The sequence below is a fragment of the Podarcis bocagei genome (assembly GCF_964188305.1).
Source record: "Podarcis bocagei genome assembly, chromosome: 3".
Classification (NCBI taxonomy): domain Eukaryota; kingdom Metazoa; phylum Chordata; class Lepidosauria; order Squamata; family Lacertidae; genus Podarcis; species Podarcis bocagei.
In genome coordinates this window covers 87,915,145-88,037,040 of record NC_138127.1, presented here as the reverse complement: position 1 = coordinate 88,037,040, position 121,896 = coordinate 87,915,145, and the positions used below count along the sequence as shown (strand labels likewise).

Sequence of the window (121,896 nt, the reverse complement as noted above, 5' to 3'; positions counted from 1 at the left end):
CTCAGATTTGGATATCGCTTCTTTTCTAGCTTTCTTTTAGGCAGGGTTTTACAGACCCCTGAAAGTTGCTTTCTGAGCCTTGCTCAGTGGAACTGTGCTAACATATCTATTGTTTAGCCAATTTAAGAAGCCATTGCTAGAGTCTCCTCTCTCTCCACTGACTGCATCTCTCTCTCTTAGCCTCCCTGGGCTTGTTTCTGCTGATCTTCACATCCATTTACAATCAAAGCTCCCCAAGTCTAACTTGTTGAAAACATAGCTCCTGCTGAGTCACTTTCATGTATACTGGGATCCCCCATCTGGTGACTTCAAAGTTCACCACACCATAGGGGAGAAATATTTTCATCTGAATTCCTGTTCAGCCAGAAGGTATTCAAATTCCCACTCCTGTTCCTTGTTGCAATTTCTTTCTTGAAAAGCATTGCTAAAAAGAAAGTGGTTTTGGAACCAGAGTGTCAAACGGGTTAACAAACTGAGAACTGCAATTATATTCAGGGCAGATTACACATTTCTTTTATGATCAAATGTAGTTAAGCATCATTGTGGAAGGTTCATTGTCAAACATGCAGGATTGCTATACTCCAGCACTGAAACATGAGCCAAAAGGATATCGTCTAAATGACAATCTAATTATAGAGAACAGCATATTAATTTAGGCCTTTCATATTTCTCTAATCACGAAATTGCCCCATCGTTTGTGAAGGGTGGCTGTGAGTTGCCCCCTCAAAATACAAAGAAGCAGGGACTAGATTCTTTGTGCTTGAATTGAGGTTAAAGGGACAAAGAGAGAACGTATACAAGAACTCACACCTGAATGTTTCAAATGTACATTTTATTTGCAAGTTTAGGAATCATAGAATTGTAGTTAGAAGGAACTCCAAGGGTCATCTAGTCCAGCCTCCTGGATTCTCTACAGTGGTATCTTGGGTTAAGTACTTAATTCGTTCCGGAGGTCCATTCTTAACCTGAAACTGTTCTTAACCTGAAGCACCACTTTAGCTAATGGGGCCTCCTGCTGCCGCCACTCCGCCAGAGCACAATTTCTGTTCTCATCCTGAAGCAAAGTTCTTAACCCGCGGTACTATTTCTGGGTTAGCAGAGTCTGTAACCTGAAGTGTATGTAACCTGAAGCATATGTAACCTGAGATACCACTGTATTAATAATCTATGACAGATGACCATCCAACCTCTGCTTAAAGACCTCCAAGGAAGAAGAGTCCACCACCTCCAGAGGAAGACAGATCCACTGTTGAACAACTCTTATTAGAAATTTCTTCCTGATATTTTGTCAGAATCTCATTTCTTGTAACTTGGAGCAATTGGTTTGCTCCATCTTCCACATGATAGCCCTTGAGATATTTGAATATAGCTATCACATCTCCTCTCGTTCTCCTCTTTTCCAGGCTAAACACAAGTGTTCCTCGTAAGGCTTGGTTTCCAGACCCTTGATCATCTTGGTGGCCCTCCTCTGCACACATTCCAGCTTGTCCATATCCTTCTTAAATTGTGGCGCCCAGAACGGGACACAGTACTCCAGGTGTGGTCTGACCAAGGCAGAATAGAGTGACACTCCCAGTGTTTCCATCACCCTGACTGCTAACAGTGGTGTTCACAGTCCATAAACTGGAGGAAGGAAACTAGCTTAGGGGTCCCAGCATATTCCAAGAGTAGTATATGTCAAACTCAGGGGCTAAATGTGTCCCCTAGGCCTCTCCCTTTGGGCTCTCTCTAGGTCACACCCACTTCCCAGCCACACCCCCTCCCCTGGCCACACCTCCATCTGTCTCGCTTTGCATCCTCCTTGAGTGTTTTGGTCTGTCTAGAATGTGGAACTCTTGATGATGCCTCTTGCTTCTCTGGATGGAGACTTTGTTATACAAAGGTAACATTTACACCTGTTGCTCCACCCACCTTTGCCTCCGGCCTCACAAGCTGGTGGTGCATGGTCTCAGAAGAGGATGCATCCCTCTGGCCGAAAAAGGTTCCCCGCCTTGGGTATAATAATAATAATAATAATAATAATAATAGTATTTATACCCCACCCTCCCCGGCCAGAGCCGGGCTCAGGGTGGCTAGCATCAATAAAATTTCAGTAAAAACATAATAAGAAAAAAAGAAAAAGAAAAAACAATTTAAATGCAGGTTAAAATGCAATTTAAAATGCAGCCTCATTTTAAAAGTCAAAACCATAGGGGGAGGGAAGCATTAGGGTCAGACTGAGTCCAAACCAAAGGCCAGGTGGAACAGCTCTGTCTTGCAGGCCCTGCGGAAAGATGTCAAGTCCTGCAGGTTCTGGTCTCTTGTGACAGAGAGTTCCACCAAGTTGGGGTCAGTACTGAAAAGGCCCTGGCCCTAGTTGAGACCAATCTAACCACCTTGTGACCTCCAGAATGTTGTCATTTGTGGACCTTAAGGTCCTCCGTGGGGCATACCAGGAGAGGCGGTCCTGTAGGTACGTGGGTCCTTGGCCGCATAGAGCTTTAAAGGTACCCATGCTTCTCACTTCCATGAAGAAGAGAGGGTGGCAAGAACACCAGCCCACAAAGTCGGCTGGCCCCAGAGCCCTTACCTTCAAGAAGCTCCCCTGAAGGAATGCATTTTTCTGGTTTTCCACAGCCCCAGCACCTAATCAATAGCCAGTTGTGACCCGTGGGTTGAGAACAAGACCCATCCAAGGAAAAGAAACATAACTGTGTCTCCATACACACAACACATTTAAAGCACCCCCCCAAAAAATCTAGGAACTGTTGTTTATCCCCAAAGAGCTACAATGCCCAGCACACTTAACAAACTATAGCTCACATAATTATTTAAGGGTGTGTGTGCACTTTAAATGTAAAGTGAGTGAGCAGTCTGGATTTGTTATAAAATAAGGCAAAAAACAAAACAAAAACCCAAAGCAAATCTAGCTTTGTGAGGAATGTGGGTAAAATCAAGAATGCAAGCTAAATTCCTTCCCAGCCCCATCAATCAGCAACTGACAAGTAAACTATGACAAGCACCTGCTTTTACATACAAAATTGTCTTTAATATATGGAATTACTTTTGTTTGCATGGACTTGTCTGTCTATCTGGAATTGTCTTTCATCGTTTTTACATAAGGAATTGTCTATTATTATTATTATTATTATTATTATTATTATTATTATTATTATTAGTGCCTAGACCATGGAATCACTTTGAGATGTTTTATCGGAAGCAATTCATAAATGGAATCAAATAAATAAGAATCAGAAATCAAGCTAACAAACTTTTTATAAAAGAATGGAAATGGTTAATTGAATATTTACAGATAAATTGTAAACAGATAAGAACACTGGCAGGATTACTGTCATAACCTGCAGTTTGATAAGAATATATATTTAAAGTAGTTGAATAAATGAGCAAATTAAGTTAATTTGGATATGCAGAAGATATTAAAAATAAATTTAAGGAACTGCAGAAAGAGGGGGAAGGAAATCAAGTTTTGAAATGTTAAAATGACTGTAAAATTAGTGAAATGTATAAAACTGAAAAGCATAATAATAATAATAATAATAATAATAATAATAATAATAATTTATACCCCGCCCATCTGGCTGGGTTTCCCCAGCTACTCTGGGTGGCTTCCAACAAAGATTAAAAATACTTTAAAATGTCACACATTAAAAACTTCGCTGAACAATATGAATCAAATAAAAATAATGTAGCATTGGATAAGTTCACCAGAAAGGCAGGGCAGGCTGGCCAGAAATCTACTGGCTGGTGTCTTAGTGAACTAGACATGGAAGTTCCCTTTTGGGTCCACTCCTAGCCTATTCTGAGTCAAGTGGTATGGGGTGCGTGGTACAGCCTAGCCAGACCACAGAGGCCCATGCTGAGCACACCAGCATCTGTTCACCAGCCTGCACACAGGCTGCTGCAAGAGGCAGAACTGTTGCTACTGTGTAGGGATGGTGAAAAATGCAATTCAGTTCGTGCTTGGAGCCAAACCTACCTAATCTGGGAAACAACACTGAAACTGAAACAACAGATACCCTTTGAAATTCACACTTCCTTTTGGGAATTACAGTGGTACCTCGGGTTACATACGCTTCAGGTTACAGACTCTGCTAACCCAGAAATAGTGTTTCAGGTTAAGAACTTTGCTTCAGGGTGAGAACAGAAATCATGTTCCGGCGGCAGCTGGAGGCCCCATTAGCTAAAGTGGTGCTTCAGGTTAAGAACAGTTTCAGGTTAAGAACGGACCTCCAGAACGAATTAAGTACTTAACCCAAGGTACCACTGTATAGGGACAGAATAACCCAAACTGCACTGAAACTTGAATATGTGCTACTACAGCAGCAAGAATGTTACTTGCCCAAAAATGGAAAGAGGAAGAAGCCCCAGCAAAAGAAGAATGGATGCAAAAACTTAGGGAATATGCAGAAATGGCAAAACTTACCGGAAAAAGAAATCAAGATAACAAACCTTTTTATAAAAGAATGGAAATGGGTTTATTGCATATTTACAAACAAATTGTAAACAGATAAAAACACTGGCAGGATTATTGTAATAACCTGCAGTTTTGTAAGAGTATATATTTAAAGTAGATGAATAAACAAACAAATTAAGTTAATTTGGATATGCAGAAAATATTAAAAATAAATTAAGGAACCACAGAAAGAGGGGGAAGGAAGTCAAGTTTTGAAATGTTAAAATGACTGTAAAATCATTGAAATGCGTAAACCTGAAAAAATACATATATAATGAAATTTGCACTTCTGGAAATTTTGCAATGCAGCTTGGCGTTTTGTGCAAAAATGCATATACTGTACTAAGGTTATGCATTATATGAAGGTTATCCATTTTAAAAGGGCATTTTATTGCTTTGTCATTTTGGTTGAATAAGCTTGAGCTGTGTTTTCTCCCTCTTTCTACTGCAGCCATAATTCACAGATCTGCACAACAGGCTTTCAGGTGGTACAATCTGCCTTGTCTTATTCTCACCTCCTAGTTTAGAAATGAAGTATAGCTTGGTGGGGCACACCAGAAGGTCTTTAGGCTAACCACTCTTCATGTCGTAAAACTGCTCCTTAGCTATACCACATCAAAGAGTGCGTGTGTAGTGATTCTAGTGCATTTTTCTTTTTAACCCAAAGTTGCTGGGATATTGGTTTTCACACAAACCATCAGCAGCATGTTCACATTGCCGCAACTTCATAGAATTGTACTTCCAGTTTGTTTCCCCCATTATGTTACTGATGCATGCATCTGTGCAAAATATTATTTTTTAAAAAATGTATATACACACCTTTTGTACTTTTGTACCTTGGTAAATGCTACACACATGAAAGAGTTGATACAGCCATGTGTACAATCACATCTGCATTGCCTTTTATGTGATGTTTTATTCAGGGATATTTTTTTTCAGCTGGATCACACTGGAACTTAGTTTCAGCACCTCTCAGCTAGGTGCTATTGCCATTATAAGAGATCAAGGGAGGCATTCATACTGAGTTCCGGCACCTTTTTCTCTAGAAAAATGGCACTGGTTTTATCAATACACACACGGTTGCATTAAGATTGCGTTTATTATAGTATTATAGTATTTTATAAATGTGGGCATGCGTGCATGGGAGAAAGTATAAAAGAAGGAAAGACTCTCCTCCCTGCAAGAGAGGGGAGTGGTTGTGGGCGGGAGCCCAGACTCCACCCTGGCAGGGGCCTTAGCCCCTGCCCCTCCTTACCTGGCCGGCCGGCGCCCACGCCCACCGGGGGCAGCCAACCAGGTGCCTCCGAGGGGCGTGTTTAGCAGCTTAATGCTGCGGCTATCTACCGTGGGTTATTCCGTTAAAGGAATCTGGCGGTCGTGTATTCCGTCCGATGCCTGCTTGGCGGGAGGCCATGGCACGACCGTCGGTGACATCAGGGGGTGAGCCTATAGTTGGATGAGCATCAACAGGCTCCACCTACTGTTGAATAAACCCACCACCTATAGTCATCCAATGCCTAAGCCAATACCTTTTCACTGCTGTAATCAATAAAGTTGTGGCCTTTTCTTGCCCATTAACCTTATACCACGTGTCCATGTGTATTTATTTCACTTAGCGGGGTCGGGGCCCTCGATCCACAACAGAACGCTGTGTCAAACTGTGTACAAAATGCAGAAATGAAAAGTTGGAATAATGGGGAATTGCTAATGCAAACGTTTTACTTTGGAAACATGGCAGATAATTTAGAACTTAAAATCCCAGCAGTAAAATTCACAATGAGAAGAATCTGAAATCTTAATCTTGCTGCACAGACCCTGTGATTTTCACTAGACTTCCATGAATTCTTTCTGGGGGCTTTTCATTCCTGATGGTGTGAACTAGGCAGAAGTTTTTTAAAATCTGAAAGAGATTTCTACCCTTCCCATTCCTTTCGCTCTGCTTACATGAGTAATATATCACTACGCGAGACAGCAGTGTGGCATGCTAATCTTAAAAGTCAGCTGCTCATATAAACAAATCCATTAGCTGTTGAAGCCAATTATATGAGCCATCAGAAAGAATTGAGCATTGCAGTTAAATGATGGACTTGTAAAGATTAAATGCACAGAACACTAAATCTCATCGAGTGGTGGTTTGAAGTAGTCAAAACAGTTCACATTTCTTGTATTTCTGGAGAAAAGAAAAAGGAGCAAAAACAGCTAAAATCTCAGACCAATGGATGAAAATGACAGCAGTTTCAGTTTCCTTATGTTTGAAATGTTTCACAAAGACTGACGGCATCACAGAATGAAAAAAGGCTGGAAAAACAATCACACCCCCAAACCTAAAATGGCCTGACCTTTCATTCATCAGGCTTAAAGTCCAGGTGGTGAAATTCTGCAGTGATTACAGTAAAGGTTGAAAAAAAATGGATGAACGGGTGTAAAGATCAAGGTTCATGGTATATAGGCTTCTCTTACTGGAATTACAAGTAGCCTCTGCCTTGAGGGCAAGAGGAAGAGCAGAGCTGTTTCCCAGTTGTCGGTGTTTATATTACATTTTTAAGGATTTGCCTTGAGAGAGTCTTTAAATCTCTTTTGTTGACCACCAGCATTAAGTTTTCCATTTTTATGTTCAGAATAGAGTAGTTGTTTTGGAAGACGATAATCAGGCATCCACACAACATGACCAGTCCAACGAAGTTGATGTTGAAGAATCATTGCTTTGACACTGGTGATCTTTGCTTCCTCCAGTACACTGGTATTAGTTCGCTTGTCTTCCCAAGTGATGTGCAAAATTTTTCGGAGACACCGTTGATGGAATCTTTCAAGGAGCTGGAGCTGGCGTTTATAAGTGGTCCATGTTTCACAAGCATACAGCATATAGTACAATAGCCTTGTAAACAAGCATTTTGGTTTCCCTGTGAATGTCCCGGTCCTCAAACACTCTGCACCTCAATCATGAGAAATCTGCACTCACAGAGCTCAGGTGATGCTGGATTTCAGCATCAATGCATTACAAAGATGCCCGCAAATGTGACATGAAGGCTGGCAACATTAACCCCATCATGTGTGAATCCACTGCAGAAAACCATAGTGTCCCGAGATAGACACCCAGGTTGCGTATCCACAGCAGTGAGTAGAGGACTGGGAAGAGTGCAGAGAGAAGAAACACCATGTGTATCTGCAGCAGCAGAACCAGATGTCTCCATCTGCCCCAGCAGCAACAAAACATGTCTCTCCTTATTGGTCTCTCCTCATAGAATCATAGAATCATAGAATCATAGAGTTGGAAGAGACCACAAGGGCCATCAAGTCCAACCCCCTGCCAAGCAGGAAACACCATCAGAGCACTCCTGACATATGGTTGTCAAGCCTCTGCTTAAAGACCTCCAAAGTAGGAGACTCCACCACACTCCTTGGCAGCAAATTCCACTGTCGAACAGCTCTTACTGTCAGGAAGTTCTTCCTAATGTTTAGGTGGAATCTTCTTTCTTGTAGTTTGGATCCATTGCTCCGTGTCCGCTTCTCTGGAGCAGCAGAAAACAACCTTTCTCCCTCCTCTATGTGACATCCTTTTATATATTTGAACATGGCTATCATATCACCCCTTAACCTCCTCTTCTCCAGGCTAAACATGCCCAGCTCCCTTAGCCGGTCCTCATAAGGCATCGTTTCCAGGCCTTTGACCATTTTGGTTGCCCTCCTCTGGACATGTTCCAGTTTGTCGGTGTCCTTCTTGAATTGTGGTGCCCAGAACTGGACACAGTACTCCAGGTGAGGTCTGACCAGAGCAGAATACAGTGGCACTATTACTTCCCTTGATCTAGATGCTATACTCCTATTGATGCAGCCCAGAATTGCATTGGCTTTTTTAGCTGCTGCGTCACACTGTTGGCTCATGTCAAGTTTGTGGTCAACCAAGACTCCTAGATCCTTTTCACATGTACTGCTCTCAAGCCAGGTGTCACCCATCTTGTATTTGTGCCTCTCATTTTTTTTGCCCAAGTGCAATACTTTACATTTCTCCCTGTTAAAATTCATCTTGTTTGTTTTTGCCCAGTTCTCTAATTTGTCAAGGTCGTTTTGAAGTGTGATCCTGTCCTCTGGGGTGTTAGCCACCCCTCCCAGTTTGGTGTCATCTGCAAATTTGATCAGGATGCCCTTGAGTCCATCATCCAAGTCGTTGATAAAGATGTTGAATAAGACCGGGCCCAAGACAGAACCCTGTGGCACCCCACTAGTCACTCTTCTCCAGGATGAAGAGGAACCATTGATGAGCACCCTGCCTCAACAGGCTCTGTTTGTTTGACTTCACCCCCAAAGTTGCACTCCTCCATTGTCTCCCAAGACAGACAGATGCCAACACCAACTGATGCTAATCGTATTTTTGATGTGAGCTGATGGGTTTCATCTTCTTTCTTGTTTTCTTTCCTGTAATAAATTTGCATTAAAAACCATTAATAACAATAAAAAACTGAGCCATGTTCACTCCCAGCAGTGCAGCAGCAGAAGGAGCAAAGTTGCCACAGTATTCTCCCACTAGACCAGCATGCTTGCTTCTCTGTGCCAAGCCACAATGAACGAAGCTTTTCTGTCAGTGCTGTCTGAAAACATTTTGCTGCCTAAAGTGGAATCCAAATCCTTAGTACCTCTCTAAGTCATTCCCTAGCTGGAGTCCCTACTTTAAGAACTTTTGCTGTACCATTCGGACACCTATATCTGCCTTCATCTATCCTTCTGCCCATGGAAGCCAACTTCAAGGGGCTGAGATCCCTTTGGTTCCTCCAATAAAATATTTGAGGGTGCTGGGTCCCCCCCCCAAAGTTGATAGCATTGCCATTCAAATAGTGTGTGTATGTTGCATCATGCGATTGATTATGCAGGTCAGGGCTTACCTGCCCCCCCCATATTTTATTCAAGTTCGCACCCCTGTCCCTGTCCCTTATTGCAACCTGACCAGGACCAGTCCAAGACATTTTGCTGGGCAGCAAATACCCCAACCAAGACACTCAGAGACCAAAGCCAAACGGATTATTTTGGCACCTGAGGCACAAAATTCCACAAGCCCTTCTCCCTGACGGAATTATTATTCTATTTTCAAACGAAATAACTAACACTTTGTTGCCATTTCCTGACTCCCAAAAATCAGCTGCCTGAGGGAGCTGCTTCAGTTTGTCTAATGGTAAGATCAACCCTGAATGAAACAGGTCACATCTCCCTGCTGTTTGGCCTGGTCAGGCCGGCTTCCCGTACTGTTCCAACATCCTGAGGTGATAATGCAGCCAGATTGTTGTTGCAATTAAAGTTTGCTGGTGAAGAAAAATGTGAAGGCCTGTGCTAAGCTGAATACTTTCTCTTAGGATTCAGAAAGGGGACATTGGCAGATTTTTCTGTCTCAGTCTCATATTCCTCACCAGCAATGTATTTTCATTGATCTGTTACCATTTCCTCCCTAGTATGTAAGGGTATTTTGTTCATATAACCTGTTGTTGTTAATAATAATATTTTATACCCTGCCCATCTGGCTGGGTTTCCCCAGCCACTCTGGGTGGCTCCCAGCAGAATTAACAACAACAACAAAACATCAAAAATTAAAAACTTCCCTAAAGAGGGCTGTCTTCAGATGTCTTCTAAAAGTCAGATAGTTTTTTATTTCCTTAACATCTGATGGGAGGGCGTTCCACAGGGCGGGCACCACCACTGAGAAGGCCCTCTGCCTGGTTCCCTGCAACCTCACCTCTTGCAGTGAGGGAACCGCCAGAAGGCCCTCGGAGCTGGACCTCAGTGTCTGTTGGGTTCTTTTTGAGAAAATTTCTGTGACTACTACTACTACGACAACGACGACTACTACTAATAAAAATAATGGCATCTGCTTTGAAGGACATTCTATCCCGGGCACTTTTTGTGTTGGATTTTGTATGACTAGTATATGGTTTAGTCATTAGGGACTTGAGCTCCATCTGCACTATACATAAAAGGAGGGATTCCACATTGTGCTACGGCAATCATTCCATCATGGCAAGCATTTTGGCTTGACGGGCAGAATGATAATCTGTCCCAACCCCCTGTGCCCTGTTCCAGTACTTCTCCCAGCCCCTCTAAGCCAGTTTCGGGGGGGGGGGTGTAGGGGACAGACAGGAGGAAGAGGATGGAAAGCCCATTACAGAAGCAGAAGTCCCTGCACAGAGCTTCTGCTGATGGGACTCGTTTGTTGAATCCTGTCTTCAAAGCAGTGTCATGCCACTTTAAACAGTCATGGCTTCCCCCAAAGTACTCTAGGAACTATAGTTTATTAAGGATGTTGAGAGCTGTTCCCCTCACAGAGCTACAATTCACTGAATTCCCTGGGAAGAGGAACTGTCTGTGAGGGTAATCAGGGTCTTCCAATAACTCTCAGCACACTTAACAAACTGCAGTTCCCATTATTCTTTGTATATGGAGTTTCCTGTTGCTGTGTAATTGTGTGTGTGCTTTGCTTCATTTTCCTCCTCTATAGTCACTAAAACTACACAAAATAATCATGCAAGTACCAGAGCAAGTGGAAATGGACCACTTCCGTGGAATATTGTGTTACACCGTCAGGATGACAAAGCTGATAAGAGTCGAATACAGAATACAAGTTCATACATTCCTCCTCCACCCTGCCTTCTCCTTTTCCTTTTCAACCATATTCTTGGGTGAAACTTTCTTGTTTCTGAGACAGCTCAGAGGAAAAAACAATATTCTCTCACCCCCTCACATGTGGCAATTAGCTCTGGGATTTAACTAACAATCCCACAGAAGTGATTGCATGTTTGATGGGTATCTTGGTTGCCAGCAGCAAACTCAGAATCCATTTTGGTCAGACTTGCATGGCTTTTGGTGTCGCTTGGCAGCAGAACGCCTTTTGCACATCAGAGAAGCAGCAGCGGCTGTTTATGTAACTGTAGGCTGTTATTCTGCGAAAAGTGCCAGTGTCCCTGTGCAGCAGTGAGGATTAGTTCATGGGAACAAACCGGCCTCTGCACATGGGATGGCTCATTTGGCATGTGGTCCTGCACGAGCAAAAGGGTGCTCTGTGGAGGTGGGGAAGATGTCCAGCATGATGTTTTTGATCCCAAAAACCTGCTTCTCTTCATATTTCTTCTTCCCAGCCAGAGTCAGCACAGCCAAACTTGACATTAGCTTGGGACTAAAATACTTAAAATATGTCTTCTAGAGAGGCTTCTTACCTGTTGCCCTTACATTTATATTTGCTTGCTGCTAAAATCTAGTGTCGATTTTAGGGTGTTTGGAAAAATAAGCCATGGCTTACTATTTTAAAAAAATGGGACGTGGGTGGCGCTTTGGTCTAAACCACTGAGCCTAGGGCTTGCCGATCAGAAGGTCGGCAGTTTGAATCGCCGCGACGGGGTGAGCTCCCGTTGCTGGGTACCAGTTCCTGCCAACCTAGCAGATTGAAAGCACGTCAAAGTGCAAGTAGATAAATAGGGACTCATTGTTAAAACTGTGTTAATGGAAGACAATCTTACTCAGCTACGAGTGATCGCCAAAGAAGAAGAAACGGTGTTTCTGTGCGCTGCTTTGGTTTCACCAGAATCGGCTTGGTCATGCTGGCCACATGACCCAGAAAAACTGTCTGCAGACAAACGTCGGCTCCCTTGGCCAGTAAAGCAAGATGAGTGCCATAACCCCAGAGTCATTCGGGACTGGACTTAACCGTCAGGGGTCCTATTTCACTATTTAGTACTGCCATTACAGTATTGTTGGTTGGCCTAGTATATGCTGATGAACTCCATCTCCCATCATCCCTGACCATGGGCTATGCTAGTGAAGGGGTGATAGGATTTTGAGTCTAAGAACATTTGGAGGGCCATACATTCCCTAGAATCGTAGAGTTTGAAGGGACCGGAGGATCATCTTGTCCAACGCCCTGCAATGCAGGAATATGCAGGAACATCATACGGGGACTGAACCTGCAACCTCAGTTTTTTCAGCACCATGCTCTAAGCAACTGAGCTATCCATACTGTATGTTTCATTGCAGTTTATTTCAATGCGACTTTGTAGCCATAAAGTTAGATGACTAACAGTGCTGTCCTATGCAAGTTTGCTCAGAAATTCTCATTGGGGTTTAGTCTCGGGTACTGAGCTGTAGAACCTCATTTTAACTTAAGTCCATGAGTTTGACTAACCCTGGATCCAAGCTTATCTAAAATGTGACTGTAAGAGAATAAGGAACAACAAAGGCTTTGAGTTCTTGCTTTCATAATTTTATGTTTTGAACCGCCCTGAGATCTGCAGATGAAGGGTGGTATTATATCATCATCATCATCTCACTTATCCAGCAAGGCCCATCTGCACACTGGGACAAGCTGCCCTGTGTAGATTCTCCTTCTGGATGAGACCCTGCATGCACCCAAGAATGCTGAATAGGGATATAAAGTCCACATCCAGCTGTGCTTGAGAGCACCTGGATGAAGCCCATTGACTAGCAACACATCTATGTATGCGCAGTGTTCTCCTGCTGAGTTTGGAGAGTGCTATGGTAAATTTCATTTGCAGCTTTAAAAAAAGCTTGACTTAAAATACTCCAAGCAGAAGTGACAGGAACAAGAGAGCTCGGTGCAGACAATAAACCAAAAGGATCTTTGGTGTAACTGCACTTTATTCACAGGGATTTGTTTTGCCCTAATGACTCCCAAAATGATGCTAATGAGAATCCTTAACACCATGGCTACGGAGCTCTCTATTTAACCCATGCTGTGGCAGTTCATGTGAAAAAGCAAATGAAACATTCACATGAACTGACACAGTATAAAGCAAGTGGCTATAATAAATTGGCTTCCTTCCTCTCTCCCAGGGCTTAGGCAAATGGATCACATTGTTGTTTGGAGTTCTATTATCGCTGCTGCTCCATCAACTGCATGATGTTCTCCCATGCTCAAAAATCCCAGCGAGGTGATTCAGTGGTCACTTGCGCGGGCTTAATTAAATGGGGCTCTATCTGTGCAAGTGGCCACTCTTTTTGGTCTTCTACATATTTGCTCTTACAAGGGACGCAGAGCAAAAATTTATCCATAAAGAATGGAAACATGGTCGGTCACATACCTTACTTTACAGAAAACAGTCTTCTACTGCACTTGAAGGAATCCTTTGTATGAAGGGCAGTCTCGGAGGACAGTCCTCTGTTTGAAACTGACTGGCCCATGTCTGGTTTAAAGATAAGGAACCATAAAAAGTGATATCTCAGGCCCTGAAGTTGCCCATCTACACTTAGCATTTGAGCAGCAGACTGCGTAGGCACACAGATCTCTGGTTCAATATTCCCCATTTTGGAGAGAGATATTTCTAATGACATTTGTTTCCAAAAATAACATCTATACATTAAAAATATTATATGCACGCTGTTGCTCTCTTTCTCTCTCCCTCCTTGTCGGCAGTGCCAAGAGTTTCTGAAGTTTATAAGGCAGGCATAGGCAAACCCAGCCCTCCAGATGTTTTGGGACTACAACTCCTGTCACCCCTAGCTAACAGGGACCAGTGGCCAGGGATGATGGGAGTTGTAGTCCCAAAACATCTGGAGGGCCGAGTTTGCCTGTGCCTGTTCTAAGGGCATCTTGACATACTCAAGGCAGGGGGAAATAACCTCACTCCTAAGGCTTGAAAACACATTGGTGGTTCCATGGGAAGACGGTTCAGGAGTGGTGCACCATGACTGAACTTGCAGCACACATCTGCACCCTGAACATACCCAACAATTTCATCCTGACGCCTCAGTGTTCTCGAGGTGGGGAAGAGCTCTGTTTGTAAATTATCTGAACTGAATGCATTAGGAGGCAGGATCATGTATCCCTTCAACAATTCCTGAATTTTCAGGGTTCCAATTTGTGTGAAGAGGATTCTTCATGCAGTTGTATACCCAGTGACATTTTAGATTACACTGAAAGTACACAATTTCATTCCCTTCCATCTATTAATTCATATAACAACTGAAAAGGCCTTATTGTTTTTTCCATCTAGCAAACATTCTGCCAATCATGATGCTGAAGTTTTTTTAAAAGCAGTAGACCTAGTCCTGAAGACCTCTAATGGAAAACATATGTAAATATTTTCCCTACCTTCTCCCACTGCAAATACAGAGCTGTAGTTGTGAAAGACAGAAGCACGCTTTCATTGAGTAAGCTTAATATTTTATTTTTATTTATACCCCACTGTAAATAATCTCCTCCTCATCATTACGTTAGCAAAACAGGACCCTTTCAAACATGCGTGAAATAAAATCTATTGTGCATTTGCTGAAGCTATGGGAACACAGTGTGGTATTGTAAACACCAGTTGGTCATCTCCCTAGAAAATCTACTCTTGGTTATCGTCAAGAACATTTGTGTTATATTTTTTAAAAAACAGGATAATTTGTGAGGGCCTTGTCAGGCATTTGAAACCCATGCTTTTGTCTGGTTCTGACTTGCTATTTTCAAGTTGAAGAGCAATTGGGGAAACACCTACTCTGGTTCCCACCGTGTTTCAAAGGTGATAAAATCTTAACCAGAAAAAGAAAAAGGGAGAGACCCTAATCTTTGCTATTCCTTGAGGCTTTCAGTATTATGAAACTGAAGCCTATTTTCCCTCATCTGAGTATCTTCCTGAACCTGCTTGTCGGCCTAACTTTGGCTCCTGTCTGTGACCTTTTTCTTTCCACCCTTTTCTTCTGTGTGGTGTCTGAAGGACCTTTTGTTCTTCTGTCAAATATTTCTCCTCAAACTTTTTAAAAAAGTATTCCCCCTCCATACCTCATGGTGCCTTCTCACTGATTATGAATCACACCTTTGCACTTGGATTTCTTTTGAGTGATACTAAAAGGCAGCCAACAATCCCCCCATTTGTCTCTGAACAGAATTTTTCTGAGATGTGAAGAAAAAAACCACCCATATGTCAAATATGATTAACTGCTTTTTCACAACAATTCCAATAAAAACAGACATTGTACAGGGACCAAATCCTCTTGGTTCCAGTATTCTGAACACTGAGAGTAAGGAGAGAGGGTCATAGATGGATCCTGTACGCCTTAAGTTTTATTTATTTAATGCATTGCATTTTAAAAACATTCTTCAACTCCAAGACCCCCAGAATTTAAAATAAAATATGGCATATAATCACGAAACCATCGGCTGAGCAGTAAAGAGCAGTAAATAGTTCAACAGGGAACAACCAGCAGCCAGCTCAGTAATCTCCAAAGGACTGAAGAAGAAATAATAATAATAATAATAATAATAATAATAATAATAATAATAATAATAATAGAAATCTTCATTGCTATCTGGACAACAATACCATGAGGGGACAATTGTATCTCTACTGGGAAGAACTCCACAACTCGGGTACCATAGTGGTGTTTTTGATGGCACCCTTATTTTTAAAAGGTAAAATACTGTTTTTAAAAAGCTGAATAGTGCAGCATGACTTGGCAAAAGAGAAACTTTGGGGAGTGCAGAAAAGCAGTTTTTAATGCTTGGAAAATGAAATAAAGCCAAAGGGGAAAAGATTGTATCTCCAAGTTGGCCCAATTTAAAAACTGTGGAAGGTTGTAAAACTGCAAACAACCACTCAAGTTCTTAGTCACTGATTATTGTACTGAAATAAGTCTGCTGCTAACTGTATCTAGCCATGCATCTGTAAGAATACTGCCAGTGCAAGAACAGGATAGATTTTTAAAAGAGATTTGACAATCAATTGAAACTAAGGCTACCCACAGAGTTTCTCCGATCAGAATTACTGTAGCAAGGTTACAGGCATCTTCCAGCTGAAGCATGGCCCTGTCCGAACTTGGCTCCGGGATCCCTTCATCACTGCAGGCAAGAAAACAACCTATTAAGAAGGGGAATGTAGTAAACATTTTGGGGGACCTCTCACCTTGAGAGAAGCCTCCCCCCCCATGACTTACCTCAAGGGCTGGCCCTACCATTAGACAGAGTGAGATGGCTGCAGTGGGGAGGAGTTGTAAGACAGAGCAGAGTGTGCCATATAGCCTAGGGTTGCCATATGTCTGAAAATTTCCAGGATTCGGCTGTCAGAAACAGTGTCTGGGCAGAAATTGCTCTAAGTGCAGGTTTTGGTGAATTTCCTTAAAAATAACTCAAAAAATGTCTCTCAACAACTTTGCCCCCCAAAAGCTCCAATACAGCCTGCCCTGTGTCCCCTAAACTAGTGCAGTGACATAGTCTCCAACTGCCCCAAAATGCCGGGAACATCACGAAAACCCTTAAGCCATCATGGCTTCCCAAGCAGAGTCTTGAATTCCCATCTTTGTTAAGGCATGGTAACCGGAAATGGCTGCACACTGGTAGAAGCAGGGAGAGGAGACTGCGGGAAGAGTCTTGTGCTGGGTCTGAGAGAGGGAGCCAGGCAGGCAGGCTGATGGGCTGGCCGACCTGTGGCATAGCCATATCTGTATACATTTCCTTTTTTTAAAAGGAAAATTCCCTTATTCCGAATAGGATTCCTCGCAAGAAAAGGGAAAAGTTGACAGCTATGGGCATAGCAGCAGGAGGAGTAGCAGGAAGAGGAGGAGAAGGAAGAGGGAATTAGGCAACAGGGTTACCATTCCCACCATGGGAGGCTGCAACTCTCCAGTTTGGCAGGCCCCCAGCCAGTTGGTTGTGCCAAATAAGAACAAGGAGGAGAAAATAAGCCAAGTCAAGCTTCAAGAGAAGGTGGTGGCTGGAGAAGCAGGCCCTAGGGGTGGTGGGGAAGGGTGTAGCTGGCAGGGTGCAGACAGCTCTGTGGGGGACTGGAGTTTGAAGGGTGGTGGGGCAAGGAGATTATGGGGGTCAAGGGTGGGCGCTGGAGCTAGCTGGACTTCGGCAGGGGGGCTTGTCCGTATCATAAACACTTTAATAAATATCTTAAAATATATATATTTTTTAAGCCCTCACCCCCCCCAACAGTGATACTGATCTAGAATAGAATGGCCCTGTTTTCATCTGAGGAATATTGGGGGGTATGCAGTGATGAAGTGCAGTGCAGTGATGAAGTAAGAGTCAATGGTGAGTCTGGTTGGCTTTTGCATGTGGAATGGAGGTAGAGGGCGCCATCTTGAATTCAGAAAATGTTCTGAATTGGTTTTGCTCACCTTATGAACAATAGAAAGGAAAAGGCATTCTCACTATAAGGTTAGGAATGACTGTGTCATCAGCAGCAAAGGGGCCAATTCTCTCCCTCCTCTTCGCATGTTTGAAAGCTCGAGCTGTAAATGGCAAACACATTTCAGACGTTGTCCTCATTTGGTAGACATCTCTCTGCTCTACTATAAACAGTAGATCAAAACTAGTTTCTGTTACAGAGCTTTGTGTACTTCATCAGTAATGCATCTTTATACCGCAGTCCTGTCCTGTTTACATTTAAATGTACAGCAGAACGCTGCAATTTAATTCTATTTAATTGTCATTCTCTAAAAAATAAAGGGGGGGGGGAACGATGCAAGAAATCGGAGCAAATCTTGTTATCCACCAAGATAACGTTACTTGGATAACAGATGTCAAATGGATCTGAAGAGAAATCAAAATAGCTACCGACAATACTTCAATTTTTTTACTTGTCATATGGAGAATAAATCAGGGAACAATAAATTATGCAATGTCTTGAAGGCAGCTCTCTAAATGTCTCTTGACTCTAAATGCTAGGTATTAGGTTTGGAAGTAAATGTGATTTATGGTACTGTTGTTGATATGCAGTCAGGGACCTAACCGCCGGGCCTTGCCGTCTCTGCTTCAGTCAAAGCTGACTCTTTGAAGTCCAGAGTAGTTTGTGCCCACACTTTCCCTTTTCCTCACGCAAAAAGACACCTCTGCATTTAAAGTGGTCACAGGAGTGTTTTGCTCCAGAGTCCGCGGCACAGTGTGCAAGTTGTGTTCTGTTTGGAAGTCGCAGCCAGTGGAAAATGCTGTGGCTTCTTTGCTAAGTACCCATGCATACTGTGACCCCATTCAGTCAGTAATCTGAGAACGTACACTGATCCTTCTGTGTCGAGCTTCCTCCTTGGGGCCTGATCCAAAGATTATAGTACCGTGTGGTTGCAAAACATATTGAGGCACCCTTGTGATGAACCAGAAACAATTTATCAGCATGCTAGCCTTTTATAAGGTTGCATCCAATGTTGCAGAAAGCGGGGCTCCATTTGTCCATGTTCCTCTCCTCTTGTAGTATCCCCTCCAGATCTGATCTGGAGGGTCTCTCAACCTTCTGGAGCAGATTTCTGACAATTGGGCATGTTTGCAGGGGCTGGAGGGAACTGGAAGGCCATCCACATCTGGAGGACACCAGTTGGGTGCATGAAAATATTTTTAAAAAACCAAGTACAGATTGGAAATTCCTGGAGAAGTTAACCTTTCTCTCCAGCTGTGTGAACAGCAGAACAACCACTAAGACTCCCCAGTACTTGTTTAGGACCTTGTTTCCAATTGTCCTTTTTGCATCTGGTCCAGCCCACCACTGGTGTGTGGGCCCTGGAAAGTCATTCATGCAGAAATTTTGTCCTTGGGCTAAAAATATTTCTCCATCCTTGATGTAGACCATAAGAAGGCAGATGGACCAATGGATTGGTTCAGTGTAAAGCAGCTTTGGGCATCTCTATTGTCAGAAAAGAGGAGGGGGGAATTGCATAACCTAACAGCAAGCAGCAAATATGAGAATCATATGCAACAATTTTTATTGTCCTGGTATAAGCCATTTGGACAATAATACACCATTTGTTCTTACTTATGTCAGGGCCCATTTGGTTGGCAGCCGCCTCGCTATGGCCTTAGTTGCCTATTTGTCAACATTTGGCTTAAGAAATAGCTAAGAACGCAAAGGGAGCTATAAAAACTATTGTTTAAGGCCTGCCATATTTGGGCGCATCGCCATTTTATCATATAAAATGCAAGTCAGAGTTAATAATTCCCCTCGTTTTCTGTGATTAAAAATAAAATAAAATCCATAAATGATTTGGACTCACAGAACAATGGAATGAATGCAGAGAAGCTAGGCTAGGCGTACCTCCAAGCTCTTAGCTAAAAGGATGAACACATGTACAGATGACCCTCTTATAAGCATTCAGTGAATGTGTGAAGACAATGGGAATGTGTCCGCAAGCCATTCTGCCTGGCCACACGTTTAGTGTGGCCTGATCCAAGTGAACAGGAACCCTGAGTGGGTGTGGAAGTGGGAATGAGCAATAAACTCAAACATCCTCTCCTATTCATCTCCTTCCCTCCTTTTCTCATGTGCCCAATAAACTTCCTGGTTTGTTAATAAAGCACAGTTTCGCCCTGACTTTGAAACATTTTGACAAACTGACTTCAGCTCCATACAAACCAGGATTACAAACTGGGATCAAATCATGGGAAGCCTTCTTTGATGTCAAGCATGTGGGAAGAGGAGGACATGAGTGTTTGACCTTGTGTGTTCACACACTGTTGAACTGACAACATTCAGTCAGAACCCCGTGTGAGGAATGGGAGTGGCAGTAGGTGTGTCTGGAAGGTAAGCAGAGTGGAATGAAAGTGGGAGGCAGAGGAAGGGCAGTGAAGACATGGACATTGGGACCTGTGGGAGAATGAAAGAGTCATGTTCCAGGCTGTAGGTCCCAACAGAGAGAGATGGAACAGAGTGGAAAGATCTGAGATTATATTTAATTTCTTTTTAAAGTCTAAAGTATGGTGTTTCTTGCTTTGGGGCTACTATTCTGTGAACCGCCCTGAGATGTTATATAAATTCAAGAAATAATAAGAATAATAATTTTAACTCATATGTGAATTTATGCAAAATTTATTGGCTCATTGACTGACGCTCATATAGTTAATCAACTATTTATTTTAATCTGGTGACAGCTTTACAAATCACACAACTGCAAATGAAACGAATAATGGGTTGCAGCCAATGTTCGTCATACTCAGACCTTTTGAACTTATTGCCCATGGCAACTTAAGTTCATTCATTTCAGCTGGTCCACTCTCAATAAAATTTAAAGGAATACAACCCAATATTGTTTTGGGCTAGTTAGGAAATAGTTATGGAATTTATTTTTTTAAAAGGTAAAGAACCCCTGACAGTTAAGTCCAGCCACATACGACTCTGGGGTTGCAGTACTCATCTCACTTTACAGGCCGAGGGAGCCGGCGTTTGTTCACAGACAGTGGCCACATGACCCGGAAGCTGTGTGTGGACAAACGCCGGCTCCCTTCTCCAGTAAAGCGAGATAAGTGCTGCAACCCCAGAGTCGTCCGCAACTGGATCTAACAGTCAGGGGTCCCTTTACCTTTATACTGAGCATAAATGTAGGCATATTCTTTTCTGAGTTTTGTATCTGGTTGAAGTTTTAAATAAAGACAGAGGAAATTGGGGTTTTATTTATTTATTTATTTATCTAGACTAGCATAAAAAAAATCCTGCCATGACAAAATAGCGTTCATTTCCTATAGAATTTGCAATGGTTGCTGTCTTAACTGTGACTAATATTCATTGGTCTCAGTAGACATAATCTGTATGATTGCATTTGAAAAGCATTCTTTTGCAAAGGGAATAAAACAAAAACAACCCACTCCCAAAAGCCTATCAGAATTCAGTTTGCTAGGACAAGGAACCTTTAAAAATAAGAATAAAAAAATGTATCTAATCAGATGCAATCGCTGCATTAAAATGAAGAATTCCACGCCACTCCAAGTTCCAAAGACCCCTTGCTTTAACCCTGCTGAAATATAGGCCGCTGGTGGTAGGTCGTATTGTTCCACAGCAAACCTTACAGGCTCATTCCAGCGAACATCAGCTTCCAATTAAAAAAAGGAAAGAAAAAAACCCCAGACTGCATCCTATCCATCAACAGATTCATCCCTTCTGCTTTGGGGCAACCTGTCTTCCTTGTAAACAAGCTTTCAAAGATCTAGTGAAGACAGACAAATGTCCAAACAGAGATAACAGAAACCAATGTGCCTTAGTTGTTTCTCTTGTAGTCTCGGGAATCCATTTTGGCAGGGGACCTGTAAGCATTTGTCTGAATGAATAAAGCTGCCATGGAGCCATTTTCTTTCCACAGAACTTACTAAGTACCCCTCTCCTCATTAGTTACCCATTGTTTCTCTTTCTCTGCACCCAACATGCCACAGTAAGCCTTTTTGATCATTGGGGGGGCGGGGGGAGAGAGTTGGAGATATTTCGTAACCAAGGTACCAGGCTTTGGAACAATACAGAACCAACAGGCTGTCAAAAACAATGTTTGCTGTTTGGCCCAGGTTTTGCAAATACCATTAAGCTGAGTTATTGGTTTGTGTGTCCTTACCGCCTGTTGCCCCCCACCCCCAGCACCCTCCCCCAACGTGCCTAGCTGTCAACAATAATGCTAGATGGCACTTTTCTTGTTACGGCTTCCTTGTGAATTGCATTTGCTTTCTGAAAGGATCAGCAGCCATTTTGTTTCAAGCAAAATGGAACCAATGTCCATTATTGTTGTTTAGTCATGTCTGACTCTTTGTGACCCCATGGACCAGAGCACGCCAGGCACTTCTGTCTTCCACTGCCTTCCGCAGTTTGGTCAAACTCATGCTGGTCGCTTCAAGAACACTGTCCAACCATCTCGTCCTCTGGCCAAAGCTCCTGCAGCCAATGGGAAGCCCTGGAAGCCCCGTTGGATGTTTGGCTTCCAAAAGTAGTTTGCAAACTGGAACGCTCAGAATGCCTTTGGCCTACATATAAGCCCAGAGACAGGAGAAGAAAATACCAGGGAGGGACAGTTTGAGGCATGGACTTTTGTCTTGCACCTTCTTCAGAAAAGAAAAATAAATGGGGACATTTTACTGCTACATTTTGGGGAAATTATGGGTGTGACCTGAGAGAGGTGATTTGGTGTGTGCTTATGTTTGTTTGGGGGGTGTTCTGCATGCATTTTTTAGACTGCCTGTCTCTTTTTTTGCTTCCCCACCCCCACCCCCCGGTGTCTGTCTTTTCCGAGGATGACTCCTCTTTGTGGTGTTTTTTATGGTGGGTAGCCTGACGTTTTTGTTTTATGGAGGTATATTGCCTATAGTGTTTGTTGTTGCTGCTGCATGCGTTTATGAGCATCACCACTTCTACTGCTGGGCATTTTCTGGTGCCCTCCAACATTCAGATTTCTAGATGTGTTCCAAGGGCCAAAAAGGTTGGGGACACCTGCAACGTTGAAGGTGGCTTTCGCAGTAATTGCACAGAGAAGGCTCTGTTTGCCATCACTTAAGGAGTGTGTAACGTTTGCGTACTCCAAATCGGGGTATACAATTTACTTTACCTTAAATATAGCGTTTTCACAGAAACCCTGCATTCTCTAGAAACTCTATCCATCTAAATTGCTGTATTTAGTGTGGCTAAATAAGTCCAGGCCAAATTTAGTGCCTGTCCACAAACAGACCCTGCCAGCTGAATTGTAAGGGTCATTTTGGAAGGTAGTAATGACTAGTGGCATTTCATCTGGGAAACTAAATAGATTTTAGAAAACACCTGGGAAACATTGAATATGAAGCTTTAGATCTGTCAGGAAAGTTGACTTTGGATTTATGCGGGACTTTTCCTTTCAGCAAGACTTACAACCCAGATGATCTCTAGGAGGAAAACTTTCCTGTCAACTTCTGTGAGACCCCTGAGCAAACCTCTTTCAGATTTGGCTGTAAGACTCTACAGTTGCTCACTTGGTACTATTGTTATTATTATGTTTATATCCCACTTTTCCTCCAAGGAGCTCAAGTTGGTTCTCCCCAGGACATCCCATTTCCCCCCGCGACAGCATGGTGGCCGCAATCTCACACAGGACCCCAAAATACACGTTTTTGGGTGCCGTAAGAACACGCCCCCCCAAGCATGTCTTTGAAGCTCTGTGATTTTCTGCAGATCATGTGACTCACATGAGAGCACCGACAGGAAGAAATGTGTCCTGTTTTTGGGACTCAACATGTTGGAGGGTCAGGTATTTCAAACAATGTTTATTCAGGTTGTGTTTGTGCTTGTCGTACCTCTGGTTTTCAAACAGCTTATTTCTCAAGCGTTTTGGCTCCCAAACGCCACAAACCCAGAAGTGAGTGTTCCAGTTTGCAAAGTACTTTTGGAAGCCAAGCGTCCAACAGGGCTTCTGTGGCTTCCCATTGGCTGTAGGAGCTTCCTGCAGCCAATCAGAAGCCACACTTTGGTTATCGAACATTTTGGAAGTCGAACGGACTTCTGGAACGGATTCCGTTCAACTTCCAAGGTATGAGTGTAGCTCCTTTTAGACCTTCCAATCAGGGTAGAAAAAACATGCATCAAGTAGGGAATAGGATTGCAGCAGCAAGTTGAAACGCAACATAAAAAATGCCCTGCTGGATCAGACCAATGGCCCACCTAGTCCAGCATCGTGTTCTCACAGTGGCCAACCAGATGCCTGCAAGAAGCCCAGAAGCAAGACTTAACTGCACTTGCACTCTCTACACTCATCTCCTTATAATGTTGCCCCAAAAAACCTCCACATGCCCATCTCAGTGTCAGAAAAGAAGCTTTGCATATATACCTTTATGATCATTGCCTGTTCTGGTGTTCAGATGAACACGTGTAGGGCGTGATCCTGCCCCCTCATGGATAGCTACTACCTGAATGACAATCACAGCCATTTTGAGATGTTCATTAGGGTGATGCTCATTCCATGAACACATAGGTTGTGAGGGGAGCCTGCAGCTGCAATAACACTCCCAGGTGCATTTGTCAAATGTGGGAATGAAAGTCTGCAAAGGGCACATAGAATGATCAAATTGTAGTGTTGGAAGGGACCACAGGGATCAGCGAGTCCAATCCCCTGCAATGCAGGAATCTTTTGCCCAAACTGGGGCTCAAACCCATGACCTTAAGATTTAGAGTTTCATGCTCTATGGCAAGGGTGGCCAACTCCCAAGGGACTGTGATCTACTCACAAAGACTTGCAGTGATCTACCCCCCTTTTTTGGGTTCAGGTCAAAGTTGTTGAGCTTTTTTAGGGAAGAGGTAGGAGGGTGAAGAGCGAAAATGCTGAGCTTCTTTGGGGGGAGCCAGTGATCTACCAGTGATCTACCAGACACCCAGTGATCTACCGGTAGATCTACCTGTTGGACATGCCTGCTACGGGAATGGAAATTTTAAAAATGCACAATACAGAGTCACTGATGTCCAAGCTCCCACATCACAGATAAACATATTGGATAGAATCCTACTGATGCCCCTGCATTCACAGAAGGTCTTTTGGTCCAACAGGGTCGCTCACTAATGGAAAAGGATGGGAATAAGACCATTGATACATCTGCACAGACAGGCAGTGACTGTCTAGAACTGCAGAGGTCTCTTCCTGCCCCACTTGGATATACCAGGGATTGATGCTCTACCACCGAGCTATGGCCTACCCCCTCTAGGAGCATCTCCTGAGCGGGGTTCTAGCCCCAGGAACTCTGGATCCAACCAAAAGCATTTTTATGGGATTGAGAAAGGCAGGCAGGTGGGGGCCAGAGAGATGAGCTGGCTCATCAAGAGTCTCAGCGTACTGGCTGCCCTCCTGGATATTGGATGTGAAAGCACCAAACGTTGGGCTGGCTGCCAGTCTTCAATGCTGGGTCTTCATCTATACTCAAGTTGTATGTTTCTAAATAAACACCAATATTTAAAAATACCAATAAACTTTCACTGGCTATCTTCTAAAGGAAATTGAGCCTGGGTAAGATCACCGAAACCTCTCACCTTTTGGAGAGAGGTTAACACTGTAATTAAAAGCTTGGCTCCCAAATGATTCCCAAAGTTAAAAGCTGATGTCCCAAACTAAAATTACCATGCTATTACTTTTAAGAGAAAAAAGTGTTATGTGAACATACCAATCATACTTCCACTTACCCAGCAATTTACTATTTTCCAGTGCTTGAGGTTCCTGACCACTTGCGATTGTAAATGTGACATTTATTATAGTAATTGCATCAATATATCATGGGATGATTTCTGCACTCTGCATGCGCCGAGAGTGTTTTCATTGATTTTGCCCCCATCAATTGTTTGGATGAAACAGGGGGATTTGTTTTGATTTTAAATTGCTTGATTGTTTGCACAGCTCGGCTTAATTAGCGTCTGCACAGCCATCGCAGAGTGCCGCATGTGGTGTTCTAGCATGATTAAATGAATATTAAACTGCCTTACAGGAATGTGAGGAGGCTACAGGGCATAAGGATGGAATTCAAAAAGGATTCTCTGAAAGGCTGAGTTGTGCAGCTTGCTATGATACTATGCCAAAGGAAAAACTCGAGAAAGGAAAGAGCAGTTCCTGGTAATGTAGTGCTTTGAAATCAGCTGCTGAGCGCTCTTCAAATACCTGGTGTTGCTGCTGTTTACAAAAGGCGTTCCTAATAAAGGCACCTACCTGCTAAACTTATAGATATTGTCTGATAGTTTTAGGAAATGATTGCTGGCACCTCCCTAGTGCATGCTTGGTTTGTGAAATGACAAATTTATTGAGCGAATTGAAAACATTACTTTCGGCTTCTTCTGCTACAGTAGATGGCCATTCGCATATGTAACGTTGAGTGTTAGTTATTCTCTCATTAATTTACATGGCGGTGGCTGAGAGTTGTGACATTGCTAATGTCTGGGAATGTCAATGTGGCACTCCTGAGCTCGTCCTCTGCTGCCTGTGCAGCCTCCCCTCACATTCATTGTCCTCTTAGTCATGAGGTGATGAGGGCGGTTATCTTTTCCTCCCTTGAAAAGTACAGACCCTCCCAAGTGTCCCTGTTTTCCAGGGACATCCTTGATTTAGAGATGCCATCCCGTTTTCTGATTTGGTCTCAGAATGTCACAGGATGTCCCTATTTTCATTGGAGAAATGTTGGAGGGTATCCAACCTCGAAGCCGTCTGAAAGCAATCCTGTATAGGGAAGGTTTTTTTAAAAAAATGTTTAATGTTTTATTATGTTTTTATGTACGCTCGAAGCTGCTCAGAGTGGCTGAGGCAACTCAGTGAGATGTGTGGGATATAAATAGTAAAATTATCATTATGGAATGGGACGTCCCTGTTTTCATCGCAGAAATGTTGGAGGGTATGAAAGTACATAGAGCTGAAGGAGGAAGTTGGAAGAGTGGCACACTTCCCTAGTTTTCAGCTCTGTGTACTTTTCAAGGCACAGATTAATTATGCTGGACTCAACTTTTGCCCCATTCCCTGAGGAAATGTGTGTGTGTGTGTGCTTTCTCTCCCTCTGCCTCCCAGGAGACAGCTGATCCAGGGAAGTGGAGAAAGAAATGGCCAGAGGGGCTGAGGTCCATGCCACTCACTCAAAAATCCAAATGCTCCTAAAGGCCGAAAAAGGTTGGAGACAGCTGGCTCATGTGATTGGATAGCATCTGTCATCACAAATAGTTGGACAACCTTTCTATTCTGCCCATATCTTACTTAACTGAAAGGTTGATACCTTCTTCAACAAAAACTGAACCGATTAGTGATGCCTTACCTCAGCCTTCCCCAACCTGAAGTTATTTTTACCGATCATAATTCAGTAATTATTTATTGTAATTATTAAGAGTAAATTTCTGTTTAATTATTATTTGCTGATGTTTTGAGAGTCAAATTTATTCTGTACTAATGTATTCCAATAGATTATTGGATATCAGATATAAGTTGTTCCATTTTAAAGTTATGTTTTATAAGGTGTGGTTCTTTGTTGTGTGTTTTGTTGCTATAAACTGACTTGTGTATAGTAATATAGAAAAGTGGTATCACTGGCGGAGGAAGAGGTGTGTGTGGAGAGTGCACCTACCCACCCCGGCAGCATGATCATGGCAGAGTGCCATTGCAGCTGCGCCACCCCCCGCTGGGTGCCACACCATACCCCGGGATGCGCGCCAGTCCCGCCCCGCCTACTCTCCCCCCCCCCAAGTGCCAGAGCATGAAGCTCTGCTACTGAGCGGTATACAAATTAAAAGTGAAATGAAATGAAATCTTTTCCCACATGTACTGTATCTGCAGTAGCATTGTGAGCATCCCAAGTTAGGTGGGTGACTCAGTTGGCCTGTTCACCTGTGGTACCTTTTTGGGGGAACATCCATCCCAGAGAGACTTACCTAGCCCCTCCTCTTATGTCCCTTCAGCATCAAGACAAGAAGGTGTTGTTGTTTTTTGTTTTAAACCCCAGGCCAGTCTCCCCCAAATTGGTGCTTTCCTGATGTTTTGGGCCCTAATTCCCATCAGCCCCAGACAGCATGGCCAATGGTAAGGGATGATGGAAGCCGAAGTTCAAATCACCTAGAGACCACAAAGGTGGGGCAGGTTGTCTTATTTTATACCTCATAAAAGTAAGAGCTGTCAAGGTCGAGTGGAAACAAAGGGAGAGGAGAATAAAAGGAACAAGGGAGCTATATGTTTTACATTTATATCCTGTCCTATCAGACCTCAAATGAACCTTCGAGCTGCTCGCATAAAATTTAATTCAGACGCAATCGAAAATGGTCTTAAAGCATCGTTAAAATCGAAGCTGTAAAAGCAAAAACCCAGAAAGAGCACCAAACTCTCAAACATACCACATCAGCAAAACTACAGCCGTTTTTGGCTGACTCCCTCAGAAGTTTAGAATCGGTGGATGCAGAGAGAAGGTGGGACTTAAAGAAGTTAACAGGAAACTTACATCCGTGATCTGCTGTTGTCTCAACAGTGAATGGCAGCTCCCCTTAATGAAGGATGACTGCTTGAGAGATGCTCCCCCAAGCAAGAATCGGAGGATCTGTGTGCACAATTCATTAAAAATAATAATAAAAAGCCATGAAATGTGGCAGGGCAGCAAGTTGTATAAACAGCAACACAATTGGGAATACGCAAGGGACCACTTGGGGAATATGATCGTAACTGATACCGAGACCTTGAAAGGCCGTTGTAAGTATTCACATGTAAAGACTTTCACCTGTTGCCTTAAATCATTCATACCAAAGGCATGTCCGCTGTCGACTTCAACCTCGGGTGCAGGGCAGAAGGACATCAAAGGGTGCTAAGGGATCAGGTGGCAGGTAGGTAGCATGCTCATGTTCCTGAATGAAAGGAGCGTGTCAGTAAGTTGCAAAAACAGGTGGAGGGGAGACTTTAGCACCTGGGTACATGAGTGATGTCAGAAGAAGGAAAAGAAAAGAGACTTTCTCATTCTTTGTATATTGATGTGAATACCGATGAAACTGCTTGCTGCTGAGGTTGCATTTGAAGAATACACAACATGGTCCAGCCAAGACTGAACTCAGGAAAGCCACACTGATTTCAATAGGGTTAAGCATGTGAACATTGCAAGTCAGTTTTCTTCAGGCTTAACCTCAGACTTGTGCCTCTTTCTATCTAGGAAGCCTGCATTTTCTTCATTTATTCATGTAAAAGTTAGGCTGGCTTTGAATGGCACCAGTTGGGAAGTACCAGCAAAAAACAAACAAATGTGTTTTAGGAAAACACATTGTAAACATGTTGCCGTAAGACAGAACTCTACAGCTCCATCTGGTGTCACAGTGTTATAACATATTTAAAACACTTAAAAAATAATAATGTTGCTGAGTCCTAATATTAATAGTTTATTAAAAAGTAATAATAATAATAATAATAATAATAATAATAATAATAATAATAATAATTTATTATTTATACCCCGCCCATCTGGCTGGGCCTCCCCAGCCACTCTGGGCGGCTTCCATAAAAACCAAAAATACAATAAAATATCACACGTTAAAAACTTCCCTGAACAGGGCTGCCTTAAGATGTCTCCTGAATGTCAGGTAGTTGTTTATCGCTTTGACATCTGCTGGAAGGGTGTTCCACAGGGCGGGCGCCACTACCGAGAAGGCCCTCTGCCTGGTTCCCTGTAGCTTTGCTTCTCGCAATGAGGGAACCGCCAGAAGGCCCTCGGCGCTGGACCTCAGCGTCCGGGCAGAATGATGGGGGTGGAGACGCTCCTTCAGGTATACTGGACCGAGGCCGTTTAGGGCTTTAAAGGTCAGCACCAACACTTTGAATTGTGCTCGGAAACGTACTGGGAGCCAATGCAGGTCTTTCAAGACCGGTGTTATATGGTCTCGGCGGCCAATCCCAGTCACCAGTCTAGCTGCCGCATTCTGGATTAGTTGTAGTTTCCGAGTCACCTTCAAAGGTAGCCCCACGCAGAGTGCATTGCAGTAGTCCAAGCGGGAGATAACCAGAGCATGCACCACTCTGGCGAGACAGTCCGCAGGCAGGTAGGGTCACAGTCTGCGTACCAGGTGGAGTTGGTAGACAGCTGCCCTGGACACAGAGTTAACCTGTGCCTCCATGGACAGCTGTGAGTCCAAAATGACTCCCAGGCTGCGCACCTGGTCCTTCAGGGGCACAGTTACCCCATTCAGGACCAGGGAATCCTCCACACCTGCCCGCCTCCTGTCCCCCAAAAACAGTACTTCTGTCTTGTCAGGATTCAACCTCAATCTGTTAGCCGCCATCCATCCTCCAACCGCCTCCAGACACTCACACAGGACCTTCACCGCCTTCACTGGTTCTGATTTAAAAGAGAGGTAGAGCTGGGTATCATCCGCATACTGATGAACACCCAGCCCAAACCTCCTGATGATCTCTCCCAGCGGCCGCATGTAAATGTTGAAAAGCATGGGGGAGAGGACAGAACCCTGAGGCACCCCACAAGTGAGAGCCCAGGGGTCTGAACACTCATCCCCCCCCACCACTTTCTGAACACGGCCCAGGAGGAAGGAACGGAACCACTGTATAACAGTGCCCCCAGCTCCCAGCCCCTCAAGACGGTCCAGAAGGATGCTATGGTCGATGGTATCAAACACCACTGAGAGATCCAGCAGAACTAGGAAACAGCTCTCACCTTTGTCCCTAGCCCGCCGGAGATCATCAACCAGTGCGACCAAGACACAGAAGTTTCTTCCAGTGCCCTCCTCTGATGTTGTTGCTCTCTCCTTTGGGCTTGCCTGGTGCAGGTGGTAGCAAGAGCATTTCAAAGAGGACCGAGACCTGCCAATTTATTCCCCACAATGCCTTGAATTGCCAAGCACAGTGCCACCCACGGCATTGTGGGAAATCAAACTGGAGGCTCACAGCTATGGCCAATCACTCTCTAGTCCCTCAGCTTGGAAGGCCCAGGACAGGTCTTGGCGCTCACAAGCCTTTCTGTGGTCCTGGGAGTTGTGCTATTAGGCTAGGTGATGGCAGTTTTCATTGGACCAGTTTCCAAGACTGAGATACAATCCTATAACCACCGTACATGAGAAGAAGCACCATTGGGCCATGGCTCAGTGGTACAGGACCTGTTTGCATGCAGAAAGCCCTGGGTTCAATCAAGGTAGGGTTGGAAAAGATTCCCTTCCTGTAACCTGGGGAGCTGCTGGCAGTCTGTGTGGGCAAAGCTGAACTGTATCGTCCAGTGGTCCAACTCTGAACAAGGCATGTTCCTATATTCCTATGTTCACTGAGCAGAATGCACAGAATGCAGGAATCGCAGCTAAAGAAACCCCAAGTTGATGAGTTTTATTTAAAGGCAATGGGTTAGTCTGTATTGGTGTATATAACTAGATCGAGCAGTTGCATGCACCGAGTTTTTGGGTTGTAGTTCTCTTTTGCATGGTTGTGGTTGTATAAATCAGATCACAACATTTCAGTATCTGCCTTTCAGTTTGACTCCTTGGTATTCAGAATCCCATTCAGTAAGAACATTTCCTGTAACTCGGAATGAGGGAGAAGGCCAGGCTACAACTCTCATGAATGCATTAAATTATCATTTCCCCTAAACATAAGTAGCTGCAGAGTCTCGATTAGCCAAGAAAAACATTTTTTTCTTGCTCGAATACACACACAGAGATACTGTTCATTGGCAAAAAGTATGTTTTACAACACAATCCTGCACACGTCTACTAAGAAGTAAGACACACTGAGTTCAATGTGGCTTACTCCAAAGTAAGTGGATATAGGAATGGAGTCTATATGGTTTATTTGATTAGTGTTCCTGTAGCAGCCTGGAAAGCTATATATTACATAATATTATCTGTTATAAATCTGTGGCTTGCAAAGATATCTGTGGCTTGCAAAGATATCTGTCTGCACCAATTCTTTTTAAAAACAAGTATATGTGTGTTTAATAATTCCTATCTCTTATGCCAATTACTGACCACTTTGGCCCCTTTTCTTTTCCCGCATGGCATATATGATCAAGAATCTTTCCAGTGTTTTCTGGAATCAGACCTAAAACCAGCATTTCAAATGCCACAAAAGAAAAGAGAAAGTCTGTGTTTTCACTCTTCTTCGAGTCAAGGAAACCATGAAGCACAAGATCATAAATAGAGCCTTGCTGGGTTTTCCAGCATCCCATTCTTACAGTCACCAACTGGATGCTTATAGGAACCAGAGAAGGAGGGCCTGAGTGTCACGGTGCTCTCCCAATTTGTGATTCTATTTCAGGCCACTGTGAGAACAGTTTGCTGGACTAGATGCTAGGGAGTTCAAAATCTGGGTGCAGCAGCAGAGAAGGTTTGAATGGGGGGGGGGGGATTGGAAGGAAACCTGGAGGCAATTTGGAAAGGAAGACCATTTCTAAGGGATTGAGGGAGGTTAACATTTGAGTAGACTGCAACTGCGAGTCTTCTTTTCTTTTTTAAAAAAGTATCTTTTTGGGTGTCACCAGCTGTGGGAGTGGCTGTTCAATGCAGCTGGAGAGCTCTTTCTTGCCCCAACTCTCCCTGCACCCAGAGACATTTTTTTTTTTTGGGGGGGGGAATGGTGGCCACTAGACAGCAACTGCCAAGAAGATTCCCACCTAAAAGATCTGAAAAATAATGCTGTCCAAACCTCTTACACAAAGTCCCCCATCTTTTTTGTGCTGAAAAGTCTCAGCCAAATTCACTGCTTGCAAATTGTTGGCATCTCGAGAGACAATGGGGTACGCCTTGGGGAGGAGTCAAGCTGCTGCATTAGCAGCACTGAAATGACCTCCCCCAGACACAAGCCTGGGAAGTGTGTTCTGGGATTCCCAGACAAGAAGACTGCCTTCTCGGCCACACTGATGTGGTCCAAAGGAAAGCAGAGCAGGACGTTTGGCACCAGCTTGGTTGCAGGAGTTGCTAGAAGGAGCTGTATGAGGCATCATCCAGCCGTCTTAGGGACTACAGATTTGTGTTGGGTTTACTCTTTAGCCTTTTCTTCTCCTGAAGATATCCAGCAAGGCAGTGAAGGTTTAGGAGTTTTCCTTCTTCTAGATGGGCTACCTTCCCATGTTGACAAGCCCCATCTGCTCCTCACTTCCCTCTACAGCATGTGCCCTCTTGACCATTGGACCCACTTGTTGGGTGATAATGCCGAGGCTGGTGCCTTTCCACCCCAACGCAGCATCGCCCAGGATTCATCACTCTGGTATCCCGTCACGCTGATGTGACTCAGAGCCAGTGTGGTCATAGAATCATAGAATCGTAGAGTTGGAAGAGACCACAAGGGCCATCGAGTCCAACCCCCTGCCAAGCAGGAAACCTGTAGTGGTTAAGAGCGGCAGATTCGTAATCTAGGGAACCGGGTTCGCGTCTCCGCTCCTCCACATGCAGCTGCTGGGTGACCTTGGGCCAGTCACACTTCTCTGAAGTCTCTCAGCCTCACTCACCTCACAGAGTGTTTGTTGTGGGGGAGGAAGGGAAAAGAGAATGTTAGCCGCTTTGAGACTCCTTCGGGTAGTGATAAAGCGGGATATGAAATCCAAACTCTTCTTCTTCATATTCAAGGATGTGATCACATGACTAGCAGAGTCCAAACGGAAGCTGAGCCTTGATGTGTAACATCTAAGCCTAAATTATTGCGCAGAAAATCAAATGTAACAGAACAAAGAAAACATGGCTTTGTTGGGATACTGCCAGGGAGACAAAGTCCATCATGGCCCCCAAGCCGGCTGCCGGACGATCCATTGATCTCCCGTAGATACAGTATCAGCAATTAGCGACACGAGTTTTCTAGAAATAGCTTGCCACATTCCAGAGCTCATGCACACTCTATCAGCAGATAGTTCACAGCAGAAGTTGCATGCAGGAGAGCATTATTTACAAGTTTTATTCAGCGTTGATCAGAACAAAGAAAAACATGACTGCCTGCATCAGTGTCTCCAGACACAGAGAGAAAACGAAAGCAATAGGAAACATAAACATCCTGTGAACAGGAAATGCGCAGACTCTGTGACTCACAAAGCCTGCTCCCTTTAAAGGTGGAACGGAAATATCATAACAGGCTTCTCTCTCTGTCTTTCTTCCATGGAGAAGGAACTGCAAAAGCAATAGCTATACAGAACGGAACAGCGTACAGGTTAAGAACTTAATTCGTTCTGGAGGTCCGTTCTTAACCTGAAAATGTTCTTAACCTGAGGTACCACTTTAGCTAATGGGGCCTCCCACTGCTGCCGGGCGATTTCTGTTCTCATCCTGAAGCAAAGTTCTTAACCGAAGGTATTATTTCTGGGTTAGCGGAGTCTGTAACCTGAAGCGTCTGTAACCCGAGGTACCACTGTATCTCAGTTTCCGCTCACAAGACTCCAACAATCAGTGCTGGAATGTAAACACAGACATGTGACATGCAACAATCCCACACATCTGCAGCATGGGAGGAATGGAATTCCCAACACCACTATGGGTCTTGTCTGCTCAATCCACCAGAGTCTGTCTTTGCATGCAGGGGAAGCCCCTAACCTTACCTGGTTTAGTCGACCAGTCAAAGCCATTTCCCGGGCTGTAACTGCTGTTGCATGCTGACGACTTCTAGGAGCCACAGGTGAGAGCCAAGTGCAGGGTGGGGACCAAAGTGGACAATCTACCCCAGATGGAGCACAACATGTCCCCCTCCAAAGGCACTACTCCTCCCCCAACACCCCATGCACCCCACTATTTCAGCCTTCTCCAAACTTATCACCTCCAGGTGTTTTAGACTGCTGGCTGGGGATGATGGGAGTTGTAGTCCAAAATGTAACAGGTTGCAGAAATCAGCCATAAATCTTACATCCCTTGGTTTCATTCATATATATATATATGAATCCAATTCTATGCAAAGACCGCATCATTAAAAAACCATATTCATGAAAAAAGCTATGATAGCAATACAGGTAGCAGTGCGATCTACCATGCCATACCCTGGGGGAATTTACTTTACTAATGTTTGCAGTTCCTTTTTAGAATTAATATTAGCTTTACTTGCTTCCCTATCATGGTGCTGATATGAGTAGGGTATGGGCGGGGGTCCTTTTTGTATGTCTCTATTTACTTTAAAGTCTTATTTCAAAACCTGAAGAATGGGAGCCAAAAGTCTGAACAAAGAATGCATTGTAGCGATAACTAGCAATTTTGCTGTTAAGTAGAAAAATTCATGAATAAAACAATCTGGTGCTACCTTCTTTCTTTCTTTTTCTTTTTTTTATCTTTTGCCACCGAGTCCCATTGCCAAAATGCTGGAGGTGTGATATAATCCCCTGTAATTACATGTTTTGTGATTGAGCATTCCTTGGCTGTTTAAATGGATTAAAAATTGATTTAGGAGGCTGGGGAGGGGAGTTGCATTTCAGACAGGCTGGTGAAATAATTAGCAATTAATACTGTGCTGCTGTTTAGCAAGCCATTGTTCAGCTACACTTTGCCATTGGCACACGGACCCCAGCGACTTGTTGAATGGTTTCACAGTGTCTTATCTCATTGTGTGGAATTTGTGTTGCTTTGTGGGCAGGCGGGCATTTCAAAAAGGGGAAACCCAATTTGGCGGGCTAAAATGGAAATAACACCAAGACTCCCTTCTCCTGTTACCTTTGCAGAGAGGGACCAAGGGTGCCAGCTGAACTGGGGAGGAAATAGGCTGGTCTGCCCCTGTGCCTTTCATTTTCATTTATTTAGAGTCCTCCGGACAACCTGTTTATTGAACTTTCACCCTTGCAGAAAGCCGGCAGGGAGGTTAGACTATTATGTGGTCTGGTAGAGGTTATATGGCAGTAAACATTCATCTCTGTTTGCTTGTGGGCTGTTCATGCATCTTCTTGCTAATCATTCATTCATCCCATGCTTTTCAGTGTATTGCCCCATCATTGTTATAACTGCAATAAGCCTGCATTTTTGTATTTTTAAAAAAACCACAATCATCTTTGTTGTACCAGGGTGAAAGAGCACTTGAATAAACTTTAATTGCAGAACCCTCCATTTCCATTATGCACTGGAATCCCTCACACAAAATAGTGTGCATCTTTCTTTGTTTACACACTTTCACGATACTCTCTGCAATATCATACTCTCAGGGCTAACAATAAACGTAACTAAGACCATTGCAAAATAAATTCTATCCCGCCTTCTTAGAAACAGCAGCAACCTGAATGCACAATGGCTTGCAGATTTAAACATCACACAATGTATAAAAGGGTGCAGAACCACAACATCAAACAAAAATTGAAGAAAAAACAACTGCAGAACATCAATGTTAAAATAACAAGCCAAGAAAAGAAAAATCTGATAGAAAAACAATGCATTGAAACAGCAGCAATTCATAAAGCGATGATCCTCACAGCAGCAGTGACATGATTAAAACAACAAAGGCTAAAAAAACAAAATAGAAATGTATCACAAAAGTGAAAACCCCCCACCAGGATTCAATTGATGGTAGCTTGGTGCTATCCAGATGTTTTGGACTACAACTCCCATCCTTTAGGGTTGCCCTGAAAAGAAGAAGATCTTGAGCTGTTGTTTTTTTGAAAAATCAGAGACTTGTTGCCCCCCCTTTTTCTTTTCCTAAACAGCACAAAATGCTGCTTTTCAGAAAATCTCCCCAGACATCAGTTCCTCCTTTGAGATCCCAGTTATGCCATACATCGTTCCTTACGATTGGGGCTGATGGGAGTTGGGGTCTAAAACATCTGGAAAGAACCAGTTTGGGAAAGACTGGCCTGAGGTAATGAAAAGCTCTTCAAGGACCATATCAAACTAACAAATACAGGACCAAGCATTAATATTTCTTGGCTGGGAGTTCCACAAATGTGGGGGGTAACATAGGAAGCTGCCTTATACCGAGTCATAGAACTGTAGAGTTGAGAAGAGAAGACTCCCTGGAAAAGACCCTGATGTTGGGAAAGATGGAGGGCACAAGGATAAGGGGAGGACAGAGGATGAGATGGTTGGACAGTGTTGTCGAAGCAACCAGCATAAGTTTGACCAAACTGTGGGAGGCAGTGGAAGACAGGAGGGCCTGGTGTGCTCTGGTCCATGGGGTCACAAAGAGTCGGACACGACTAAACACCTTCAGCCGCCTTCAGAAGCTGGAGCACACAACTCAGCAGAGTAAATAATGCTCCGCAACAGAAGTGGCGGGGAGAGGCTGTGTTGAGCATATTTACAGTTTATTCAGCATACAAGAGGAAAACATGTCTTCTCTCCTTCGTGTCCAAGCAAGCAGCATAAACAAAAGCTATACACAAACGGAAGTTCCCAGCAAGCTGTGCTGGAGTGTAAACAGACATGTGACACACAACAATCATGCCTGTCCTTTAAGGTGGAATGGAATATTCCAACAGGCACTGCTACTTTTGAATGAGAGCCAAACTCAGGTCCACAATGGCTGGTCAACCTGGAGGAGCCAATCATTCATGTTGCTGCCTCCCCAATGGCAGCAACAGCAGAGGAAAAGGATGTTTGTTGCATTGGGTGGGTGAGCTGAGGAATGGGTGCCCCCTGGCAGCATCATAACCCCTGAAATCTGAAGCTGGCCTTGGCATCAAGTCCGTTGCTCACTGTTTAAATAAGATCACAGACTCCCCCCCTCCCCCGTCAATATAGCCTCCTGGTACTTCAAAATTTAAGGCCTAAATTGATAATGTTTTGCTAGCACCACAGCCGGGCATTATTAAAGTGGTGGCTTTCTCAGACCACAGTAGATTTGAAACAGGAGCTTAGCTTTCACAGCAGTGAACCTCGATTGTGCAGAACAATGATCACTGTACCATGGAGAAGACCTGTAATGCTCTCCCACTTAAAAGAAACAAAACAAAATCCGATCCTCAGGTAACCTTAGAAGCTATTTGCTCTAGCGGGTCAGAAAAACGCTCAAGTAGCTGAGATTCAAAGAGCTCCACAGCCAGTTCAAGGAGGGTTTCGGTTCCAATATGACATCCAAAATCATCTTTAAATCTCTCTCTCTTTCTCTCTCAGACATACATATCCCTCCCTCTTTCTTTGTACCTGTGTTTTTGCAAGCCTGTCTTCACGAATCAGTTGCCTTAGGGAATGTGCAAAAATCTGCACTGATTGTATATGTTAATTTAATACGCGTTTTAATTATTTATTCTCTTAGGTTTATATCCTGCTTTTTAAAAAATAAATTAGGGACTCAAGGTGGTGTACAAGTGGTCCAAAGACGGTCGCCCAATCAAGGTACTGACCAGATCCGGGCCTGCTTAGCTTCAGCATGCCTTCTGTCCGTACCTTGGAGACCAGACCTGGAATCTGCACTTGGCCTACTGGGGCATTTGCCAGGGCCTATACACCCAGGGGAGCTCAGCAGATTTGATGGTTTGCCTGGCTTCCCCGACCCCGGAACTCACAGCCACTCATGCCCCCAAAATGCTAGCAGAGAGACAGTTGTTCGTGCTGAGGCCTCCACTGCAGGCAGCATGAATGCTTTGGTGACTGTGACGTACAAATGAGAGTGCTGGAGGAGAAATAATTAAACAGGTTACCCAATCAGGACCCAGGGGGGTGGAGTCAGAGGGGCTATAAAACCAGCTCTGGGAGGGGCGAAGGGAGGAGTTCGTTGGGAGTTGGGTGGTTGGTTGGAGTGGGAGTGAATTGGGATAGAATCTGTGGGTAGGTTGAGCTAGTGTAGCGAAATAAGCTGAGTCAGGAACTAGGAGTTTAGGAGCTAGGAAGACAAGTAAATAACTGAGAGGTGGTTTAGTGAGTGAGAGCAGGTAGCGGAAGTTATAGGTCTGGATAGGCACCTCATGATTGTAATTGACTCATACCGTTTATGAAACCACATGCTTGTTAAACTGCAATAAATAAACAGAAGTTTATGTTCCAATTTAACCCTGACTGGACTCAGTATTGTACCAGGTAGGGCCTGGGTGGTGGCAGCGAGAAATAAAGTGGTGGCACAGGGATCAATAGATGGTGAAGTGTCCGGGGACCCTGTGTGATTGCCATAGTGACCACATCCATTTGAGGGGGTGAGAGAATTTCTCCTATTCTCTTCCTTTATTGTTCCTCTATTTCCCTCTTCACTTCTCCCATATTCTGAATTAACCAGGAGAATCTGCAAAATCAATCCCTGAAATACTTCATGGGCGGTTTATCTGAGCTTCCCATTCTTTCCATATATTTGCATCTTTCCTTTGCTCCCTACATGACCAGTGCTCATGTGTGCATTTATAAAGCACAGTGTCATTGCCACGACGCAATCACACCCGTGATTAAATGTTCTTTATTATGGGAGTAATGTTTCACTATGGCCATGTGTACAACCAAGATTGCTTTTGGGGTGCACCTGCACACACGGTAATGTAGATATGGGACAGGTAGGAATGGGTCGAAGGGGGTGAAAGATGCAGCAGATGTGGTGCTCTTGCCAAAGACATGGATCAGGTCCTGGACTGATCCAGCCCATGAAGCCAGGGTGGAATTAACCATGTTGGTGTCAGGGACTGGGCAGAGGAGGAACGGTGGAGACCGCCTCCCCATCCTGACCCTTCCAGGGAGGAGGAAGAGAAGGACAGTACAGTCATACCTCATGGTATGTTTGCTTCAGGTTGAGCATTTTCAGGTTGCGTCCCGCGGTGACCCGTAAGTACCGGAAAGGGTTACTTCCAGGTTTCGCGGCTTGCGCATGCGCAGTCGCGCAAAATGACATCACGCACATGCGCAGAAGCGGAGAATCGCGACCCGTGCACACACAGATGCGGGTTGCGTTCTGCTCATGTTGTGAACGGGCCTCCAGAATGGATCCCGTTCGCAACCAGAGGTACCGCTGTATAGATTTAACAACAGGGGTTTGAGGGAGGTAGTAGCTCAAAGGCAGATGAGGGGGAAAGTTGGGAAATCATGGGAGACCCAGAGCAACACCCAGCTGACATGTTGCCATTAGAAAGCATTCCAGACCCTCCATCTCCCAGAACCTGGCAAGCCTTAAAAGTAAGAGAGCAAAGAGTTCCTTCGGCTTGGATTTTCAGTTCTAGCAGAGGGTATTTGAAGCACCGCTGAATACAGCTCCTTCCATAAAACTATTCCTCATCCTTGGTATGGTTTGTTGGAACCAGAAACATCACAGTTTCTGCCCACTTGTGTTTCCCAGCACAATAACCACCAACAGGCTCACCCTCCACAACTTTGTTGAAATGCCTTTTAAAACCATCCAAGCTGGTGGCCCATCCATCCCACATCTTCCATGAAACGACACTGGGTGCCTTAGCTTTGAAATCAAAACATGCATGAATCTGAATAACCTCCATTCACTGAAGAGGGTGAGTGATGTGGGGAATCCAATTAATTTATTTAGAGTTCTTCAGCTCCTGATATATGGCCATGACCCTTGCTGACACTAATGAGAGTTTCATGTCCCTGCCAAGAAAAGAGAAGAAGATCTTTGGGGAGTATTTAAGAGTTTACTAATGTTGTGTTTGTGGGAGGGAAGAAGGGATTGGAATTACCTGAACTGCTAGTTCAGTCATAAATATTGCCCAGCTAAGTAACTGTCATGGAGCTTCTAAAATTATATTCACATAAAGTGAACACTGAATCTAATCCCAAGAATGAACATTCCTGACAATGTTCTCCATAACTAAAAGGTGAGCTTCAACTCACATCATCCTTGGCCTTTGGTCATGCTGGATGGCTCTGCCTGCTTAGTATTTTACTAACTGTGAATAAATGTATTGCACAAGAGAACTATACTGAAAAGAGGAAAAATACAGTAATTTATAATAGAAAGAGCAAGAAAGACATGAAAGGCCCTTTGGAAGTATCAGCTACTAAATGGCACTATCCCCTATTCTCCAAATCTGACTGTGGTGGCTCCCTCCTCATGTCAAATGAACAAAAACAAAATAAAAATGGTGCGCAATGAATGAAAAATGTGAAAATATGGGAAGCATACTAAAATGAGCTACAATGGATATATTTGAGAATTGAAGAGAATAAAAAATGAAAAGCGGCACAGATTATGACTGTAACCTTCTTAGCAGTTATTGGGATTTTGTTTAATTCCATTAAAAGGGATGTACTCCCAAGTCAATATGCATAGGATCTGGCTGTAAACGTCGGCTCAGTTGGGAAAGGCTGGGTTTCCCCAGCCACTATGGGTGGCTTCCAACAAAGTATTAAAATACAGTGGTCCATCAAACATTAAAAGCTTCCCTAAAGAGGGCTGCTTTCAGATATCTTCTAAAAGTCTGTTAGTTGTTGTTCTCTTTCACATCTGGTGGGAGGGCGTTCCACAGGGCGGGTGCCACTACCGAGAAGGCCCTCTGCCTGGTTCCCTGTAACTTGGCTTCTTGCAGTGAGGGAACCACGAGAAGGCCCTCGGCGCTGGACCTCAGTGTCCGGGCAGAACGATGGGGGTGGACGCTCCTTCAGGTATACTGGACCGAGGCCGCTTAGGGCTTTAAAGGTCACCACCAACACTTTGAATTGTGCTCAGAAACATACTGGGAGCCAATGTAGATCTTTCAATACCAGTTTTATGTGGTCTCGGCGGCTGCTCCCAGTCATCAGTCTAGCTGCCACATTCTGGATTAGTTGTAGTTTCTGGGTCACCTTCAAAGGTAGCCCCACGTAGAGCGCATTGCAGTAATCCAAGCAAGAGATAACTAGAGCATGCACCACTCTGGCGAGACAGTCTGCGGGCAGATGGGGTCTCAGCCTGCGTATCAGATGGAGCTGGTAAACAGCTGCCCTGGACACAGAATTGACCTGCGTCTCCATGGACAGCTGTGAGTCCAAAATGACTCCCAGGCTGCGCACCTGGTCCTTCAGGGGCATAGTTACCCCATTCAGGACCAGGGAGTCCTCCACACCTGCCCGCCTCCTGTCCCCCCAAAACAGTACTTCTATCTTGTCAGGATTCAACCTCAATCTGTTAGCCGCCATCCATCCTCCAACCACCTCTAGACACCCACACAGGACCTTCACTGCCTTCACTGGTTCTGATTTGAAAGAGAGGTAGAGGTGAGTATCATCTGCATACTGATGAAAACCCAACCCAGCAACAAAGTGGCCCCAGGCAGAGTCGCTCGGCATTGTTTGATGGAAGACTCTTCCAGGCAGCTCAGCAGAGCTGGGGTGAGCATTCTTTTTCTTTTTTGGCATTTAAATTGATCTAGCCTCAACTCTGCACTTTATAGGGTTTTTTGTTTTTTTGGCTGCTGAACACACACACACACACACACACACACACACACACACACACACACAGTGTATGGAACAGGGGATTCACCAGCATTTATTTACTTTATAGTGGTTCCCAGGATGTTCTCTGAAAACAACTCCCTCTTTTTCTCTTTTCTTACACATGTCAAAAGGCAGATTTGGAACAAATTATGTAGAATTACCAGTGGCAGAATTGCAGGGCGTAATTATCTGTTTTGTTGCAATAAGACAATAATAATTATGTTGCTTTTTTAAAAAAAGAACTCAACAGGGATAACTGGATTTCTTTCAGTTTGGATGTAACCATAATAACAATTTAAGCTACTAGTTTAAAAGTATTTTCCTTTCTAGTGGAGCAAAGTATACTTTGAAAGAAGCTGGCCCCTCCCGAATCACCTTTTGTGGCCTACAAACAAGCACAGGGTTCTGTCAACTGCATACAATGTTTGTAGGCGAAAGCTGGCATAAATCCTTGAGAAATTTGTTGAAAGTGCTTAAAAATTATCCTTTTTCCAATTATTATAATTGGACAATTCTCCAATTATAAGAAAAGAAACTGCATTCAAAAGTTATCAAAGGGGAGAGAAAACATCACTGAAATACTTGTGTGCAGAGTTTTTGTTGCACTTACCTTACTTTTGAGGTCATCAAGAAAGGGAATTTCATCTTTCATTCTACAAATCATCTCACCATTGTCTGGTCTGTGCAGCCTTCCCAGGTGCCCACACTTCAATCAAAGTCCATGAGAAGGCATCTCTCCAGAGTCCTGACCGCCTGCATTTCCTGAAAACACGATGGCGTCCCCAGCTTGTCCTTCCTGTAAGCTTGGGGGGGGGAGGTGCTGCCTACCATGTGTTTGGCAGTTGTTTGTTTTAAAGTGTTTTTACTTCTTAAGAAATCAGCAAAAATGTGAAAAGGACTTCTCTTTTCAAAAAGGAAAGAAGAAAAATATCTGTGACTGCACTCATCTGAGGCACCTGGAAGCCAACCTTTGTGGCTTCTTGTGCTTCAGTTAAACTGACAGAAAGGTGTCATGAAGCAACTTTCTCCCAGGGGCTTTTTCTGATGAGGAAGTGCAGACACCTGGGGAGGCTGTCCCATAGACATCAAAGTGCAATTTCAGAAATTTCAGAAATTTCAAAGTGCCCTAAGAAAAAGGCATAAATGTTGAGGCCTCTTTTGCAGGGGAAGAACTTTTGAGTAATCAGGGCAGAGTGTTTGGCACAGGTCTAGCTGAAAGTAAACCCTACCCCACAAAAGCATTGAAATATTTTAGCCGATGCGCTTTCGTTACAGCCCTGAAAAGAAGTGCAGAGTGCAGCTTTTCCTCCCACAATTCCTCATAGGATTATCAGAAGCCCCCTTATACGGAATCAGAACATTGGTCCATCCAGCTCAGTATTGTTGACATGGACTGATGGCTGGTCTCCTCAGCTGGGGGGCAGGGAATGTTCCCAGCCCTGCCTAGAGAAGCAAATAACATAAAAAGAGTCAAAGGCCTATCTGCTCCAGAATCCTAAAGTGGCCAACCAGATGATTATGGCAAGCCTGCAAACAGAAAGCAAAACATGGCGGTGGATGAACTTGGGTACTTTGCATTCAAAGCAAGTGTTCTACCATTGAGCTACAGTCTTTTCCCAATGCTACTGGTAGTCCAGATCCATTTGATCTCAGCAAATATTTATCCCTAATCAGAGGATCCTTTTTCCATACAACAGGGAAGCCAACAGCCAGCTCCTCTCTTACGCTCCCAAATACAGTGGACACTCAGGTTGCAAACGTGATCCATGCGGGATGCACATTCGCAACCCGCAGTGGCGCTTCTGCGCACACATGGGTTGTGATTTGGCGCTTCTGCACATGCTTCTGCGCATACACGACCTCCAAAACCCAGAAGTAACCCATTCCGGTACTTCCGGGTTTTGGAGCATCCGTAACCTGAAAAAACGCAACCTGAAGCATCTGTAACCTGAGGTATGACTGTAACAACTTTTCAGTGTGAGCTTGGGCAACGTTGGTGACTGGATGCCCCAAGCTGGGTTGCAGAAGAGACCTGGTGGATCCTTTCCTACCTTGATGAGGCCTAGCGGGTGCATCTGATAGTGGAAGTAGGGGCAACAGCAGCAGGTTTCAGTTCTGGCAGACAAGCCGTGCTGTTTGAATCTCCCAGAGTGCTAGGTCGGATCATGGCAGAATATAATGCCTGCTCCCACACCCAGCTGTTTTTTGTGTGTTTGTTTTTAAGATGGGGGGATACCAGGCTAGACACCAGAGGTAGACCCTGCCAGAGTGCTTGGACTCTGGAAACTGCCCAAGGATGACCCATCCTTGGCCTCTATTTAGAGGGAAGAGGAAGTGACCCTTGTAGAGCAGGGAAGGGTATCATATGGGATTTTAATGGATAGCCACTTATGACAAGCCAAAGAGCTGCAACTGTTGTGTTATTGGCTTAGCACTAAATAAGGCCTCTCATACACTACATCAAATGTTTATCTTGTTCCAGCACCAAACTAAACAGTGGACCTTGGTGTGCGTATCAATCATCTTCTGCCCTAAAAAACAAAACCCCAAAACAACCAGCAGTATTTTAATGAGGACATATTTATTTGAACAATATGGCAACTATGGCTGCGTAACGTCACTCAGTCTAGTCAGACCTTCTGGCGGAGATGTCAACAATATATAGCCTCTTGCCCTTTACACACGTCAAGCTATCTGGAGTTGCTTTTCATTCGTTTTGGTCTTCAGGCTGAGCCAATCGGACCTTCATCCCACCTGCTCATTTTCTCAGCATATCAGACATGCTGCAGCATCTGCTCCCATGTTATTTGTTCCTGATGGTTGAGACAGGCTGCTCCAATCATCATTAGAGCTCCCTGGCCAAGAAATTGTCAGCAAGCAGTGTAGCCATATGGAATTACACACTGTTTCTTAAACATTGTGACAACGTTTGATGAGCAGCACGTATTGCATGCGTTGTATTGTCTACAATTAACTTCATTCTCTTCCTGAGGAGTCATCCTTAATTTCGAGTGGCACAAGCTGAAGTGAATTTGCTCCTCAGGATTCCCTTTTTAGGAATCTGGTATTGAGCATTCACCGGATGTTCTCAGAATGCTGGATATCAGTTTTTAACATTGATTTCAGAATTTCGACAGCATTTGAGGGAACACACGCAATGTGTTTGGTTCTGACTGTAGTTGCAAGGCAACAGGCAGATGTGTTAAGTATTAAGATTTCTTGTTCGACCCTGTCAAAAAGCAAAACAATCCACATCTTTAATTTTTCTCTTACCAAAGATATAGTTTTAAACAAATAAAAGGACAGGATTTTGTTTACAAGGACAGAATCTTTTTGCTACCCACCTTAACTATAGGAGCACTTCCATGCTCCTAGAATTTCAAATTCCTCTGGAGATGAACTGAGGGATATCAGCAGCTTAATTTATCCATCTCAGAAAGGTATTAAAGGCATGGGAGCCCTGATAAAATGGTGGCTATAAACCAGAGTTAGAACAACAGACACATGGCATATATGTGACTGTGTTGTGAGCACATTTAAGATGTAGCCTTTCAAGAACAGAGGAATAGTGAGACATTCAACAGCTGCAACATTTCTGATTGTGAAAGCAACACTGTGGGATTTCGTACCAAGAGAAGAAGCAATTCCCCTTTTTTGCATAAAATTTACATATGGCAATTTATATGTATAGATGCACATTTAGAAAGAATATCTAAAATTTATATAGAGATGCAATACGTCTCACCATATTGGCGAAGACTGTGACCTGGTACCCTGTGTTGCTCAGTCTTTTGTCCAGGCTCTAACTGCTGAAGGGCAACTGAAGTTTCTCCCTTCTCATGGTAAAGGTAAAGGGACCCCTGACCATTAGGGCCAGTCGTGACCAACTCTGGGGTTGCGGCGCTCATCTCGCTTTTCTGGCCGAGGGAGCCGGCATACAGCTTCCGGGTCATGTGGCCAGCATGACTAAGCCGCTTCTGGCGAACCAGAGCAGCACACGGAAACGCCGTTTACCTTCCTGCCAGAGTGGTACCTATTTATCTACTTGCACTTTGACGTGCTTTCAAACTGCTAGGTTGGCAGGAGCAGGGACCGAGCAACGGGAGCTCACCCTGTCGCGGGGATTCGAACTGCCGACCTTCTGATTGGCAAGTCCTAGGGTCTGTGGTTTAACTCACAGCACCACCCACATCCCCTTCTCATAGTACTTTATCATTAAAGTGGCCTTTGTCTGTTAGGCAAAATTGTATACCAACATGTATAATAGGTGAAATTTGCACTATAAAGCTGACACTTTTCCACGAGAACTTTTTATTTATTTATTTTTTTATAAAATATTTATTAAGATTTTCAAAAAATTACAAAACAAAAATAAAAAAATAAAAAAACAAAATAAAAATGGTTAAAAACAATTCAATCTTTCCGTCACATATTTTTCATTTACTTATTTCCCGGACCTCCTCCCGCCTCCCTTTTCTGTATTCCAGTTCCGATTGTTAGTTCAGCAAATCCCTCCCCTCTTTATTCATCTTAGACTTCAATTTTAAAATATTGTGACATTAAATTTTTACCTATTAATAACCATTTTCTCTTATTCCCTTATAACATTACAGCTAAAGACCACTTAGTTTCTATCCAACATCGTACTAACATTCATTAATTTTACAATATTTCTGTACATAATCTTTAAACTTCTTCCAATCTTCTTCCACCAACTCCTCTCCCTGGTCTCGGATTCTGCCAGTCATTTCTGCCAATTCCATATAGTCCATCACCTATTTTTTTTTAAAGCCCTGCTCAAACGGATGTGGAAATGTGAAGAACTGAATTTAAGATTGGAAAAATGAGAAACTCAGAGAAACTGGATTTGCCCATCACTAGTGGCAGCCCAATATCATGCATATGAGCAAGAACATAAGAAGAGCTTTGCTATGTCAGGCTTTAGGCCCACCTAGTCCAGCTTCCTTCTCTCACAGTGGCCAAACAAATGCCTATGGGATGCCCATAAGCAGTGCTCTCCAGTTTCTACATTGATAAGGAGTACCACCCATATCCTTAATAGAGGATTGTTATTCCAAATGGGGACACCTGAAAATTCTGCAGTACTTCATCCCCCTCTGATAAACAATAGCAAAACCTCTTGAAGCTTCTCATGTTAAAGGCCCAAATCTTTTGTGAATGCTCAGTACATCTCTTCTGTTTACTCGCCTTCTTCACCTTTGTAAAGATGTGACCTGACACCATGTAACTCATTGTAATTTGAGAGGTTCACAGTTTAACAGGTAAATGCACCTGTCGATGTTAAACACCTGTGTCAGGAAGACCCTGAGTGCTTTCTGTTGATTCCTGAATAGACCTGTGGATAAACCTATCTCCTCCATCTACAGTTGGGTGAAAACAATAGCTTCAGCGAGCCAAAGTGCTATACTAAGAGATTTAAATGTGTTTTTGTTACATGATTTTTTCAAGGTAATGCCTGCCTTTTAGCTGTAGCCCCCAGCCCTCCCACTCTCATTTCCCCCTGAATGAAAACATTCTGGCAGAAACCGGACATTCCTGCTATAAGGATTTTTCTCACCTTTTTCTGTTAACCCTACCAATATAACTGTAGCTCAGGGGTGCAAGTTGTGTATTCTCTTGAGGCTGCATGCTAGTGGTGGGCGGAGCCAAAGGCAATGATGGGTGGAGCCAAAGAAAAAAGTCTGACAATCCTGTTTCAATTTTCATCGTGACTACCCAGAGTCAGCTTGGTGCAATTGTTAGGAGTGTGGGACTAGGACATGGGAGACCAGGGTTCAAATCCCCAGTCAACCATGAAGCTCACTGCCCATTTCTCCTCTGAAACTATATTGCAGGATTGTGGTGAGGATAAGATGATATGACATGAACCATTTATGCCTCCTTGATCTCATTAGAGGGGGAAAACCCCACCCCACCCTCCCACTATATCTAAGGGTCTGGTGACTTCTGTTTCAGTGTATCTGAAGAAGTGTGCATGCACACAAAAGCTTATACCCAGAACAAAGTTAGTTGGTCTCTAAGGTGCTACTGGACAATTTTTTTATTTTTTATTATTCATTAGAGGAAAGGTAGGATAGAACTGTAGTCAGTGCTTTTTTTCTAAAAAAAATGTTTAGGGCTACTCTCATTTTCCTACTCATATTGAAATACTGCCCCTCAATGAGGCCAAACTTTGATTCACAAAATGTTTAGGCGTATGCGTACCCCTGCGTCCCCCCAGAAAAAAGCACCGACTGTAGTGGTGATGATGTAGAAGCAGCTCTTTGAGTTTGACTGGGTTACTTTGATAGGTTACAGAGGTCTCTTTTTTAGTACATGCTAAAACACACACAGAGAGATCATATAGAGCTTTGGCTGAACGACTGAATCTGGAGGAAGTCAGAACTGTGAAGGAACCTCAGAACGACTGAGCAGTAGTCCTGGTTCATAAACTCACCTGGTTTGGAGATCCACCTTGCATGGCGGAGGAGTGGTAGATGCTTTGATTCCACCATGTATCTCAAACCTTTTCAGACATTCAAAGGAAGGCATGGAGAGGGCAAGGGAGCATGCCATGCTCATTTTGAATAACCATTTTGAAAGCCTGAAGAGAGTCACTGCATGTACACTATAGAAGACGAGAGCTCTCTCCATGCAGAGTTCTACATGGTGGTGGTGAATGAATGTAGGTTGCTGTGAAGCCTATCAGCAGTCCCACCTGTACCTGTTCATTTGATGTGTGTATGGGGAAGCTAAATGGAAGTGAAAACTTCATGAATGGGCAAGTGCAGCTGAGGTGGAGAGCCTCAGGTCCTGGACTACATGCAGCCTTCCATGTCTTTCTATCTGGCCCCCTGGACTCTCCCCAGGCACCCCCCTCTCTCCCCAGGCCATACCCCTCACTGGCCCTTTTGTTATACCTGGAGTGTTTTCATCTAACTGGTCCATGTCTTTGGACTCTGATCATGCCTCTTGCTTCCCTGGTTGGAGGATAGGGAGGAGTGTATGCCAACTTCTCAAAAATATTGCAGGGGCCCAACATGACATCCTGAGGTCACACATGCAATGTCACATGGAGCCAGGGGGCGGAGCTGATTGCGGAGGCAGCAGAGCCCCAGCGGCCAGTGACCCCCATCCTCCCACTCTGTCTGCCACACAAGCGAATGATGGGGGAAGCCACCCACAGCCAGTGGTGGTGGCAGCAGCAGCAGGAGCTGCCAACCACTGAGCTGCACTGCACCCGGCTCCACGTTTGCCCTCTGAAAAATGCGGGAATTCCTGCTCCATGATTGCAGTCATGGGATTGTTGTCTATCACATGACGGTGTATGTTTTGACTTCACAGAGTGGGAAGTGAGTGGGAGTGGGAGGGTGTTTGTGTTACTGTGTTCCGTGAAGTGGGACGATTGTCCTTTCTTCTTTCTCTTTGCTGTCTGATGCTAGAGAGAGAGGGAGCCATGTTGCTGTGCTCAGTGTGTGTTTATGTGTAAATAAAGTAGATTAGCCAAAATGCTGAGTTGCTGAGGTCTGTCGCACAAGCTGTGAAGACTCTGTGGATCCCTAAGTGTGCAGATGTCTGTTGGCATCGGTCGCTGTGATGTTCAGGCTGAAGAAAGCTTTTGAAGCTCTCGAACGATCGTCCAGGAGGGAGGAAACATGTCAGTCAGGCATGTGTCTCTACCAGGGTCCTACTCGAGTGTAGGACGAGCTCCTGACACCTCAGCCACCTAAAAAAACACCATTCGGGGTTCAAAGTGTATTGGCCCGTAGAAGCCAGCATCTATGGGTACGTGTTTGTAGAAACTAGCCTACAGTACAAAGATTAAACTTACATTCATAGCTCTGTCCTTGGTTGCCTCTAACCCCACTGCGTATGGCCCCCAGGAGGTTGCCCAGAAGAAAATGTGGCCCTTAGGTTGCAAAAAGGTTCTCCACCTCAGCTTTGATTGACTCAATCCTTTCTCAAGAAAAAAGAGCCTTGCATGTTGGGTCAGATGTTACATTGTGCTGGGTGTAGGAAAGGATGTGTTGGACACATTCTCAAGACCATCAAGACAGGGTCCAAGGCCTAGGTAAGTGTCTAAGCTTGGCCACAGAGTATTTTTGTTCCAGTTCCATGAAATTATGCTGTGTAATTCAACATATCCCTGCAGACAGTTTGACAGCTCCATCATTTTGTGGCAGGCGTGTGGAAGGAAAGCTCTGGCATCTTGAGAATTGCTTATACATTTCTGGGTTGGTTTCATCAGATTTCCTGAGGAGGTTTTTATACTGATAAAATAATAGTGCCTGCCAAGGAGAGCAAGTAGTAAGTGCATCTAGTCAGTGATTAAAAGAAAGGAATTCTGTTAATCCTCTTATAGAGATGTGGTTTCATGCCAACGTTTCATGGTTTCTTCATAAAGCAGTCAATCTTCATTGTGTTTTATTTTCTGGGGCCTTTTAAAAAAAAGATAAATGAACAGTTTGATATCCACTGAGCACATATCAAACTTCTGGATCAAAAGGTAACTTTACCTTTCAGTTTTAAAAAAACCACATTGTGTGGGTGAAGTTCCCATTACAAGTGTGGAACCACAACAAAATAGGGACGATGAGAAAAATGGCAAGGGCAGAGGAGAGAATATTTTTTTGGGTCACCTTTATTCTTTGTCTCCAACACTTTTCTCTGTGGAGTCAGCTTTGCTTGCAGCAATGTCTTAGCCCCATAACTCTTCTTGAGCTATTTGTAGATGCCACAAATAGCTGTCCAGCCCTAGGATGTGTGCATGTGGGGATGACACTTAGGGATGGTGGAGAATTTTGTTTGGCCTTTGTTTTAAAGCAAACCAACTTTATTTGTGACACACATATTTCCCTATGCCAGTCAGAAAACACTTTACAATCAAATCACGCTCTTCTCAAAATTCTGTGATAAGATTTTTTCATTTTAAGAAAAGGAAAAAAGGTAAACGTAAAGGAACCCCTGACCATTAGGTCCAGTCGTGACCTACTCTGGGGTTGCGGTGCTCATCTCGCTTTATTGGCCGAGGGAGCCAGCGTACAGCTTCCGGGTCATGTGGTGAGCATGACTAAGCCGCTTCTGGCAAACCAGAGCAGCGCACGGAAACGCTGTTTACCTTCCCGCTGGAGCGGTACCTATTTATCTACTTGCACTTTGACGTGCTTTTGAACTGCTAGGTTGGCAGGAGCAGGGACCGAGCAATGGGAGCTCACCCCGTGACGGGGATTCAAACTGCCAACCTTCTGATCAGCAAGTCTTAGGCTCTGTGGTTTAACCCACAGCGCCACCCGCGTCCCAAGAAAATGATACAATAATGCATATTTCGGGGGAGGGGGAAATAATATTTTAAAAAACCTTTATTTTAAGGGTGTCTCTGTGTGTGAACAAAATGTGTTCACATTATCACCCAGTAATGGAATGGTTTGCCTCAGGAAGTTTGGCTATCTTTTGCTGTTTGGTGAAGACTGTTTTATTCAAGTAGCCTTTTGCCCTGTTGGGCAAACAACATTTTCAGGTGGTGATTTCTGCTTTTATCTGTTGTGCCTGTCTCTGTTTGTTAATCATTAGTCATTAAATAGTTGTAATACTTTTACTACTGTAATATGTCAGTCCATCCCTTTCTTTATCATGGTTGATGGCCAGCATTCAGAAAAAAACTGACAAATATATAAAATAATAGCAAACAAAACCAAATGAGAGAACCATAACAATGGACTTTATAGTATCTGCACCATACTATAGACCACCAGGCACAGAAAACACAATTTGATAAAAATAAATACTGGGCAAGTTTTGCCTGCAACCGCACAATATTTAGCCATCCTGGAAAAGGTGGATGCTTTCTGGTCTGAAAGGAGTAAAAAGATTAATAAAATGCATCTGACTTGTCCTGGTAATTTCTGTAAGGTGGGGTGGGTTCAATAAAAATCTTCCATATATCATGAGGAAAGGAACAATACATAAGAACATTGATTATTAGTTCTGTGCCTTCAGATTCTCAGTGACACTTACATTGACATTAGGGGTTTTTTTTAAGAACCTCCCTTGCAGAACTGCTGATGGAGGAACATTTGAACATGCCATCTGTGATGTTTTTGAACAGAGAGCATATAAAGATAGTTCACTGGTTTACAGGGCTGACGTGCTCTGTCAATTAGCATGCTGTCTGAGGTTAAGCCGAGATCATTTTGCAATACATTGCTTGAGTTTTGCTCTGGTGGATTCATATCCCACAGGGATAAAGGAACACATGGAAAATCCATAACACGGCAGCTTTGCAGTCCAATATTGTTTCCAGGCTGACTGGAAATCATTCTGCAAGGCTAAAGGGGCCAGACCAGTTGGAAAGAACATTAGCCTCTGCTCTGGACTAAAAAATGGCAAACCAAACCCAACCTTCGACCATCAGCATCCCCACCTTCAGTCGCAAGGCCACACTGGGAGCAAAGCAGGATACCTGGAATATGGCCCTGGTGCTGCACAACTCCAATATCCCACATCCTAACTGAGTAAAAACTGAAGAAGAGCAAATGGTGAATTGCTTGAGTCCTGAAACTGGGTGTCTGTGTTGAGGGGGGGGGGGAAGCGCTGAGGAAAACTAACTTTGTTTAGGAATTGTGCCTACCTACCTTTGCACATACACATGCTATGACAACAAATATTCCATTCAGCTAAAACAAGATGGATCTTTGCTCAGCTCCTCCAGCTTTGTTTATCCGTGGATTAATCTCCTCTGTGTGCCCTCCCCCTCCCAATTCAGTTACGTTTCACTTCATCATGTTTCTTGTGGTAAGGCCATTATTATAGGCTGCCCTGAATGCGAGAAGCATTAGGGAAGGGGGGAGGTATACCCTGATGGAGGACAGATAACGACAAAGACTTTATTCTCCTGTCCAGGCCATCCGCTGAGTGGGACCAGCTATCAGTTGAAACTGAGCCTTGAATTGCACGTTTTCAGAGCTGCAGGCAGGGGCTGGGCTTGGGTTACAAAGCTTGGGTCTCTCCCATCAATTAAATCCCTGTGTGCGGAGCAGCTGCATTCAGAAGAAGGTGAAGGAGATATAATCTTCACCTTTCACCTTGGGTCAGAATACAAGGTTACCAAGGCAGGCTGTTATTAAAAATGGATTGTTCCTGTCAACTTAATGTTAAATGTTTGCTGGTACAGTTATTAGGGGCATTCTTCCTGGCTTTATGGAGGAGTTTTGCACTTAAAGCAACATAAAAGAGGAAGTAATAAAATGATGAAAGGGGGGGGGGAATAGCTGACTCCCAACACCTTCTTTTGCATTGATCATTAATGGACTGTTCCCCCTGATGAAGGCCTTACAAAGAGGGTGATTAGCTGGGGTTGAGCTAATGATGGGAAGGCAACAAAGCTAATAAATGGAATAATGAGAGAACAAGCATTTTTCTTTCTTTTCTTTTTTCTTTTTTTAAAAAAAACCTGTTATTTTTATTTGGCATTCACCCTGAGTCACCCTGCACAAAGCTTATGCAGTAGTTAATATTGAGCTTTCATTGTGATATGTTTCCAGGGCCGTTATGTGACAATCAACACTCATCCTGATTTGCTTGTGGGGTGCTTAAACATCTTCCTGTTAGTTCATCCCATCCTTTTCAATGTCTAAGGACAAGGAAAAGTAGTTAACCTATGTGCCACTCATCTTAAAAACAAGGGGTAGCTGCTGTTCTCACTAGCCATGATGGCTCTGCTCTGCTTCCACAGCTGGAGAAAATTATACTTTGGAATACAGGCACCCCCCCCCCCAATCATGCACGATCAACTTGCACACGACTGTGTACATGTAAATAATTAAATTCAGAGAAAGAGTTGGAGAGTCCCCATGGCTTGTGAGCCCAAAAAGGACTGGCTATGGAGCCCAAAAAGGACTTCAGTGAATGCAGAGAAAAGACTGGAGACATAGTGGGGCTTGGTATAGGCTCCTCAGCCTCCCTACTTAACAGCTGATGTGCGTGGTATCGCAGCAGTGGCCACCTCTTTCCCGTGCATCCTAGCTGAGAGGGCATTTAAAAGGTGTTTAGGGGGTGCTCCCCACTTAGGCAATTTCCACAGTCTTATATAATGAAATGGGAGAGAGATGTTGTTCTCTTGTTTATTAACGTATGTAATAAAACCACACCATTCTCCACCAAAGTGGTCACACCTCCATGTTCTTCACTTGATGGCTGTATTTGAGATCTTTTAGGACACACCCTATTTGTGGGATTGTAATTTGTTTTACACTTTTAAAATGTAAATGGTTGTGACCTGCCCTTGGACGTTATGGTGAAGGAATAACAACAATAACAGCATGATGATGATGATGATCAATATCATCATCATCATCAAGAGGGGATGTGCAGTGTGAATGAACCATCTCATATCAAACACTGCAGATAAAATGTTCATATGACTTCAGGCTCAATGCTTCCCATAGCAGTTAGTTTACACATTGAAGGCTATATGTGCTTAAAGGTAAAGCGACCCCTGACCATTAGGTCCAGTTGTGGACAAGTCAGGGGTTGTGGCGCTCATCTCGCTTTATTGGCCGAGGGATCCGGCGTACAGCTTCTGGGTCATGTGGCCAGCATGACTAAGCCGCTTTGGAGAAACCAGAGCAGTGCACGGAAACGCCGTTTACCTTCCCGCTGGAGCGGTACCTATTTATCTACTTGCACTTTGACGTGCTTTCAAACTGCTAGGTTGGCAGGAGCAGGAACTGAGCAACGGGAGCCCACCCCGTCGCGGGGATCCGAACCGCTGACCTTCTGATCGGCAAGCCCTAGGCTCTGTGGTTTACACAAACCATCTGTTGCTGGAGTAAACCCCTGGAAAGATTGTAGGTGGAGGATCAAATGTTCTCCACTGTGCCAGCCACAACTACTAATATATTAAAAACATAAGGAGAACCCTGAACAGGATCCAAGATTCTCACATGGGCCAACCCCCCTGGGAGGACCTAGTGCAACAGCACTCTTGCGACTCACACCAACAGGTATATGGAGGGAGATTGCCATTGATAGCCTTTACCGCCATGAATTTGTCTAATCTGGTTTCAAAGCCATCTGAAGTTGATGGACATCACTGCATCTTCTGAGAGTGAATCCCATTAACTATTGTAACCTGTTGGAAGGCATTTGACAGCAGAGCTTATCCTTATTTTTAGGTCATGGTGGCGGGTTGTGGTTGTTGGATAGACAATGGCATGTTTGCTTCATGCCCTGCCTGCTGGCTTCCTGGAGGCATCTCCCTCTGAGAAAACAGGGTGCTGCACTAGGTAGATTCTTACTCTGATCTAGCAGGACTTGCCTCCTGTTTGAAATGCTACTTTACCTGAGTCCAGGGCATGGAAAGTTAAAGATGATCCATCTGATGTTTCCAGTCCCTTCACTCCTGTGAGGAGAACTTTTAAAAGCTCAAACCCCCTTTTTAAAAAGAAAGAAAGAGAACAACCTGTACGATTAGATCAGCAAGGGATTTGGTGTCCTGAAACAGCTTATCCGTTAAGTATCACATTCATTATTATGATCATTTATATTCTTATTTTCCTCTCTCTCACTCAGGTCTGTACAAATAATCTGTCTCCTACAACATTAAACAGTTTGGTTCAAGCGCACCAGATTAATCTGTGGAGAAAAATGGGGCTTTGCTGCTACAGAATCTATGGAGAAGTCACGTTTCCGAATGCAGGGATACTCAGGCAAGACTTGTGTCCTCTTCAGCTTGGTGGGTTTAGTCAGGCAAAGATTTAAGCCATGCCTCTCTGTCTATCTCATTAATTACCTTTCATAGCCTTAAAGCAGATTAAATGCTAACTTTAAGAATACTTACTGGGTGGTTAGAACTGGCTTATACAGCTGCAAACTCATCAGGGTCTGTGAAAGGGACACTTTTGCACGTCTCCCCCTACTAGGGAGGGATGTGTTTGTTGAGTACAGTTGTTTCTTGTAAGCATTGTCAGCAAAATGCCCATTGTTATGTTAATAGGTTGGCGAGAGACTACAATGGTTGCCATTCACTTAGAATTAATGAGTCATAATCAAGGACTGCTAGTTGCTGGAAACCACAATTTGCTTTGGATGTTTGTATGTGATGCCAATAAAAGGTTTGATGATGATGGAAACCACAGGAGGGGCAATGGATCTTGTACTCCATCTTCTTAACAGATAGAACAGTTGAGTTGGAAGAGACCCCAAGGGTCATCTAGTCCATAGCTGTCAACTTTTCCCTTTTTAAAAGGGACATTCCCTTATTCTGAATAGGATTCCTTGCAAGAAAAGGGAAAGGTTGACAGCTAGGATCTAGTCCAACCCCCAGCAATGCAGGAATCTCATGTTGTTAAGGACATTCTTGGACCCAAAGTGGGCAAAAGATGTGGATTTTTAAAGCTCCAAACTGGATTTTAAATATTTTTTAAAACTTCGTTAGTGTCTTTGGGTGCATGATATTTGCCAATGGTTGATTCTGCCTTTTGTGAGACAAAGCTTTCTATGAACAACCAGAGAAGCAAACATGGGGTTGTATCCAACCAAGGACAAATCCACACCATCTTCCTCCTCCTCCTCCTCCTCCTCCTCCTCCTCCTCCTCCTCCTCCTCCTCTTCTTCTTCATATACCACCCTATACCTGGAGGTCACCATACATTTAAAGCATATGGCTCCCCTCAAATTAGTCCCGGGAACTGTTATTTCCAGTACCCATAGCAAACTACAGTTCCCTTTGGGGGGAAGCTATGTGCATTAAATATGCTTTAAATGTATGGCGTGCATGTGACCTCAGTCATACTCAGGGGGAACCCACTGAAAATAATGGACATGGCAAACTTCAGACCATTAATTCCAACGGATTTGAGTATGGCTTTGCTCGATACAGCCCATGACAACCAGATTACCAAATTAACAAGTAGGGTTGTTGTTTGGACTGCAGATACTGTACCATTTGTGTTTGTGTGTGTGTTAATTAATGGAATCAGAGCAGAGATGGATTGGGAATACAGTGGTACCTCAGGTTACAAACACCTCAGGTTACAAACACTTCGGGTAACAGACTCCGCTAACCTGAAAGTAGTACCTCAGGTTAAGAACTTTGCTCCAGGGTGAGAACAGAAATCACGCCCCGGCCGTGGGAGGCCCCATTAGCTAAAGTGGCACCTCAGGTTAAGAACGGTTTCAGGTTAAGAACGGACTTCCAGAATTAATTAAGTTCGTAACCAGAGGTATAACCACTGTATACCCTTTTGCTCCCTTGCATCTGCAGAGTAGGGATTTCCCTCAGGGCCTGGCGAGTGGCGGCAGCAGAGGGTGGGTCATGGGGGAGGTGGAATTTCCCTTCTCCCCCTAAAAAGGTAAAGGACCCCTGACAGTTAAGTCCAGTTGCGACGACTCTGGGGTTGCGGCTCTCATCTCGCTTTACTGGCCGGGGAGCCGGCTTTTGTCCTCAGACAGTTTTTCTCGCTGCCATCCTAATAATGATCAGCTTCCCCAACCACCACTAACTGCATTAAAAATAAAAACCTGCATGTTAAATGCACCTTTAGCATCACCTTCGACTATGAACCTCAGAGCAACATAGGACCAGCTGGCTTGACGACCAGTATTATGTAAGGAGCTGCAAAAGCTATGAGCCCTTTTCAGTGGACAAAGGAATGGTAGTCTCTGCTTGCATGGAAGAACCAATGGGCATACTATATGAGGAGCCTATGGCCCTCCAGATAAGTTGAAGGACAGAGCTCTGCATGTGCTGTGACTGGTCCTGAATGTTTCCAACTAGCCTGTGGCCCTCAGATACAGTGAAGGACATGTACTCATTCCCTCCCTGAATTGTAGTAAGATTCAGTTGCCAGGTCAAGCAGCTTCTGTACATTGAAAGCTGCGGGCGCCATCTTGCTCCTCGCTTCAGGCAACAAAATGTATTTGGATGGACCTTGCCTGGGGTAATTCAGTATCTGAGTGGCCGCTTTACATCATTCAAAATAATGCTGTATTGAAAACCATTATATGACAAAACTTAAATTTAGAATCTTCGTGATATATAAAGGGAGCGGTGGTTCAGCTGCTTTATTGGTTTGTTTTTGTTCTTATTTTAATGATGTACTTGTGGGGTTTTTTATATTGTATTATTATGTTGTGAACGGCCCTGAGATCTACAGATGAAGGGCGGTATACAAATTTAATAAATAATAATAAATCAGTGCTTTTTTTCCTTAAAAAAATGTTTAGGGTACTCTCATTTTGACTCAAGAAAATCAACATAGCAACGTAACTGATGATTCACCATGTTAGAGAAAAACTATTTTTTTATTAAAAAAAAGTTTCTCCTTCCGTTAGATTCACAAAATGTTTAGGGGTATGCGTCCCCCTGCGTCCCCCCAGAAAAAAGCATTGATAATAATTAAACCCCAAACAACTGGTCATGTTGTTTAGAGTTAATGGGAGTTGCAGCCCAACAACATATGGAGGGCCAAAGGTCCCCTAGCCTGGTGTTTGGGGTCTGTCCAATGGGACAAAAATAAGTCAGGTCAGGGGTAAGGCCCACTATTAAGTCCAGTTCCCCACCCCACCCTTGCCCCCCACCAATCCTCATGCATTCATTATGCCTAGTTCTAGCATCTGAAAAGTGCTAGCTTTCTATACTTGAAGGGCTTTTCTTTCTTTTCTGCTTTGGCATTTTCAGTACGAAGTAACTAACAGTTGACAAATTATATTTGCGGGCAGGGGTGGGGGCGGGGAGGTTGAGAAGAACATCCTGACAGCTTTAGACATAATGGCCTTATTGTTGTTTGATTGCATGGGGCTTTGAAGGAAGGAGATTGAAAACTCACCATAAACAGCGGCTTTCTTCAGCTTTACAACTTAAGTGCTCTTTCCTGGTCTTTCCTCCTAAACGAATTAGACTCCAGCAACCAAGGAATAATGAAAATGACTTTTACTTAACAAGCCCGTTGTTTAATATTAAATTAAGGGCAATGATTGCAGATACATTGGCATGGATCTTTATCCCCACCCCACCCCTCTCCCCCAGTCCTAATCAGGAAGCCGCACACATTGAAATGCTAAAAGTAATTACACAGCCTCTGCGCCTTTTATCCTTTTTATCCTAAATTTGTTTTAGTGTGAGTTGTTATAGAAAGGGACCAACTTGAATTTCAGAGTGTCTGCCAAAGGTTAGTGGCCTTCTCTGGGGGATTGAATTTTACCTTCCTTAGTATACAATGACTCACATCCAGAGCAACAGTTGTTCTGCCGTTTTGGGTCCATGGGAACAGGTTGATGTGAAATCTCATGTGTCTGTTTGGGTCTGGAGCACACAGTCTCATCTTTATGGGATTTTCGCTTGAGCCCACTTTGAGTCATCCTGAAGAGTTCCTGCTGCCCCTTCAACAAACTTCTTTCCTGGATTGATCAAAGACTCCTTCAAATGAGTTAGACTGACTGTGCTACTAAACTTGCAGGACTTGGCTCTTCTCTTGGTGGGCCAGATACAATAATTTAAGAAGGGCTATCTTACAAAAGTTCATAAAAGCATCTGGTAAGCTGATTGTCCATATTGTCCTAATAAATGCTAAGGGGATTCTTGCCACCTGATCAGAAATATGGAGAAGCAGGAGTGATAGAATCTTCCTTACCACTTGGCAGGAAATATACAGATGTGCCCACCTTAGAAATATGTATGGCCAACTATCCAGCACTGTTGTGAAAAAATAGCCCTGTGATTCTTGGTTGTAAAGCTGAGGTTTGGTCAAGAGCGGCCTAATGGATGAAGCTGCAGCAGTAACTTTGACAGCTCTGGCAGAGCAGTTAATCAGTTTCCCACTTCTTTTCTGGCTAGGGATACGGTAAGTGTGAAAAAAAGAAGACTAGCTAGTCTTGTCTTGGACTGAGGCTAGAAAGAGAGAGGCCTGGTTTTGCTGTCCATGCTGAATCCAGTGCCACAGCTTTGCTACCACCCCCCAAATAAAATAATAAAAACCCTGAGGGAGCCATATCTGTTGGAGCATTAATGTTGTAAGTTCTCCCATCTAATGCTCAGCCTGCACATATGTGGGTCCATAAAACCACATATTACAAAGAAACCAGAGTCTCAAGTCATCTTTACTGGAAGGAAGCCATAGCTGGAGTCTTTGGGAATGTCTTACCACTCGGATGACCTAAAGTCTCCAGGTTTGCTTTCCCCCAACCCAGGTGGCAGGGGAGAGGCTCGAATCTCCAGGTGAGTGAGAACGCCTTCTTTACCAGGCTTCCTAAGCAGATGAGAAGGAATGGTCTTCTCACTTCAGCTAAGGAACACCCCCCAGTAGGTAAGGTTTCTATTTTAATTTAACTGGGTTTTTAAAATCTGAAGAATGTGCTCTCAGCAACTGTGGCCATTGCTCAATGTGTCATTCTTAACGACATCACTGGGGGCCATCCCCTGTGACATCATCAGTGACTGCATCTAGGTCTCAGGGTTGGGTTCTGAAATCTCAGGGTATGGGATGTTCCTGACCTGGCAATTGTATTCACCAGACTGCAGCAAAATAAAAATAAATCTATCTTCTTGCTAGGCAGAGTCACTCAGCATTTCTGCTAAGGCTATGTCTCAGTAATCCAGAGTAAGTCATTTTGAGTCTTTCCATTTAAATACCCTCATCCATCTCTATAGAAACATGGGAAGCAACCTTGTTCTGAGTCAGAGCATTGGTCCACCAAGCTCCATACTGTCTACACTAACTGGCAGTAACTCTACAAGATTTCAGACAGAGTCCTCTCTCAGCCCCATCTGGAGCTGCTAAGGATTAAACCTAGCAAAGTGGATGCTCAACCACTGACCTAGGGCACTTCCTCAAACCACAGCACACCAAAATATAGTGGAGATCAAAGGGCAAAGCTTCCAAGTAGGGCCTTGATCCTGGTTCCTTCTCTTTTTCTGTAACTAATCGCTGTTTCTTTCTCCCATCTATGAAATGAAATTAGTAACCTACATGTATGGATGGTACAGATGAATAACAACTGTGAAGTGGGAAGGGAAATAGAGTAAATAAGTATATTTTCACAGGCTGATCCTTATTGATTTTGCCTCTTTGCAACAAATGCCTGCCGCGTTTAGAAGTTTGGTTCCATAATCCTGAGGACTAGAGAGTTGACTAACATTTCTCACATATAGCCATATTTATCTTTCTTTCCACATTAAGGTCAAACATAGATGTGTTTTGATGTTCTTCTTTGAGCTGAGCTAACTCAAATGCAGTCTGTTCATTCACTTAAACAGCCCCTAAAAGCGGGTGCTGTAGAACAGCCCCTCACCCTGCCTGATGATCAACTTCTAATTTATGAAACCTTCTTCATATTTTCATCCAATTTCCAAGACCTGTTATTGGGAAAAGCGTGTTCTCCAATAAATGAGAGCACGTGTTGCGGTGTGGGCCACCGGGCCAGGCCTCTTGTTGCCAGGCAGGTTAATAGTTGTTGCCTGGCATTGTGATTGGATAACCGGGTTGCTGGGGCAAATTGTATGTTGCAAATTGGGTGGGTGGGACCATAGTCTTTAAATATTGGTGCACTCTGGTTTCTCTTTCTCTTTGCAGAGTGCATCGGATCACCCGCCCGCCCACCCTCTTTTCCAGTTGACCTTGCTTTGCCTGTCATGGGGTCGTCTGCCTTGGCGCAGGGGCCTAGTAGGAATTTTGCCATTTGGTGATTGGCTGTGCCATTTGGTTTTTGCCTACTACTCAGCAATTCGTCACAACTTGTAAGGTTGCGGTTAGGCATTGGTTATAATATGCTGGTGGTGGAGGGGTCAGGATAGGCCATGCCTGCCCCTCCCATTGCGCTGAAGGGAATTCCGTTAAAGGAATCCTGGGGCTTGCCATGATTTCGTCCAATCCCTGTCATGGGACCAGGGCCGCCCAATCCCTGTCATGGGAATCCTTGTCATAGGATCTGGGCTGGCAAGCTTTTGGAGAGGTGCTGGGGTGAGCGGCGTGGGTCCGACGCTTAGCTCAAATGACCCCCAGTTTGACTTTCTCTTCTACTGGCTACCGATCGGACCTCGGGATGTCAGTTCTGTCCCAGGCGGGGGGACAGATAGTCATAACCAATGTCTAAACAACCACTCACTGATTTTGTATTTTAATAAAGTTGTGGCCAAAATAGTGCCCAAAAACCAAAACTAAATTACGTGTTATGTGTGAAGTTATTTGTGGGGTGGCCTGGGGACCTACACACGCAAGCTTTTTGTTTTTTTAAAAAAAAAATCCTGTCAAGTTTGCATATTATAAACATTCTTCTTTTTTCTCTCTGGTGGAACTCAGCCAAAAAAACCCCCTCACAATGGGGGAACTAGATGTTAATGAGCTGAGATTGTGGGAAAACGAGTACAGTGTTGGCCTGCATGACCTGACCAATAATGCTACATTTAGCACATTACTTGTGCCATAAGCTTTCCGGGGCTGCAAGCAATGGCCTTCTCTCCCACTCCCCGGTTTTGTTTTATAGAAAACTGGTTTCCTGCAAGAGAGCAGGGTGTGTGAGAGAGTTAACTGTGTATTGTAAGCAAATAACAGCTGCCTTCATGAATATAGCCAAACTGCTCCCATTTTGCGTTATGTTATTAGGCATTGCTAGGGATTGGCGGTACAGTCATACCTCATGTTACGTTTGCTTCATGTTACATTTTTTTCAGGTTGCGTCCCTCGGCGACTCAGAAGTACCAGAAAGGATTACTTCCAGGTTTCGCTGCTCACGCATTCACAGATGTACAAAATGATGTCACGCGCATGTGCAGACACACCACTGCGGGTTGCGTTCTTTTCATGCTGCGAACGGGCCTCTGGAACGGATCCCATTCGCAACCAGAGATACCACTGTATATTGATATATTGTAAAAAACGGGTTTGAAGTTCACATCGTGATAATTGTTTCATAGTAGCTGGCAATATATCGTGGATCACAATGTGTGTAAGGGCTAGGCGATATCTGGTTTTCAATATCACGATAACTCCCAGCTAAATACTGCAATGTTACCAGTAGCTTAACCTCATTATATCACCAGCTAAACGTTGCAGTGCTGTTACTGCTACCGCTTCCTGCAGTGGAAGGGGGGAAATGGCAGCAGTAACGGCACTGGCCTGTGAGGCCTTGCCATGGCAACAGAATTTGGCAGCAGAAGCAGTGGTGGTCTGTGAGTCCTCGCAGCAGAGGCCTGTGGGGACATGCGGCAGTGACAGGAGGTGACGGCAGTAGCCGCACCCCGCAAGGCCTTGCAGCGGCGACAAGATGGCAGCAATAGTAGTGGCAGCCTGCGAGGCCTCATGGCAGTGGGGCTTGCGAGGCCTTGCCATGGTGGCAAGAAGTGACGGTAGTGGGAGGCGGTGGCAAAAGCTGTGGCAACCTGCCTCAGCAAGGCCTTGCAGGCCACCTCTGCTTCTGTCACCATCTCCTGCTGCCACTGCAAGGGCTCGCAGGCCGCCACTACTGCAACCACCATGTCAAGGCCTTGCAGGCCATCGCGGCTTTTGCCACTGCTGCAAGGCCTGGCAGGCCACCACTCCTGCTGCCACCACAACAAGGCCTCACAGGCTGCCACAGCTTCTGCAGCTGCTGCTCACTACCATGGCAAGGCTTAGCAGGCTGCTGACTATTGCGCCGCTGCTGCCACTGCTTCTGCCGTTGCTGTTGTTGATTCTACTGCTGCCAGGCTGCTGCTGCTTCTGCCTCCTAGCAGGCCAGCTGGCAGTCTGACAGTCCCAGATTATTTGTATTCACTATGACTCATCACCATACTTTGGGTTGTCCTGAATGCCACATTTGGTAGCCAAGTCTCAAACCAAAAGTCTCATTTGAATGCATTTTGGCTTGCCTGCTGCTGAAAGTGACCATGAGGTGATTAATTATCAGTCTTAGACCCTTAAGTGGTAGCAGTTGCCAGGACATTGTCCTGTTTGCCTCTGCGTAAGTCCTTCCTTAATTTATCTATTTTGATATATCAATATATTGCGATGTTTAGCTGTTGATATATTGCAGTATTGAAAACCAGTTATTGCCCAACCCATGTCATTTCTTGGTTATTATTATTAATTTTGGGAAAAGGCTGTGTCTCAGAGCATCTGCTTTGCATTCAGAATAATAATAATAAATAATAATAAATTTTATTTATATCCTGCCCTCTCCAGCCGAAGCTGGGCTCAGGGCAGCTAACAACAATAAAACAGTACAAAAGTCCCAATGTCAATCACTGGCATTGTCAGGTGGGGCCGAGAATGTCATGTCTGGAACCCAGGAGAGCCACTGTCAGTGTGGACAGTACTGAGCTAGATGCATCCAATGCTCTGGCTTGGTATTAAGGCAAATACATATTTTAATGTGCTTATCATCCTTTTATCATAGAGTAGTTTCTTTTTTTATAAAAAAAAAGGTTTGCAGAGAAGCCAAATCAACTTGCCCATGATGCCAAGAGATGTACTCAGGGCAGGACTTTGGGGAAGAAGTGCAAGACTCCAATATAAAACAACTTGCAATCACAGAAATAAGGTGAGTCCTAAAAACACAGGTGTCAAAAGGAAGTGTGTCTTCAGCATCTGAATTGCATCTCCACCTTAGACAAAGCTTCCTTAACACGCACATCTTCAAAGATGCTCAGGAGAGAGCACCTTTGAAGTCATCCCCTGATGATTGAAAGTCATCACCAGGTGACTGAAAGGTAAGCAGGCTAGCCCACCTGTCAAAATTGACTCATAGGGGCTGGGGGAGGCAAGGATCCAGCCAGGTCGTTCCCCACTCCTGATCTAAATCATATAGTTTTTAAAGAATATTTGTTGTTCTGGCAACTGCCTACCAAAAGAACAAACCAAGAAACTGGCCAGACTGGGCCATTTATTTATTTTTTGCTCTGTTTGCAGCTCTGGATACATATGCAGTAGCTGGAATTACAGAGATCTTCCTAGCAAAAAAAAGTTGGCAATCCGTTGCCAACTTTGGACTGCATGGTCTTTTGCTTCCTTCCATTGCTACAATCTTTTCTCTGGTCATAGAACGTGGTCTAACAGCAAAAATACATTGCTAAGCAGGTCTCAACCCGGTCTGTGCTTGGATGGGAGACCACCTGTGGTGCTCCTCCAAAGTGACCTCCTTGGGCTAAAAGCAGGGTGTAATTGTAGTAAATTAAATGCAACCCAATGAACTGATTGACTAAAGCTTAGATTTCTCTTTGACTTGTCAGAAGAAGGAAGATGACTGAAATAAATGGGATACTGTCGGAGAGGACATTGGACCAAAACCTCTTGCCTTTTGTGGCAATATCAGATGTTGGAAATGAAACTCTTCAGTGTATTTGATTAGTTGGAATTGAAGTTGCTCACATGCCACTGTAATCTGCGCAGGATTAGGCCTGAATAGAAAAGAAAATTAGCTACTCCCTGCCCTCCCTTGGCAATGTACGGTACAATTGAAATGTTTTTCCCAACCATTGCTATGTTTCATTGTCTTCAGATATTTTCGTAGCTTTTGAGTAAGGGTTTCAGAAAGCACCAATTGGAGTTAAGCACTTGATGCCTGTTGACCTTTTGGAGAAGGCAAGTTCCTCACAGCCCTTTGTGTGCCTGGAAATTACTCCCCAAAGGCTCGCTTGATGGTTGAATAGTTGGGTTTAAGGGAGAGGAAAGGTGACTGGGAACAACTTTGCAAGATGGTTGCACCTGCCAAGTTCCCTGAAAGCAGAGCTTCCTTCTCCAGGGCACTGACAATCAAAGTTGTGCGAAGGTTCACACACCTCATGAAACCAGAGAATCTGAGCCTTGGATTCCTGAGGTCAAAGGGTACATTTCCCTTTTTGTGGAGGCCAAGTGGTTGCTTCAAGCCAAATTATGCTCAGAGAAATAGGAAACTCGAGAGAAACAAGTTAAGGAGTCATTAACTTTTAAAAGTAATTAAAAACAACAACAGGTAAAAAGGAAAAGGACCCCTGGACAGTTAAGCCCAGTCAAATTTGACTATGGGCTGTGTCGCTCATCTCTGCTTCCAGGCCAAGGAAGCTGGCGTTTCTCCACAGACAGCTTTCCCAGGTTATGTGGCCAGCATGACTAAACTGCTTCTGGTGCAACGAGGCACAATGATGAGTGCCAGAGCGCAAGGAAATGCCACAGTAGCTGTGTCCCAAACTTTAACCAGTCTGTCTTTCAAGCTCAGTGATTTGTAGGCAATAGTAATCCAAGCAGCACTTAACAAATAAATAAAAAATCATATCCCTATCACTTGTTGAAACTATTTTTTTTATATACCCCTAAAGAAGCAGGTGGTGCTGTGGGTTAAACCACAGAGCCGAGGGCTTGCTGATCAGAAGGTTGGCGGTTCGAATCCCCATGACGGGGTGATCTCCCGTTGCTCGGTGTTCGAAAGCACAAAGTGCAAGAAGATAAATAGGTACTGCTCTGGTAGGAAGGTAAATGGGGTTTCCGTGCGCTGCTCCGGCTCGCCAGAAGTGGCTTAGTCATGCTGGCCACATGACCTGGAAGCTGTACGCTGGCTCCCTCGGCCAGTAAAACGAGATGAGTGCCGCAACCCCAGAGACCGTCCTAACGGTCAGGGGTCCCTTTACCTTTACCTAAAGAAGAACTAGGGGGTCATTTGGTTAGAGATTTCCAATAACAGTTTCAATTTCCTCAGTAACAGTAACCCTAATTTTTGCTGTTTAAATACAGGACCAGAATAGATACATGTCAGCATTAGATGTCTTACACATCCAACATAACACAGCACCTCAATTCAATCAGGGTTAAGTTTAAGCTTGCTTGCACTCATGTATCTGAAAACAACCCCAAGCAATTATTCATGTTTTCCACAGCATCCCCAAAGTTTGTTGGTGAAAAGGAGAAGTAGTGTTGTGTATCGCCAGCAATGTTCAGAAAACATCTCCCTACAGCTTCATGGAGATGCCATAAAGCACAAGCTTTTTTTAACTGTAAATTAAATGCTCCTGATTCAGTCTATTCCCCTCTTCTCAAAATTGGTGCCCCCTTGCACAGGCTCAAAGTGGATTTCTCAGCAGCATGCATTACCAGCCCCCTACATACATTCCGTAAGAGAAATATGACCTGCCTGAAGAGTGGATTAAAACATTTCACAGATATTAATAGCCCACCCATCGTGTAGACATTTGAGTTTGAAAAAGCAGGTAAAAACGCAGGCTTTAATTCTGCCTATTGCGAGATTAATCTGCATTTCCACCAGCGGAGGAGCCTAGGAGGAGAGGGAGAATTTCAGGTATTGTTCCTTCTTTGCCCCCCAGATCTTTAAAATTGGAGCCAAGGGTCACTGGGCCTTCCACCTGCCTACGTGACAGTTCACTCCGTCAAGATTTTCCTTCTTCCACCCAATCAGTTCTATCAAAAAGACAACACCCCTCAGGCTAGGCCTGGTAAAAGCTCCACTAAGCCTTTTCCACCTTCGAGCCATTCTTGAATTCAGCTTGCTCCACTCTGTCTCTGTTGTCATAAATCAGATCAAGAGGGTGGACACCTAGCTTAGTTGACTTCAGGGGGTCTCACAGGTTCTGCATTCTAAGTGCTATTTGTGTTTGTGTGCTTTGCTTTAGGGGACGCACTAACACCCCACACCACCACAACACAGAGCAATCAAGACGCAAGTCCCCCAGAGCCAAACACCTGCTCTCACGGAGACAGGAGGGGAGGGAAATACCTTTCGTTTGGGTTTGCTTCAGCTTGCTAGAGTGAGGAATGAAGGTGCTCCACTGCAAGGCATAGCAACAGAAAACTCCCAAATCGTTGATCTTTTCAGTGGACGAACCACTCACCAAATCATTTCATAAAACACACCTCCTCCCAATTCATTGCTGTGTTTATATTTGTTGCTCTTTATCTCCCAAGGACTCAGGAGGGATAAAAAAAGTTTAAAAGATTTCAGGTGGATAATTTATAAGGCAGAATTGATGTCGGGGGTGTGGGTGTGGATTTCTGAAAGGGGGTGCTTTGTTGATAAAAAAACGTTCAACAACTCTGGGGTTCTCCTCGCCAATCTTGGGGTCCTCCTAAAAACAACAACCCAGGGTGTCCTGGTTTTTACTTTTTGAAGTATGGCAACCCTAATCAAATATATGATGTACCACTATAAAAACATATCATATTGTGGGTACACGTCTAGGAATGCTTAGTTGTGAATAAGTCCTATTGCACAGTGCATTCCTAGGTGGAAGCAATCCACATTGAATTCAATGGGACTAACTCCCAGATTAGCGTGTATAGGATTGCAGCCTAAGATTGCAGCCCAAGAGGGAAGAAATTTGGAAGAAAATTTCATAGGATTGGACAGAATCCAAAAGACAACATTTTATGGCACATGCATGTGGGCATGTGGTAATATCCAGATTTTTTAAAAAATTAAATGCAGCTGCAGGAGGTTGAAAACTTAGAGTGAGGAATAGGTAGCAGAGGTGTGCTTAACTCTTCCCTTCTGTCAATTTTTCTATTCAGAATTGCACTCCGTCAGCTGAAAAATAATATGCACACATACATTGGCAGCAGTGGTAGAAACAGAGCAGGTATATTCTATGTTTAAGATAATATTTTATTAACTTGCTGATTATGCTGTTCTAAAAGCTATTTTAAAGCGGACTTCCTTCAGCAATGTTTAATTTTGAAATGTTTAAGATTTTTTTGTTAACTTTGTTGCATTACATGTGTATTCTTGACCTCCTTTGTCAAGTCTTATTTTGAAATATTATTAAGATAATATTTTAGTTTCCTGTTAACTATGTAGCTTTGAATATATAATTTATAATTGATTTTCTTGTGCAATGTTTTATTTCAGATTGTTTTATCTGAAGTTTCAATGTAGGTTGTAAACCGCTTTGAGATTTTTTATTAAAAACACAAAGTGGTATAGAAATGATAATAATAATAATAATAATAATAATAATAATAATAATAATAATAATAATTCCATCCTGGAAGGACTTTCACACTATGACTGTATTTTTACTGTCAGGAAGAAGGAGGAGACTTTGTGGGATTTTCTGTCTCAGGTGACAAAATAAGTTGACCAGTCTTGGATACTATTAGAAATGTGCAAATCTGTCAATTTTGGTTTCTCTCAGCCCCCGACTTTTGCAGCCTTCAGTTCAGTTCTCTGCATTTTCACATATGTAATATTTTTAAGTCCTCGTGAAAATTCATCAACATGTTGGTGCAAAGTTTTCCTATTAGACACATCTTTGAATGCAATTTCACACTTTTGCAAAGCTATTTCTTTTCCTAGGTACAAGTCAAGCTGGAAAAGGTTCAGAAAATGGCAACCAAAATAATCAAGGGGTTGCAAGGTTATGACATTTGTGGCCCCTTTAGGAAAAATGTTGCCACTATTGCTCCTGTTGAACCTCCCCCAATCCCCATAAAATTTTGAATATTTCTTCCCTCTTTCCTGCTTGACATTTTGTCCTGTCCCCACCCCTAAAAAACGTGTAGGCGACAACTCCTTCATTTTAAGCTCTCATTTCACTGCTTTCTTCCAAAAATGTAGCTAGGAATAACTTGGATCTCCACAAATCCTTTTAAAAATTAGTTATTTGATTATAATCCTAGAATTCAATAATGTGTAAGAAATAAGGAGTGAGAAGGAATGAATGACATCAAATGAATCATACAAAGGAAAAAAAAAATCGAGACCATTGCATTCATATTACGTGGGATGGAGAGAATACTAATTTTGAAAACTGTATTTTGAAGAGTAAACCTTCATTTTAGGGCAAAGCCAGCTTGTCAAGCCAACGCAGTGAGTTGATAACTGTAAAGCATTGCTACCGCAAAGTCAGAGGTGGCTATTTGCCAATGAATGGTGTGTTGCTTGTACAAGCATGCGTAAGATCATAAATCACAAACATATGCCCAAGTTGTTTTTCTCTTTAGGCCTCGGTGGTGTTGCCTGGAGCTATAGCCGCTTGCAACTCTATTTAATCACTGTAATTATTTTAAATGTGTCTATCTGGGCAATCTTTGAGCTTTATGAGAATGTTATTCATACCTTATCAGTAAGAATCTTGAGGGTCCCGTTCTTTTCCCCCTCGAGGGAATCCACTAAGCAGGTTTCTTTAGACTTGGGGGCAGGGGGTGGTGGTCGTAATGTTTATATCTTTATTTTGAATTACAGGTTTTTAAAAACCCCAGGCCTCTGAAACTAATCAGATTTTGAAATCTCAGCAGAGGCTATAATTTCCTGTGAGGAAATTAAGCATTGTATATTGTTTGTGAAAAGGGAATACCTGGAGAGGCCCTGATTGGCTTCTTCGTTTACATCTTAACTTGCTGACTGCGTAAAGGCTGTTTGGCCAAAGGATTGACAAGTATATAGGAATGGTATTCACTCTGGTAAAATGGATACTTCCTATGGGTATTTATTTTTTGGTAAATGGTTTGACATAATAGCAGTGTTTTGCCAGTTAATTTTGAAAAGCGGTGAATGGCAGACTGTATATTCCAAAGGAAACGCAGCTGCGATTGACACCAGAGTGTGAAGATCGGTGACAGGATCTCTTGTAGCAATTTTTTTTTTTTTGGCAATTTGAAGCAATTCTCAAATTAAATTGAACCTGGAAGTTGGTAACTTTCACACCATCTGTAATTCAAAAGAGCACAGGCAAGTTGACCTCACAGTTCTAAGCTTCTTGGAGAGAAACCTGGATATACCAACATTTCCTTTAAAAATATGCTCATGATCAAAGAAGACAAGATACTCTTCCTTTTTTTGTATAGATCAGCTATCCTTTTCTTTATGCACACACTGACTTAGTTTAGGCTTGTTCAAGACATGAACTGAATGGAACATGGAGGCTTGGCAAAGTGCTAATGATATACCAACACCGTTTCCCCATATTATGGCAGCATGCACACCATACCTGTTAGTCACATGGCTCCCCCATCCAAGAATCCTGGGAATTATAGTTTACTCCTCCCAGAACTATAATTCCCAGCACGCTTAACAAACTACGCTTCCCAGGACTCTTTGGAGAAAGTTATGTGCTTTAAATGTAAGGCATATAGGCAGCCTATGCCTATTTTCATAGTATGAATAGTATCACACAGTCTTGAGTTTGTCCTAGATATGTTGACCAGCCCTTTGAACTGAATAGTCAACCCTGCTCCCTTGAAACACAACATCAAGAGAAATATTTTAAAAGTGGAATATAAGAAGCTGTCTTATACTGCAACAGACCATTGGTCCATCGAGCTCAGTATTGTCCATACTGATTGGCAGTCGTTTTCCGGGGCTTAATATTGTGGTCTCCCATAGTCCTACCTGGAGATGCCAGGGGTTAGTCTTGAGACCTTCTGCATGCAGGGCAAATGCTGTCCCACTGAGACCTTCCCCAAAGAAAGGATGCAGAATTTTGTAGATTGGGGTGAATGTGCATGGCTTAGGACTATCAATGTGGTAGCAGGCTCTGGAACTCACCCGTGTGGGTTTGTCTGAAAGTGAGAAACACCTCTACTCATGCACTGAGTAGGATTTCCCCACACAGTTGGGAGCCCTGCAAAAGCTACAAAATTCAACAGGTTTTGTCCAGTTTCCATCTGAAAAAAGTCTGCTATGTGCTGACATAGAGGACTTGCATAGATCCATTCATGCCACATGGTAAAAAAAAAGGTAAAGGTAAATGACCCCTGGATGGTTAAGTCCAGTCAAAGATTACTATGGAGTGCGGCGCTCATTTTGCTTCAGGCCAAGGTACTCTCAAATGGCAGGTTCCTTTGAACGTATAGCAATATACCTTTCTACCCAAGTCCAATAAAAAATGCTGTTCAGGTTTTACTGACAAGCTGCATCATAATCAACCCTGTACCTGTTGTACCAAAGGCCCACAGTTGTTAAACTACTCACTGCATCTCACTCGCTGGACCTTGTCATGATGAGTGGGTTTGCACATTCCTATGACCCTTGTGAGCGAAGCTGTCAGGAGTCTCATACTCCCAGCAAGGTCACCCAAGGCAGTAAGGTCAAAAGGGAGGAGCTAGACAAAGAATGATCCAAGAAGTCCTCAACAGCAGAACACGCGGAATGATATATTACAACGGCTGTGAAGGCGGATAAAGGCTGCAGCAGATAAGAATCTACCAGTCGTCGTGATACACATGCCATCGGAATAGAGCCTTACTTGTGAAGACTGTGCGTTGGTCAGCGTGCACTGATCTACATACAATTGGAGTGAGCACTCCAATTGGAGAACAGCCTGTCATGGACTTCGAAGACGCTCAAACTCAGGGCGAAAGAGAGAAACAAGGTACGTTTGGCAAACCCATGTCCAACTCCCACCCAGAAATCTATGTCTCCACTGTGGAAGGATGTGTGGATCCAGAATTGGCCTTCACAGCCACTTACAGACTCACTGTTAAGACCATTCATGGAAGACAATCTTACTTGGCTATGAGTGATCACCAAAGAATAAGACTCGCTGCATCCAGACCCTCCAAGTATCCCTATTTTCCAGGGACAGGTCCCGGATTTACAGAAGCTGTCCCAGTTTCTGATTTGATCCTGGAATGTCCCACTTTTCCTTAGGATGTCCCTATTTTCAATGGAGAAATGTTAGAGGGTATGTAGTTATCAGACCCCCGAGCCATCTGAAGGCAATCCTGTATAGGGATTTTTTTTAAGTTTTAAACATTTTTATATATGTTGGAAGCTGTGCAGAGTGGTTGGGGCAACCCAGTAAGATGTGTGAGCTATAAATAGTAAAATTATGATGATGGAATGAGACGTGCCTATTTTCAGCGGAACATTTTTGGAGAGTATGTGCATCAGTCTTTTAAAACGAGAGATGCCCACACACAACCCTACCTGGAATTTAGACCCTCTACTCTGGAAGTCATTCTGTCTACCATCAGGAATAGGTTAATAGGAATGCTGGTGGTTTCACAAATATAAGGAAAAAAGCAGTCTTCCTAGCTTGAGATGTTCTTACGTAGTATGAATGTGTCTGTAAAAAACAAAACAAAAAAACACAGTGCGTGTTCCAGGAAAACGAAACAAAACAAAAAGATCTTTTTTATTGCCCACCTGAGAGAAATCCAGGGCCCAGCTGACTCACCCCAGAGACCACGTTCACAACGCGCTATTGTTAAAGATCAGTTATGTCTCATCCTGTGGAAAAAGAAAAACACCAGAAGAATCCAAAAGAACAATGCACTTTCCACATCACAGACCAGAGAGCTTCAAAACCACAAATTATTGCAGGTTATTTGGCACAGATTTGGGCAAAGCCACAAGAATGCATTTAAAAACAGAGAAGAAAGCAGCATCCCATGACATGTGGAAGCCACTGTTCCCATTAATTAAACGGCGATTGGACTCAATTATAGCCAGATAGTCACAAACTCCAGGAGGTGCGAAATTACAGATGCACCAAAGCGGAATTGTACATAGTGATTTGGAGCAGGAAGTTAATATATATAAACAGATACTGGGCAAGTATGTTGCAAGAACGATAATAACTTCTAAGTGCTGGTGCACAGGAAAACAGCAATTAAATGATCATTGTGTTTGGATTTGTCACTGAAATCCGTTGAAAGGTGTCAGAGGTATAAAGCCTCTCAGTTAAATTGCAAGGTCCGAGAAATGATCTTTGAAGCATTTGAGTCTTAGGGTGGGGAATGTGTTGGCCCTCTAGGCCTTTCTATCTAGCCCCTTGTTCCCAGACCTCACTCCTCGTCAGTCCTGCTCCATATCCTCCTTGACTGTTTTTGCCTGGTTGGAAGGATCCTTGAATCATGACAGTGCTGCTTGCTTGCATGAAGAGAGGTATGTGTAGGAACCTCTGACTTTAGCATGACTGGAACATCATCTACTGGCAAAATGTAAGACCCGCATATATTGCTCTGGCCATGGACATACAACTCCCAGAAGATTGCTCATGAGGTAATGCAGCCTTCAGGCTGATAATGGTTCCCCACTCCTAGAACCAATGGAATTTAACACCTAGGAAGCTGTGAGTTTTCCTCTCCATCGCTGATGTGGAATACAGTCAGGGAAACAGGCCATATCATGGCCCAACTAGGGGGGGGGGGATTTGATTCAGTTTGAATGCAAAGCCAAATCTATCAAATTTGCACTTTCTGAAACAATATTCAAACTCAAACACAGCCAGTCTTCGAAATTCACGCTCAACCAGATTTTGTGATGTGGTTGTCCAGGGAATGTGGATGAATATATTAGTGAAAATAAAATACAGCAGTGCATTATATTAAGAGAAATTACTTGCAGAAATATGTGCATTGGTCATAGTAGGAGAAATTCCCAATAAATGTTGGAAGTTTTTTTTCATAAGGATGTTGTTTTTTAAATCACAATTTGCTGCAGCAATGCGAAGAATTGAATTTAAGATGGGGGGGGGGTGAGAATCTGAGAAAACGGAAATTGACTGATGCTTCCATGGCTAGCCTCAGCTCAGGAGTTGGATTTCATCATACAGTCTGCAAGTGGGACATTTGCTGTGAGGATCCCTGGAACTAAAGTGACCAGCTTATATGGTCAGAGGCACAGCTGTCAAGGTTTCCCTTTTTTAAAAGGGGAAATTCCCTTATTCCGAATAGGATTCCTCGCAAGAAAAGGGAAAAGTTGACAGCTATGGTCAGAGGGCCTTAAGATGATTAAACAAGACGGACTTGCTGCAATTTTACTTCGCCCTTCCGAGAAGCACCAATCCAGGAAGCAAAGGGGAGTGTCTGCCTTGAAAGAACACAGGAAACAATGACCCATACATTTGGAGCCAAAGATTCCTCCTCAGGGCCAACAGAAAACATTTCTTAGAAAGAGCTGCCTATTTTCAGCATGCTAAAATAACTTGTAAAACTGCAAAGGGAGATCTAAATATCTGATTATTCTTACACCTTGGGCCATAATAAACAGCATTGTTTCCTGTGCACCTCTCTCTCTCATTTCCTTTTGCCAAAGGTCAGCCACCCTGTAGCCTAGGGGTGGGCAGACACCAAGCTTGTGGGATCTGCTTTGCTTTTTAAAAAAATATTATTAGTCCCCTGAGATTCACCAACTGGAGCCTAGTGCAAAAGACATACATTTAGAATGAAAGAACTCTGTGCCTAAGAATACAGTGGTACCTCGGGTTAAGTACTTAATTTGTTCTGGAGGTCTGTTCTTAACCTGAAACTGTTCTTAACCTGAAGCACCACTTTAGCTTATGGGGCCTCCTGCTGCTGCCGTGCCGCCAGAGCACAATTTCTGTTCTCATCCTGAAGCAAAGTTCTTAATCCGAGGTACTATTTCTGGGTTAGCGGAGTCTGTAACCTGAAGCGTATGTAACCTGAAGCATATGTAACCTGAGGTACCACTGTCTCTTTTGAGTACCAGAACTGCATGGAACCCACATTTCTTTCACAACAAAACCCCTTCCTTTTTTAAACTCCATTTTGGTGTAATGTACAGTGGTACCTCGAGTTAAGAACTTAATTCGTTCTGGAGGTCCGTTCTTAACCTCAAACTGTTCTTAACCTGAAGCACCACTTTAGCTAATGGGGCCTCCTGCTGCCGCCGCACCGCTGCTGCACGATTTCTGTTCTCATCCTGAAGCAAAATTCTTAACCTGAAGCACTATTTCTGGGTTAGCGAAGTCTGTAACCTGAAGCGTATGTAACCTGAGGTACCACTGTAATGGGGACCAGGTTCTTGCTGCTGCTGTTAAGTGATAGGCAATCAGGAACCCCAGCTAATTTACTTCAAAGCACCCAGAGCTCTTGATCTATCTTCTTCCCACCCCTGCTATATAGTCTTCAAAGCTGAGGGAAGACTCAAATTAGGGCTGAGCTGAAAGTGGCTGGCAGTGTTTTTCTGTCCCTTCCAGCAACTTCTCTCTCTTTTTTTGGTAGGGACAGTGAACAAGGGCAAAAGTATTGACAGTGCAGAAAGCACCTCTCAAGTCTGCTGTCACATACGTATTTTAGCTTCATTTATACAGTGGCTTCTTGGTTTATACAGTCCTGTTTACGAACAATTCAGTTTATGAACTTCGCAAAACTGGAAATAGTGTCCTGGTTTGTGAACTTTACCTCGGTCTAAGAATGGAATCTGAACAGTGGAAGGGCACCGGCAGTGGGACCTTGGTTTAAGAATGGTTTCGGTTTAATAATGGACTTCTGGAATGGATTAAGTTCATAAACTGAGGTACCACTGTATTTGGTCTCAAGGTATGGTCTGAAAGCACATGGGGCACATGGCTGAAGCTAAGTGGGCTTGAGTCAGATTGAATGCCCACCTGGGAAGCACATGTGCCATTAAGAAAGGTGGGATATAATTTAAGAAAGTAAATAAATAAATATTTGTTGTATAGCCAACGCTGATTGGCTATGTGGAAGTGTGAGGTCATTAAGCTGACCATGTGATCCTTGATTGGTTGGAATCACATATAGCCAAGAGGATGACTGAAAATGGGGCTGGGAGGCATGCCAAAAAAGGTAGCAAAATGGTTTGGGAAACAGGTAAATACAAATACCAGTATTTAGTGAGAGGAACACAGTGGCTTCTTTGAAGGCACAATTTTAGTGTGAAAAGTGCTCAGTTGTGAACATTCATGGCAGCTCTAATTGGAACCCGAGTCTCCCCAGTGCACATTAAATCCCCTGTCCACTGCATCAGACTGGCTCTTGTTTAATACTGTGTATAGTAATTGCAACCAAATGTGTGATCATCAAGAACTGAAAAATACCAAATGTCCCAATGGTCCATGAAACTTTGGTTCACGCCCATTACAGAAAAGCTTGCTGGTCAGATAAGTGGCCCAAGGATCTTCGGAAGCCAGTGGTTTTCTGCAGATGCGGTCCCTCGCCATTTTTATTCAGTTCTGCGTATGCCAAATAAGATAATTTCTATATCATAGCACAACAGTACATATTACATCACTCTGGTTCAGAACAGTGGGATCACATGGGAGCAGCTGTTGGTGTATTTTTGCTATTCAGTTCTTCATTTTTTTAAAATTTAGCCTTCTTCTATTAGTGTCCAAGGCAGCTTGCACCAACGTAAGGAAAAGTAGTAACGTTAAAATATGCGTAAATTATTAAGGCAGAAACATTAGAATAAAAACAGTGTGTAAAAAGAGCAGATAAAAATAAAATTAAAAGTAAGTCCAATGAAACAGACAAATAAAATGGAGCAAAAGGATAGAGCTCACAACTAAAATGCCTTTTAAATGGAGAGGGCTTGGCCTGTTCTTGTTAGGTCATCAATGACAGAGCTAGCCAAACTTGAGTCCCCAGGAGGCTAGACTCACATACTGGCAGGAAAAGTGATGATGATAATCATGAATCACTTCCTAAGAGGTACCCCGGAGCGATTTATAATACCATAAAACTATAGAGAGAATGATTGCCTATATCCAAACTATTAAAAACTATTCAAACTTTGTAAAACAAGAACAACAGCATTGAATTCATTTTTTAAAATTATTTATGCTTTTCAAGTTTATACATTTCACTAATCTGACATTCATTTTAACATTCCAAAACTTCACTCCCCCCCTTCCTGCGGTTCCTTAAATTTACTTCTTAATATCTTCTGCATATCCAAATTAACTTAATTTGCTTATTTATTCATCTACTTTAAATATATACTCTTATCAAACTGCAGGTTATTACAATAATCCTGCCAATGTTCTTATCTGTTTACAATTTATTCAAGAAACCATTTCCAGTCTTTTATAAAAAGTTTGTTATCTTGATTTCTTATTCTTCCTGTAAGTTTTGCCATTTCTGCATATTCCACAAGCTTTTGTATCCATTCTTCCTTTGCTGGGACTTCTGCATCTTTCCATTTTGGGGCGCGTAATATTCTTGCTGTTGTAGTAGCATACATGAATAAGTTTCTAGACAGTTTCAGTAGTTTTGTCCCTACAATTGAATGAATGAACAGCATTCAATTCAAATCCACCACAGATACTAAGGGGGATAAAACAAAGAAAACTCCACGGGAAAGTATGTTGAAAATGGAAGGTCTTTGACAGGTACAGTTTACAATAGAGGAGGTACCTGTCTGATATATATATTGGAAAGGAATTCCAAAATGTAGGTGCCCAAATGGGCAAGTGATTAATGAATAAGTATGTAAGTAAATGGGACACGGGTGGCGCTGTGGGTTAAACCACTGAGCCTAGGACTTGCCGATCAGAAGGTCGGCGGTTCGAATCCCCACGACGGGGTGAGCTCCCGTTGCTCGGTCCCTGCTCCTGCCAACTAGCAGTTTGAAAGCACGTCAAGTGCAAGTAGATAAATAGGTACTGCTCCAGTGGGAAGGTAAATGGCATTTCCGTGTGCTGCTCCGGTTTGCCAGAAGCGGCTTAGTCATGCTGGCCACATGACCCGGAAGCTGTACCCTGGCTCCCTCGGCCAGTAAAGTGAGATGAGCGCCGCAACCCCAGAGTCGGCCACGACTGGACCTAATGGTCAGTGGTCCTTTACCTTTATGTAAGTAAATAAATAGCTTCAGAGAGGAAGGGGGCCAGGTGTAACACACCAGAGAGCAAAACATGAAGCTGGTACCTGGGAGGATGTTCATTAGACTTTGAAGTTTAACACATTATTATAAAGGTTACAAAACAGTTGCTCTGCAATTTCTCATCTGCTCAGAAAGCAAGGTGAGATACTGGCCTCGAAAAACCCATCCGTACAGTGAGGGATGGCAGGACTTGAGATGTGCGGCATAGGAGACTGACTGGATGTAGTTACAAATTAAACCGTAACATAATATGGGCTTTTCCTGCCAGGTTCAACCCCCCCCCCCCAGTTCCACAGTGAAAGTTGTGGTTGGCTAACAATTACTTTCCTGCCTACTGCCTTGAGAATATGTTCTGCTCCCTGCCCCGCCCCCCAGCACCTTGGTGAGGAGATCACGGCCATTTAAAACCTGTAATTAATGCCAGGTGCATAGGCTTCACTTTTATTTTTAATTTATGGAAATAATAATAATTGCCAAGCCCAAGAAAAAAACCTCACACACGCTCCATTTGCCATTCATTACAGCTGTCAGGCAGCCATAAATACAGAAGCAACTATTTGCAGGTGTACTATTCTCATTTGGGTGTACAGTGCGCTCCGTTCCTGTAACTCTGCTAAATACAGGTTGTTTGTGGAACAACCTGAATGTGAATGGTGGTTGTGATTTAAGCTACACTACCCAACCAAATTGCATGTTATTAGGAGGCTACAATTTTGCCCACAATGAAACTTCTCAGTCTAATTAATATCAGTGTAAACACCTATCCCTTTCCTATCCTTTAAGGGCATTCAATGCGCCACAGACTGAAAAATGGTTGAACAGTCATTCCAGATGGGCAGGGTATAAATAAATTAATAATAATAATAATAATAATAATAATAATAATAATAATAATTCTCTTTAAAAAGAAAAGGAGAGTAAACATTCCAAGGAACTCTGGAAACTAGTCTTGGGAAGTGTGGAAGGGATCTCTTACAGCAGGGATGGGGAACCTGTGGTTTCAGAGGTTGCTTGATGGGGGAGCACCATTGTCGAAGTCCTTGCCCAGGGCTTTCTCTGAGGAGACTCATTCTTATTAGGTGAATCCTGCCCAATGTTTACTCTCCTTTTCTTTTTACAAGTAATATTAATAATAATAATAATAATAATAATAATAATAATAATAATAATAATAATAATAATAATAATAATAATTTATTACTTATACCCTGCCCATCTGGCCGGGCCTCCCCAGCCACTTTGGGCGGCTCTCAACAGAATATTAAAAACACAATAAAACATCAAACTATTAGAAGGTTCCCAAAATGGGTCTGCCTTCACATGTCTTCTAAAAGTCAGATAGTTGTTTATTTCCTTGACATCTGATGGGAGGGCGGGTGCCACTACCGAGAAGGCCCTCTGCCTGGTTCCCTGTAACTTTACTTCTCACAGTGAAGCAACCGCCAGAAGGCCCTCAGTGCTGCTGGACCTCAGTGACCGGGCAGAACGATGGGGGTGGAGACGCTCCTTCAGGTATACTGGACTGAGGCCATTTAGGGCTTTAAACATGGACACTTTGAATTGTGCTTGGAAACGTACTAGGAGCCAATGTAGGTCCTTCACAATATGTGCATATATGTGCCATAGCAGGCAGCATCTCAGAAGAGATACAGTGGTACCTAAGGTTACGAACAGTTCTGCTTACGAACGCTTCGGGTTATGAACTCCACAAACCCGGAAGCAGATGTCCCGGCTTGTGAACTTTGCCCCGGGATATAAACACAATCCGCTTCTGGGGCCGCAGGAGGCTTATGTAGGGAATGCGCGCCTTGGGTTAAGAACGCTTCGGGTTAAGAATGGACATCCGGAATGAATTAAGTTTGTAACCCATGGTAGCACTGTAATCTTTTTAAAGAAAAAAAAGATGGTGCTTGCAATCAGCACTTATGATGTGATCTTGCAGGATTCTTTGATTCTTTTTAGTTGATCATGTGTATCCACCTAACGACTGAGCAGGTGAAACTTTGCAGCCTGCATCTCTATAAATAAAACATGCAACCTCCCTCACGGTCAGGGGCTTAGCTAGGTTGGCCAGGTTGAACCCTACCAAGGGCGCAGGCCCAAGGGATGTGCAAAAATCATGGCTCTGAATAGTTAGGCGCCTGCCTGCCCAACCATGCACTCCCCGGGCTGCTCCTCCACTTTTCTGGGTGGCCAACATTGCCTAGGTGTACCTCTGCTTGCCAGGTGTGCCAACTCCAGAGGGCTGAGGTATCCTTGGCCACCTCAAAATCTCTGTGCAAGGGGCCAAGCCCCCTCAATGTTGACAGGGTGGAGGAGGCTACTGACGGTCAGCCTTCCCGTTGACCTTCTCCATGAGCTTGGAGCGCCAGTGCTGGACAGGAAGGTGATCTGGGCTCACCAGCCGGGTTGCGCCAGAGTGCCAAAGGTCCTGCCCTCCGATGTGACCCTTTGAGGAGCTCAGAGCACTGGTGACTTGTTTGTGTGAAGTCACACGTATGTGATGTCATGCACGCGCAACGCCTCCCCCCCGCCCCCAATGTTGGCCGTAACTCAGCACTTCTGCTGCTCACAGTACATGAACCATCATGGACTAGACCCCTTTCAGTAATGGCAGCTTGAGTTTATTTGTTGCACGAGGCCTAAACTAGGGAGTGGAACTCATCTGCATCCCTTATGGTGGAGTTTCTCATCCCGCAGATCTGCTTAAGTGTAATAGACTGAGCAGCCCCTCCTTCAATCTACATTCAGCACACACTTCAGCAGCCTCAAAATCGAAGCCAGCAGAGACTTCAGCAATCATAACTTCATGGCAGGAATCTTGATTCGCTCTCATTCCCACAGGTAAAGGAACCACCTGAGAGCTTCAGGCCCAGGGAGAGCATTGTGTGGGCTCTCAGCGTGGGGTGAGGTTTTTTTCCTTCAAGGAAATTAGGATTCATGTTGCAGAGCAAAGCAGGGAAGAGAAGATCAAAAGCAAAGAAGGTTGCAGTTTGCAACACATGTCCCTCCCCTCCCCCCTTCTTTGGCATTTCCACCCCCCTCACACAGACACACATGGAGAGGATTGCTTATGCATACCACACAGCAAAGTTCCAGAGAAGGCAGGAAGTTGTGCATGAATACATGTAGCTCTTTATATCGCAATTTTCTGTGATTGTGAACCGCCCTTCATCTAGGGCGGTGTACAAAATTAATTATAAAAGTAAACATTGAAGCATTCAGTTGATAGAAAACAAATCTGTTTCATACTGTGCTTGATGCTATAGTGATTGCAATGTTTGTTGTTGTTTTAATGCTTTTGTGATTATTGTGAGTGGCTTTGAGCTCCCAATTTGTTGTTGGAAAAGGGGAATAGAAATATTAAATCGAAGTCAAATCAAATCTTCAGGATTCATCTGTTTTGCGTTGCAGTCCTGGACTACAAGCATGCTCAGAGGTCCCAGCAAAGTCAACACTCTATCACCCTTCTCTTACATTTCAGCTCTAGTGTATGAGGGTTTTAAATAAATAAATAAATAAATAAATACCACACACATTATTTATAGCCACATCAGAAAATCGACCCACCAGAGGGGTTCTCAGAGGGGAAGAGGACCCATTGGACACTTTCAGCTATCTTTTGTGTGTTTTGCAGCTTATTTAATGACGCAGTCACACAGATGGCCAACTGCATCCAAATATGATTTCATTTGGCACTATTTTTGAGTTTTGGATCCACTGTTTATGTCTTACCTTGAAATGCTGCCATGTTGCCTCTTTTGTATAAGTTTCTTTTCATATTTTTCTTTATATCTTTCATCCCCATACCTTATACCTGGCCATGCTCAATAGTCCCCCCCTCGCTGTCTTTCATTGAATTCTTGGAATACTTAATGAGTTGTTTGTTAAACATTACATAATACAAACAAACAAACAAAGAAAGAAACAAACAAACATCCTTTGCAGAGTAAGTGCACTACCACCTTGCATTTGACTCTACCCACCACACTGGCAACCCCCTCCCCCATGCTCTCTGTGCATTGGGGGCATGTCTTCAGCTGGGCAACCTCCTGGTTTAGCTGATCATCTTGAAGTGATGTGACAAGTTTCACTAGCATAATGTCCTAGTCTGTGGCTTTTCACAGGCACACTGTGTAAGCTGTCTATGCATGTATCTCTTGGCAATTTTAAGATCCAGATATTGGGCTCGCGCAACTAGTGGATCCATTGTTCCAGTCTTGCGCTTGATGGATGTCCCTCTTGTCCCGTCCGCTTCCCTTTCCCTCCCCCCCTGACAACAACCCACCCTGTGAGAGAATGCCCCTTGAACTGGCATTGTGACAGAACCTCTTTTGCAGCATCCGATGTGAATACCAACTGGGTTGATCCTGCAGCTGTCGGCCAACTCCCCGTACTGAGTATTTACTCCCTTTTCTGTGGGCAGCGCTCTGGATTTTCCACCTTACCTCTGAGGTGTCAGCTTGTTTGCTGGTGCTTTATTAATGCCTCACATTATTTTCTCTTGGCAGACCCTTGCGACAAAGCACTGTTTGGAACATGCCTTTGGAGTCATAAACGCATTCAAACAGCCATGAAAATCAGTTAAGCTTGAACCTATTGAATTTTAAAACAGGCTGTTGATCAATAGCCTTTAGATATGTAATGAATAGTCTGTACTCTGGGTGCTGTCAGGTGCTGTTTTCCTTTGGAACTGATAAATGGCACCCTTTTGTATTAGCGGGCCGAGGTTGGAGGCAAGACTGGCTTGCGTTGGTTATTTGCTTTGGCTCGTAACAAAGCTCTGTGCTTGTGGGGCTCAGGGAAGGGTTTCAACAACATCTTAAAGGTTATTTTCACAACTCCCCCCCCCCTTACAATAGATTCAAGTCTATTTTACCACAGGTTTAAGACTGCCACAGTTGCACAGATTAGGGAAGAAAGGAGAATGACCTGAAAAGATTCCTCATATATCCCAGTTTATTTGAAGGATCACCTCACTCCTTATGTGCCAACTCAACCTCTTTGGATCTGTGGAACTGGAAGTTTTTAGAATCGCTGTGCAATGGTCATTCTGCTTTTGCAAAGAGTGGCAGCAGCTACTCTAAAAGTGAAACGAAAAGGATGAAATACTCTTGTGGACTCTTTGCAGCATTAATAATATTTTTTTTTGTTATAAGACTCAGTATGTAAGTGACCTCCCTAACCCTTTCCACCGGCTCATATAAGACCAGCACAAAAAGTTGGGCCTGGTGATGAGCACTTAATGTTCCCATCCCCTATAGTTAAAATCCGTGGGTTGCCATCTGATTTTATTCTGCTCCAAATTCGATTTCAAGCTGTAGTTTAATCAATTCTTTGATTTATGTTTTTAGTGTATGATACTTTGATGTTAGCTGCCCTGAGCCAAGTCCTGGCCGGGGAATAACACTGGGGATAAGTGGGCACTGACACTTTGATCTACCCTAACCACATGGTAATTATTGTTTTGCAAACTTAATTCTTCTTTATTTTTACAGTTTTGTAACCTAAATATTTGTATTTTCAGATCAGAGCATGGCCAAAAGGATGTAAGTAGGCAAGGAGAGGGCATCCTTTGTGACAGCCTGTCAACCATGTACTTCCCTCTCCATTGAGGTGCATCTAACATCTTCACTGTACAGCTTTCCACAGATGCTAAAGGCACATATCTTTGCCCTGACCTCTGACAACTAAGGTGTGTTTTTAATACCTGTCATTATTTTATTATTTAAACACTTTGGGTTTCTTATTTAAATTATGTTACGTTACATTACCTTTATCTGATTTTAAACAGTATGACTATATTATTGCAGCCTGCCCTGGAACCTCATGGTGAAGGAGTGGATAAGCAATGCTATAATAAATAAATAAGGATATATTTTTAAAAGCAGCATGACAATCACCAGTCAAAGAGGGCAAGTCCCTAGCGCACACTGTATAATGTCTCAAGCCGTCTCCAGAGAGACTGAAGGATTTTTCCATAGTCAGCAAAGGGAAAGGTGACGGAACAGATGTGAGCCAGGAAGCAAAGACCTGAGGAAACAAAGGACTGACAGAAAGGTGAGGAGATGGAAGGAAGCTGAGGAAATGAGGGAGAAAGAAATCTAGGTGGAAATCCATTCAGGGCCTAGGAAGAGGAAGGTATGTGAAGTTGGGTGGAAGGGAAAGTTTGGAAGATGGCGGGAAAGTCATGGACATCTGCAAATATTTTTCTGCTGGTAGTCAAAACACTGAAAGGGGGCAGAGCAAATTAGTTGGTCACAAACAAAAAAGGACAACGGACCCTATATATTTTGCCTCATATATCAGGTTCTACAAATTCTTCTTCTTCTTCTTTTTTTAGTGAAAGCCAGAAACTGGGGTTTTTTGGTTCACCCAGGGTTGCAAATGCTCCCTGTGCACCCCTGCAGACTCTTGAGGGAAGCCACATCAAGGACAGCTGAAATGTACGTACTGAAAATGGTATGTCATTGCACATTTCAGTGGTGGTAAAACACCTCAATGGCCGAAGGAATCTTCCTCCACAGCCTCTTTCACCTGAATGTATCTGCACTGCTTTCTAGGAATGCAACAGTAAAATGATGTGGTAACTTTCCCCTCTCTAATAAGGAAGCATAAGGAGATAGGTTCCTCAACCTGAGAAGGCTTGGGGGCAATGGAAATTTATGAGCCTTAAAATCTTTATTTGGCACTACCATTTCCCCTCAGCTTCTGAAAACAGATGTTCCCAGAGCATTTGTATAGACCCCAGTCCTCTTAACTGCTGCCCGCCAGCAAAACTCCCTTTAAGGTTAAGGCAGTTCTAACTATTTCTGCTTACAAATAAAAAAATGAATCTGACATGTCTCTCACGCCGGATTTAGTTGTTTGTTCTAAAGCCACAGTCGTCTGCCATTGATATCTCCTGACTTTGCTAGCCTTTTCGGTTACAGCTGGATGAAAACAGACTTCATTTCCACCCAGAAATGGTACCGTGCAGCAACAAATTCCCAATAGTGAGAGCCTAATGCATTGGCTGCCCAAATGAATAAATGCAGAACTTGATACACACAAGATTCAAAGCTTGACAAACATCTGCATCATATTAGGAAAGGTTACATGACTGCAACACAAGACCTGCATAAATGTCCAAAGGCCGCATGGAATGCCTCATGCTACAGCGTGACTTCGCTCTGGTCTTTCTCAGAAATGTATCTCAAATTGCTGACCATTAGGATGGGGTCACTCTTAATAGCCCCTGGCTAAAAGCCCTCAGACCACTTACTTTTGGAGTGATTCCATCACCTTTGTTGGGATGAGTCTGGAAAAAGTCACTTGAGAGCTGTGCTGCCGCAAGCTACTGAATGTTTCATTTTACGAAACTGGTACAGAAAGGGGGGAGCTCTGTTACATATCCTACATCCACGTCTCTTCCCAACTTGTGGGATTCCTTTCGTTGCTTCCAGCCTTCTTCAGAACCATCTTTATAAGGTTTACAAAGTCCCCAATTGGAAAAGTCATGTTCTGGGACGAGTCAGAGCAAAATGCATTAAAGAGCACTTAAATCTCCACATGGTGTCTTTCAACGTTAGCGATATCTGGACACTGATGGGACTTGAATTGAGGGATGTGGAAGGAATGCAGTTCAGTTTGCACTTAAAGGTGAACCTGCCACATTGGCACGTCCACAAAAACGCCATGCAAACCACAACACAGCCATCTTTTGAAATGTTCACGTCTCTGCATTTTCAAGAAGGGGGCCAGGCCACCCCAAAATTCTGCAGTGATCCTCAAAAGGATGTGGCAGGGTGAAGATTCTAGCCCCTGCCCCTGTTCTTTTGAGGATCGCCAGGGATGCAGCAAGGAGAAGCATCTTTGTCCTGTGCATCCCTTTAATGATCACCTTCCCAGAAAACAATAGCAAGGAAATAAATGGCAAATCACATTTTGATGGACAGTAGGTGTAAATTGTATAGATATTATTCCTTCTGTGAAGTATAGGGTACAATAGTCATCTATATGATCTGTTTCCCTCTTTTGTCAGTGTATCTTTGCTGGTTCCACTCCTGTTGTCATTCAGCCACCATTATTAGAGAAAGTGATCGCTCAGCAATGGCGAAGGGCTGTGGCTCAGTGACACAGCGCTTGCTTTTCATACAGAAGATCCCATGGTCAGTCACTGGCATCTCCTGGTAGGACTGGGGAAACTGGTAGACCCCCAGCCTTCATCAATTTCAGCCAGCGTGGCCCAAGGGTGATGGGAACTGTTGTCCTTTCAAGACCTTCCATATATCACATCAGCCCAATTTCTGTGGCCCTCTTGCCTTCTAAGAAGCAGTTTGGTTTACAGAGGGAGCTCTATTTTTTTTATTTAAAAAAATCTGATACTAGTTCCAGTGAGCACCACAAATTCTACAGGTTTACTTAGGTTATAGGGTTTTAAAACATCGGCAGGCCAGACGAAAGCAAAAGCGTCTCCAGATGGGAAAGAGTTCAGTAGCTTATTGCTTGCCCGTTCCAAATTTTCAGTATGTTAAACCAGAGTTATCATGTGGTATCCTTGAGAGAGAGCACTTTTGAGAAAAAGAGGATAGTTTCAAGAGAGCTATTAAGTTCTCTGCCAGGACAAATGGAATACATTTCCTATGAACCACCCCATAAAGATGTTTTTGCCCAATCCCAATGGGAAAAGGGGGTGGGGGGAAAGGAAAGGAAATGTATTGCATCTGTCCAATTCTGTAATCTGTCACTTCCAGGAAAAAAAAAGGTCTTTTCATGATTTTCCAGAGTCAACATGGCTTGTGAAATCCACTGGCTACTTATAGATGCTTTTTCTGAATTGTCTCATTAAACAGGAATCTCTGCATTAACACAGATGAGATCTTTGAACTCAAGTCAGTATTCCTCCAAGCAGCTACTAAGACATACACCCCACCGAGGTGGACCCATTTTGAAGCCATGATTGATTACAATATAGATTGATTATAATATTATCATAATAATAGTGAGTCATGGTGGGTGGAGTGTGGAACATACACTCATAAAACCATAAAATTTTAGAGTTGGAAGGGACTCCAAGGGTCATCTAGCCCTGCAATGCAGAAATCTCAGTTAAGAATCCATGACAGATGGCCACCCAAACTTTGCTTAAAAACCTCCAAGGAGGGAGAGTCCACCACCTCCCGAGGGAGGCTGTTCCACTGTCAAACAGCTCTTACTGTGAGAAAGTTCCTCCTGATATTTAGTCAGAATCACCTTTCATATAACTTGAAGCCATTGCTTTGGTTCCTAGCCTTCTCCAGGTGACAGCCCTTTAGATATCTGAAGATGGCCATCACACCTTCTCTCAATCTCCTCTTTTCCAGGCTAAATATACCCAGCACTTTCAACCTTTCCTCATAAGGCTTGGTTTCCAGACCCTCAATCACCTTGGTTGCCCCCCTCTGCTCACATTCCAGCTTGTCAATATCCTTCTTAAATTGCGGTGCCCAGAAGTGGACACAGTAATATTGCAAGGCAACATAGTGGGGAGATCGGCCTTTCGTGGGTTTGATAACGGTACAGATTGGCTCAAGGGCTGCTTTTGCTCTCATTGCACCACTTTTCCCCATGTGAATGAGAGTTTTTTGTGTGAATTATGCCTTTTTGGCTATATAAGGAGAATGAGATACAAAGGGGGATCACTCAACAGGGTGCAATTCCTCAGCCATTCAAGTCTCTCTCTGTGTGTGTTCACACCCACCACTTTGCTCAAGGCAATTTGCAGCCATATCATAAAAACAGTATATGAAAAACAACCAAAAATAGGCTTTAAAACAATCCATAATGATCCCTCTAAGGTAGGCATGGCCAAACTAGGCCCTCCAGATGTTTTGGGACTACAACTCCCATCATCCCTAGCTAGCAGGACCAGTGGTCAGGGATGATAGGAATTGTACATCTGGAGGGCCAAGTTTGGCCATGCCTGCCTAAGGCTACTGTAGAAGCTTGTCGAAACAAGAATGACTTCAGCTTTGTCCTAAAAGTGCGGATAGCGAACACCTGTCTAATCTCAACAGGTATGATGCTCCACAGCCACACTGTTAGCCCTGCTCCATTGAAGCAGGCTTCTGATATTTGGAGGGACATGAAGGAGAAATACTCCTGCACAATGCCATGACTTACTGGGTATATAAAGGAGAAGGAAGTCTTTCAACCTGGTCCTGAGCTTATATGGGGCCTTAGATATTAGTGCTAATTCCTTGAACATGGCCTGGTAGCAGGTTGTCAGCCAGTGCGAATCCTACAAACGTTAATGAATTCAAAAATATATTAGTGAACTATTTTGCAGGAGATCAAGTTGGGAAGGTGGAATTCAAAACGCTTTGACATGATGCGGGTTGCATTTTGTACCAATGACCTTTTTCTCTCTGAGCAAGTTTGTGTTCATAGCTTTGTAATTCAAGCTTTTAATTCATAAATTCTAGCTTCACTTTAGTCTTCCTCATAATCACAAAATGAGTCATATAAAGTTGATAAATGGCTGCAAAGTCCTTGCTTTTAACTCTGCAGTTTCACTATTTATTTAACCAAGAGCAGCTCCTTTGGACTCGACCTGGTCCTTGTCAAATACACTATGTTTGGAAAACTTCTCATGCTCCCATTAACTCTAAGCTGTTTCCATTGTCACGTTTGATTAATAGCCCAGGTACTACAAATGCCATTAGAATCAGGGGAGCCTAAAGAAATACGACATAAATATATTGAACAAATACTCATGTTTATACACCCCCTCAACAGGAGGGGTGAAATTCAAAGGAAGGTACTTTCATTCCATGATGCAATGCGGGTCCACATTAAAACAGGTTTTATTTTAAAATAAAATTTAAAAACTCCCAGCACTCATTTACATGACTGCTTCATTCATGGTGGGCAACATACCCCTCCCCAGATATGGTGATTGGTGGTAGCCATGTGACAGTTCAACTATGGGCACAGATTCTTGAATAATCACCACCATAAGTTTTCCAATGGGATGCGGGTGGCGTTGTGGGTTAAACCACAGAGCCTAGGACTTGTCGATCAGAAGGTTGGCGGTTTGAATCCCCGCGACAGGGTGAGCTCCCATTGCTCAGTCCCAGCTCCTGCCCACCTAGCAGTTCGAAAGCACGTCAGAGTGCAAGTAGATAAATAGGTACCACTCCGGCGGGAAGGTAAACGGTGTTTCTGTGCACTGCTCTGGTTCGCCAGAAGCGGCTTAGTCATGCTGGCCACATGACCCGGAAGCTGTACGCCAGCTCCCTCAGCCAATAAAGCGAGATGAGCGCCGAAACCCCAGAGTCGGCCACGACTGGACCTAATGGTCAGGGGTCCCTTCAACTTAAGTTTTCCAAAGGTGGACTTTACTGCCACATGCAGCCTCTTTTTCCAGGTGCCAGCTTCAGGAGGCTGAGGCACTTTGGTCCCCAAATGTTTTTTGGTTTTGAGGGGGTCAGGCCCTCTCAATGTTCAGATGGCGTTTGGCTCCACCCTCTGGCTCCTTGCAATGTTGCAGGCATGATGTCAGGGGGCCACATCAAGCCCTCTGAATCATCTGGAGAAGCTGACCCCTCTGATTATTGCTGTGCGACAGTACAGAAAAGATAAGAATTCTGGTTTCTTGTAACAATTAAACTTTCTAGTTTCTTGAGAAGTATTGAGGAAAACAGCTAATGTTCTATCATATGTTGTGGTCTTGTACTAAGGTTAAAGCGTACTAGGAAATGATATACAATGAATTGAAAAGGATGTTCAAAATAACTTTTATAAAAACCCAGAAGCTTTTCTTTTGGGAATTATAAGGAGAGAACTATCTAAATTGTTTAGAAATTTATTTATGTATGCTACTACAATAGCAAGAATGCTACTTGCACAAAAGTGGAAAGAAGCAGAAGTCCCAGTAAAGGAGGAATGGATACAAAAACCTACAGAATATGCAGAAATGGCGAAACTTACCAGAAGAACCAGAAAGCAAGATAACAAACTTTTTTATAAAAGAATGGTTAATGGTTTACAGATAAATTGCAAACAGATAAAAACTTTAGCAGGATTATTGTAATAACCTGCAGTTTTATAAGAGTATAGATTTAAAGTTTCTGACTTCCCTATAATTAAACAGCCTTCGCAGGATCATCTTCAGAGAAATGTTCGATATGAATGGAAATATCCACACGAATACTGCTAGTCAAGGACTAAGTTTCAGGCTAGTTTCTGCAAGATCAGAGCCTAAGGCAAGATGAAATCTGAGAATCCCAGCAGAATCTAGAACAGCTTCTAATAATCAGAGATGGGTCATCAATGGCCCATTAGATTCTGCTGGAAAACAACTCTCGTAATTCATGATCATTGGCCATTTTGGTTGGGTCTGACGGAGTCCAAGAACATCTGGAGGGCCATGGGTTGTTCACCCTTGCTTAAGCATGACTAAAGCCCACAAGAGCCCTTCTGCAAGCTTGTGGGTTTCTGTGCTTATCAGCTGAAGTTATGCAAGTTAAACTTGTCCCTGCTTTCCCGGGCTCTTCTCATTAAGCAGGGGCTAGCACTGTTTACATTGTCTGGTGCCTCTGTCTGCCCTTTGCCATGCTGACAGCAGAGCACTGGTTCAGCGTCAGTGCACGAATGTAATACCTTCAGTAGTAAAACAAAAACACTGGTTATTTACAGCACCGAAATGAATGGGGTTTTCCCAGGTCAGGAATTATATTCTGTTTTTGCAATGCTTACGAAAACACGAAGCATTATTTTCAGCTCTCCTTAGAAACCTGTCCTCCTTCTTGTACATTATAGCTGACACAAGGTTGCTGCTAAAACAGTATCTATGGTCCTCTTTCTTCCCATGGAACAAGATTTCACCTACCATGTGGTCCAAACCATCTTGGCTCTGGCTGGAGGAGGCTGCACCGAGAGACCGGGAGCCATGACTGACTGCTGCTTTGGCCCCAAGCTTGCTGAAACTAAGTGAGGGGCAGTGAGAGACACTCTTGGGGTTTTATATCCAACACCACCTCCATTGCAGACTTCCGTGTGTAAATAAACAGTATTTCTTAAAGGTACCAGCCTCCTAGGCGCCTCAAACTTCCCAATGGAAATATCCTGGGTAAGAGCCTTGAACTCTGAAATCTAATGCAGCCGCTTGGCTGATATTGGGTTGGCACGTAACAATAGTAACAGTGCATACCCCATCCCATAATTTCAAACTTGCCATCTCTTTATAGGGGGCAGACATGGCTTTGCTAAAGTTGGGAGGAATCAGAAGGGGCTTATGTACTTCATCAAGGGCCCATAAATCCCTAATAATAATAATAATAATAATAATAATAATAATAATAATAACAGAAGCACTGATTTTCTAAGAAAGTGAAATGTGTTTGTCTGAAAAGCAAAAGCCTGAGTCAATCTTGCTATACGCAGCTGCAGGCATATGCCTTTGGGAAAAGTTGGGTGTGAACACTGGAGGCAAGCAACAGTACAGCATGCTTTGGAGATAAAATAAATAAATAGGTTAGTGGTAAATAGGTTTGGAGAAATATAATGCTTAATGATGTTGTTTTGTTTGTCTGAACCACTCTTGAAGCTCCAATTGCTACCTACAGTAATAAGGGCCTCTAACAGCCGTTAGACATGTTCAACAATTAAAATAATTGAAGCAATGTGGGTTAGATGCCTTTGATTATTTTGTGGCTGCACCAAGTCTCTTGATGTCAGTACTTGTTTCGCCTCAATGAAATAGCACATGGTTGGACTGCCCACCACCTGCTTTTCTGATGCCACGGAAAAGCTGGCAATTCTATGTATGCTTCCACTCTGGCCTCATTCACACCATATATTTAAAGTGCTCCATAACCTCCAATGAAAATAGGGACATCCTAAGGAAAATCCGTTCAGGGGCGTGGGTGGTGCTGTGGGTTAAACCACAGAGCCTAGGACTTGCCGATCAGAAGGTTGGCGGTTCGAATCCCTGAAACGGGGTGAGCTCCCGTTGCTCGGTTCCTGCTCCTGCCAACCTAGCAGTTCGAAAACACGTCAAAGTGCAAGTAGATAAATAGGTACCGCTCCGGTGGGAAGGTAAGTGGCATTTCCATACACTGCTCTGGTTCACCAGAAGTGGCTTAGTCATGCTGGCCACATGACCCGGAAACTGTGTGCCTGCTCCCTTGGCCAATAAAGCGAGATGAGCACCGCAACCCCAGAGTCGGCCACGACTGGACCTAATGTTCAGGGGCCCCTTTACCTTTTAACGAAAAGTGGGATATTCCAGGATCAAATCAGAAACTGGGATGGTTCTCTAAATCAGGGACGCCCCTGGAAAATAGGGACACTTGGCAGGTCTGCGTTCTGTTGGTCACCCAAAGCTGCCTTAGGCATTTCACTCTCCAGCCATTTCTTCATTCTCTGTAGCAATATATATTTTTATCTGTAACCCTGGACCCATATTCAATAGCCCCCTTTTAAAATTCTTGCTTCTTTTCCAGCCATAAGCCACACACATTCAAGAGGCCAAAAGCTTTCACTTAACCTTCTACCCTCATCCTGCTGAAGGGGGAAATCCTTTCAGTGTAATTAATTATACATCACAGTTTTAAAAGAGGGCAATTTGTCATCTATTCTGGAATCCTGATTAGATAAAATCTCTCAATATCACTTTTATTTATTTATCTTTTAAGCATGCCACCCAGCACCACTGTGTAAAACAGATGGGGATTGTAACACTGACTGCTTAGCTTTAGCAACCAAAATATATCAGGATAACAGAGAAACTTAGCAGCGGAAGATCCATGGGGAAAACAACTACTTTCATTATTCTATAACCCTTTTTTACCATCATCTTTTAATTTTTAAAAGTATTTGTGGGCTAAACATGATCACATGGAGACTGCCAAAATTCTAGTTTTAGGATATTCATCAATGAGAGAGAGAGAGAAAAATCCAGGGTTAACTTGCATGTGTGAAACAGTCTTCACAAATTAATACTTTAGAAAAAGAGTTTTCTTATTTGTTGATAGGGCCACAATTTCCAATAGATGCAGTTTACACACTCAGTTGTGAGAGAAAAGGGGGTTCTTTGTTGGAGAACCCTCCATGCTTACACCCAGGGATGCGGGTGGCCCTGTGGTCTAAATCACTGAGCCTCCTGGGCTTGCTGATCAGAAGGTCAGCGGTTTGAATCCCTGTGACAGGGTGAGCTTCCATTGCTCTGTCCCAGCTCCTGCCAACCCAGCAGTTCAAAAGCACACCAGTGCAAGTAGATAACTAGGTACTGCTGCAGCGGGAAGGTAAACGGCGATTCTGTGCACTCTGGTTTCTGTCACTGTGTTCTGCTTTGCCAAAAGCAGTTTAGTCATGACCCAGAAAGCTGTCTGTGGACAAAAGCTGGCTCCCTCAGCCTGAAAGCAAGATGAGCGTCACAACCCCATAGTCATCTTTGACTTGAGTTAACCGTCCAGGAATCTTTTACCTTTTTTTTTTTTTACCTTACACCAAGCTCATGAGAGTGGCTGGGGAAACTCAACCAGGTGGGCAGGGTATAAATAATCAATTATTATTATATTATTATTATCATGGAGGAGGCAATACCAATGCCATGAGTTCAGGGCTGGCCCAAACATCTTGCCACCTGAGGCAAATGACAAAATGGCACACACACCTGACCAGGGAAGAAGGAGTGGGTGAAGATCTACATCAGGAACAAGGGGAAATAAAATCAACCTTATCTGACAGTTTAAAAAGGTAAAGGTAAAGGACCCTTGACAGTTAAGTCCAGTTGCGATGACTCTGGGGTTGCAGCGCTCATCTTGCTTTACAGGCCGAGGGAGCCGGTGTTTGTCCACAGTTTTTCCGAGTCTTGCTGCCAGCTTGACTAAGCCACTTCTGGCACAACGGAACACCAAAACCAGAGCAGCTCACAGAAATGCTGTTCACCTTCCCGCTGGAGCGGTACCTATTTATCTACTTGCACTTTGACGTGCTTTCGAAATGCTAGGTTGGCAGGAGCTGGGACCAAGCAACGGGAGCTCACCCCGTCACGGTGATTCGAACCACCGACCTTCTGATCGGCACACCCAAGAGGCTCAGTGGTGTAGACCACAGCGCCACCTGCATCCCGTCATCTGACAGTTTAATTGGGACTCAAATGCTGTTGTGGGGCTGAATAACCCTGGTTGGGTGCAGGGCGTGGGGAAACCCAGAGGGCAGCTCCTCCCTAGGGGTGGGATGAGACCAACAGTGCCTCTTATTTGCCGATAAGCCACTGTGAAGGCAGGGGGGGGGTGGGACTGCTGAGGAGGTGGCAGATCTGAGAAACTGAGATAAACTGAAATAGACAAATTTACCCAGCCCTATATAAATGGTAATCATTGAACCTGGGATCTTTTGGAATCTTTGGCATCCAAAGCAGCTGCTGCCTGCCTGATCTTTTTTTTTAAGGTAAATGTTTATTGATTTTCCAAAAGTAAAGAAAAGAATTAGATAAAAGTAAAGAAGAGAAATAACAACACAAAACAAATATACCATATATACAATAAAAGATTTTCACCTGTCAAATTAACATAGTCGTCTCTTTCTGGACTTCCTTCAGCCCGCCCGTAAATCTTCCGCAATAAGGTTCTAAGATACACATTGCCTAGTATGTATTGTCATTAGACATTCTTCTACCTCTATTTATCTTGGACAATACCTCTTCCTGTTTCACAGTGCTTCTCTGAATCCCCTTAGCGTTATTTGACCTTCACTAAGATGTTCCAAGTAATCTACATATTTCCCCCAGTCCTTGACAAACTTTTGGTCTCTTAGATGTCTGATCTTTCCCGTTAATCTATCTAGATCCGCGTAGTCCAATAACTTCGATCTCCACTCCTCTATTGTTGGCATTTCCTTTTTTTTCCACTTCTGAGCAAGGACTATCTTTGCTGCTGTTACTGCGTAATACATAAATTTGTGGTCTCTCTTTTTAGTTTCATTCCCTAATATTCCTAACAGGAAAATTTCGGGTTTTTTATTGAACGTATACTTTAAAACCTTCTTTAATTCTATATACACTTCCTCCCAAAATTCTCTCACTCTCCTACACTCCCACCACATGTGGTAAAAAACACCCTCCATCACTTCACACTTCCAACATTTGCTGTCTACTTTATACATTTTTGACAATTTCACAGGTGTTATGTACCACCTGTAAAACATCTTCATGACATTCTCTTTCACTGTCATACACGCGGTGAAGTCCAGACCCTCTTTCCATAGATTCTCCCAATCCTCAAATTGTATAGCATGGCCCACATCGTTTGCCCATCGAATCATTACTGTCTTAACTTCTTCGTCTGCCAAGTTCCAGTCCAACAGCATCTTATACATTTTAGATATTGTTTTCACCTCGCTATTTATGATTTCCGTCTGAAATTTTGATTCTTTGTCCGCATATCCTCTATCTTTGGCCTCTTTTCTAAACATCTCGTTAACTTGGATATGGTGTAACCAGTCGTACACCTGCCCCTTAACCTGCTCATACGGTTTTAATTTCCATTTCCCATTTTCTTTCATTAGCAGTTGTTCATATGTTGCCCAGTCTCCACTCATATTGACTTTCTTGATACTCATCGCTTCAAGGGGTGAAAGCCAGTGTGGGATCTTAGGTTCTAACATATTCTTATATCTTTCCCATACTTCAATAAGTGGGCCTCTAAAAATATGATCTTCAAACCCCTTGTGTATTTTCCTCTTACCGCACCACAGATAGGCATGCCATCCGTACCTGTTGTTAAAGCCCTCTAAATCAAGTAACTCCTTATTCTTTAGCTTAGCCCAGTCTTTTATCCAACAGAGACATACTGCCTCATAGTAGAGTCCTAGGTCCGGTAAGGCAAAGCCTCCCCTTTCCCTTCTATCTGTCAACAGTTTATATTTTATACGGGGTTTTTTGCCCTGCCATATAAATCTTGATAATACTCTCTGCCATTCTTTAAACATCTTACTCCCCTTAATTATGGGAATGGTCTGAAATAGAAATAAAACCCTCGGTAGTACATTCATCTTAATAGTGTTGATCCTTCCCCAAAGGGACAGTTTCAGTCTTCCCCATGTTTCCAAGTCTTTTTTTATTTCTCTCCACACTGGTTCATAGTTGTTTTTAAATAAATCTATGTTTTTAGGCGTAAGCCAAATCCCCAAATATCTTATCTTCTTAACCACCTGTATCTGTGACTGTTCTTGGATTATATCTATTGTTCTTTGATCTACATTCTTTACCATCATCTTTGTTTTCCTCTTATTTAATTTAAAGCCTGCTATTTCTCCAAATTGATCTATTTCCTTTAGGATTTCTTCTATTGTAGTTATTGGGTCTTCCGTCATAATGACTAAATCGTCAGCAAATGCTTTGGTCTTGTAGGCGTGGTGTCCAATTGTTACTCCTTTAATTTTCCCGTTTTGTCTGATTGAATTCAAAAGTACTTCCAATACCATTATGAACAACAACGGGGAGAGTGGGCATCCCTGTCGTGTTCCCTTCTGTATCTTTATTTCCTCTGTCGCTATATTGTTTATGATCAGTTTGGCCTTTTGATCTCTATATATTGCATTCACCCCATTAAAAAAGTATCTACCCACTTCCAGGTGTTCTAAGTTCTTCATCATAAAATCCCACGCCACGTTGTCGAACGCTTTTTCCGCGTCTACAAACATCATTATCGCCTGCTTGTCAATTCTGACCGATAGGAATTCTAGCATATTAATTATATTTCTTATATTGTCCCTCATATTCCTGCCTGGAAGAGACCCGGCCTGGTCTTTATGAATAATTTCCATCAGTATGGACTTCAGTCTTCTTGCTAGAATACCTGCAAATATTTTGTAGTCCGTGTTCAACAACGAAATTGGCCTGTAGTTTTTTACCTGGGTTAGGTCTGCATCTTGCTTCGGGATGAGAGTAATAAACGCCTCCTTCCAGGTCTCCGGGATTTCTCCTTTTCTTAAAGCATTATTCATAGTCTCCTTCAAAGGGTTCACAAGTACAGATTTCATCTCTTTATAATAACTTGCTGTGAATCCGTCAGGTCCCGGAGCCTTCCCTCTTTTTAGCTCTTTAATTACCTCCTCTATCTCTTCTGTTTCAATTAATTTGTTTAATCGTTGCCTCTTGTCGATTGGGATTTTCTGCACCATTTTCTCTTTCAGAAATCTTTCTATCTTCCTTGAGTTGTTTCTGTCTTTCTTTTTATAAAGGCTTCTATAATAGTCTAGAAACTCCTTCCTGATTCCTTTTGGATCGGTAACCTCTTCTCCCTCTATTAGAATTCTATTTATTGTACTTTGTTCTTTTCTCTTCTTAATCTGCCACGCCAGCCACTTTCCAGATTTGTTTGAAAATTCGAAACTCTTTTGTCTTAACTTTTTAATATTCCACTCTATTTCTCTGTTTATTATCGCACCAAATTGAGTTTGGAGAATTTTTATATTTTCTTTTATTTTCTGAGAGTTGGGTTTTCGAATTAGTTTTTGTTCACAGTCCATAATCTGCCTTAAAATTTCCTCTTTTCCTTTCTCTCTGTTCCTATTTTTAATTGCATTCTGTTGGATGAAATATCCTCTTATCACAGCTTTGCTAGCGTCCCAGACCATATTAATGTTTGTACCTTTGTCTCGATTATCCATGAAATATTCTGATAGCTTTTTATGCGCATTTTCTACAATTTTTTGATCATTTGCCTGATCTAATGCTCTATTCCTCACTCGACTGCAGTTCACTGAGGGAACCAGTCCAGAAGCCGATAATTATTCCACTGTTATAGTCCAGAAATCTCAGCAGACCAACATATTTAAGTTAAATCAGTTTATTCCATAAGTGGTTAAAATAAAAATAAAATAAAATAAAAATAAAAACAAAAAAACACCCCAGCAACTCTGAAGCCCTCTGTTTTATTTTGATGGCTATTTAATTAATAAGAAAGCCAGAAGCAACCATTCGGTTAAAGCTGAGAAGGCCATTCATTCTCATAAAAGAAGGTTTGCTCATTATAGCAGCATCGTTGGGTGGCAAATGAAAGGAAGCCCAGGAAGATAAAAACAAGACAAAACTGAGGCTATAAAAATGTTGATGATCATCTGACCCTAGTTGGGGCATTTCGGCTGCATCTGAATAGGAGTATTAAATCAGGCATAATGAGCTTCATTTTTTGGTCTGCTCACAAAGTCTGCAAATAGTGCTTGGAATATATTTGCTTAATACTTACTACTACTTATCTCAGTTTTGTTCTTTGTAAAGATTCATTTTTCAAGTTTGGGCTTCACAATGGTAGCCAGAGGGTGGGGAATCTTTCTGTAAATTCCAATATCATAGTATTAATGATTCATTTTTGACACAGTAGGAGCCACCAAACTGGTTATTTCCGTAAAATCCTTTACTGTTCTACATAGGAATAAATCCCACTTAGTTTGCAGGTAAGAACTGAAAACAAGGGCACTAACTGCATGCTATACAGAAATGGATATAACCAACCCAGAACCAGAGTTGGGGGATTGGGGCCCACCACCAGATGATACTGGACTCCAACTTCCATCATCCCCAGCCAGTATGGCCAATGGTCAGGGATGATGGGAGTTGTTGTCCAACAACATCTAGAGGACATGGAATTTGCCGATCCCATATTTGATTCTAACAGAGCTTCCTGCTCTCTTTCAACATGGGTCTATAAACAGCTTTTAACCATGATAGCTAAATGAAGCTTCCATATTGAGTGCTAATATTTCTTTGACTAGACAAACTGGGGATAAACAAGAGGGAAGATTTGCCGCCTTAATGTTTTGCCTGTGAAGTTCTCAGAGGATTTCTGAACAGCACTCCTAAAATAGAAATTGCATTTTCTGTTGTGTTGTATGGCTGCCCTTGATATTTCCTGTACGATAAAAATCTTGAAAACAAACAGATCATCAACAGATTTGAATGGCCAATTTGGAAAAGGAATTGTGTACTAGATAGTTATTTGATGTGAACCAGCTGAGTTCTTCTTTACTTTCTTTCGCATTTACCACTGAAGGCCACGATCCTATGAGATGGAAGGAACAAAGTGGAGCTTGCTTAAACTTAGGATTTTGTTACACAATTCTGTGCAGTTCATGATTTGAAGAAATCAACTCACAAAGCACTAGAGTAAATGTTATTTGTGGCAGCATGAGAGTGCGAGGCTTGAAACAGGAAACGGGATTAGAAGCTGTCAGTTTTGACATATAAACCCAACAGGTGATCACACCATTATGAGTCGAACATTGCATCCTGAGAACGTAATATCCTTCTTCTTCATGCATTCTTGTTTAAAGCTTGTGAAACTTCTCCCTCCCTTTCACCCCATTTTTTTAAGTGCTTCAGACTACCCTAGAGGTCACGTGACCCTGACAGCATGAATGAACCTAACCCAGAGTTGCTATCGCTTACAGGAGAAAGAATAAAGGGAAGAGGGCTGAGAGTTTGCCGCTTGTATTTGTGATGTTAAGTTTGCCAGGGATTAACTCATGCTATCGACTTTGTTCTAGCCCAATTCTCATTTTACATGCACAGGACTTTGACCCATGACATAATGTAGTGGCTCAGACCAAACAGAAGCCCTGGGAAACCGCAAGCGAAAGATGAAATCATATTGGAGAGAACGGCCATTTCTCAGATTATGTTAAGTATCTCAGGCTATAGTTTGTCTGCTTTTCATCTTCTTTCGAATTTCAATGAATGCTTTGCATAGATTTGAAGGGGCCTTGGTGAGAATATATAACATGAGTCCAAATTCTTCTTTGGAATGATCTTATTACAATAAAATAGCCATCAGGTGAATAAATACTTTCTTTCTGAGTCAATTTTTTAAAATTAAACTTTTATTTTTAAATTATTTTTATTAAAATTTTACAACAAGTTTTAGCCTAGTCAAAAATTCAAATTACATTTTACATCTTCAATTACACCCCCCCCCCCCGACTTCCCCCAACTTCCCTTTCTGGTTTATATATTCCAGATTCCAAATTTGTTATACATTTCTCTTTAAACTTTGACATACCACCTTTCCCTCCATGCTGTTCTTAATCTCATCCCATTTACATACTGCATTCTAATTTTACCTAAAACATGTTCTTCTGTTTCATATATTATCGTTTAATATATTATAAATCTTCTACCATTGCTCATATTTTGAATACTGCTTACAATTTTATCTGATTATGGTATTTTTCAGATACTCCAAAGAGGGATTCCATTGGGATGAATAAATATTTCAGTAATAAATCAACAACAGGCCAAATGCTACGCTATATAGTCTAATGTAAGTCAAATGTGTTTCGACACAACGGACTTCATCAGAGGTCCGTAGGGACTGGGAGGATTTTGGTTCACCCTGAATTTTGGAACAAACCTACCCCTTAGACACAAACATGGGTCGGAAAAGATTAAGTCGCATAGTCACATGGGTCCGTACTGTACTTGTGAGGTGGTCTGAGGGTTGATTCTTACTTCCTTTAACACTGTACAGCTGCTTAAAGCAGCTCTGTGGCTGTGCAGTGTTAAAAATACAGTGGTACCTCGGGTTAAGAACTTAATTCGTTCTGGAGGTCCGTTCTTAACCTGAAACTGTTCTTAACCTGAGGTACCACTTTAGCTAATGGGGGCTCCCGCTGCCACTGTGCCGCCGCCATGGCGCAATTTCTGTTCTCACCCTGAAGCAAAGTTCTTAACCTGTGGTACTATTTCTGGGTTCTGTAACCTGAAGCGTCTGTAACTTGAGGTACCACTGTATGTGGAACCGTGTGGAGAAAAAAATGGTTGTCCCCATGTACTGTACATATGGAGGCAACCAACTCCCCCTGCCCAATAGGTACACGGGAGCACCTTGTGATATGCAGTCACTTCTGGGTGCATTTCAAAACAGATTCTTTTTCTTAACTGGGTGACCACAGAGCTGCTCCAAGCAGCTGTAAAATGTTAAAGGAAGAAAAAGACACACACTTTGGACCACCTCAGAAGTACATTTTGTTTGTTGCAAAACTTGGTGGATCTTGTTAGGATTTTTATTTAAAAAATCCACCCACAAATGGGATGAAATGGAACCAGTCTTGTAAACAAACAAAACCAGCACCTGAAATGTGTTCTCTCCGTTGACTTCAAGAGTCCTTAATAAACAGCCAGCTTGGACAAACATATTGTAATAATAATACTAATAATATTTTGATTTATATCCCAACCTTTCTCCCAAAGGAGACCAGAGCAGTAAACACAACGAAATAATTGAAACATTCTAGCACAGTTAAAAAAAAATTCACAACAATTATACATGAAATCATACAATAAAAGCCACATAAGAATGCTAAAATCAGAAACCAGCCAGCTATTAAGGAAAGGTGTGTTTTTAATTGCCTGCATAAACCTGATAGAATAGAAAAGTTTTCAGTGGGCGTTTCAAAGTCGAAAGAGAAAGTGCCCAAATCTTTGTTCCACAAGACTGGGTTAATGGCACGAAAGGCTCAGCTTCTTGTTTTTGTCAAACGAGCCTTGGGGAGTGACCAACAATCTTTCAGATGATCTTTGCTATCCAGTTGGGATAGAAGGGTTCAGGCGGAACTGGCTGATCGTATTGGGGCTCGCAGAGCAACACAGCCAGTTCTACACCTACATTCTTGCAGCTCATACCAGCCTGGGAGAAAGGTGCGGGTGGTGGTGAAGTGGGAAAAAAATCCTCCTCACTATGCCATCTTCCAAGTGATCACATGATGGTATCAGGGCCATCATAGGATGCAGCAGATCCTGTGCTGACTAAAGCAAGCCCCCTCCATGTTGCGGTTGTTAATGTTGCGCATATGGAAACAATCGGATGAATAGAAAATGACACTTTTTAAACAAAAATGGTCCAGTCCAAAAATACGGTACCAAAGCTTTACTAACAAGACTTGTTCCAAAACATACACAAAAACAAATAATGTTATATCCAAATAGTTGGAGAATATCATGTGCTTGTCCAAGCACAGGTACAGCATCTTAGAAATAGAAAATTACTTCTTACAAAACTCTGTCTCTCCACATAGCCTGCATTCCAGCCTGAGGCTATGTTCTCCTAGAAAGAATCATTGGCACATGTCCTTTCTTCTATGGTGCTTGAAAGCAAACAATATGCAGATTTACAATACCCTTCTCATGTGATGTAATGTTAAACTGATGTAGCAGAGATACATTCTAAGTTAATTATCAACCTGTTAAACTCTCTGCAACATTTTTGTTTAGCTACAGGCAAATTTCTATGCTATGCATTTAGCAGCACACATACAGAGTCATTTTCCATTTCAATGTTTTTAATACTCCATGCCTCCCATATAGCTCCATTTTGGGGTTCCTGCTGGCTGCGACTGGTAGTGCATCTGCCATTTGGTCAGTTCTCCCTGAGGGCTTCCTCATTGACAGTGAAACTCTCCACCAGAGCTGAGTGGAGGAACACCTCTGGTCCACCCAAATTACCTCCATTGTGAATTTGGATTGTTGTGCCTATATAGTTCTAGCCCAATGATGCCTTATTATTCTGTCACCAGGGCCTTTGCACTTGCATTTTATATTATCTCTGTCTGATTGGGTGGTGGTGTTTCAGTTGCATCATTTCAATTTTAAGCTAAAAGGCCCCAACAGTTGCCATAAATCACCATGGTCCGCATATTGTATGCAAAATGGCATAGAAAACGGAAAAATAAAATGAAAATGAAAATCCAAGCAGAAGTGAGCAACACTGATTCCAATGAGAGTTACACCCTGGTAAATAAGTACTGTACCGATTTACATCCTCGAGCACGCTGATAAACAAACAAAACAAAACAAAACAAATAATAAATAATAACTAATGTCCTGGTAGGCCTCTGTGGCTTCTTTCATAAGCTGGGCTCCTGATTCCTTTTCCTATTAATAAAGGCTGGAGCAGTAGCAGCAGGTCTTGTTTGTGGAGTAACACATGCTGATTGCCTGGTGCATAACCTAAGAAAGTGGAACATTAATTCAAATAGGGAGCTACACCGATCATGTTAAGATTTCTGAGATATGAATCATGTCTTGGTTTCCCCTATAAGTAGGAACATTATGTTAAGTCATTACTGAGCTGCTAAAGCCATAACTGCACTGCACTGTTTGGCTGGTTCTTTCCATCCTTTCTAATATGTGATTCAGCTATTTCATATTTCTCACCGGGGAGCAATGCTGGCACACAAATCAGTCATACATTAGGCAGTGGAGCCATGAATCTAGCAAGCCCATAAATTAAGCCGCTTTTCAATTTGGACACATTACTAAAAGGTTCGTTTCTGCAGAGTTGGATGTGTCAAAGGTGGTGACCCGCTCCAATGAACTATTCTCTGCCTTGGAGTCTGTAGGGGTAAAGTAATTGACAGCAATATAAAGTTTTAGAGGCTTGGTTTCCCCACCCCCATCTCCAGTTAAATGTTTCACAAACTTCCCCAAATAATGATTTTATCAATTATCATAATCACAGAGACTCTAGACGCAAGGGAAAATATGTCTAACATCAAGCTGGTATAAGGATGAAAGAGGCGTTTTAACCAAAGGCTAATCCTGGGTTTACTTATTGGTCTTGTCTGCTATTTGATGAAAAAGTTTTGAATTATGCAACTTTATATTTGCAAAGAGTCTTGATTCTGGATGGCAGCTTTTTGATAAAATTTGGTCAGACACAAACTGCAGTTGGAGAAGCCAGTCCTAATGTTCTACATTTCAAGATATGCACAGCATTACGAATAGGCAGTAGTGGCTTCTGTTTAACTAGAGGAATCTGAGGCCAGCCCTGCCATTAGGCAGGTGCTAGATGTGGAGCCTAGTCTCCCTCCCCAACCATTTATCCCAAGTCCCTCTCCCCAACCATTCACTTCCTCTTGCACACGGATGCGGAAGAATTCAAATGGAAATGGAAATGGGAGCAGAAATCACTGGCATCCACATATTCAGCCCATGTCTGGAATGGAAATCTATCTAGTGAATATGATCTGTAGTTGATCTTGTTGCTTTCAGTCCACAAACGATATGTAACTGATTACATTCTGACTCCCATTTGTGCATTGCATTTGGCTTGCATAAAATCAAAGGGGTGGAATAACTTAATGGCAATGTAATTTACTTAACTAATTCCAGAATTTATGTAAGTTCTGCAATTCCGCCACAGCGGACAGCAAGACAAATAACGTAGTTTTCGGTGGGAGACAAACTGCAGCGGAACAGAAACAGTGCCGTATGTGACAAATGCAGAGCAGAACAGAAAATGAATGCCTTTTCACATCTCTCTAGTTTTGCTCTAGGAATTTTCCATTTGCTGCATTCTTTTCATGGCCTGTTAAGAAAGCCACATGCTTGAGCAAGCAGAGAGAGAACAGCAGCTAGTCTCGCAATGCACTTCACAGGCGTCACATGTATGAACGCATCACTCAGCTCATGTGATGCACATGGGTGGCTGCTAATAATAATAATAATAATAATTTTATTTCTTATACCCTGCTCATCTGACTGAGTTGCCCTAGCTATTCTGGGAGGCTTCCAACGAAAATACAAAAAACAACAACCCCCAAACATTAAAAGCTTCCCCAAACAGGGTTGCCTTCAGATGTCTATGAAAATTTATATAGTTGTTTAACTCTTCGAGATCAGCCGGGAGGATGTTCCACAGGGCAGGTGCGACTACATTATAGCACATTCTGTAGCTCTCTCTTTCTCTCTCTCTCTCTCTGTGTGTTCATTTGTATGTAATGGTGTCCACCTAAAAAATACGGTGAAGACTATTTGAAGAAAATGCTGGAAAGGGGAGAGGCTGAGGTGTGTGTGTGAAATCTTTAAAGAAAGAAAAAAGTATTTTAAGAAATTTCAGCTCACCGCTAGTGGAAATGCAATTCCAACATTTCATAAATAAAGAATTTGCTAATGGACAAACATTTTTCAGTAAAGAGAACTGCAGCTAAAGTGGGGCAGTTCAACACCTGGACCTGGCGATAACTTTGTTTGCCATTAGTCTCTGGCTAAAATGACAGTACAAAAGCTTTTCTGTGGTTTCCCAAGACCTGATAAATCTTCCTTCTAACAGTTATCAGCAAGTCCACCTGGGTTCAAAACCATTTGAGCTATTTCCCAGGTCCCACTTGTTCACACAATATATGTGCTGTAGCACCAGTTCTTGGCACAATTACATTGAAAGTAAATATTTGGAGACGTTAAGTGACTACGCTGAAAGAGACCCCTATCTTTATAAGCTAATATTGCCTAGGAATGAAATGTGTAAATTGCTTCTGGTTAGAGATATTCTTCTTTGGAAATATTTCCTCATAAATGGTAGTTTTGTAAGGTGGAAGCTGAAAGAAAGTTAGCAGTTGAGGGGGGAAACTCCCTGCTATTTAAAAAAAACATTATTTGCCACTGCATTATACATTGGAAGGAGGCTAATGGATGCTTTTTTAAAACACACACACACACACATAGTAGTACCTAGCAGCACAGAATGGTCATAACTACGAATGAAATCCTCATCATGAAAGAACAAAGAACTTCACTTCCTGTTATGGATGTTTCATGTGATACCAAAGCAATTTAAAGGATCTTAGCCAAATATTGACTGTCTGTGGAGCTGACATTACGTCTTGAGCTCTCTGTGCAGAGATGTTTATTTAATACAGGTATGAGTGGCCCTACCTATAGCAATACAAAGCTTTAAGCAAAAGGTGTGTCTGAATACCAGGTTTCAGACAGGCTGTCTCTATGTTCCCTATTGATGAAAGGGGTGGGGTGGGGAGGGGAGAGGGATTTAAACCTTCTGAACCAGGGGTTCTGTGATCAAACTTTGGGACATATCTTGATTCCGTCTGTTCTCTATAGCCACATGACAAGGCCAGGCTAGAAGTGTAGGCAGCTTGGCCAAATGCAGGCCAGAAATGTGTGTTACATATCCTCCAACACTTTGAAGCCCAAATCCGTAATGCCATCTTCCTGAACGCCATCTTCCCAGTTTTTATCATGAGAGCATAGTCACAAATGTGAATCCAACACATATTTTGTATGACACCTCTTATTTCTGAATCAAACATTCAGTTAAAGGTAAAGGTAAAGGGACCCCTGACCGTTCAGACCAGTCACAGATGATTTTGGGTTGCGGCGTTCATCTCACTTTACTGGCCGAGGGAGCCAGCGTTTGTCCGCAGACGGCTTCTGGGTCATGTGGCCAGCATGACAAAGCTGTTTCTGGTGAACCAGAGCAGCGCACGGCAACACCATTTACCTTCCCGCCAGAGTGGTACCTATTTATCTACTTGCACTTTGACGTGTTTTTGAACTGCTAGGTCGGCAGGAGCAGGGACCGAGCAACGGGAGCTCATCCCATCGCAGGTTTTGAACCGCCAACCTTCTGATGGGCAAGCCCTAGGCTCTGTGGTTTAGATCACAGTGCCACCCACGTCCCTTACAACATTCAGTTAGATAGGAGGAAATCATGATTTAATCTCAACTCACCTTTCTGTAGAAACGCCACTGGGGTCCCATAACCCAATTCCCTTATTATTAAAATGATAAACAAACTTCACAATTCAATGCAGTCCTAGTTAGAGTGTGCTGCAACACCAGAACCAGATTTGCCAAAAGAACCAATAACAAGCAGAACATTGTGCCAAAGGCTTTGTTGATGTTACTGTGATTGAGAGATTTCCAGACCAATGGCAATGTCAGAACAAATGAATTTAATGAATTACTAACACTGATCAAACATTATTTTTAATGATGACAGTCAAAAACTCCTTAGCAATTGAGGTTGATGCTGCTGTGGTTTGACAAAGACATTACTGTTTGATGCTAGGTGGGTTTAAAGTTAAGCAGTGAAAATTTCAAACAAAACCCAGATTTTTACTCAAGAACAAGGTGGGTTAGTTCAGAAATGAAGGAGGAGGTAGAAATTGCACTCCACATGCAGATCAGAGGAGAAATCCAATTCAGTTCACATTTCGATGTGAACATAACTAATGCACCCTTTCAACAACAACAAAAAGGTGATCGAAACACAGCTACTTCTCCAAATTTTGCAATGCAGTTCTCCAGACAAGATATGTGTGCAAAAATGCACACCCAAGGATACAATAGTGAAAATAATGTACAAGAATGCATTGTGTTGGGGAATATTGCTTGCAGAAATGTGCATACTGTATTAGGAGAAAATTGCACTAAAATGGTTACGAATTTTCATGTAGACTTAAAAACCATACATCTGCCATCTGATTTTGAAAATTGGAGAACAAAACATAACATTCAAAAATTTGGAAACTGACAGAAACCCAAAATGATATACAGTCGTACCTTGGAAGTTGAACGGAATCCGTTCTGGAAGTCCTTTCGACTTCAAAAACGTTCGGAAACCAAAGCACGGCTTCTGGTTGACTGCAGGAAGTTCCTGCAGCCAATCAGAAGCCGTGGAAGCCCCGTCAGACGTCTGGGTTCCAAAGAATGTTTGCAAATGGGAACATTCACTTTCAGTTTTACAGCACTCGAGTACCAAACGTCTGAGTACCAAGGCGTTTGGGATCCAAGGTACAAATGTATTCACTCATTTATGATATGTCACATCTCAGCTGATGGATGACACCAGAGTTCACACTGATTATACCATCTATGAGACATGTATCTGCCATGATGTGGTGCTGAAAGGGGTTTGCCAAATTGTTCGTGGTGAAAGAGAAAAGAGAGCCCATCAGGAGGAGTCACTCTGCCAATGATTTAAAAGCAGAGCAAGAGAAGAAATGCAGACATTTGGCAAAAACAGGCTGGCAAATTAAAAAAAAAACATTCCAGTGGTTTTTGTCACAGAGAAAGAAATATTGAAGGATTTGCCCCCCTTTTTGCTGAAGATTTAAGTTACAGATATAAACAATAGTATACACACACTGCCCTCTTACTTGCAAGTGAGTTCACATTCCAGCACAACTCCAGCTAGAAAGAAACAAGAAAACTAGCCCACATTTCATAATTCTTTCCCAAGTCAGCTGCAATCTTCTTATTAAACAATCTGCTACAAATGTTGGTTTCATTAGCCTATGATGAGGATAAATGCAAGGGTGTCCACAAAAATAATTCTTTTAGGAGGAATTTTAGCTTAGCATGTCTATCACATGCAACTGCAGGTTCTTGACTTGAGTATTTGTAGCCTTTATATGACTGAACCTCATACACCATTATTCCATTGTGCTGAAGGGAAGCGGTGACATACAATGTTGGTGATTTACTGTATTTTTAAAAACTGTACGTGGCAAAATGTGCTTGGACCTGTACAGTCATTTCTGAAGCCAAAACTTTCTGTAGGGGTCCAGCGTTGTGTAGGCAGCTCAAGTTTTAACACAGAGGATTTGATTTCAATATGTAGGGCCCGAAATCCAGCTTTTCCCTCTCCCAGCCTTGCCTCAATCCCTGCCTATGGAACTCTGATCGCAGCCCCAGAGTCTTGTATGCAGCTCATTCCTATTCCTCATATTCATTGCTTCCCTTGGGAGTCTGATCACTCTCTTTCCTAGTCAAGCTGTGCCTGTGCAAAGTTGTTGCTACGGCACTGTTAACAAGTGACAGCTCAGGAAAAATGAAGGCCTTTCTCTTGTTCCTCCCCTCCTCCTTTTTCTCTTCCAGCATTTGAACACAAATGCTACTCGACTTCAATGTGCCTGCCTTTGGATCGTCATAAATCACACTGTTTTCTTCTGCAGCCTGTAAAGGAGAAATCTCTGTTTACAAGAAAGCCCGGCTCACAGAGTTGTTTCTTTTGTTTTCCTGGCTCGTTTGTCTTCCCACCTATCTTTTTATCTGGCTGCTTTACCCAGGACAGCCGAGGAGCTGGACTCTGCGCCAGTCCCTGCCTGTCTCTGAGGAATTCAGAGCTCCCTCCGTTTGTCAAAGACAGAAGCCTGATGAACTCTGCTGGCTCAAACGTTGAATGTCTCTCTCTCTTTCACACTGAGCTGGATGCAGATGAGTTAAGCAATTCATGTTGAATGTGTGCAGTTCCCAAAGCTGTAGGAGATGGGGCTCAGTAGTAGAGCATGCAGAAGGTCACAGGGTCAATTCCCAGCATCTCCAGATAGGGAGTGTCCTTCATCTGAAATCTTGGGTCACCACTGCCAGTCAGTGTAGAGAATACTGAATGGGATGGACCAATGGTCTGAGCTTCCTACGCTCCTTATGCACTGTGCAGCCATATAAACTGAAGGCCATTTATAGGGGAAATGGTCTCCAACCAGAGAGCTCTCTGACTGCTCTCTGCAAGGCAGGACACATGGCCACCCTAGAGCCCAAGATTATAACAACAGCCAGCACAAGTAAATGGATGATGCTGATGGAAAACTAAGGATGGTGAAGCCAAATCCTTATGAAGAAAGGCTGCAGTGCTTGGGAACTTTGTTGTTTAGTCGTTTAGTCGTGTCTGACTCTTCGTGACCCCATGGACCAGAGCACGCCCGGCACTCCTGTCTTCCACTGCCTCCCGCAGTTTGGCCAAACTCATGTTTGTAGCTTCGAGAACACTGTCCAACCATCGCGTCCTCTGTCGTCCCCTTCTCCTTGTGCCCTCCATCTTTCCCAACATCAGGGTCTTTTCCAGGGAGTCTTCTCTTCTCATGAGGTGGCCAAAGTATTGGAGCCTCAGCTTCAGGATCTGTCCTTCTAGTGAGCACTCAGGGCTGATTTTCTTAAGAATGGTTTGATCTTCTTGCAGTCCATGGGACTCTCAAGAGTCTCCTCCAACAGTTTAGAGAAAAGGCAACTACAATGATGGAAGTTTATAAAATTGCGAATGGCAAGGAGGAAGTGGGCAGAGGAAAGCTTTTCCTCCTCTCTCGTAACTATGGAACTTACTCCCACCTAGATGGCTTTAAAAGAGGATTAGACAAATTCATGGAAGAGAGGTCTATCAACAGCTATTAGCCATGATGGCTGAGCTCTGCCTCCACAGTCGGATGCAGTAATGTTTCTGGATAGCAGTTGCTAGAAACTGCAGGAGGGGAGAGTGGTCTTGTGTTCAGGTCTTGCTTGTGGGATTTCCACAGGTATATGGTTGGTATATGAGATCAGGATGCTGGAATGGATGGACCATTGGCTCATCCAGCAGGCTCTTCTTGTGTTCTTACATCTGCGCCAATGCTATGTGTGACTTGGAAGTCCCAGCAAAGATCCCTGGTAACAATTGGGGTCCTGCTAAGAGTCATGTAATTCTCAGCCCCCAAACAAGGGAGCAACTTAAGCTGATTACGTGGGTTTATATTTGTAGGTGCTCATATGCCTCGGGTCCGATTTTCCTGCTAGCAGCTGCTTTCGGACAGAGAGGAGGTGAGTCTATAAACACACACGCACAAAAACATTGAGCTGGGCTTGGGTTGGAGCCAAGCTGAAGTGGACATATCATGTGGTGAGGCCTGCTCAGTGGCCTGATACACCAGCCCAGGCTTGCTCTTTTCCACCATCTGTTTCGCATACCACCAAACGTCAACTTGCTTTTTTTAAAGCTTACTCACGCACCGCAATGCAAAGGCTAACTACAAACTTGCATTGCCTTATTATAGGTTTCAAGCGCGCAGGGTATCATTTTCTTTATTGCACGATTCCCTTTAGTTATGCGACACTGTGAAAGTCAAACGGAGAGGCATTGTCCGCGGCCTGAGGCTGGTTCCCAGAGCTTGGATGCTAGCAGCGGTTTCATGGCCCTCATTCTCATGCCAGCGACCCAGAGCGATGTTCCAGATTGTGGCTGCGATCTGTGCTCAGAGCTGGATGTTTGGTGGCAGACACATGGCCTGGAGAGTCCCAATTATTGCAAGATAGGGCTGGGATGACGTCGTTTGCAAGGAAGAAACGGCAAGTGGGGAGAGGCGCCCAGACTTTCTCCCATCTACTGATTTTCCCAGGGATTGGAAGGGCTCTTGCTCAGAGGTGCCTTGCATGCAGAAGGCTCCAGGTTTGATCCCTGGCATCTCCTGGTAGAACTAGGAATGTCCCCTACTTGAAGCCCTGGGAAGCCACTGTTAGTCAGTATAGTCAATCCTGAGCTAGACGGTCTAACTTCCTATATGCCTATGGCGTGGCTAACATCATAGGGTTAGAATCATAGAATTGTAGAGTTGGAAGGGACCACGAGGGTCATCTAATCCCCACCCTGCAATGCAAGAAACTTTTGCCCAATGTGAAAATTGATAGTTAATAATGTGGTGACAGAAGAGTTTAGGATTGAGAAAGGAACACGACAAGGTTGCCCTATTTCCCCACTGCTATTTATCTCAGTTCTGGAGGTGCTCTTGAACATGATCAGAGGGGACCGGTTGGTTGAAGGAATCCAGGTCGGAGCTAAACAGTATAAACTTAAAGCTTTTGCAGATGACTTGGTCTTAACATTACAGGAGCCAGAATCTAGTACGAAAAGGGTGTTAGAACTGATTCAAGAATTTGGTCGGGTGGTGGGATTTAAACTAAATAAGCAGAAAACTAAGGTTTTGGAAAAAAACTTGACAACTGTGGAAAAAGAAAGGTTTCAGAAGGAGACAGACTTAAATGTGGTTAAAAAGGTGAAATATCTAGGGGTTAATATGACAGCTAAAAATCTGAACCTGTTTAAAGATAACTACGAAAAATGTTGGTTAGAAATCAAAAAAGATTTAGAAATTTGGTCAAAACTAAAGCTTTCCTTGTTGGGTCGAATTGCTGCTATAAAGATGAATGTATTGCCAAAGATGTTGTTTTTGTTTCAGACCTTGCAGATTGTGGACAAAATGGAATGTTTCAAGAAGTGGCAAAGAGATATTTCTAGGTTTGTCTGGCAGGGCAAAAAGCCCAGAATAAAATTTAAAATACTAACTGATGCTAAAGAAAGAGGGGGGTTTGCCCTGCCGGACATGAAACTGTATTATGAATCAGCAGCTTTTTGCTGGTTGAAAGAATGGCTACTTCTAGAGAACACTGATATTTTGGACTTGGAAGGGTTTAACAATGTATTTGGTTGGCATGCATATTTGTGGTATGACAAGGTTAAAGCTCACAAAGCTTTCAAGAACCACATTGTCAGGAAAGCAGTGTTCAATGTCTGGACAAGATATAAAGATTTATTAGAAAGTAAGACCCCAAGGTGGTTGTCACCAATGGAAGCTAAGGCTCAGAAAAGACTCAATATGGAGGCCAAGTGGCCAAAATATTGGGAGATAGTAGAAAAAGATGGAGATACATGGAGATTGCAGAGTTTTGAGAAATTGAAGGATAAAGTGCGAGATTGGTTACACTATGGTCAGATCAGGGAGGTTTTCAATAAGGACAAAAAAACAGGCTTCCAAGTGGAAAAATCGAAATTAGAAACAGAACTGTTAGAACCTAAAACTAAGGTACTCTCAAGAATGTATAACTTGCTGTTAAGATGGAACACACAGGATGAGACGGTTAAATCAGCAATGATAAAATGGGCGCAAGACATTGGCTACAACATTATGTTTGCTGACTGGGAACAGTTATGGACCACCGGTATGAAATTCACGGCATGTAATGCCTTGAAAGAAAATATTATGAAAATGATCTACAGGTGGTACATGACCCCAGTCAAGCTTGCAAAAATATATCATTTGCCAGACAATAAGTGTTGGAAATGTAAAGAAACTGAAGGAACATTCTTTCACCTATGTTGGACGTGCCCAAGGGTTAAGGCCTTCTGGGAAATGATATATAATGAATTAAAAAAGGTATTTAAATATACCTTCCCTAAGAAACCAGAGGCCTTCCTTTTGGGCATTGTTGGCCAGAGGGTGCTAAAGAAGGACAGAATTTTCTTTATGTATGCGTCAACAGCAGCAAGAATACTCATCGCAAAGTACTGGAAGACAGAAGATTTGCCCACCCTGGAAGAATGGCAGATGCAACTGATTGACTACATGGAATTGGCAGAAATGACTGGCAGAATCCGAGACCTGGGAGAAGAGACAGTGGAAGAGGACTGGAAAAGATTTAAGGACTATTTGCAAAAGTATTGTAAATTGTATGAATGTTAGATGATGCAGGACATAAGGTAATATGGCATTAGTAACCTAGCAGAAAGAAATATGAAAATAACTGAACTATAAGAACAAAGATGAAATTTGAATAATATTATGTCAAGTTTAAATATCTAAATATTTGATAACAAAGGGTAACACTGGAGACATAATAGCTGAAATGTCTAATTTGAAATAAATTTGGAGAGAAGGTGAAGCATTGCTGAACATGACTTGGTAAACGGGAACGCAGGAAAGGGAGATGTGAGGGACTCAAGAAAGAGGGTTATAGAAAGAAGGTTTAACTATGTTTTATGTTTTTACATTTGTATTTTTGTATTGTATTGTTTGTTGTTTTGTGTGACTTTTTACTTTTTTTGTCTTTTACTGTGAAAATTTAATAAAATATCTTTAAAAAAGAAGAAGAAACTTTTGCCCAATGTGAAGTTCGTACCTACAACACTGATATTAAGAGTCTCATGCTCTATGGACTGAGCTATTGGGGGAGAAGAAGCTGAGGAGGGGGTGGCAGGGGAGGAAGCAGTGGCCAGAGGAAATATGCGCATCCACCTGCCTTTTCTTCACAGCAAGTTGACCAATTTCTTATTGTTTGCAGCTGTTCACTAGAGGCCAGGTTATCCAACGCCAGGTTCTGACAATGGACATGTTTTGAAAGTCCAAGCGGCAGCAGATATTCTCAACCTGTCCTGCCTCAAATGCTACCAGATATGTCCCTCCAGTGTTTAGCATATCCTGTAGAACCACACCAGCTTGTCAAAATCATGGTGGCATTCTCTACCTTCATGTCTACGTTACTTCTAATAGTGAACTCAGGCAGTCAGTGCCACTGGAAATGAAGCTGAAACAGGGCCAGTGAGAGAGAAAATGGGACTTCTCAACACGGCTCATGGGGAAGTGGAAGTACCAAAAAAACAAAAACAAAACTTAAACAAGAAACCCTAGTTACATAGATGCATACATATTTTATTTGTACAGCTTACAACATGAACAACTACATAGCTGCAACATAATCAAAGCAGCCATTAGCTATAAATAAAATATTAAAGAATACCCAGCCAAACGGAACAATTTGCACATAAATTACAAGAAGATCCAAAAGAAAAATATATCTGCCTTTGTAGCTGGAGTCAGTCAGGGCCCCACGCTCCCTGACCAGGTGGGAAAAGGCCTGCAAAGCAGGGAGCAGGGTCTTCCAGGACTCACAGCCAAGATGGGACACCATAACAGGGTACCGGCCTGAAAACTATGAGGACTGAGCATGCTCAGTGGGCATGAAATCTAAAGCAACAGATGGAAATACCTGCTGCTGCGGCATACAAGGGAGAGTGGTGATATCCTCATGCCCTGTTTGTGTGTTTTCCAGAGGCATAGGGAAGGGGGCACTGTCAGAACAGGATGCTGGACTACATAGGACTTTGGTCTGATCCACTAGTCACTTTATTATGTTCAGATGTTCTTATACAGTGGACGCTCGGGTTGCGAACGTGATCCATGTGGGAAGCATGTTCGCAACCCACAGCGTTCGCAACCCGCAGTGCCGTGTGTTCGCACGCACAGGTTGCAATTTGGTGCTTCTGCACATGAGCAAAGTGTGAATTAGCACTTCTGTGCATGCGCAACTGCTGAAACCCGGAAGTAACCTGTTCTGGTACTTCCAGGTTTTGGCGCATCCGTAACCAGAAAAAATGCAACCTGAAGCGTCTGTAACCTGAGGTATGACTGTATTGGCCTTCTGAAGAGGGTTCTCCAGAGCAGTGTTTCCCAAACGTTTTTGGGCAACGGCACACCTGCTTACCGGAAAAAAATCTCGCGGCACACCACCATTAAAGCCCCGCCCCGTGACGTCAGCGCGCAGCGTCACGCCGGGAGGGACGCACAAAAGTGAACGTTTTTTCCCTCCCCCTTGCCGGGGTGGGAGGAGGCAGCAGAGCGAGGGCAGCTGAGGCGGCGGCGGCAGCTGAGGCGGCGGCGGCTGCGATAGCGGGCGGAGGAGGAGCCGTCGCCGGGAGTTGCTGCTGCTGCTGTTGCTGCTGCTGCCTGGACATGCCGGCCTCCTCCTCCTCCGCTGTCTCGCGCTCCTCCCTTTTGCGCGCGCTGCCCCGCCGCTCGGCACCACCACCGCGGAGCCGCCCCGGCTCGACGCGGATCCTCGCCGCCGCCGCCTCTCGCCGCCGCCTCTCGCCCGCCTCCCTCCCACGGCACACCAGCCGGTGTCTCACGGCACACTAGTGTGCCGCGGAACACCGGTTGGGAAACACTGCTCCAGAGCCTGGTTGCCACAGCTGAGAGGGTCTTCTTGTGCATAGCCACCAACCATATTTCAAGACCGTTATGTAGATGGACCAAGTTAGGTGTACCAAGGGTTTGAGTCAATATAAGGTAGCTTGCCATGTCCCTGTGTAGCATTATCCTCCCAAAAGTATCTCTTTTGACATTCTTTCTTGCAGGATTTCCCCTCCAACTTTCACACACACTGCAAAGCAAGGAGTATTTACTGATGCAATTAGAGTTAAATAAATGTCTAGAGACCTCCTCTTGGGTCTAGCAATTAGTGGAAAGCCTGGTGTGCCATTGTGCTTGCCACTTACAAGGAGAATTGCTTGCTCCTCTGCACAAACTGCATACCAACAGAATCGCAGCCCTGTCAGAAAGGAGGCTTCAGCTGAGCACAGCTTCTTGCCCCCCCCCCCGCCCCCATTTCCCAACTGTTAATTAAAGAGAAAGTTGCCAGGATTAGCTAGCGGGGGCAGATCACTGAATAGGATAGCATTTCACACTGATTATTAAACCGCTGCCTTTGTGAAACAAATCCCTACATTCAAAGACAACTTTGATATTTAAAGCTGCCTTGCTAACTTCAAAATCTGGGCCTGATTTTATAGAGACCTATAAATAGCCGTTTGACCAGTAACAGAAGAACCTTCAGCCTTTTCATTTCCTACTCCAAAGTTTACGACGTGTGAAACTCGCAGCGAGGACCAGGGACAAAAGATGCAAACGTGGACTTTGAAAGGAGGAAAAACAAAACAAAAAGTAAATAAAATTCCTCTGGGTGATGGTTTTTTCTTCTCAAAACCTCAGAAGGGAAATGAACTCTGTCTGTGAAACACTTATGGAATGGTAACTATACACTTTGATGAACAAATACTGCTACTTTGAGACCATTTTGGTGGGCAAATACGACTTTGCCAGCATTATTGTTTGAAGCACTACTGCTAAGTTGATGACAGAATTGTTTGTTTGCTGAATATGTTTATTAGGGCTCTGCACAACCACCCTGATCCACTCCATGGCCCTAATTCTGGAGACCCTAATCAGATCCATTCTGGGCCAGCCCAGGGACCATCCGGAATCCTGCCTCAAATTAGTTTCAGGGAGGGGCTAATGATTAATTAGGTTCTTTTAAGAACAAAAGAAGAGCCTGATGGACCAGGTCAATGGCTCATCTAGTCCAGCATCATGTTCTCACCACAGCCAAGCATGTGGGGAACCCATGAGCAGGATTCGAACCCTCCCCTGCTGCAGTTTCCAGCAACTGATTTTCAGAAGCATTCCTGCCTCCAACTGTGAGAGCATAGATTCCATAGTTAGCAGCCTTCTATAACCCGATGCTCCACGAAATTGTCTTTAAAATGTTGCAGCTCCTTTCCCACTTTCCTATCTGCAAAGCAGGCGTATTTTACCTCTCCCTATATGAGTATTGTATCTTATCGAAAGCTGAAGGGAAATAGACAACATATCCCTAGCACAGGCGAAGCTCAGTTGCCAGGGCACTTGAAAATAGAAAAGCAGAGGACAGAGGCACAGTGCATAATACCAGGCTTAGGGGAAGTCTTGCCTCTTCCCCCTGCCCAGAATCCAGACCCTCCGATGCCCCTATTTTCCAGGGACAATCCCAGATTTACAGAAGCCGTCCCAGTTTCTGATTTGATCTCCGATTGTCCCTTAGGATGTCCCTATTTTCATCAGATAAATGTTGGAAGGTATGGTGTTATGCGACCCCCGAGCCAAGACCAAGTATAGGGGAGTTTAAAAAACAACAACATTTTTATATATGTTGGAAGGAACTCAGAGTGACTGGGGCTACCCGGTCAGAGAAATGTTGGAGGGTATGAGAATCCACTTTTAGCGCAAGCACTGTTTGCACCAAGAGCAGATGCTACAGCAGTATGGGAACTGTTTCTCTAGGTACTATGCCATAAGGAACACCTTGACTTTCAGAGCACAATTCAAAGTGTTGTTGCTGACCTTTAAAGCCCTAAATGGCCTCGGCCCAGTATACCTGAAGGAGCATCTCCACCCCGTCGTTCAGCCTGGACACTGAGGTCCAGCACCGAGGGCCTTCTGGCAGTTCCCTCACTGTGAGAAGTGAGGTTACAGGGAAACAGGCAGAGGGCCTTCTCGGTAGTGGTGCCCGCCCTGTGGAATGTCCCATCAGATGTCAAGGAAATAAACAACTGCCTGACTTTTAGAAAACACCTGAAGGCAGTCCTGTTTAGGGAAGTTTTTAATTTTTGATGCTTTATCATGTTTTTAATATTCTGTTGGGAGCCTCCGATAGTGGCCATAATTAGGGAATTTGTCAGTGCACCAGAATTTAGGAATATAAGAAGCTCAGATCAGGAATATAGCAAGTCCCTCTCACCCCAGGATTTCAGGCATGCCTGGGTTCCAACATGGGACCTCCTGTATGCAAGGCAGATGTTCTGTCACTGACCTATGGATACTCTCCCTGGTAAATGTATTATTGTGGGTAAGTCATACGTCCGGTTGATGCACACAGTGATAGCTGTGTTGTCCCCAGATAGTTATGTGGAGCATATTAGAGGCCAATATCAGAATAGAAAGAAACACATGGAACTGGATTAAGCTGAAGACACAAGTCCATGTTTTGATTTTGGAAACTCAATTTTATTGAATAAGGAAGGGGAGGCTTAGAAAGACGTCAAGCTAATATTTTATTTTGAAGAATATAAAAATATGGTGTCATTGTTTTTGCTCAGATATTTTTGCTTCCCTGGGGAAGCAGGACTTTCCTTTCTGGTCCTAATTAAGCAAGTATGTCTGGGTAATAGAGGCAGTAATTGCAACCAGCTTTCATCATCGGTAAGCCTGAATTTTGGCGACTTGTTGGAAAGTATATGCCTTCTTGCAACCAGTGACAGAGGTGGATTTGCCAGGTATCAAACTTGTTTCTTCAGCAAAACCTACTGGGTTGTACTTTGACAATTCTTCCCCAACACTCTGAGGGAACTATGAAGTACTGTTTTGATTTCATTTACATCTGGATTTGCATGTTTCAGTCTAGTCTCTTCCATGCATCCACTCCTTGAGCTATGCAACTCATTTGTCCAAGTCTGGCACTGAATCAGACAAATTTGTACTGATTTTTGCTGAATCTGGATTAGGCTGGGGCTATCACACAAACACACAAAAAATTACAGGTGTTTTGGTTTCCTAATGCAAATGAATGAGTGGACAAGATTCACCTTTCTGGATTGATCTGAATCCAGAAAGACTGATCTTAATCAGGGTCCAATCTGGATCACTGAATATGGCCAGAATGGGATCTATGGCCCTACTTTTCTTCCAGATCTGCTGGGACATGTCCCATTTCCTTCATATTGGGAAAAGCTTTGTGCAAGCAAACAGCATAGCTTCTCACACTACAGAGGACTGAAGAATTTCTCTTCATTTGGGGTTTCATTTGTTCAACCTCCATGAAGATATGGCTTCAGCCGTTCAATATTTAGATGCTTTCCCTGGTACATGTATTATCGTGCCCATTGCCAGCTGTGGCTGGTCCACTAGATATGGCCATTTCTGGACAGAAATAACCCAGCCACAGTGATGTTTTACAGTGTTATTGGAATTGGGTTGTGGGTTCAAGCCCCATGCTGAGACGAAAGATTCCTGCATTTCAGAGGGTTGGACTAGATGACTCTCACAGTCCCTTCCAACTCTATAATGATTCAATAATAATTGCTGTACCACTAGTTTTGATTTTATATTTGATGTACTCTGCACTTATTTGATGAAGGGCAGACTGAAAAGGAAATATATAAACGAAGGAATATGAATTTGCTCCTCCTCAGCTCTTTCCTGCAGATTGTGACATACCATCTGATACGGTTTTGATATTGAATAGCCAGCTGCTCGATAGTGGCGTGTCAGTATTTGACGTCCGCATGAATGAGATGATGACTTGTTTGCACCTAGTAGGGCATTTTTACATAGCAGCTCTGACTTCAAAGGTATCTAGTGCCATGCAGGTATATCTGAAGCTCCTGGCTAGAACTAATTCTCAATCTCAGGATGATGGTGCCACCTTCTTGTCAAGCATGATAGTAGCAATTTCTGGGGGGTGGGGAGAAGGAAAACCTTCTGAGGTCTCACAATGAACCCTTGTGTCTGCCTTTTTAGAGTTGTGCGTCAATTTCTGGATGATATGACTGGAGTCAGTATAATCTAGACCATAAAGCTGATGTACATCGGTCTACATCCTAATGTTCCCTGGCTAGCTGATCTCCTTATGCATCCTGAGAAATAGGACAAAGAGGTATCTGTCTGCTTCTTTCAGTATTGATAATATTCCTGTTATCAGTTTCTCCTGCAGAGAAAGAGAGTACTTTAAACTCAAAGCTAATTCAACAATTCATGTCACAGAATAACATTATATCCCATCCCCCTGGTTTCACATTCTCTTTCTTCAAAGGGGTTTATATAGCTGAATGGGAAATAACTTTGTTTTATTTCACATCCACTCCACACATTTAAAGCACATTGTTTTCCCCCAAAGAATCCTGAGAATTGTGATTTGTTAAGGGTACTGGGAATTGTAGCTCTGTGAGGGGGAAAACTACAGTTCTCAGGATTCCTTGTGGGGAAAGCCCTGTGCTTTAAATTTGATTTAAATGTATGGTATGGATGTGACTTTAGTGGATTCTTTCTACATTCAGCTTTAATTGGCTGGTAATTTAGTTGTGGAAGACAAAAAGAAAAACCCAGGCAATTTCATAGTTAGGAGACCTCATGCTAACGTTGGTTTGGGACAAACCATTTAAAAGGTCTTCTCATGGTTCATATGTTTTGTGTGTGTGTGTGTGTGTGTGTGTTGTTAAGAAAACTCTGTGGTTATTTGAGAATCTTGTGGCATTTTGCAACAAGAGCATTATGAATGCCATTATAGGAACCATAGCTAAATTGGAAATGGGAGGGCAGAAAAAATGTGCAGCCACTGTACTGTTGACTAGTCTACAGAACCACTTTATCGGTGGGGCTAATGGGACAAGTTGAAGAGCGGGCTACAAATGTCTAAATAATAATAATTAACTAAACTAAACTAAAAACTAAACTAAACTAAACTATATGAATATCACCTGCTTAGTTAATAGGGATCAAAATTCCCTTTCACAATTTTTTGATGTTGAATATTCTCTGGATTGCCTCTCTATGGATATCCCCTGAATATTGTACCCTGAGAAGTCCTCTTCAAACTCAGTAGGACTTAGCTTCTGTGTATACATGCATAGAGCTGGATATTCCAATCCTAGTTCACCATAATAGAAATTGAGGCAGGGAGGTCTTTATTCTGAATTTCCTAATACAGAACAGTCTCTGGCTCCAACCTTCATCAGCTCTGCCCAGTGTTGTATTGTGGCTCCTGACAGATTAACTCTGGACCCATCCTCTCATTTCTCTGCATTTCTGTATCAGTTAGCATTTTTTTAAAAAAATGTTGTCATGAAAAATTCAGCAGCATTTTATTTCAAATTTCTTTTAAAGAACACATTTCATTTGTAATTTTGCCTAGTACACACTTCTTTTGCAAACCATATTTTCCATGATACTTATATTTTCCCTAATGTAATGCATTTTATATGTAATTTCCACTGATACATGCACTTTAATGCATATTTTTCCTTAGCAATATGGATTTTTGTATACAATACTTGGCTGGATAACTTCATTGGAAATTTTGGAGAACTGTGAATTTCCAAAGATAGTCGTGTTTTGGTTCGCACATTGTTTAAAAAAGTACAAATCAGATCATTTGCCTTTAAATGCATATTACCGGTCCATCAAATTTATCTCCCCTCCCCATTCCTATGCCCCATGGAGTCCTGCCCTCTTCTCCCCAAAACATGAAATTCTATGGCAACTGAACCTAGAACATCTCACAACCAAAGCAATACTCAGGTAGGGCTCTTTGGGACTTAGAGCAGCTTTTTGCTTTAGCGGTACCCAACCTTGGAGGATGTAAAATAACAGTAAAGAAAAGAAGAACCCTTCAAAGAACATTGCAAACAATTTTACAAAGCGCTCACAAGGAGCACGTACAAAATGGCTTCTACATCTGGGATCAAGAGTAAGAGTTTCTTGGCAACAGTCATTTCAGGCAAGTTTCTGCCCTGGCACATGTCATTTTAGACATAAAGGCCTTGCAGTTGGCACACTTCCATAGGCATCAGTAAGTAAAGCATAAAGCTTATTTTTCATATATTGGTGTAGATACCTTTCAGGCTAATACCTTAGCTGCTTTGATATTGC

The 121,896-nt window shown here is 43.2% G+C and overlaps 1 long non-coding RNA gene across 2 annotated transcripts; it reads right to left on the bottom strand.

The window, feature by feature from the left end:
- Positions 1-14,631: 14,631 nt before the first annotated feature.
- On the bottom strand, positions 14,632-43,946 carry LOC308582728. Of its 2 annotated transcripts, none has more exons than XR_014005813.1 (4): positions 43,884-43,946; positions 28,071-28,166; positions 17,580-17,659; positions 14,632-15,654 (listed from the first exon to the last, which is right to left on the bottom strand). It is a non-coding gene; the product is annotated as an uncharacterized lncRNA (long non-coding RNA). The 2 variants fall into 2 exon arrangements; XR_014005814.1 differs by lacking the exon at positions 43,884-43,946 and adding an exon at positions 28,367-28,774.
- Between the last annotated feature and the right edge of the window lie 77,950 nt (positions 43,947-121,896).